This window comes from Tyto alba, unplaced genomic scaffold, assembly GCF_018691265.1.
Source record: "Tyto alba isolate M040663 unplaced genomic scaffold, T.alba_DEE_v4.0 Super-Scaffold_40, whole genome shotgun sequence".
Classification (NCBI taxonomy): domain Eukaryota; kingdom Metazoa; phylum Chordata; class Aves; order Strigiformes; family Tytonidae; genus Tyto; species Tyto alba.
The window spans coordinates 9,043,642-9,187,820 of NW_024881316.1; the positions used below are offsets into that span (position 1 = coordinate 9,043,642).

The 144,179-nt window shown below is 35.7% G+C and overlaps 1 pseudogene; it reads right to left on the minus strand.

Annotated features, from left to right (window-relative positions):
- Nucleotides 1-11,555: 11,555 nt before the first annotated feature.
- Nucleotides 11,556-110,136, minus strand: LOC116960942 (annotated as a pseudogene).
- Nucleotides 110,137-144,179: the final 34,043 nt, after the last annotated feature.

Below are 144,179 nucleotides of genomic sequence, written 5' to 3' on the forward strand. Positions count from 1 at the left end.
GAGAAATGACTACATTTACACAGATCCTTGGCTGTATTAATATAAGCATATACCCATTGGCAATAGCAGTTTTAGTATTCCTTTATGCTTAATCTGCATTAGATATGAGTTGTCTACTGACAGATCCTGGCTCTTTCATTCAGCTGAGGAGACTCAGAGTGTGAAGCTTTCCATTCAGTAACTATGGTTGGTTGAGATAATGCACACAGTGGAGAACAATGCTGAAGGTACAATTTCTTTATACAGTTCTATATCCTTAATTAGCACTCCAAGCCCCATATGCTCTTTCACATAGTGACAGAAAGGAAAGAAAACCATCAGGCCATTCTGCTTTCCTTAGATTCCTGCTAAGTATGATGTCAGTGACAGAAGGGCTTCTCCTGAAGGTGCCATTTCTCACAGCTGTAGATTCAAATAGTTTATGGATTAAGTTTGAGCCCAGAAACTGAAATAAATAAATAAATAAATAAATAAAAATCCATTTACTTTTGCACTCATCTTTTTATTGCATACTTGGAATTCTCTTCTTCCTTTACTTGGTTAGCTGTTTTCCCTTTTTCTTATACTGGCAAACATTCAAGGGCAAGCAGCCTGACACATGAAAAAAAAAAAAAAAAAAAACAAATTGACAGACGTACTACAAATCTGCAACTCAGCTGGTGAAAACAGAGAATATGAACTGAAACTCACCCTGGGAAGAAAATCTCGACCCAACACTGTGGGAAAAAGAGCAAGCCAAGCAATTTCAAAATTAAGGGATCAAGGTGAACTTGATCATTTGATCATTTTCCTTGAAGCAGTGCCAAATATTTGAAGGTAAATTGGATTTGCAGCAAGGAACTTCAGCACGTCAGGTAGAATATGAGCCTGGCTTGAAGAAAAAAAATCTATGAAGAGGTGGAAAAACATCAGATGAGATCCTCAGCCTTGATAACATTTCTTTGAACAGCTCAGGTTTCTCAGAGGAACTGCTAAATTATTCTGACTAAGCATCCAAATACCTCTTCAGCAAAGGAGAGGCAATGTAGTTGCTGAGCTACACGGATATATTAGCTGTCTTAAGGGACCATACAACACACACACATTATTTATTGGGTATTCTGTCTAAGACCAATGATGCTCCAACCAGTGTTTTAATCTTACCACCTACAGTAACTAAAATAACACTAGTATCTGCTCTGGAGTCATTCAAGACTAAAGAATAGTGAAAAGAAGGTGATGTACAAATAACTGCTTTTCTGTTATATTCTGCCTCCAAACATCTTGACCACTTTTTTTGTTTGTTTGTTTTGTTGTTGTTTTTTTGTTTTGTGGAAGGAATAGTAGTTATTATCAAAAGGAAATCTCAGCACTGCACTGTTAATTTTTTACTTTTTTTCCTTTTGTGTTTTTTTTTTTTTTTTTTTTTTCCTTTTAGCCTGGGTTATTATATGAAAGAACATATCACAGTAATATGCATCTCAAAGTCTTCATGATATTGTTCAAATGCAGATCAAGAGTCTAATTTTAATTGCTCATACTAGTTAAAATTCTAACAAACAAAGAAATTTAAGATGAAACCATTAAAATGAGAATCATATTTTAATCATAGTTTTCTGGCTACACACACAATCAGTCATTTAATTCAGCTGGATAACAACAAGGTATTTCCATGACTAACTAAGGATTCTAGCGAATTCCAATTTGCCATGCATTTTGCACACAGCTTCTACCAGCAAAATCTCATGTTATCACCATGTCTTTTTTAGGCTAATAGAAACAGATTGAGAAGGATTTAATCTTCTCCACTGAATGCAGCAAAACCTTGCACATAGAAATCCTCCTGTCTAATCAAATTTTTAGTTTTGAATAGACTTTTTACTACTTTGTCTCCCTATAATGAGCACGAAGGTATTCAAACATCTAAGAAAGGAAAAAACCTGAAAAGTCATCTAAATTTTTCAACAAAGTAAAATACTCTATGCTGCAAACGTGAAGCTATGAAAGATCACTCCTTGCCTGACACAGTGACTCAGGCTCCAGGATCTGCTTAAGGTACATCTACTACCTTTCTCCTGTTCTGATTGCTCCTGTTGCAAGAACAAGGATGCATCACTCTCAGATGACACATCTTTGATAAAGATGTGGAGTAAGTTAGGCAATACAGACAAGAGATGAAGTCATAAGGAGTTATGCAACACAATGCCTTCTAAGTTACCTTCAGAAAGGTGTCTTAACGAGAGACAACAAAAGCAGACAACTGTGTATATCAGTGTATCTGTGATAATTAGCCCTAAGCAGAACTTAATTCACCCGCTCTCTGTATGGAGTTTCTCGGTGTAATACCAAGAAATCTGAAGTGATTGGCATAGGAGAGTTAAGTGTCTTCGGGTACTTGCTGTAAACAGCCTCATGCTTCTGGAATAATGTTCTTAGGTCAAGTCAGACTATGTGGTCTCTCACCTCTTTCTGGAGCATTTCTGCCTCCCTCCAGATTCCAGCTTGATGCCTCTTCAGGAATTTACTGTATTTCCTTAAGCACAAGGATTTTGTATGGTTCTTGAACAACTCCTCGTGTTCATTAATAAATTTGAGATAGAAGGGAACTAAAAAGAGAAGAGGGAAGCAACATGTCGGCCAGAGGTCCTTTCTTGATCTGGTTTGAAGTAGAAATTGATAGTTCTGTGAACAACTCAGTGTGCTCATTACTTAAATAAGTGGAAATTCTCATGAAGTAGGACTGGATGAAGGAGGAGGAATAAGCTGTGATGAAGGAGAGCCTCATCTGCTGCTTTTCCACTGGTCTGGTTTCCAACGATTGCCCCAGCTTTCAGGAGCCCGGACACAGCTAACCCTGCCTTGTCAGATATTCTTGTTGTCTGTTAGCCATTCTCTGTGTCCATTTCACCCACTCCTACACAAGGCATACCAGTCTCACATTACAGTTCGTCCTTTCCATGCTCCTAATCAAATGGCTCTGTTGGCCAGCAGCCCAACATGATACTCAGTGTGGTTGCTGGTTTTATCACTTCTCCTCTGGAAGTCTGATTTAATTAATGATTATCCAAAACTGTCTTCTCCCTTCCAGAGGATAAAAAAGAGAGAACCAAAAATTTTGGAATGTACTTTATGTGCAACACATAAGATGGAAGGATTTTCACAACAGATGGACTTGTGCACCTATCGCCTCACTAACTATCTGAAACTGAAAATTTGCTCTACTACCTAATCCATAATCTCACAAATACAATACGCTGAAAAAAAGAAAGAGATAATTTAAAAAAAACAAAACAAAACAAAACAAAACAAAACAAAACAAAACACAACACAAAAACAAACAACAAAACAAGAAAACAATAATAGAACTGCTTTTAAAAGCTCTTCAGATTATTTGGTACTTATCACTGAAAAAATTAAAAGAACAGAAAAATACACAAATACTGTGAACACTGTCATTAGTGTAGTACTCATCCAAAGAATAATCTCACTGTGAATAATACATATGTTATACCCTTGAAACTCCTTTTGGTAGGACTAAATTTTGTGCTTGAGATACTCATCTTTATCTTTCTTAAACAGCTGAGAAAGGACCAAGAAATTATCAAGAGATTTCACCTAAAATATCAAAATTACCCTTAATCGTTCTAAAAACTGTCTAGTTATACCTCAATATTTCTGTTAAGCAGTTGTAAGAAATGTTGAAAAATATGCTTCTGTGAAAGAAACTTTTATTCAGAGGAATTCATATAGTAAGAAAACAGGAAATTTCATCAAGTACAATAAAGAAAAGAGATAAATATAAAAGATAAGAGTCAATGAGAATAAGAAATTTAGTTTGAAATAGTGATCTAGATGACCTTCATAACTGGAAAGAGAGAAATACTCTCACAGGTCAAGATTTCCTCCATTAATTTCCCTTGTGATGAACTGTCATCTGCAAGTGTCCATGACAAGATTTAGTTAGATCTCTAATTTTAGATGTCTTAAGTTAGCTATGATAGATCTCACCCCAAACCAAAGAGATGCCTGCATGATCACCTCTTCTGAATGCTGTCCCTGGGAATGAGATCTAACCTACACAGACTGTAAGTCTTTAATACACCAAGTGTTGTTCTTTAGAACAGTTCCAATACATACTATTTAAATCCCCTGAAAAAGAGATACTGTTGAAGTAAACTTTTGTACAAACAGCTGTAAATTTACCCAGCTGCACTAGAACTAAGTTTTTCCATGGGTGTTTTTCTTTTAGTGAAAATAACACATGGATGTTATAGTATATGTTTGATGATACTAATTTGGACCTCTTAGCTGACTTATCACAAAAAAATTGAATTGTTATTTAGTAGTAAAGCTTTTGATAAAATCAAAGATTCAAGACAAGTTTTCATCTCTTGAGAAAATATATACCACACAGAACACAGAGATTGGAGGACAAAAATCTGTTTCTGTTTGTTGATGTCTCCATTTAAAGCCTTCTAAATTGAGATAAACTAATCAGGGGCATCTAAAACACCATGAGATATTTTCTTGAATAGCAGGAAAAAAATGAAGATTCATACTCAGAATAAAAAAAAAAAAAAAACAACAGTGTGGTAAATAATGTGGTGGATGAATTTGACATTACTGTGAGTGTGAATTTATTCCCTCTCACATGAAAATCAAATCTAGGAAACATCCTGGAAGAGGAATTGAGATTTGTGTAATAGTTTTCTGATCATAATGTGTTTAGAAATGAAGATTAACTGAGATGTTGACAAAATGGTGGGTCCAAAAGAATTACTTCCAAATATTTATTAGGTATGAAAGAATAGGTGACATGGACAAGTCATTTCCCAACTTTCTAATCACTCGCTGAGAAGCTATAAACTAATATAGGCAATGCATGATTGTTAAAATAATGTTACAAAAATTAAAAATATAAAGAGACATGGAAACTTCACCCCTCAGAGATGAACCTCCAGCCACAATGCAGATGTCTGTCATGGATTTCTTAGGAACAGACTCCAATCCTGAAGCTGAAAGAAGAATTGAAACTCAAAAAAAATATCAGAAAAGCTTATTGCACGCAATTGTCTGTTATTGATTGTTTTAGAAAACAATAAATAAGAATTAGACCGGTTGTTACCAGGATTGCAGAACTACTTAATTTGTGACAAAATAAAGGAGGTTGATTTATATAATTACAAACTTTACTTACAGAAAACATAGAATATGCTGAATATCCAAGATAAAAAGAGAACAGTGGGAGAATGTACCAAAAAGAAAGAGTGTTATATGAAAGTTCAGAACTGTATGAAGGTGTTTTGAGTTTATGTTGAATAGAAATATCAGAAATTTGGGAGGGCACACAGTGAGCAGAGAAATGGAACTTTATGAGAACTAGTGAGTTCTCTCAGCTTTAAGTCTGGTTTGCTTTGTGAATTTAGGTGAAATATTTAACCTTCCCAAATCTCTCTATTCCATTCTGTAAGAACAGACTGTATGATCCTCATGAGTATTGAGAGGCCTAATTTAATTTTATCAAATCCTTTTAAGTCCTTGGATGAAAAACATAACATGTGAGTACTGTCAACTTTAATTTTTATTTTTTTTAAGTTACTATTAACAATGGTTGTTTTTTCCTTCATTACAGCTTCTGCAGTCATGAGACTATTTGAAAATGTCAGTTTTCATTAAAAAAAAAAATATTTATAGGGAGAAAATACATCAGAAATAATTGTTATAAGTTTACTAGAAAGGTAATTGTCCTCTGATTTTGTTTTGTTTTCCTGTTGGTCCACAAATAATTAAACATTGTACACACCTTGGATTGCTTCTAAAAGAGGAAAGTTTGTGAGCAATGCTCAGAGATTTTCCCTTGGGTGTAGGAGTTACTGTTGTGAGTCTGGTGCTCCTGTCTCCTCAGTATGAGCAGTTTTGTGTTTTTTTCTTTTTTTTTTTTTTTTTGTTTGTTTTGTTTTTTTTTTTTTTTTTGTTTTGTTTTGTTTTTTTAATTGTTAATGATTTTTTTTATGGGTTATACTTTAGAATGGAAGAATAAGTCTTGTTTCCTCAAAAAGAGTATTTGAGATGCTGTATGTTGAGTGGCTAGAAGCAGTTGCAAGGAGCTGAGAAGCCACAAAGTCAATGATGGGAGAGAGCTTAGTTACATTTTTTCGTTAAGGGTTCCCTATTTATGAGCTCTAAGCAGCTGTATGTAGATTCTTTTATGTGTCTTTCTGTAGTTCTTACCTCTCTCCATGCATTTTACATTGAGTTCTGTGTATTTTCTATAAACTATGGATATTCTTTTGGGAAATAGGTGCTGACAAAGTGCTTATTATAATACCTGAATTAGAGACACCAAGACACATGTCTGTTTTCATTTGAAATTTGCCATATAGTCTCTATTGATTCAAGAATGATAAAGAGGGTAGGGGAATTACTGTAAATATTAACAGCTAGATTCATCCTTTAACACATACATTCCATTGGCTTCAGAGCAAGTTGGCTATGCATTTCAGTGGTCAAAAATTTGCCTGAGGAACAGAAAAGCATTTTTAGCATAATCTGAGGGCATATTAGGTAGAAGTACTTTGATGAAACAGAGTACAGTAAAATGTTGGATGAATATCATCAGAAATAGCTATGTAAATCTTAAGAACTGGAAAAGTCATGTAAAAGTAGACTGGACAAATTATTCAGATACAGTACGGGCAAAACCCCCCAGTGCTAGGATAAAAATAGATCAGATGATCTAATCTATGCCATTAATTGTTAATGTTTGTGATTCTTATAGTCAAGGATAATACAAAGCAAAATCAACAAAGAAATACTAGCATGTACAAGTGGAGTATAACATAAACATTTAAGCTTCCTCATATACTTCAAGTTTTGCTAGTTTTAATGTTAAAATAGACCCAATAAAAATCAGAAAGCAACTACCTCAATTTTTCCCAACAAACTGTTTATAATTTTCCATTAGACTCTTTAATCATATCTACTGTAAATTGTGAAGAAATTATGAGATGTATTTTTGTCTAAATTAGAAAACTGCTAAGAAAGGATCCACAGGAAAGAAGTAAAATTCATTTGCAAAAAACCTGATATCTAATGCAGGAGGACAGTCCCTTTTTTTTTATTATTTTTTTTTTTTCCTCAAGCCAGAGAAGGAAAAAAGCTCTAACAGAGTGAATGGGAATAGAGAAAGTGAATTAGAAATACTGTAAAGGAAAAAAAAAAATATGTACTGAAAGCAAACAGGAAGTCTCAGTCAGAACTTTTATCAAGAAGGGAAGCAAAATACCTAATCTAACACAAAAGATGAGGTTAGATAAAGAGGTTAAGTATTAGAAAGCTGGTTGGCTACAACAGGCCCTATTACACCTTAAACAAAAAAAGAAATTACATTAAGTTTTACAGTAGCTGTCATCAGATAACAGAGTGGCGTCTGCTTTTCATTTCTTCAAGCTGCAGGTCTCTAACCTGACTAGATACCACCATCATACAGTAGGGGAGTCAAAACTCATACATGCACTATTTTTTTTTACCAGATCAGAAAAGTTAAATTGAACAGAGAGAAAAAGAAAAATCCTCCTCAATAAATTCATCAAAACTATATATCAGTTGGACAAAGCTGTACAGAGAGCATAAAAATATAGTCAATGTAGTTAAATAAAAAGTCCTATGAATTCAACATATAAAAATTAACTTCACTTTTAGAATCTTAACATCATGTACTTTCTCTCTTGTGATTTACCTATGAGACTAAGTTCTGTACTGCTTTAGAATTTCTCAAATTTTGCTTAAATAATTACCGTCCTTTTCTAATGGAGAAAGAATCATGAAGTTGCTTGAATTGCCTTTTTACTTGAATTTAAAATTTCAAAATATCTCCATAGGGTTATCAAATGATTGAAAAAATTCTCCACTTATATTGTTTTTTGGGGCTTAAAATGGCATTAAATATTTTTATGCTTTGTAGGAAAGGAGAAGATCTATTTTTCACAACAGAAACATTTGCAGGTTTTGTACACAATGAAAGGCTAGGATTACCAGTTTATTTAGGAAACAGCAAAACCACGGTAAGTAAATGAAAGTTTTTTTTTTTTTTTGCATGGGCACCTTTATCAAAATTCTTGCTTCATTTCCCAGAATTATTTCCTTTCTGGATAGTGAGAATTATTCTTGCCAAAGGTTTTATTTCCCTAGAGTCTGTTGTATTCCAAATAAGTAATTAATTTATGGAATAGATCTAGTTGTGTTTTATTGTTTTCATCCTTGCTATCATATAAAAGCTTTTTAATGAAACAAGTGATTTCTAGAGACCCCTTTAATTCAGCAGACAACGTCAGGTAGCTGACAATGGAAAAGTTCAACTTCTAAGATGTTTGTTTTCAACAGATACCACTGTAGGTTACTGAATTTGCCAAGGCAAGAAATGCTTTCTGAATCTCTTAATTCTACATGAGAACATCTCTTTTCATAAAACTGGGGATGCCTTACCAGTTATTGCATTTGGCATAGAAATGTGCAGTTCTATTATTGTTTGAAGAAGTACTCTTCTCTTTCGCTCCTCTCCTTCCATTCACTCAGTTTAATGTTGTCATAGGAGCATCTGATCTGGCATCCAATGCAAGCAGTGGAGTCAGCTTGAGTGTCAAAGAAAAACAATGTTGTTATTAAAACAAAAAACAGAAACTTTCTCCCCAGGACACATCCACTTCTGAAGGTTCCTTCCTTTTTTCTTCTCTCCATCCCTTGCCTATTCATGAGGAAAGCCAAATAAACAATTACAGTATTAAATTCATATAATTTCTGCCAGGAGGGATGTGAAGCCTAAATTCAGTATTGTTTTAATCATGGTGGGTTTTTTTCATCTATTTTTCACCAAATTGATGACTAATTTATCTATTCAAAATCCAAAAATAACAAAAATTGAACAGTAGTTCAACCATTAGGTAGATGCTTACTGAAATAATTATTGAGCTTAATTTTATGGTTAGGAGGACAGATTACATCATGATGACAGTCTCTTCTGACCACAGAAGTAAGGTTTCATTGCAGATAGAAGGACAGATATTCCTCAGGTTATGCTGAAGTTATTGGTCTTTGTCTTTCCTTGATACAATGCAACCAGTATCAATGTTTAAATTTCTTTTGTTTCTTCTTGTTTCCCTAAGGATTCTCTGTCTGCAGCACTCTATTCACATTTAATGTTTATACATTCTTCTCTGCTTGGATATCTGGTATCCCATTTAGGATAATGTATCTCTTGCAATCAATTCACATCAGACCACCCAGATAGCTGCTTCTCCTCAAATCTGCATACTCACAATTGTCTGTTACCAGTTTGGTTAGACTCCTTCTGCTTGTGTTTCATGGGATGAACTTTATACTTCCAGATTATTTTTAACTTAATTCAGATAACATTTTCTTACCTTGACATTTACATTTAGCTAAAGAAGTATGCTTAAATAACAATTATTTGTGTATTTAGAGCTAACTTATCTTTTAATTTGCTAATTTATTCCTAAGATATGTTGAGAAAGGAATAGCATATACAAGATTGTTTCTTTCTTTATATGTGCCTTATAATAGGCAAAGACTTGTCTATGCCTAACAAAAACCACCTACAGTGAGTTTTAATTTATATTGTTGTGATTTACGCTCAAAAGTTCCATTGTCATGAGAATTTGAAGGAAGCTCCACACAGTTCTAATATATTTACAAGGTATATATGTGTGCTAAAAGATTTTCATGTGATTATATTCTTACAGACTTGTTTTAATGTCTGATTGTATGGTACAGGCATTTCTGAAAATATTTTTTGAAGTTTAATTTACACGGTTTACAAACTCCAGATTGTAACTTTTTTGCTAATGGACTAATCAATTTAAAATCTTCAATTACAGAACTTGGTATAAATTCACTTAAAAAGCTCACCAAACTGTTGATATAAGGTCTTTTCTGAACAGTATTTAAAAGTGTGCAGATGAATGAAAAGGAATTCCAAAGTGTGGACATCACTTATCTACAGACTATACTGCTCTCCCTCCCCAAATATGTATAAATAAGGAATAAGTGGCTATGGTATTATATATTGGATCAATGTCAGTGGCAGCATAAATGAATGTGGATTCATGATTAGTTCTGCAGAGGCAAAAACTGTTGACTTGACTAATGCGTTACCTAATTGAGATTGCTTTATTATTAAGTACATTATTTGTAATATTGCAATTCAATTGCTCCTGGATCTTCAAGAGGCACCATTCTGTTAAACACTGACCTGATTTAGAGTGGCATTTAAGATAAAAGTAGAGTTGAGAGCCGCATTTTTCATTTCAAAAGGGATTTAGGATAATATTTTGTTGTTCACTGTGAGAAAAACAACAAACCAAACCAGAAATGTTCAGTGTGTCAAAACTCTTAGCTATTCTCTCTCACTTCACATTTCATTTTTTTAGAAAAAAAAAATAACCAAAAGCAAAATGTTTTGTTCTAGACCTGTCTTTTAGAAATATCACAACTGTTTATTTTGTGTTTATCTAAAAAAAAAAAAAAAAAACCAAAAAAAAAACAAAACAAACCAACTTTTAAAGGAACATAAAGAGAGTTTTATTTGTTTGGGTTTTGTTTCTTCTGTGTTTATTGAGGGAATAAAATACTAGATTTGTTATTGTAGGTGGAGAAATGATTTTCTTAAAATATTTGAAGAAGAGAAAATATTTTATCATGCATTTAACTGTATGAAGTGTGTAGTAAATGTTGGAATAAATATGATATTTTCAATGTAATATACCATGTACACTGATTGCTGAGAGAAAATTGGTAGTAATTAGCTTATAAAAGTAATCAGAGGTTAAGGTACAAAAATCCATGTAATTATAGGATTACATAGAAATACAAACATGGAAACAAAAATAAAATAGTATGTGACAAAGATGAGCAAGAGTGTCAAAGACAATATTATGATACTTCTAGAGGCTGCAAAAATTTTTTGAGGTAGATATATTCTATGTGTAATATACAGCAAAGTATTTTGGGATACCGTCATAAAATAGAATAAGCAGTCATGAAAAAGCTTGTGATTCTGTGGGCATATTTTCAGCAAGTAGAGAAATTCCATAGATCATTAATCAGTCATTAATGGAATAGATTGAAATATCTTCATTTTAACAGATGCCAGAATAGATGAGGAAAGAAGTCTTCTTTGGTGACTCAGCTAAGTATCATTGCTTTGATTCTTCTGAGTGCATCTTATATCCTTCAAGGCTTATTAACCACCTCATCATGAACTGAAACAGTTTCTAATACTATAGCATGATTTGTGCTGCCTGAAACACAAGTCTAAATTGTGATGTCCATTGAAATGTGCATTAGAATGGAACTAGAACTCAATGAACCCCCTGAGAGTCTTTCTTTTGGCTTCTGCATGCTTCAGACTGGTTACGTGCTTATCTCTGCATATGAACAGAATATGCTCTTACAATAGCATCATTACCATAAAGGAAGAATGGCCAGAAGTTAGAGAATAAGCTTAGGCTTCAATTGCCACAACTTCTGCTCCTTATTTTTTCATTACCCTTCTGTACTTCTCAGGCTTTTTCTAGCAAAGGAGATGGTGACGCATCCTGGAACACTGACACTACTGGTTCTGGAGCTCCATAGCTGCTTCGCAGGTGTACTAACTTTTCCTGGTGGTAAAGTTAACATGGTCTGTGTATTTATGTCCACATTATCTCAGGTTAAAACCCAAGTGGAAGAGGAAATGCCTGAATCATTTACTTTGACTGAGAAGTACTGGACATCTTCTTGAATGAAAAGGGCCAAGGAGCCTGTTACACAGAGTCCTAGTCATACAAACAGTAGTACATTTGTCAACCAATTAGAATACAACAATTGCCTGTAACATAACCTAAATAAGACAGCTTCAGTCATATGAAAATGTACCTGCATGTTACATAACTCCAATGGACACACACATTCATATCCTCTGGATATGTGCATGTAGCTGAAGGGATAAGTGCATTTGAATAACATAACAGATACACTTCCAAATTGCCTTTGTGGATGTACTTTGTGTCGAGGAAAGAGGCAGGAGTTGAAGCTCGCTCTTTTTTCTCTTGTTGCTTTTTTCTTCACTTAAGCATGTGGATACCTGTCCAGTTTGCTGGCTTTTTTGACTCCAGCTCCCTTAAGCCCCTAACTCTACCTGTGCACTGAATAGTCACCCATAGTATTCCTAACACTGTGGCTGAACAAGGTCCAGACACCTCAGTCTTATACCAGTACTGTAATGTGTTTACTACCGTACAGGCATTCACTTAGGCAACATTTTTTAACATAAGGTGGTGAAATGAAAGTTATATTTAGTACATCTGGCAGATATACTTTTACTAAATTTTAAATGTTGACTTCCAAGAACTAAGGAGAAAAAAAAAAAAAAAGCTGAACACACAAGAGTTCTAAGTGTTCTAATGAGCCTGAGACATAAATATAAATTCTGTTACCACTAATTATTTTTAGTGCAAACTACCCACACAGAGCTCTGAATATTAATCTCCAAGATTCTCAGTTTACACTTATTGCTTGTGAAAAACCAAGCAGATACAAAGAAAAAAAATAACTTAATTGTTCCATTGCAAGATGTCAATCAAGTCAAAGTTTGACAGTGACATTTAATCCCACCTGACAAGAAAAATAAAAAAGATTTTATGTGTATAACTTATAAGCAAGTCACCAAGGACTAACCAGAGTCTCTACAGCACCTAAATTGAGCTGTTTAAGCTTCTGCCACCAGATACATTCTTATCACAGCTATCATTTTTAATGCAGTGAAGAAATCCAGTTTCAATCTGTTTGACAGGAAAATAGATTTATTACAACACAGTAGTCAGAGAGAAAACTCTTCAAATATAGTTCAGAATGATGCTTGCACTTTAGCTGAATTGTCAATAATTATAAAATTACTGATTAGTATAAAATGTGGGCTGGATCATCATATTGCCTGAGTACTTGGTACTAAAAAAAAAAAAAAAAAAGGAAGGGAAGAAAAAGTACAGTTTTTTTCAAATCCATCATACTTTTGACAGCCTAGCTGGAGATTAATGGAAGGTTCACACAGGAATAGCTCTTTATGATTACCAGCAGCAAAACACAGAACAGCACTTATGGAATAGATTGACTAGCTTGTGTAATGGCAACCATGTTCCACAGAATCTTCCTTGCTGGTTACTTAAAGATCCACAGTAGCTTATAAAACAAAAGACTAGATCATTTATTAAACATTGCTGTTGTTGGCATTGTTTTTTAACACTGTAATATTATGCCGTGCTCTCATTTCCTTTCAAATCACTGGATTCTTTTCATTCATTTAAATGGTCCCTTTAATAAAGGATGTGACTAATTGATCACTGTGTGGTCACTGATTTTAATTCCTCCTCAGCTGGTAGTGATGAATACTTTCACAATTAAATTGAGTGGAATATCAGAAGCAACATCTATAACAAACCAGTATAACGTGAGAAACCAGCCCAAGAAGCCTTCTCAAGCATTCCTGAAACTTCTGCAGTTTTGTCTCCTCCCTCTTTTCCCTGTTTGTCCCCCAGTCTTCCCACAGTCAATGCTCCTCACCTCACCATACATATGAACTCATGTCACCCTTTAGAAGAGGGTTAGGTTCACTTCAGCAGTAAGCCAGGGTGACACAGACCTGAAAATCAAGAAATCAGTCTTGTTTGTGAGTCCAGCTTTCAGAAGCACTCTGATCTCAGAGTTGTTTGCTATGTGGGAGACAAACACAGCCTTTCTTTTCAGGTTAGGTGTTTCCTGCTCAGGCTGCTGGGTGCAGTGAAACCTAGTCCAGAGCACATAAGCTTCTGCAGACAATATGTAAAGGAGGGAGATGTCAGAATTTCAGTTCTGGAAACTATTTCCAAGCTCTCCTGCTGTTTTTCTCTTTATTTCCTGAAATAAAAGGGGTAATGAACCACCTTTAAAAGCATGCTTGTCCATCTTCCACTGCAGGTGACAGATCAAAGTTTCAAAGTTTCTTGTGGGAGATATCGTCTCCTTTTTCTTTTCTTGTTTCAACCTCTCTTTTTCCTTTTTTTTTTTTTTTTTTTTAAATCTGCAGTTGCTTAATATCATCCTAGAATACTTTCTGACTTACTTTTCATAATATTTTTACTAATTCTTCTTTGTGGCCTTTCAACAGGCTTCCTTTTCCAATTCCTAATACTGTCTTATAGCAAAGAATCTCAGTGGAAGAGTTTTTTCATCAAATATTTTATAATATGCAAGTCCTGGAATACAAAGCTGTTTTGTTTAGAGCTCCAATTTGCTGAGAAAATATTGACACCTTTGATTCTGAATCTTTTTGTTTAAATTGCTTCCTTTAAAATACCTGCAATTTTCTTAGAATTTTTAAAGATAGTAGAATCCTCAACTATAAAATAATTCCATTATAAAATGTATTATTCCATTTACAGATTTATGACCTTTCTATACTGTTTTTTGCCAAGACAAAGCAAAATAATGCTTCAATTGTCAAAAATTGCTCTATCATCTACTTTTCATGAAAGCTTTTTCCTAAATAGATCAACATTTCACACTTTGTATTTTCCACTTTGTCATACATTCATTCACTCCTCTGATCCCTCCCTCCCAGTCTCACAATCCCCCTGTATGTATACAATTGAACATTGTAGTTTGTCAGGGGATTTGCTCCCTAGGCGTCATTGAAACACTGACTAGAAAAATCTAAACATCCAACACACATCTAGATCTCTAAACATAGATAGATGTCTTAATATTAAACTAGATGTCACCCCAGAGGCTTGTGCATAAGTGTTTAATGCTGTTTGAGCTGCCATTTGCACAGCTAGCAAACATGACACAGGAATCATGAACTGTTTCCAGCTGGATCAGCAACCGGAGGCCATGCAGTAAACCCAGAGCACATAAAAGGTCACAGGGCACATACGTGCAGGGAGCTGAGTCAAGTCTCTCATTGATAACATCACTTGGGTTAATTCAGTTGCCTAATCTTGTGCCTCTTGCCATTTAAAAAGGCCTAAATTATGTCACCTGGCTTCCATCTGCCAGCACAGAAAATTACAGGTGTCCATAGGTATTTGGTCTTTTTATCCTCATAGCTGGGAAGCAGCCCATTACTCTGACATGTGGCAAAGCAAAGAAATAGAAGAGTTCACTGGTACAACCATTCCTTCAGAAACGGGTTCACCCAAGGTAGCACTGCAGGCGCATTTTGCTTTTGCTGTCAATGTTGACTAAATTACAAAAAAATGAAAAACTTCCTGAAGGATTCAAACCACCTCCAACTTCTTTACTTAAAGAGTCTGATAACAATACAACATTGATCTTTAGAGATCAGAGCCCCACTGTTGTGATTATTAACTGAAACTTCTTTGTTCAGGACTAGTACAGACTGCATCATTTCTACTATTGTATACATTGGGTAGTCCAAGACACTGACTGAACATGCGTTTAGCAATTATTCCCTATCCAGAAATGCTTTGTAATCTCTCAGTCTTTACATTGAATAAAACCATTGTGTCATTTTCAGATCTCCATGTACACTATTAATTTACATTTACTGTAAAATGATCTGAACTTATATCCAGGGGAGGTCCGTAAAACTGAGAAACATTATCCTACACAGAAGGGAATGAAGTACTTTTTTGGATCGCATATATGTTTCCAACAAAGCTCTGATATAACCTAGTATCAATAATAGACTGAACCTTATTTCCCAGACCCATTGATATGAGAAGAGGTAATAAAGCAAAAAGCAAATACTGACACCATGATTTGATCATGGGGGTCAAATTCCAAGAGACATTGGGTAAAGCAGGTTTTGCAGAAATATACAAATGAGCCAAACCAGAGCCAAATTTATATTTTACTTACATTTCCAGTGGGTTATCCTTGTATAGCAGCCAGACTCCCACTCAGCTGCTCACTGATTCCCCCCCCGTCTTTGGCAGAACAGCTGGGAATAAATAGGAAGAAGAGAAACAAGAAAGTTCACGGGTCGAGATAAAGACAGAGAGTTTGTTTACCAATTACTGTCCTAGGCAAAACAGATTCAACTTGGGGAAAATGGTTATATTGCCAATTTAAATAAATATTTAGTTGTTGATTCAGATAACAGGAAACAAAAATGGGGAGGTTGTGGCCAGTAGGCAGCAGTTCTCTCTTCCGCCACTTCCTTGTCACACTTTTTCTCTGCTCTGGTGTGGGCTCTCCATAGGCTACAGTGTATATCTGCTCCAGTCTTTCCAAGGGCTGCAGGGAATACCTTCTCCTCCATGGAGCACCTGCTCCTCCTCCTCTTCCTCTAACCTTGGCCTTGGTGTTCCCTCCGCTGTTTCTCATATTTGCTTCCTCCTGCTCTGCCTGTGAAGAGCATTTGCCCTCACAGAGCAGCCCCCGCTGCAGCCTCTCATTGACAGCACCTCACCATCAACAATCAATACAGATTTTTGAAGGAATTGTTCTTAATTAAATACCTCCTACCAGTAATAAATTGTTGACAGGTTTTCCTTTTTCTACGGCCTCTAAGTTCTGCATTTTTAATATATGACATTTGTTAACTGTAATTTTTCTCAGATACAATGAAACCACTGCAATATTTATATGCTCATGCTAAAATAACCAATATCACTGTCTTCTAGTAATTGATAATTTACTGTGACAACAGAAATTTTGTGGATGAATAGACAGATACATAGGAAAAAATATCTGTTAGAGGAACTAAAACACAATATATGATCTCTGTAAGACATCTGTTTTGCAGAAAATATGGCAGTAGCACTATTGCACCAGTCTAAAACTAAACGTTGTTGTGTGATGAGGAAGTAGTAGCAGAAAGAAATTGCTGTCTACTGGCTGCAATCTCCTCATTTTTGTTTCCATTACCTGAATCAATAACTAAGGAATTTTTTGTTTTGTTTTTTTTTTTTAATATAGTTTAAAGAGTTTACCCTATCCTGTTCAGCATCTTAGCATTAACTTTGCCACTAGCATAAATGGGCACTAGCATAGTATTTTAATGTTGTAGTGGAATATTTATGTAGAAAATTACTATTAGCACTTATTCCTGCTCAGATCAAAGAAAACTATCCAGTGCAAAGTATTCCAGTGGATCACAGCTTCTCCTACACAAACCATCACTGCAGGAACACAGCTCAGTACACTTCATTGGTAGTGGTTTGCTTTATCGTTTGCAAAATAGTGTCATCAGGAAATCAGTGAAACAAGATGTACTATTAGCTGCTTTTTTGGTCCACTTAAAATTATGGTATGTGTACATGGAATGATCTATAGGAATAAATTTTTAAAGAAGAAATTAAAGAATACTTATTAAGGGTTATAATAATTTATCGCAACTGTAGATGTTACATTTAAATATCCAGGTTTTGTCCCTTCTCATTTGCAAATACCATCCCACTTAGGATTCAGTGCTGTAGTCTGGTACTACTCTTAGCCATTAAAAATTATGTAAGAAATGTAGGGGGAAAAAATTTTAATATGTTATTATTCTTTCTAGAAAGTATCTTTATAGCTATGTAAGTTTGACTATAAGTAATTTTAATATGAAATGAATGGTCACAGCTCTGGAAAATATCATGCAGTCATCATAATAAAGCATGGAATCACAGAATGGTTTAGGTTGAAAGGTACCTTAAAGATCATCTAGTTCTAACCCCCCCTGCCATGGGAAGCAACACCTTCCACTAGAATAGATTACTCAGAGCCCTGTTCAATCTGGCCTTGAACACCTCCAGGGAGGGACAGCCACAACCTCTATGGGCAACCAGTTCCAGTGTCTCACCACCCTCTCAATAAAGAATTTGTTCCTCATATCTAACATAAATCTACCCTCATTCAGTTTAAAACTGTTACCCCTCCCCCTGTCACTACCCTTCCTGAGAAAGACTCCCCCTCATTTTTCCTATAGGCCCCCTTTAAGTACTGGAAGGCTGCTATAAGGTCTCCACAGAGACTTCTCTTCTCCAGGCTGAACAACTCAAACTCTCTAAGCCTGTCTTCATAAGGGAAGTGCTCCAGCCCCTTGATCATCTTTGTGGCCTCCTCTGGACCCACTTGAGCAGGTCCACGTCTTATACTGGGGGCCCCAGAGCTGGACACAGCACTCCAGGTGGGGTCTCACAAGAGCAGAGTAGAGGGGGAGAATCACCTCCCTTGACTGCTGGCCTCACTTCTCTTGATGCAGCCCAGGACACAGTTGGCTTCCTGGGCTGTGAGTGTACATTGATAGCTCATGGTCAGTTTTCCACCCACTGGTACCCCCAAGTCCTTCTCCACAGGGATGCTTTCAACCCACTCATTGTCCAACCTGTATTTGTACATGGGATTGCCCCAGCCCATATGCAGGACCTCACACTAGGCCTTGTTGAACTTCATGAGGTTTGCATGTGCCCACCTTTCAAGCCTGTCAAGGTCCCTCTGGATGGCATCCCTTCCCTCCAGTGTGCTGGCTGCACCACACAGCTTGGTGTCATCAGCAAACTTCCTGAGGGTGAACTCAATCCCACTGTCTGTGCTGTCAACAAAGATATTAAACAGCACTCGTCCCAACACTGACCCCTGAGGAAAGTCACTTGTTACCACTTTCCACCTCGACATCGAGCCATTGATCACAATTCTTTGAGTTCAACCGTCCAGCCAACTTTTTATCCATCAAGTCCATCAAATCCATTTCTCTGCAATTTAGAGACAACAATATCATGCAGGACAGTGTCAAAAGTTTTGCACAAGTCCAGGTAGATGACGACAATTTTTCTTCCCTTATCCACCAGTGCTGTAACCTCATTGTAGAAGGCCATCAAATTAATTAGGGATGATTTGCACTTAGTGAAGCCATGCTGGCTGTCAACATTCACCACCTTATTTTCCATATGCCTTAGCATAGTCTCCAGGAGGACCTGCTCCATGATCTTGCTGGGCACAGAGGTGATACTGACAGGCCTATAGCTCCCTGGGTCTTCTCTATTTCCCTTTTTAAAAATGGGGGTTATGTTTCCCCTTTTCCAGTCAGTGCAAATTTCACTAGACTGTCAATGACTCCTCAAACATGGTAGATAGTGGCTTAGCTACTTCATCCACCAATTCCCCCAAGACCTGTGGATGCATCTCATCAGGTCCCATGGACCTGTGCACCTTCAGGTTCCTTAGATTGTCTTGAACCTGATTCCCTGCAATGAGCAGTTTTCCCTTCTCCCAGTCTCCACCTTTACCTACTGCATCTTGGATGGTGTGGCTGGAGCATTTGCTGGTAAAGTCTGAGGCAAAGAAGTCATTGAATACCTCAGTCTTCTCCATATTCCAGGTGACCAAGTCTCCCCTTTCCTTCTGGAGAGGGCCCACATTTTTCCTACTCTTCCTTTTATCACTGATGTACCTGTAAAAGCTCTTTTTGTTGACTTTCATATGCCTGGCCAGATTTAATTCTGGCCAGATTTACCTGGCTTTGGCCCTGAAAGAATTAAATCTTCATAGGTAGTAGATTTTGGGTTACCAACCATCATGATTTGAGATCAGAGGGCAACCGAGTACCACACAGTTGCTTACTCCCTCTTCCCCCACAGGGCTGATAAGGAGAAAATAAACACAGACTTGGGATTTGAGGTAAGGACAAGGAGGGATAAATCATACATTGTGTTCATGGGCAAAAGACAGACTCATTAGGGGAAGGGAAAAAAAGAACATAAATTTGTTACAGACACTAACAACACCACCACTTAACAGTGTAAGACAGTGAGAAGTATTACCATATCCTAAGAACACCTTCCTCCCACCCCTCCTTTTTTCCCAGTCTCAGCTTTGCTCCCGATATCTCTACCTCCTCCCCTCAGTGATGTAGGGGCAGGGAATGGGGGGTGCAGCCAGTGCTGATGCTTCTTCCATCTTTGGGCAAGAGGACCTTCTGAAACTTCTTCCTCCTGCTCCAGTGTGGTCCCCCTCTCACAGGACACAATCCTCCACAACTTTTCTCTGACATGAGTCCTCCCAACGGGCTGCAACCCTTCCTGAGCTACTCCCGCATGGATCACCCTGCATACTGCAATCCTCCCAGCACTGAACTACAACAGCAGGGGCTGCTTCTTCCCACAATATCCTGGCTTGCTTCAGGTACAGCCACCTTAATGATCATGTGGGGTCCCCCACAGATCATGTATCAGTGTCTGTTCCGCCATAGATCTTCATGGGTGGTGGCAGTGGGGCCACCCTGCCATCTCACCACAGGATACAGGAGAGTCTCTACTCTGACACACTTCTCTACCTTTCCTCTTCTGTTCCTCCACTGACCTTGGTGTTCACACAGATGTCGCAACTCCTCCTCCCAGGTCCCTTCCTAAATACATTATCACAGAGGTGCAGCTGATTGTCTCAGCCTTGGTGCAGAGGCAGGTCTGAGTTGGAGCCAGGGGAGCTTTGAGGATCTTCTCACAGAGGACCACCAATGTAGCCCCCTCCCCTGTTACCCAAAACCCCCACCACTCACTCAAAACCAGGACACCAAATTAATGCAAAATATTAGTGTAGAAGCTACTGCTACCTTTTTACTGTTTCTAATTACTTGGGATATATAGACCCGGGTTCATGGGTGCCTAGTGTGCTGTAGAAGCTGTTCCTTTCTGCATAAATTATAATATAACGTGCTTTAGTTAGAAATGGATTAGGCTCACCTGTCTAATGGTGACAATAACTGGTATAAAGAATACTAACTTGCACCAACTTCCAAATCATTTTACTTCTAAACTTGGCCTTGGTGTCTTCCCACTATCAATGATAAATACTCTGGAAAGTGGAGGTTTTTTTGAAATAAAAGTTTCTCAGTGAATTGGTACAGACGGCTCTATCAGAACCTAATTATGACTGTGGAGCCAGAAAATAGATTGCATTTCCCATACATTATTAATGCTCTTCAAATCCTCATTTGTCATGTTCAAGGTTATGTAGAGATGACATTCAAGGAACCCAAACTCCTTGCTAAACTCATTTCAACAATTCAAGTCCTTTATAACACCATCTTCTTAAGCTCTTGGATAACATGAAAACTGTAACACCATTCTCATGGGATTGTACAGAAACCATAAGGTTGTAAGGAAATTCTTGATGATGAAAATTCAGTTCAGTACCATAAGAAATAATTTCATTAACAGACTTTCACTTACATAATAGTTAAACAAATTTGTGTATAAAGAAATAATTAATTTTGTAGGACCACTGATGTTTACTACATGCACATGTAAGCAGTTAAGCACATTCCAACCTGCAACTATTACAGAGACACAAGACTAGAAGATGATACATAATACTATTAGTAAATGCACACTGATTTTGAACTTTTTTAATAGAAAAAATCACAGTACAAGTGTTAAACATAAAATATATGTGTGATTTCTACAGCTAGAAGTACAGGGGACATTTTATAAAAACGTAAAAACAGACTGTACCCGCTTTCTTATTCTGAGTACTCCTAAAGAAGTAAGATAAGGTCTGTATGAGTAAAATAAGCCTTAGGCTTTCAGTATATTGCTATTTATTCTAACACTCCAAAAAATAACTTTAAATACAAAAGTAAAATGAAATTATGTGAAATTGTCACACTATTCAGCTTCCACTTAGCTTCGTGATGCATCAAAAAATATTGGAGAAGTCTGTGCTGTTTCAGACTTTACATTATATCTCAGTATTTCAGTACAGAAAGGTACTCTGCTTTATTTCAGCCTAAATAAACACTGATTCCTAATGGAAAAAGTGAGCATTCACAGTTATCTGTGATGAAAGATGAGAAAAATGTATTATGAATGCAGGAGATATCTAAAACATCTGAAAAGTAGAAAGCTTCTCCCATTCTGTTCACTACTGTTTATATTGTTGAAGCTATATACCACTTGTTAGAAGAAAAACTAGAGCAAATTAAATACTGGCATGTAACTGTTGGTCACTTACCACAGAGTTATCCCAAGAACAGCTACTTAAACTTTTATAGTACCTTATCATGCCGAGACATCTTATGGTACTTTGCAATACAACATTAAAATTGAAGGCTATCCCATTTTACAGATTTACTGTTCAGATAAAATGAGATAAAACCCAAGGGACCAAATTCAACATGTGTGCAACTTTTATCATCTCTGTACAGTTACACAGATGATAACTACTCCACTGGAAATCAATATTATATTTAATCTTATATTTAGTCTTATATTTAGATCTGAAAAAGGCTGTTGCAAGCTATGGCAAATTTTAAAAAGCAAAAAAAAAGCCATATATTGGCCTGTCTTTTTCAGTAATTATTATTATTCTCTCATATCATGATTCTCCATCTTCTTGATCTTGCTGAGAAGCTGTTATTCTTCCAATGTGTGTGTGTGTGTGCTTGCTGGAGACATTATGTCATCAAGTTTTGCTGATCTAAATATGAAGTGGAAGTAAACAATATTACAACTTCCTCATGATATGGAGAAGGAATTTTCCAAGAAGGATTAAACCACTGTTTAAACAAAATATCTTGAAGAGTCAGAAAATTTACTAATCTGAATCAACACATTGTTTTTTATTTTTTACAAACTTATATTCAGAATAAAGTCTGGAAAATTTTGTTTAAAGATGACACTCTGTTTCTCATGTCAGTAGAGAAACTTAATTAAATAGATGAAAAAGGAATTTTAAAAAGGAAATGTGCTCAAATATCATACTAAGTAATAACAAAATCTAGAGGACAGTTATAGAGAGAAAAGTAACCACTTATAAAGATGCATGTGACCAGAGATCTAGAACTAAAATTGTTACCAGAGAACATAGGAGCCAAAGACGTTCAGTCTGTCTAACACAGAGAACTAATTGCAGTCTAACTGCTTAGTCTAAGCATTTAGGTGTTCAGATAAGTGCTGAAATACACAGTTGACCTGTTGACTAGGAAAACGTGACTACTAAAACTCTCCAGAGGAATGTCAAGCACATCTGTGCGGACACCACTAGCTCTATCCCTAAATTTAGTGATTGTATGACATGACCTTTAGGACTGTAATAAGTTAACATGTTCCTGCAGCTTTTACAGGCTTGGATCATGGTTCTGGTAATTCAATATCTTCTTAGTGCACTTGTAAAATGAGGCTTCATTGCTAGTGATAATATTTTGATAGCTGATTTGCGGTTTGTTTTTAAAAAAGGTCATTTTAGCACATTACCTTTTGTTTTCTTATTTTCTGTCAATAGTGCAGTGCAATTGATCACTTGTTTCATAAAATATATTTTCTTTCTCTCTTTAATCTCCATGAATTTAAAAATATGAAGATTCACTCCTATTCATCAATAAAAACAAACATTTGTAATATTTCAAGGAACCACTTTTAGAATATTTTAAAGCTGCTTTTCAGGAAATTACATTTTCACTGTACAGTGCAAAAGTTCTCAAAATTTTTTCTCACAAATATATTAAAAAATTGTACTTCTTTGCAAATTCTTGAGAAAAAATTCTCCCACCTTGGTATCTATAAAATAGAAAAAAGAAATGCAACTTACAAATTACATAAGGAGATTTTATTCAATGTATAGTTTACAAAAACTTTAATGGCTATATTTGCCACACCAGTCAAATAACTAACCTTTTAGTTACAACTTAGCCAGTGAATGACTATTATATTTTTTAATTTTTCCCCATAAATTGTTCCATTCAGTTGTCTAAACAAAGTGATTGTCCTTCCTTGAATTCCTTCTAGTTCCTCATGTCAACTGGACAATGAGGTGCCCAGAATTCCATAAACATTCTACATGCAATGTCACACATAGCCATATGGAAAGATATTTTCATTCTTTTAGCTTCTAATTTGATTGGTTTGTATATTATAGAAGCTAAAATTTCCTGTTGTTTTAATATTTTGTTCCATCAATTTACATATTTGTATAACCAGCTAAAAACTCCATTGTTTCTAATATACTGTCCATTTAAAGCCCAAAGTCCCACTCTGTGTTACTGTATTTCAAATACTTCACATCTATGAATATCCATGTTTGGATTATTAACCCCCACAGGTACTTTCACGCAGGTTTGCAGGCTGAGCTCATTTAATTATTTCCAGTCTACATTTCACATCGTAGTTTTTAGATCTTTTTGTATTTCTCATTTCTCACTTTTTTTTTGCAACACCTCTTAATTTAGTATAATCTGAAAATGTAATTAATGCACTGCTTATTTTTTCTTCCAGTTCATTAATAAAAATACTTAAGGATTTTTTCATTCCACCCATGCATAAATAACCAAAGTAATCAATATTGAAATTATATTAAAACTTAGGATCCTTATTATAAAGATTCATCTGAAGCTCTAAATGTTTGAAGTGAAAAACAGGAGGATTTAACAAACTTTAATTAACTAAGCAATATACTTGGAATACAAAATGATGTGATGGGTCTGACTGTTTAAAGGAAATGTTGCTGCTTCTTTTAGTTTCAAATCTGAAACAGATAGTGATTAAAGCTCATACACTGCTATACATCTTTGTATGTCTGTGCAGTTTGTTAGTGAATTTAGCTCAACGCTGAAGGGAAGGAACACAAGATGAGAGTATAAATTCGTTTATATAACCAAGATGGGCATGTAGTTTGAAGTCTTCTAATATTTTTAAGCTGGTTCTCTCTACTCCTGGTCAACCCAGAGTCAGGCACGGTACTACTCCACCCTCTCAAGCACTTCATTACAAGGTCTAAAACTAGGCCCTTTATTGAGTTGACACATCAGTGATGTATTATTCTCAGAGTCAACATAGATCCAGTCTTCCTGGTCATCTCCAGTTTTTCACTTGGAACTACTCTGAAGATTCATACCCTCTGATATTTTATTTTTTGAAAATCTTCATGCATTGCCTCTCTATTTTTCTCTTCTTTAATTTTTCATTACTCAAGCTCTAGATGGGCATTTCTCTGAGAAACTATTCTTAATGATTAACACTTGTCCTTCTGTGGCCTTAACCAAAATGATCTACTGTTATTGATCTTACAATAAATGCAAAAATCCTTTTTGCTTTTGTATCCAGCTGAACTGTCCTTTTTCAGGGAAAAATTAGAACACATGGTCTCAGACTAATGGATTAGCTGCCCCAGTACCTTGTCTGCATTGACAGCTAATTTTTTCTATATAAGAGTAAGACTTGAGAAGCTATATTCTTCTAATTAATTCTCTCTCAATCCCCAACCGTTTCTTAGCAGGCAATAGCTGATTCTGTATTTCTTTTACACAAACTCATCTTCTTTTCTTTTCCTGAGTCTGGGTAAATTTCCCAGTTCATGTCAAGGAATTGCACAGGTTTGCTTCAGCTTCTGAAGTACTGCCTCCTCCTCCTTGTCTTCAATTGGGATATGACTAATTTGGTAGTCTGAGCTTTCTAGAGCCTGTGACATAAGATGCAGTCAACAGTTAACACCTGTGCACAGTCTTAGCACCATTCATAAATTTGCAGGGCTCTATTATAACTTTCTTTAGATACCACTTTTTTATGCTCAAGAGCCCTGGGCTATTTATATTTTTCCTCATATGGATGCCACTCCATACTGTCAAACCTCCTTGTTACTGTTTTTGATATTTTTTTAAAACTCTATACAACATTTTTGAGACGAGAAACCCAGAACTGAAAACAGTATTCAAGATGTGGCTGAATCATCCATTTATTTAGTGAATGATTTTCCTCTTAAATCCCAACATCTGGTTAGTTGATGAACTTTGAGTATATGTTTTCACAGAACTATTTACCAAAACCCAAGATCCTGCTTCTGATCAAGAACAGTCAATTCAGAGTCAATTGTTTTGTTAAGTTTTGATTATTCTTGTACATATTTGCGTGTCATGTCTGCATGTGTGCGCACATGACGTAAGTGAATTAGTTCACATTTATCTACATTGATTTTAACCTGAAATTTTATTTCTAAATTTTTACTTTTGAATCTTTCCAGTTAAAAAAATATGGCATCCTAGAGCTTCTAGAGATATATAGTTTCCCTATATACTCCAGCGTTTGCTAAAGAACTAGAAAACAATGGACAAAATCCATTTTGAGTTAAAATGAATAAATTTAATTGATTTTTGTTGCCTGTTTCAATCTCTATCTTCTGCCCCAGGAGGTGATCCATGTGTCTTTCTCCTCGTCCTAGACTGAGTCAAATCCTAAAACCCTACATTCCGCCTTCAGTGAAAGCATTACTAAAGTCTGTGATGTCATCCAGCTTTCTCTTTTTTTTTTTTTTTTTTTTTGTTTGACATTATTTCACATTAATTAATGTCATTAGCAAACTCCTAAAAACACAGATGTTAGTATTTAATGCAAATACTTAGAAAGACTAAAAAAATACCAGGAAGTTCCAAGATAATCATACTCCCTTCAGTAACAAACTTTTTAGATAGATGCTGTCAGCTGGATAATTCTAGTACTAAGTTTGTGTCATTGTATCAATTTCCCTCCAGATAGATCACACTACCTTCCTCTAGCCAAAAAAAAAAAAAAAAAACAAAAACAAACAAAAAAAAAAAAAACCAAACCAAAGAATTTAAAATACAAACCTAAAAATTAAGGTAATTTGTCTTAATTTGGTGAAATGTATGCTATACTGTATCCTTTTTATAACCAGAACTTTCCTAGTTTTTATCTTTATCTTCTATTTCCATCTCCTCCCCTTCCCTTTCTCCCCCACTCCCCAAATCTCCCCACCAAAAGTAACTCATCTTTTCCTTCTTTCCCTCTCATCTTTTTACCAAATACATGCCTAAGTAAACTAATAGTATCTTAACCTGTTTTCATAAACCTTCTAACCTTTTATCCAAAACACATGCCACATTACACAACATGCTCTGAAATAAATCATCTGTTACAAGATCAGTGTAAAATGTTTGTGGAAACTGTAAGAAGCAAAAAGGAAAAGCATATTCTACTACTTAATTGTAACCTATGATTATCATCCACCTCTGATAGTACAAGGGAATGTCAAAATACAATATAAATTTGACATATATTTACTGTAAGTTTCCTTAAAGGACATTTTCAGGATGATAACATATAAATGATCTTATTTTATAAACAAAATACTCTATGTCCCAACTCTCACTTGGAAAAAAAATACATTATGTCATAAGCACTAACAACCCCAGACTGAAAACGCAGGCACAAACACACATGCTGGGTCAAAAAGCAATAAGGACCATAAAGACCTTCTGAAATCAATAGTCTGAAAAAAAAAATGGAAAATGTGTTCACACCAGCATTTGTTAATGTGTTGTCTCCCTAAGAATCTACATATTACTGGAAGAATTTCAAACCAGGCTTGTGTGTTACAGTGTCAATCCAAAGATGATATTACACTCAGTTCCACTGCAGAACTCTTTAGCTTATGGTCTGAAGGACTATGAAACCAGCTGGGTGTGTTCCTGTGTCCATCTCCTGGATGCTTACCAAATGTTGGCTGTTACATAATGGATGTGTTTTGGGGTGGGAGAGTGAGGAGGAATGCAGCCTTATCTGAGGCCTTTGTAATAGAGAAACATGGACCCCTGGGGTGACCATATGCCACAGATGTTCTCTGTGTCAATTCCACAGAAAATATAAACAAAAAGTAAATAATAAAGACTGAGTGATATCTGATTTTGCCCTAAGATGGAGTTATTGACCTAGTTCCAAAAAGGAAGTGAAGTAACAGCTTTCATATAATGAATGCATAATTTAAAACATATGTATATTATATTTTAGCTTTGATTTTCTGTACCATATTTCAATGTATCATTTAATTATACACAATAAACATAGAAAATAATGTACATGAGGAAAGAAAATGTGATGGCAGAGCAAGGGGAAAAGTGGAATTATTCCATACACAATATTCCAAATGAATGAGTCAATAATTTCTGAAAAGTATTACTGGTCTTGATTCTGATGTTGTATTTATTAGTTAGATTGTTCTTCATTTTCTTAAGTGCAAGTGAAGCATCAGAGTCATTATCCATCTAAATAAGGTCTCCATGAGATTTTCATACTGTCAATTTATAACTCTTTCAGTAGAATCTATTTCAATAATATTGCTTTTATTACTTTGCTATATATGTGACTCCTGTTACACTGAACATTAGTTAAATTAAGTGGCTTTTATTTAATACTTTATGTATATTTGACGTTTTTTTGCTTCTGGTGTGTTTTATAGCTTCTATAGATTGTCAGTGTAATAAACAAACTTGATAGAAAAGATAGAATCTATGATTCTGTGATCCTCAGTGGCTTAAATGACTCAATCAGCATTTTTCTCAGTGATTTCCATCTGTTAAGAGACAAGTTGTTAAATTAATTATTTGAATGATACTAAGAAGTATGAAGAACAATTAATCACACAAGGGTGGTTTTTTTCTCTCAACTTCATTACTGTAATATTATCAGTGACTTTTCTTGCCACATGTCACCACTGCTGATTGAGATGACTATGTGTGACAAAATAGCTGAAGAAGGTATTATCTAATTTTTCTGTGAGCTTTTTGGCCCTGCATAGATGTAAATCTAAAGATTATCTTGGAGTAACTTAGAAATCTGGATAAACTGATTTAACTCCCTGAAATATGAGCAGTCACAAGAAGATTTCAAACATGTTCTGTGCCATTCCAGCAAAGATCCAGCACAAGCATCTGAGAAGAGCTTCACATAAATTATTTTCTTCCTCCATTCTGTAGTGGAATAAAAAAATGACATCTCCTGCTTCGGGATATCAGTAAACTTAATTTTCCAGTTAAACAAGTATAGATGTCAATTTTAATGTTGTAAAATGAACACAGCATGAGCCACCTTAATATCGTGCTACCATAACAAATACATTATTGCTAGAGTTCAAAAGTGTTAACTTAGAGGGGAAATAACTTCTCCCCTTCAAGAAAGTTGAATATGTTAATCCAAAAAGTCAAATTTGTAGAAGCTCATGTAAGAGTCTGTAATAAAATTTCTTTTTTTTCCTGTTCCCTCATGCACTCTGCCTGATTCTGCAAAATGCACAATGCACTAAAATCCCTGGAACATTGAAAATAGGATGATTCTGCCAGGCAAAAAGGGTAGCACCAGTTTCTCTGAAAGATTGAGTGGGATTTTTTGAATTACATAATTAACCACGTAAATACAGAGTTTACAGTATTTAAGTAATTTTAACACCTGCTACAATTATTTCTTTTCTGCCTACAAATAAAATTCATTCATTTCAATCTTAACATATGCTTTTCAAGCACAAGCCAAACCCTAATAAATTCTTTGCTGGATTGTTTTCTTGCCTTCAAGCTTTCTTGTTTAATTTATGATCAGCTTTTTAAGAAATATTTATTAAACAATATAACCTTGAATGATTATTTAGTCTTTGTGTCCAAAAATGAGCACCTACATTCTATATTTTGGCATTCTGATCTCCCAAATTACTGAATAGCTGCAGCTCCCAGGTATTCAATATGCGTAGTTCAATTTATATTTGCTGTTCTGCAACTCATTATGGCAAAGAACAACCTCAAGTATTCACCAGATGATGGGTAGTTATTAGGGAATAGTAAAACTCATTAATTTCATTAAATTATCTGGTATTAATGTGATAACAAAACAAAACAAATTACGTGTGGTTTTGTGGTTGTTTTTTGTGGGTTGTTTTGTTTTTTTGTTTTTTTTTTTTTTAATTTCAAATAACACGCATTTTCTTTTACCTACATCATGTCTGAAAAAGATTTTGAGCTACTTTAATTTTTCAACTATATTTAGGAGTTTATTCTAGAGGAAAAATTGCAAATTTATAATCCCTTTTGCCTTATTTTAGTTTCCTACAGCATATGTATTGCTGAGCATTCTTAGTTTTTTACACAACTGTGATGTTGTAAACACTCTGGCAAGCGTACCATTTTCTGTATGTTGGTGAAAGTCTAAAAACTTACCATTCCAGTGCACCATATAAATCTCCCCTTCACATCTCACTATTCTCTACTTTTGTTCTCTGCTAACCATCCCAGTCCCTATCATCTATGGTCTGACCTCTCCACTTTTCTGAATGGCATGCCTAATTCAGTGTTCAAGACTGAGTGGTGCCAATTCCTGTATTTACCCCATCTTGTCCAGTCTTTTGCATTTTGTTTTCCCCTATGGGATATTTTTATGGTAAAGTCATAGATTGGAACTCTATGCACACTTGATGTAAGTACACTTTTAGATCACCTAATTGTTCTTTAGAATATATCAAACAAAATTTAGTGTTTGGCATATTTTAGGAGAGCACTTTGTAGCTAAAATATACTCAGGAGATTGCTATTTAAATGACAAGATAACTGCTTATTAAAGGATGCATCTATTTTAAGACCAGAAGATTAATGATTATTTTTTTTTTTTTTTTTAACTTCTCTGCAAACTTAAAGAGGTATCTTTCTCCTTTCGTAATTCAGGCAATATTTTCCTGTGGAATCAATATGAAAATAGTAACATTTTCTGGATTAAAAGCTCACCACTGCTTTAGTGAAAATTTTATTTCTCTGCTTGAGTAATTTCTCTGACCTTCTTTCTATTCCATTTTTTATTTATATAGAATAAGACATTTGTTATTTCTCAATTTAAATTGCTTTTTATCCATGCAGGACAAATTAAAATGGAACTCTTGAGGGAATCATATCATCTTGATTACCATACTAAAATAGAGGCAGGTCCCACCACTATTGCTCACTGACCTGTGTCTATGAGTTCTTATTTCAAATTCCAGCTCTGTAAGTGACTTTGGGCTACTTAGTTAACCTCTGTGTACTTGACTTTCTCCCTCTGAAAATTATTTATAATCTTTTTTGGAGCTTTGCAAAAGATCCTGTTTGTTTTGTAAACAGAAAACAGCTCCAAACTATGTTTATGATTACAACCTGAAGATCTCGTGATCATACTACTATTTCTTGATCTTTTGTAATTTTTCTTAAAACATGCATGAAAGGGACAAACGATTCTACTTTTAGGCTGTAGGTCCAGGAAGAGTGAGAAGACTACCTACACTAAGGATTGCCTGTTTTTTTTTTCATCCTTTGCATCATGGCCCATGACAATTGATCAGTGTCAATGAGCAAAGGTCTGAGCAAAGAGCAAAAGTGGAAAAACACACAAAAATCCCATCTGACCCAGGAAACTAGTGTGAACAATATCCTTGCCAACTCCATTCACAGTTTTACTTCTTTCTGGCTGCTGCTAAGTTTCTTTTATTTTACTTCACACACTGTACTTTCACTCAACATTCAAGTCTATTGATATTTGTAATGGGCCGTAAGTGTCATAAATTAATATAATTCACCCAGGGAAAGCTATATTTTTCCCTTTGAATATACAATACAACTAAAGGTTTGGCCCCCAGTTTTATAGACTCATATCAAGAAAGAATCCTTCCTAGACATGAAAGACAAAGTTTGGGGCAAGGAGAAATAACAGATAGAGACAAAAAGGAACATTCCAGTGGCTACAAATATGTCTTACTGTGATAGTACTATGCATTATTTTTTTAGTTACTTACTACTTACTATTAAATCCATACCCAGACTTTTGTATGGGGGTGCTTTTTAGGTTCCAGTGCATTTCATCATTGACAGCAGTTGAGAAGGAAAATAGGAATGGAATAGAAGAGGAAGCTTCAGTACAAAAGCCTCACTGAATGGGCTGAGTACACAGCATTGACTGAGTGAGCTCAAGGATTCACATCTGCAGAATGAGAGAAATTTCACTCCCCACTTCTCTTTTGATACATTCTTCCCTTGTGTAGTGGTTTGAGCCGGGTTAACAGCCAACCACCACAGATGGTCACGAGCAATACAGACTCGTTAGGGGAAGAACAAAAACCATACATTTATTACAGATACTAACAAAACATAACAGAGTAGGACAGTGAGAAGCATTGCCACATCTTGGGAACACCTTACCCCCACCCCTCCCTTCTTCCCGGGCTCAGCTCTGCTCCCAATATCTCTACCTCCTCCCCCAGCAGCGCAGGGGCAGGGAATGGGGGCTGCAGTCAACGCTGCCGCTTCTTCCATCTTCGGTGGGGGAAGCTTCTAGAATTTGTCCCCCCTTGCTCCATCGTGGTCCCCCTCTCCCAGAAGACAGTCCTCCACAGGAGTCAGTCTCCCACGGGTTACAGCCCTTCCTGAGCTGCTCTGGCGTGGGACACCCCCGCATGCTGCAATCCTCCCAGCACTGAATTACAGCAGCGGGGTCTACTTTTTCCCACAAGACCCCGGCCTTCTTCGGGCACAACACTTTGCTCAGCCAGGTGAAAACAAACACAGGCCACAAATCAACGTCTGATCCACCGTAGATCTTCATGGGTGGCAGGGGGGGCCGCCCTGCTGTCTCACCACAGGATACAGGGGGGTCTCTGCTCCGGCACACCTCCCCCCTCCTTTCTTCCTCTGTTCCTCCACTGACCTTGGCGTTCACACAGCTGCCACAACTCCTCCTCACAAGTCCCACTGTTCATCACCACATCCCTTCTTAAATACATCATCGCAGAGGTGCAGCTGATTGGTTCAGTTTCCAAACAGAGGTGGGGCAGACTTGGAGCTGGCGGAGCCTCAAGAATCTTCTCACAGGGGGCCACCCCTGCAGCCCCCTCCCCTGCCACCAAGCAAAAAAAAAAAAAACAAAAACAAACCCCACCACTCACTCAACCCAGGACACCTTGCTGTCTACTGTGGATTTCCTATACATTCTCTGATTCCTCATTTTCCTCTCCCTCCTTTCAGGAATCCATTTAAATGACACCTTCCTCCAGTATGCTGCCTCCAGCTCTCATTGGGTCACAAAATAAACCAATTTAATTAAACAGTTCTTTCAGGATTATTTTTTACCACTTTAACCATCTCAATTTATTATGAGATCATGTGTCAGCCAGACTCAGATCAATGGAAGAAATGGGAACATCCCTTTCTGTCAGGCGTTGACCTGGTCCATGCTACATAAGGAGCTTTAGCCTTATGTATTCTGAATTTGCTTCTGGATCAGGGCCCAGAGACAGACATCTCTCAGACTCTGCAAAAGATACAGCCAAAGCTGAGGTCTGTACACCAAGAAATTGTGTGTATCAATATCAGTTTGTATTGTTCATGATATAAATAGTACTGCCTTGTCTTGAACCCAAATATAAGCATATTAAAATATGTAACTAAAAGCAGTAAATAAGCATTTTTTAGGTCAAGGATGGAAGAGCCAGATGGAACAAGGTGTAAATATTTTATGTAAGCATGTAGGATATGTGACCACTAAAGGGGCAAATAAGAACAGATGTAGTTGAACTTAGGAGACACCCAAGCTGGCAAAGAACAAGATATGAGTAAGAGAATGTAAACAGACAGGACCTCCTGTCAAATGCTCAGGAGTCAGGCCAAATAAAAGACAGGTAACCACAATCAGGAGCAAATGAGACTTTCCCTTTTGGAAGGGAGGTAGTATCATAAGAGCAAGAAGTATAACCAAGGAAAATAAGATAAAAGAGAGGACAGCCCACTTCAGCTCTGACAGAAGAGCCTCAAACTCAGCAACTAAAGATCATTGAGGCCAGTTCCCATCTGAACTGACTATATAGAATCAACCTGGTGGTATTGTATACCTACAATTAATATAGGACATAAGTGTAAAGACTATGAGTTTTGTATTCGTAGAGAAGGTCACTGATAAGGGTAAGAGTTTACAATTAACACGATGCATGCTGTTAAGGAATAAATTTATTGAAGTTTTGTTCCAAAGTTAATGTCCTGCTTGATAAACACTCCCATCACAACAATCTGCAAAATCAACATCAAGGGAGTTGTGAACAACTTAGACACCTTTTATCTCTTTATTTGTTTTTTGTGAAGATATATATGTGCTCTTTGGCCATTAAGTTTTCATTCCATTATTTAATACAGCAGAGGATAGAACTCATTAATCATATGCCAGGCTGGGGAACTATAGTTATAACTCTCAAGTTTCAGAGTAGTAAACAGAAAATGTTATCTTTAATGTAGAAACACATTTAGTCAGTCAATGAAAAGTTATCTTTATTGTTTTCCATTAAATATCACTCTCTGATTTTAATTCAGTAACTGATCTGATAGTCGCTTTTTCTATAGAAAACTAAAATAATACAATTCTTACAGTATTCAATATGCTAAATATCTACTTAGTAGCTATGATTTGTATTGTGCAAATAAGAATGCTTATTATTTAATTTAAACTATTGTCTTGTATTAGAAAGTAGAGATAGAAGAAATTTATGTGTATAAACTGCATATAAGAGGTCATGTTTTTAACATTTTTAATATGATAAAGTAATGATCATTCATAATCAAGTATGGTCAAATACAGAAACTAGATATTACCCTGCAAATCCTATATCTCAGAGCGATCAGATGTTTCTAAGTAAATATAAGGATTGATGCAAAGTAGATTTTTGCTTTCCTAAAGGTTGGTATGATCATGCTGCATTCGTATTTGCATGATAATAAATGTACATTTGAACTAGGGAGTGATGTGCAGAATTCCTCATAGCAATATATATGAATACTAATTGAGATTGAATGGGTTTTGGCTGGGATAGAGTTAATTTTCTTCATAGTAACTGTGTTGCTGCTGTGTTTTGGATTTGTCACTGAAACAGTGTTAATAAGGCACCCATGTTTTAGTTGTTATTGAGCAGTGCTTACACAGAGTCAAGGCCTTTTCTTCTTACACTAGCCCACCAGCAAGTGGGCTAGGGGTGCACCAGAAGTTGGGAGGGGACACAACTGGGACAGCTGACCCCAACTGACCAGTGGGATATTCCTTACCATGTGATATTGTGCTCAGCAATAAAAACTGGGGAGAAAGTTTGCCAGGACTGTTGTTTTTCAGACACCAGCTGGGCATCAGTTTGTTGACAGTGATCAGCTGGGGGTTTGCATAACTTATTTTTGTTAGTTTCCTTTCTCTTTGAAGACAGGAGGTTAAACTACAACAAACCCTCTAGATTCAGGGTGTCTCTCTGTCAATAAAAAAAAAAACAAAACAAAAAAAAAAAACAAAACACACACAAAAAAAAAAAAAAACAAACAAAAAAAAAAAACAAAACCCACAATTTTTCAAACTGATAAGAACATAGTTTAGTTGTTTCACTGTTAGTGTGAAAGAGAGGAGGCTAATAACGTGACTAGATCAGTCTATGCTATTTTAGAGGAATTTACCTGTGGACAATCAGTGTTTGATGGTGAACAGAAAAGTAATTCCCCACCAAGCGATAATAACTTCTTTACTATTAGTAATCTAAGTAAGTAATAACTCCTTAAGAAAAAATAATTAAGTCTGACTTATTCCAATGTACCTCACAATAACTATTATATTTAAAGGTTTTCTGATCAGAATCTTTTGTTTGTCTCATGATATGTTGTCAGACTTCTGACTGACTAGTCTCTCAATTCAGCTTATCATCATTCTCCAACACCAATTTCTCAAGCTTGTTCCTCATTACAAGGGATACAGACTAATTGTTTTAGTTGTCATAAACTAATTGTTTTCTTTCCCAAGGGCTGTCATACCATGTGTCACCATGTGATTTCTTACTTCTCTTTTATTTATGAAGTTAAGCCCCACATGTTATTGTTTTTATGGAGACACTTCTGTCCATCAAATTCCAACATATACTTTCTTACACAGGAACTACAATAACTGTTTTTTTCAGAATTAGAGACACCTACCCCCTAATTCACCATGTACAGTGACTGAACCTTTGCAAAAATCCCTGTTTAAAAGAGACAGTAGAAATTACATTCAGAATGCTGATGATGTTGAAACTAAGTTACACTTAAAATAAGGATGGGAAATCACTTTCTTTATGCTACAGTCTGGCTGGAAAGCAAACCCACAGCTGGTGCAACCTTAAACTTGGAGAAGGTTGAGATTCCCCACCATGACTTTGATGCCAAACAGACTCTGTCTTTATATTTGTATAGCAAAGTGTAAACAAGGAGGGGCTAGCCTATTTATAGTCTTTGGTATTTTCACGTGAGGTAAGTCAAACACAGGGAAGGCTGTAGAGTTGCTGGCTAAAATATCAAAGTTCTTGAAAAATCTGTCTTCCTTGATTTCTGTTTATTGAGGAAGATCTTAACTAGTAATTACAAAATAAATCATTAGCCTTGCTTCTAGTGTTAGCAGATGGCAAATGGCACCGTGGGAAAAATCTACCTCCCTCTGCAACTAGCAGATACCTAATTTTATGAAGGATAGATCTTGCATGTCATGGTAATCCTCAAACATATGACCTCCAGGTTGGAAATAAAAAGGGACCCTGAAAATATTCTTGGTATAAGATGCAACAGATAATCTTCTTAAACTTCACAGGTTGCTGTGAATAAATTGCCTGCATGTTTTTCTCTATATTTCTCTCAATTTACCATTGAATATAAAGAATAATTTTTCAATGGGATTGAATTGGATACTTGAGAAATTCCCTTCTCAGGAAAATCTAGACAGCTGCATTATGTAATGATAAATAAACATTTAATCAGCGATAAAATCAAAGCTTTCTCATCAATAGGATTTAGACTCAGTAATAGTATAACCTCATCAGAGAAAATAACTACTGAATCCAATAATATTCAAAGATAAATATTTTACCAATTTGGCTTTCCAAGAGTAAGTTGGCTATATGTGTATATCTATCTATCCAGATGCATATTTACCTATTTATATAGATATCCATATATGTATGCATGCAATCAACACATGCAGGTGATTTCTTCTTCCTACCCAGAGAAAGAACAGAGATAGATTTGTGTTGTAATTTCAGGAAGGAACTAATTTATAACAGGAGGAGGAACTGCCACAGCAAGTGGCTAAGTAGGAGAGTGAGTATGATATTGAAATAGGAACAGTGAGAAACTGCTTAAGAAGGTAGATTATGTTTTTTTTTTTTTGGAAACAGTACAATAGCTTTGGGAGATTAAAGATAGGGGGCTGATAATAAAAAAGGAACTCTAGGGAAAAGTTCTCTTTGTACTAGCTTATATACCATATAAAAAATTTTAGATTACATTTTAGATATAGATCACTGATGGTAGTCATGGATTACAGGCCAAATAAAAGGCATTAGTCTTTGCCAACAGGAAGACTAACCAGTTGTGGAGAGCTTTAAACTAGGAACAACCAGGAAGGGAGATAATGACCAACAATCAAGTGAGAAAGTGGTAGACTGGGCTAGCAAGCTAAATGTGCAAGGTTATGTGCTCGGAGTGCAACCCCTCAAAGTTTGCAGATGATACAAAGCTTGGAGGAGTTGCTGATACACCACAGGGTTGTGCTTCCATTCAGAAGGACCTTGACAAGGTAGAGAAACAGGGCAACAAGTATTTCACAAATTTCAACAAACAGAAATACAAAGTCCTGCATCTAGAGAAGAATAACTCTGAGCACACGTACAGGCTGGGGTTTGGTTGCCTGGAATATAGCTTTGTAGAATGGGATCTGTATATCCTGGTGGACAACAAATTGAACATGCATCAGCAATGTGCCTTTGTTTTAAACAGTATCCTGGGCCGCATTAGGAAGAGCACTGCCAACATATCTGTTAGGGTGATCCTTTCCCTCTACTCAACACTGATGAGAAACATATAGAATGCTGTGTCCAGTGCTGGTCTCCTTGGTACAAGAGAGACATGGACTTACTTGAGTAAGACCAGAAAAGGACCACAAATATGATTAAGGGACTGGAGTATTTGTCATATGAGGAGAAGCTGAGATAGTTGGGACTATCGAGTCTGGAGAAGAGAAAGTTCAAGGGTGATTCTGTCTATGTGTATAAATACCTGATGACAAACTGAAGACAGAATCTGACTCATCTCAGTGATATCCGGTGAAAGGACAAGACACAATAACCATGAATTAAAATACAGGAAATGTATTCTGAACACGAGAAAAAAACTTTTTTTTTTTTTCCTGTGAAGGCTGTCAAACACTGGAACAGGTTGCTCTTATAGGTTGTGCAGTCTCCATACTTGGAGATACTCAAAACCCAACAAGGCATTGTATTGAGAAACCTGATGTAAGTAGACAATCTCTAGAGGTCCCTTTCAACCTCATTCTATGAATACATAATTACACTTATAGAATTTTCACTCCTGGTTTCCATTCCAGAACAATCATCTATTAGCTCTACTTCTGAGAAATCAAGGAATGTCTCTATGGTCAAGAGTGCATGCATGCGAAGAAGGTCTGAGTAAATGACAATGAAATTACGAATCAGAAAGAAAGAACTCAAATAAATGGGCAAGCAGAGACACCCTTTTAAAATTATTGTTTGACTGTTTTCTTGAACATATCAAGACAATTTCAAGACACCTTTTCTGCTAGGATGGATAAAACATTAGTATCTCCAAATATCCAGTGCATGGATGAGGAAAATAGGACAATGATGACACAGGTATCCTCTGGTCCCACAGTGAAACAACTATCACAGATGATTTTTGATATCTCAGCCCTTAGTCATTTCAGAAATAGGACTTCCAAATGAGTGTGCCTATATATGTGTGGCTTTTAACAAAAATACCAAAAGCCAGAAACCCAGTCCATGATAGGAAAAGCTCGTTCTGTCCTGAAACAGTGCATAAACTTTCAACTAGATAGGTGGAAAGGAACAAAGTCTTGGAAGGGAAGCAAGACAGTTACTGATGACAGAGTGTAAAAGTTCTTTATAATTTATTGTCACTGGAATCAGGTTCTATTTACCTTAGAGCAAAATAAGGTTTTTGAAAAGATAAAAAATATGCTTATGTTTTCATCTTTTTTAATGCTTTTGAACTTTTAAGAAATAGATCTTTATTCTATGGAAAAAAGACCCCATCTTCATTTTCCAAATAGCAAAACAACCGCAATAAATTAAACAAAGAATAGGTGCTGCAAGTTACAGGCTGATGCTCCCATTTCACTCTAGAAAGACCAGGGGTACCATAAGGAAGAGCAGTTCTCTAGGGGTCTTAAGCAAATGGAGCAGGTGGCTTTAAAAGCATCAATAATGGTCAATAAAAAGAGTTGATTCAAAAAAATCTTCCCAAGGGAAGAAAATATAACCTGATTGGCATAAAACAAATGAGAGTGTAATCAGAGACATCTGCATGTTGGAATTTCCTTTCCTTCCTGAATCGCAGAGATTTTTCACTAACATTAGATGAATATTCTTATTCTATCAGTTCTTTCTGGTTCACAGTGGATACTTAGCAGATAGGAGTTTTTAAAAATTTTTTAGAGGAAAGTGAATTAAAAAAGTCTGTCTTTTCTTTATAATTCCTTTATGCAAAGAAAAACCCCAAACAACAACAACAACAAAAAACAACACAAAAAGCTTCAAACAACAAAGTCCTTTTTAAAAGTTTCCTTATGTGCTGTGCAACTCCTTATTGATATGACTAGGCAGATACTCTGTCTTGAAAAAGTTGCTAGGTAATGTTTCAGTAACATATATTATTTCTTATTATCTATAGAAATAATAATTAAAAAAAAAGCTGAAATACTTCAGTCCATGGGAAGCTCAAACACCAATATCATGAACAAACACATTAAAACGCTTAATGACCAGAGGAAAACTAAATGACTCTTGAGAACAGCTTATAATTACACCAAGAAAATATGTATCAATTTTTATCTTGTCAATTTGATCCCATTAATCTATGTATTCTTGCATTTTCTCCTTTTCTGAAAGTTTGTTCAGATCTCCTCCTCTGTCTTTATCTCAAGATTAATTTCTAGCTCTTCCCATATTGTTCCTTTTGTTACTTACTTCCATATTTTAACCTGCCTGTTTGTTAAGCAGCTCTGGCAGAATTGTAGTTAGGCTAGTCACCTTATTAACTGTAACACTTTCGTGTTTATTTTTTTAGTTCTTTGTATAATACTGTCCTGAGTTGTTTATGCCCATCAATTATTTCTTTATTTTTCTGACTGTAGATGAAGTTATTGTATTTCTAAGAAGAAACCTAGTGCCTCCACACCACAGCTATATTCACTTATATATACGGGCCATGCTCGCTACATTCCCTTGAACCATAATATAACAACCCGAAAGTTTCAAGAGCTAATACACAAAGTTTCCTGAGACTGACAATATCCTTTTCTTATGTACTCTGACACCCCGTGAAGTTTGCATTGCTAATTGATTGACATAAGCAGAACAACATTAAGGAAAATATATAAACCTTTAATAAGATTTATAAAACACAGAGTATGGAGACATTAACTCCGTAGAAAATGTAGAATGGGAGATGAAACTGCCTGCTTTTCTCATAAGCATCCACCTTCAGGCTGGGACTGTTCTTTTTGCCATGATCTCACTGCAATGAATATATTGTTGGAGATAAAAATGTCAGCTTTCTTATTTTTTGATCACACATATAACAGTCTAGTAATAAACATAGATAAAATCCTGGAGAAAGAAATTCGAGCATTCCTATTTCTGATTTAACATGACGATTTTTACTTAGATTGTTCACTATCTTACAGGCATCTGTTTAACAACACTCAAAGTTGTGTATCTCAACCTGTTCCATAAAAACAGTACCCCATTTCATATATATGAAAGCACTAGTTTCTGTATTTTCCATATAAATAAGCTTAACTTCCCAATTTCAGCAACGTATTTAATCAAAATTTTTTACCACTGATGTTTAAAGAGTTTTCACAATGTCAAAGAGCATTAGAACAAGAATTTGAGCAACCATATTAGAAAGCTTTCTTCAGAACATGACAGACACTCCTGTAAATTCAAATCTCCCATTTCCAAATTTTCAATATCCCAGTCATTCTGGAAGCATTATGCTATGGTTGAGATGTTCTACATAGGGACCAATTCAGTGAGCATGGTTTGGAACAGTTGCTACTACAGGTATAAATAAGAAAGAACTTAAAGATGTAAATGCCCCCTACCAGTAAATCACCTGACATTCATGAGCAACAATAGAGGTGTTAGCAGGAACTTACATGTCCAGATAGTTTGGGTGCCAGCTCACTGAAAACACTGTGGATTGCGGTTTTAGATTTGGATACCAAGGGTTGCAATTAAGCAACAAATTCCCTCAAAGGGTCTAGTTTTGAAATGGCAAGCTCTATAATTATTGTTCACAAAATTCTGACATCTTCTAAAACACATAGACATGGTCTATGATTTTTAATATATTTCCTTAGAGCTACTAGTTTTTTATTATCATTTCCTACCAGTTATTTATTTATCACCATTTTTTAATTTTTGCAGTTTTTAAATTCTGTTAATTTGTCTTCTACAAATTCAGTGTTCTCAAAAATTCTGTGCTCTGTATCTGCTGTTTGGTTTTTGTTGTTTTTGTTTGTTTGTTTTTGTTTTTTTTGATTTTTTTTGATTGTTGGTTGGTTTTGCTTTTTGTTTGTTTGTTTTTTTTACCTAAAGCATGTAATTAGCTTTTTAAAGTGTCTAAAATAGTATCTTAAATATGAGGAAAATGGACTTTATCCACTTCCCTAATAATAATTTCCTGTCTGTCTTGAGCAAAGCCACTGTATGGTCTAGTTTCTCCATTTGTAAATTAGTATTCGTTGCTCATTGCTTAACAGCTTTAATTTCATGATGATTTTAGAAAATAATTTTCAAAATCTAGCATAAAGGTTCAAAATAGTTTGGATTAGTATTATCAAATGCAAAGACTAACAATGGATGTGACGAAAATTATTCTCCTTCTCTTATTCTTTTATCTAGCTAGGGAGCCTGGAGCTATATTCTTGAACATTACCTGTGAAAAACCTCATTCTTTGCAATTATATGTGCATCATATTATATACTGTTATTACTGAACTTCAAAATGTAGAGGTTTTTTTTCTTTTATGAAAAAATATCCAATTTTAAAGATAAACTTGTAAACAAAAACCCTAAACATAGATTTTGATGATAATTTTGGCTTGCAGCTTGGTCAACATGATCTATCACCAATTTTCTGCTTATGTTGCTTTACAGTCCAGCTGAATCCTTTCCTTGATATTTGCTTCTTAATGATGTTTTCTTTTTCTTTTCTTTAGTTCCACAACCTCAGCTGGTGTTAAGTATAACAAACAACTTAAGGACTCTTTTTGTCTCAGGAGTCTAAATGTTTTAAGCCCCTCTGATGATTTTATCCTTTTAACCTAAAAAATTTCTACAGTGGTAATTTTTCTAACATTTTCTGCCACCAAACAGTATGTGTAGTCTTTCATCTGTTTCCTTAGTTAACATTTAAGCTGCTGCTTTAGGATCCCTGCAAGGTTTGTATTATCAATTCTAAATACAGTAAACGTTGTGATGTGAACATAATTTGTTTTAATTATCTACATCAAATAATTATATCCTTGTATTTCACAAGAAAACGTGTTAAGATGCTTCTAACTTTCTTCATTTCTCTGTTGAAGGTTGTCAGAGATATCGTTGATTCATGTTTTAGAGTTGTCCTTGGCATTATGATTTGTAAGACAGAAGAATAAAACAGTGTTCTAATTCCATCATTCTATTGTCATTAGGTATTTTTCTGGAACCTCTTCATGTTAACGTCTCAGATGTCTCAGTTATAAATAGACACTAAAAACCTTTTCGTTAAGAATAAGTCTTGTCTAGCCATGTTTGTATCAAAGACATTAGATTTCTGTTTAAGCACACCTTGTCAGCTGTTAGGTTTGACATATGTTCATTATTTCCCATTCTGTAAGGGGAACTTTTTTTTCAGTAATTGCTAAAGTTTTGATATTTATGGCATCTTTAGACAGAAGGAATTATTTTCTTATTGTTAATCACTAAGTATTGGATTGAAGGGGAGGGAAGGAAAAATGGATTTAGGCATCTAATGTGGGGCTTCAATGGAATTTAGAAGCTCTGTAATCCTGAAAATTCCTGGTTAGTTGATTTCTAAAACTTAAGGCATGTGATCTCTTAAAGGCTTTCAGTGTTTTACCAGACAGTTTCCTGACTGTAACATAAGTACAGAAGTCCTTTTTTGACAGAATTAAACCATTTGGTACCTATTTTTAACCCCAACAAAGGCAAGGTATAATTTTTTTTAAACCTCATGACAGTCTTGACCTAGTAAACACTATTATGTCTATGGGATCAGTCTCACAAAGTACAGTGTTGATCAAAAAGTAAGCCCTGATTTTTTATTTTTTTTTTTAAGCCTTTTTGATCATCATCAGAAACAGCTTTGGTTTAAGAAAAATGAAATAGCTTTGGTTTAAGAAGAATAAGTCTCAAATTCTTGCAATTCTCCTACAGAATTCTGAGGTCCAGATCCCAAGAGATGAGAAGTCTAATTTACAGATTGAGTCTTGCTCTGAAGAGGGACATGTGGTCTACCTCTCCCCTCTGTGCATCATGTCAAACACGTTTTAATATCAACCTATAACTTTCTGAATCACCCTTAATATGTACTCACTTCTTTCCACAGATGGGGTGGAGAGCCAGTGTGAGAAAACAGTTATTTTTTGATTGATACTAACTGGAAACCACATTAATTTAACCATCTTCTAATTTATCATCCTCAAAACCAGTCCAAAAACTCCAATGTGACAAATGAGCTCCAAGACGACAGATGGGTTCATACAAGTATTTGGTCATCTATACATCCTGTTGTTTAACACATTCTCAGTTTTCTCAGACTGCTAGCATCACTAAGAAGAAAGGCCTTCCTAGGTTAAGAACAACTCACCATGACAGTACAGTGGCACATCTGAATAACAGTAGAAGTGTCTTAATTTAAACTATATATCTACAGAGGACTACAAATGTTGAAATTCTTTCTCAAAAGAAATATAAATGTTACAGGAGGTGAAATTTTAATATTGCTCTGCATATAACATTTTGATCCTGAACCAAATACATAAAAAACAGGTCTCAGCTTTGAAGAAATCTCTACATGTTTTAAGGAATGAATAGTGTAAGGAGTCAAAAGCATAAAATAACCCTACTCTACGAATCAGGCCCCCTTTTTCATAAATAAAGAGTATTTTATTCAAGCCACCCTGAATCACTATTTTTTGCTTCCTATTTATCCTGCACATCATTTTCTGGTCCTGGTCATTTCTCATTATAGTCATCTGTCTTTTTACAATCCTTTTGTGTTAGAAATTAAAAAATAGTGTAGTATATATGCATCCTGTTGTTACCCTAGACTCATCTTCTTCCCTACCTAGTAAATCTCGAGTAAAAACAATTGAACCATGAGAATTTTCTGGTAGTAGAATATCTCTAACTGTATATGACCTTTCCATATGCATTACTAAAGGATTAAAATGTCTTTAATCCTCCAGGTGAAGTTCCAGTGCTTTTCTCTTTGGGATTTCATCCTAAGAGAATAAAACACCTATTGAAAATCTGGCATCCAGGATACTAAGATAGTTCATTTTGAAGAGTAATATGCAACATCAGCAATGTATAGAACCTCTGTTTGCTTAGGACTGTGTTCAGGATTGGAAAGGTAAACTAGTTTAATAATCTCTTCTCATCATGTCATATCATCAACAGCAGTTATTTAAAATGGGATTCATCTGCCCAAATGTATGCCCACGGTATACATCTACATCTGAGCTAATCATCCAAACCCCCTTTATATAGACAATGAAGAGATTCTAACACTCCCAGGAATTTCTTCCTCTTGTAAACATTAAAAAAAGATAAGGTAAATCATACCCAGAAAAAAAATGTCCATTTGTCTCTCCTGACTGTTACTGTATTCATGAAAATTTGCATAGCTATAGATGTGTAATGAGCTTGTAAAAATCACATAAGAGTAATTCCATCATTAAAGTCATCTATATGTGCAATGACTTAGAATGTCTGAAATTAAAAATAAAACCTGAATTTGTTCTCTTGTTAACAACTAAGAGCTGGGGATTAAATAAAATCTCTTGGTGGATTTTTTATATATATTTTATCCCACAGGAAGCCCATAATTCCTGTTTACTTAACAAATTTTAATTCTTTTTTTAACTAACTGATTGCCTATCAACTCAATTTACCTGATGACTTAAGGCAGTGAACTATGTCCTGCATGAATAACTTGTATAGTTAATAAAACCTGTGAACATTATGTTAGAGATGCCTTAATACCAAAACTGGATTCACAAAACCAAGCTTATTACGATCGGGTTTCTTAGTACAGGCATAGACCTAAATGAACACTACCATCCCAATTTGGTGCCTAAGCTAGTGACATGCTTTCATTCACAAAGTTTTTCCTGGAAGGCATTAATTATTAATGAATATAAGAGCCATTTCAACCTCGTTTTCAAGAGCTATCTCTAGTTTACAAGCAGTAGTACTATGTAAGATTTCCCTCTGTCTGGAGTACTCCAGTCCCCTCTTGTGCTTGCTAACTGGACATGGGCCACATGTATTAAGTCTGCAGATTGTACAGAAGATCTTTCCAGGAAATAGGCTTCAGGTTCAGCCCAACCATGGACAGGATGGCCGACACCGCAAACATGGTTGATCTTCCCAGTAAATCACAAACATTCATCTGGAAAGCCTGTGGAATGTACAAAATCATAGCTGTGTAAAGATACTGGTTAATTCTGGTTATCTGGCAATTGATTACCATGGAACAGTATTGACAAACTGAAATGAGGGAATTATAAAGTTATCTTAGAGCCTCGCAAGGAAAAACTATTGTCAGAGGTAAGCTCGCTTATAAAGAAACTGTGTTACTGTCCTCTCAGAAAGAGCAGTCATTTGGTGGCTGGAAAACAATGTCTTTCTCTTTTGATGTGTGGACCACCCGTCACTACATTTGCAATGTCTTTGTGACAGGTTTTGCTCACGTAGAGGTTTTTACTTCCCCCCCAACTCCTGACTCCAAAAGATAAAGAGCTTGTGTTTATGTGACATTGAAATTTATTTTTTTTTAAATTATTTTGGTATTATTGCTCTCACAACATCAGTCAGGGTACTATAAGTCTGCCTTTCCTAAACTTACCTCAGCATGGTGCCAATTACCTTATCTATTCTCAGCACAGCAATCACTTCAAGACAGCCATATAAAAAGGTTGACAATACTCATCACTGTCTGTAAAACACCTCAAAAGTCTGGGCAGAAGGCAGGTTTCAAAAGACCTTGGACAAATTTTTGAATTGTGTCCCATGCTAGTTCTTAAGATGGTTTGGGAAGGTTTAGTCCACAACATGCTTATCTTTTAGAATACATCTATTGAATATCCATTTCATCTTTCTTCAATACAAACATTTTGAATTATCTTTTGATACTAGAAACAAATGGCAAACATTAAGTGATTTCTAATGCTCTTTTTTTCATACCTAAAAACTCTAGATCCCCATCCCACACTTACATATGTACCTTTCTCAATACATGTAAGCATTTTCTTATCTATAGGATATTCAATCCTTTCCTTTTTCATCCAACACTGAATCAATCTGCCTCTTTTGATGTTTTTGGAGGAATGCATACTGCTTTTAATGGTGATCTATTACTCTTTTTATTTTAATGAGGATTTACCAAGCTTCTGACTGAATGGTTCATGAGCATGCACAAAGCAAATCCACTGCACGTGTGCCAACTGATTGCACATGAACCATAGGTGTGATGGAGCCTGCCTGCTTGGCACTCCTGAGTAATGGGAGCTCTGCAGAGCAATGAAGTATCCCATTACATACTACCTTGATTTGTTATCCTCTTTCCACTTGATTATCCTTTGCTCCAGTCTGTTTCCCCTTTCCTACTTCAGATTCCCAGCAATACCTTCCATCTTTCCTGGGGTTTACAACCCACCCACCCCCTGCCCAATATTGGGGAAATGGGGATACAAATTACAATGTAGATGAAAGTAAGGAAGAAAGGATGGTCTTGTGTTTAGCTTTCAATAGAACTGAAGTGCCTAGGTGGTGTGAAAAATGCCACTAGTCCAAATCTGCTTCATTAGGCACCTAAACACCCCTGAGGATCCCGCTTTAAGAGATATAAGACAAAAATATTCTCTAAAAGCAGAGACACAACTACAAGGTGAATGAAGAAAAGAGAAGCAGAAAAAGGCATAGGAAAAAGAAAAATTGCCAAGGTGCAGCAGGAGCCATAGGCTCCCCAGAGGGAGTGGCAGGGGTTCCCTGGGGTCTATCAGGACAGGGGCCGACAGAGGGAGCCTGTCCCACCACACAGCCAGGAGCAGGGTAACCGGGGGGGACAGCAGGACAGCCCCAGCCTCAGGTACCAGCTGCCTCCCTACGCATGGGGATGAATGACTTGCCTGGGACATGGACCTGTGTGTGGGCCCAGATCGGCAAGGCCCACAGCTGGGCAGGGCAGGGCTGTGATGATCTGGAGACCAGCCCTGCTGTGGCATTGCTGGATGTCATGGTTTAAGCCCAGAGGGAATTTGAGCACCATGAAGCTGCTTGCTCATGTCTTCCTCCTCAAGGATGGGGAGGACAAAACAAAACAAAAAGCATGAGGATCAAGACAAGGACAGGGATGGGTAGATCACCCATTATGGTCATGGGCAAAAGACAGACTTGGTTGGGAGAAGAAAAATAAAGAACATCAATTTAATTTGAATATCACCACCACCACCAATGATTTACCAATAACAGTAGGACAGTGAGAAATATAACCACATCTTAAAAACACTTTACCCCCACCCCTCCCTTCTTCCTGGGCTCAAATTTGCTTCTGCTTTCTCTACCTCCTCACTCTGAGTGGCACAGGTGAATGGAAATTGCAGTTAGTCCATCACCCATTGTTTCTGCCTCTTTCTTCTCAAGTGGAGAAATCCTCACGCTCTTCCCCTGCTCCAGTGTGGAGTTCCTCCCATGGGCGACAGTCCTCTCTGAACTTTTCCAACATAAGTCCTTCTTATGGCCTGCAGCTCTTCACAAACTGCTCTAGCGTGAGTCCCTTCCACGGGCTACAGCCCTCCCTGCTGCAGCACAGGCTGCCCTCAGTCTCAGCCTTCTTTGGGCACAGCCACCTGCTCCAGTGTGGGGGTCTCCATGGGCTGCAGGTGGGCATCTGCTCCACTGTGGACCTCTGTGGGCTTCAGGGGGACAACCTGCCCTCTCACTACAGGCTGCAGGAGAGTCTTTGTTTCAGCATACCTCCCTCTCCTTTCTTCAACTGACCTTGTTGTTTGCATAAGTATTTCCCTTATTCTTCCTCCTCCTCTCAGGTTTCTCTTCTTAAATATTTTATCACAGAGGCACAGTCTCCATCACTAATTGGTTCAGCCTTGACCACAGGTGTATCTGACTTGGAGCCAGGAGAGCTTCAAGAAGCTTCTGACAGGAGTCACCTCTGTAGCTCCTTTCCCTCTACCAGAAACCCCACTACACACAAATCCAACACACTGGGGTGGGGGTTGATGGCCCTGGGGGGGGGTGTGAAATCAGGCCCTGGCTATGGGAAAGGTGGGGGGAGCCCTTGGGGCAGGGACAGCCAGGTCTCTGGGTGCTGTAAGAAACTGAAGGAGCTAATGCCTGAAACATTCATCGATGTGGAAAGCCTCAAGGAAAAGTTGTGGCCTTTGTGATTAGTGTAAGGAACAAACTATCTGCCCAAGGAAGCATGCATGTCCCCACTCACTTGCAGTTGTATTGCCAAATTCCTTAGATAAGCCTCAAAAACAGGAGATGTAGACTGAGTAAAACCATATGTTCAGGTAAATGCCTCCACTTTAATTTACAACTGTACCATTGAAAAAGGGCTCAGAGATTGATAAGCTAAAGGCTGGACAATTACTCAAGAAGCAAAAACCGAGGAAAAAGTGAAGGTAGTAGGGGGGAGCATGACCACAGACTCAATTGAATGAGGGGGTCAGGGCACCCCACCTCCTCTCAATGCCTGTGCAGAACACATGCTCCACCTTTTCTTCATCTCATGGAAATGAGTTTTTAGAATTCCTGCTTCTTTGTCTAGTATGCAAATCAGCTAATAAGATGAACTTAAAAGGTAACAGAAAACTTTGCTTGGTATGCACCCACCACCCAAGATTACAGGACCTGAGACAATGCTGGAATCTGAGGTGGTGATCCGGATACTCTGACTCTCCCTCCTTTTTTTTCTTTTCTTTTATTTCTTATATATTTATCAATAAGAAACCACATTGCTTATTATCCTTTTCCAAGTTTAAGTTGTTTCAACAACAAGCAAAACATTTTAACTTGTCTTTTGGTGCCATTTTGCCTTAATTTAACCCAAGGGAATCACAAAACATTTACGACTCCCTGGGCTCCCAGTCAGTGTCCTAACAGGTGCCCTCAGGGCCCTGGCAGCTGTGAAAGGTACATGTCAGTAATTAACCACTTAGCTCTTTGAATCCTCATATTAGGCACCTATCCCCAGCTTCACATGCCCCAAGTCGTTTGAGGATATGCTTTTTGAACTGTGTTCATTCCACTTAACCTTACAATGAGGAGGGCACCTAAGGTAGGGTTATTGCATTTCTAGTTTTCTTGATCAAGGGGAGACATACAGTCCTCCAGAGGATTTTCAGTCTAAGGTCTGAATTTTCTCTGAGAGGATTTTCAGTCTAAGGTCTGAATTTTCTCTGAGAGGATTTTCAGTCTAAGGTCTGAATTTTCTCTGAGAGTATCTAGGTCTCTCCTTCAAGTAGCTCTCTCTTGACTTTACAAGGTTGACTGACTATACTCCTAAGTATTTCAATTAGATGCCTCAAAGTAGGTAGGATGAATTTGTGAGTTACTGCCTGTGATCTTTTTCTCCACAAGACCCTTTTGTGCCTCTTCTCACACAGGCCTGAAAATTCATCCCTGAGGTGATGCTGTGATCTAATTCCTCTTTTCTAACTGACTGTGATCCTGAAAAATAAACAAATTTTATACAATCATTGATTTCACAAAGAAGAGCACACACTCAGAAGACTTCCTTCTAGCTGTCTTCCCTCTTTCTTCCATAGGAAAAAAACTAATCACCTAGAAGTACTAGCTTTTCTTGTGGTTAATGATGATTTCCTCTAATCCACATGAGAAGATGAAGCCATAAAAAGCAAAAGTGCTGGAGGTGGAGAAATTTGTGTAAACATGTTAGAGACAAACACTCCTCTTGGTTGAGACTTAGATACAGTTTCTACTGACCAAAAACTAGGGAACACAATAAGAAGGAAAGCACAGCTCCCACTCTGGCAGGTCAGGCTGACAGGAGCCTTCATATGGCAGAATCCTGTTAGTGCCCAGTCCACAGACTAAAGCAGACTGCATCCATAGCACTGGCAAAGGAGATTCTGTAGGGTGGCATAAATAACCCACTAAACTCTGTTTCCTTGTAGTAAATCCCTCAGATGACTGCAACAGAACACAAGCTCCATCGGAGCGGGAACATGAAGATCATTCCATCTTTTCCACCCTTTTCCACTGTGAATCTGGACTAACACATTTAAACCAAATCCAACAGAAATGAGAGTCCTCGAGAAGATAAAACATTTTAGGTTGCTTCTGAAAACATTTTGTGGAATTCTTTAGCTTAGTCCTACTTATGCAAAAGCAATGGAAGAGTGCATTAATCAAAGCCATATGGGAACTGTGCAAAATTATAAATGGGAGAAGATTAAAAAAAAAAAAAAAAGAGAAAGAGCCAACAATGTAGAAAGATATGAAAAGGCTCAGAAAGTGGATCAGAGAGACCTGGGGACTGCAATCACAGCCAAGAGAACAATAGGGGAGCCAAAGGCCAAACTAGAGAAAGGAAAGGAGAAGCAGAAGGCAAACTCTGAGACTGAGAGTACCATGCCAAAACACAGATAAGAAATGCAAAATATACTGCAGAAGGGATGACCTGGAAAAGAGCAGTATCACCACAGACTTGAAATATTCTCTGAGAACAGCAGTACTGTTCTACCACTGGCTACCCACATACTGATTTCACCGGGCATAAGGAAACATAATCATTAGGTAACTCATAACTCTTAAACCTACCTGTAAGTTGCCAGTGTTTGCTGACTTCTAGGACTTCAACATCACAATTCTTTTTTAAATGTTATTTTCTAGTATAGAAGTTGTTTTGTAAATCCTTGCCATTTTATAGGCTTAATATAATTCCTCCATTTTTTGTGTTTGCAGTGAGTATTTCTTAATACGTATCTATTTAAAAGTAGAGGAAATTTAAGATTTCTAACTTTGTTCTTACAGTATAGTATAATATCCTTTTATATTAATGGTTTATGAAGACAAAAATAAGCTTATATTCATATTAGAAATCTCATGCTTTGTTTAGATCCTTTTTAAAGACACTTCATGATACCTTCTGTATTTCATTAAAGCTTTTATCAAAGTCAAAGATATCTTTATGCTAACCTTTCCAAAATCTATCATATCAACAGAAATCAGAATTTTTAATTTGTTACTTAGTATCCTTCTCTCCATCCTTTACTGACCTCAGGCAACACAGTTCAATGAAAACTAAGTTGCTGGGGTTTTTTCCTTTATACATTTTTTTATTGTTTGTTTCAGGTTGTAAACATATTTATCTGTACCTCTTACTAGATTCTCGATATCATATAATACTTTCAGGAGCCTGTAAACTAGTAGGATTTTTTTACACTGTGTGTGTTTTGTCTGCATTTCTGTGCATTTTTATCTTTTGAAACCCTGATTTCCTCATACGACCTTTTGTTTTACCAACTATAATATATAATTTACCAAATATAATATATAATATTCCATGGGGTCAGCCTACTCCTGCACCTGTGGGTGGGCACTTAGCAGCATCAATATTAATTTCTCACTACATGAGCTACATCATTAATGTCACATTTCTAAACACACAGTTGCTAATGTTTTGGGGTTTTTTTCAAGTGTTTCCGGAAAACTCTTTCACTGTTTTCTTTGGCTATGGAAATCTCATTTCCTTAGTCCATTTCAACAGAAGATGGAGATATGATATCAACATCTGTCAGTTTTGGTGCCTAGATCAAATTGTTTGATCATGAAAAAAACAAACAACTGTCTCAAAACCTTCAGCCTTTTTTTTTTTTTCCCCCCCTTGGAAGCAAATTTATTAGTACTTTAATAACGATCTTCTAATTCATTCAGTGTTCTGAGACTTCCTGCATTTTCTTCAGCTGCAAGTGTTCAAAACAACATTGCCTGGGTACTGCACTTCTCTGCTGCATTCTGCAGGTCTGGCAAGGGATAGTAGACATTAAATATCTGGGATCAGTATATCATTTTCATTCAGTTACTGATATTTCATAGCATGGTTTAGGTTGGAAGGGAATTTAAAGATCACCTAGTTCCAATCCCCCCTTCCACTACATCAGGTTGCTCAAAGCCTCATAAAACCTGGCCTTGAACACTTCCAGAGAGGAGGTGTTTGGTGTGGATCTTCTAAGAGACATTGAGTAGTGCCTCTGTAGCTCTAGGGAATCTTTACGTAGACTAAACAAATTCAGACAGGATAGTTAAACCACTGATATATGGTTATAGCAGGAGTAAGTACAGCAGTAAAATTAACCTTATATACAAAATTTATGGATCCAGCATGACTTTTTCTTCTAATTAACTGAAATATTCAGCATCAGTATAAATAGCCTTCAAGGCAGGAGTAAGGATGCACTGATTAACATAGTAAACAATCTTGCTCATCACTTAATAACCAAAACAACAAAAAACAGCTATATTTAGTACTCTACTGGCAGACAGTCAAACCCCAAATAAGCAACTGTTGTGTGAAAATCTAAATAAGACTGAGGACGTACTGAGTTGTAGACGGAGATTTCTGTGGAGAGACTATGTTTAACAACACAGGAAACAAAAAAGTCATGAAATCTTTAGGTACAAAATTCAAGATGTTACATAATTTCATAATGATCTTTTTGTTGGGGGAAGGTGCCTTGTTTTCAGTTTCATTGTTTACATTAATTATATATTGAAAGCTTATTTATTATGCATGAGGGCTAACAGAGGTAGAGTCCTATCCTACTGTTCATAGTAATTGTCTCTTCAACAGCATGAAATATTGGTGACTAATGTTCTAAAAGATTAGAGAGGAATTTTAATTCCTCCTTTGTATATTTTGTTTTCCAACATCTAAAAGTTCAGTGTTGACAGAGATAGAAAATTTAACTGTTACTGTATACTATAATTTCATCATCTATGCTTTTCAATGTGCTGCATGAGCATCACACTGTGCATGACTGAATTCCCAGAAAACTTGCACAATGCAGTCATAATTTATTTTCAAGTACATGGATGTTTCCAGATGTCATTGTAATCAAATACAATATGATGCTATTTAACCATGTCATACAACTGGATCTCTAGCTGCTTTACTTTTTCACATGAAAATATGAGGAGGTTACGTAGCATAATCTTATCAGCTTGTGAGTGAATCTTTGAACATTATGATTATTACCTCTTGCAATGAGGAACTGAAGTTAAAATTTCCAAAAGCAGTTAAAATTGATAACAGCTCTCATGAAAAGCTCTAGATTAAGAAAGTATTAAGTCCTCTTTTAATTCTCATAATGTAAATTTTAATCCCTGAAATAGAATGTTGTGAACTCTGTTGATTTCTTTTCTTTTGCCTTATGTTCCCCCAACAAGGTTTGGTATTTTCTAAGGATCAAAGAAAAAAAAAAAAAAAGAAGATACACACTTCTGTGCTTTAGAAGGGATTTAAAATAAAATAAGTATCAAAAAGAAGCTACTTCTAAAGTTGTCGTGGTTTGACCCTACTCAGCAGCTGAACGCCCTACAGTTGCTCACCTGCCCTCCCCCCACTCGGGAATGGGGAGGGAATCGGAGGGGCAAAGGGAGACTCGCGGGTGGAGATAACAACAGTTCAATAACAGTGACAGAACAATACGCTGACAGCAGTACCGATGGGTAGGTAATGTACCATACAGCTGCTCACCTCCCGCCTGCTCCCAGCCAGCGATTCCCAACACAAAGGCCCCACAGCCACACTCCCAGGAGTGAGAGCCCCTCCTGGCCCACTCCTGCCTTTATATAGTGAGCGCGATGTCACGTGACACAGGATATTGGCCAATCAGGGCCCAGCCGTCCAGCTGTGCTCCCCCCGCCCCTGTGCACAGGTGAGGGCACTGGGCCCTGGGGAGCCCCTGGGGTCTCAGGGTGCTGCAGCTCCTCCTGCTGCCAGACGAACGGGAACTCTAGTCCAGCACCAACTAGGATAAAAGTATACTTAATAATTCAGAAAGGAAAAGCAAGATTTACTTTTACATCTGAAAAATCCTGATAGAGACATTGTATCAGAAAGAAAAGGAAGGGGAAAATCCCTTCAGACCTCCTTGTTTAATGGCTATATATTTCCCTTATGTTATATCCAGTTATGGAGAAAAGACAATTAACATTTCTTATTCAAGAGATGTTGATGTTGTCATCCAATTTTAATTTTAAAATCTGGATCTTACTTTTTTAGTGTTTAATTATTTTTAGATGTTATTAGTCTAAATAATATTTATGCAACTCATAATGGAGAGCAATAAAATACTTATTTTTTTCCTGTTCAAAGATATTATTAAATTTAATTTTCTCAAAAATTTTAAAATAAGTTTACCACTTTCAAGAATAAATTTAAGTCACTGAGGCTTAAATCATGGACAATTCAAGTCAAAATCATCCACTTGTCAGTACACATTTATATGGTGGTATAATTTAATTTTTCAAAGAAAATGGAATTTTCAACTCAAAAATATTTTTCACATAACTATTTACTTTTAAAAAAAGCATTTTTAATTTAGTAAATATGTTTATGATTGTTGCAATAAAAATATATTTAAGTTTCATTTTGCCTATTTGGTTGCAAAAAAACCCAGACAAGTAAAAAGATTTGGTTTCCTAACAAAAGTAAAACATATTCACAGAGGACATATTTCAGAGTCCTCCTACACTTAATACAAATAAAAAGTAGTAAACATTCATTAGACAATGATATTTGGTATGTTAACTCTTCATATCTTGATTAGAAATATATACTAAAATACAGTCTTTGGAACATTCAGTATCACACTAACTTTGATGAGATTCTCTAAGAAGATTATGTCATTCTAATGCTCAGTTTCCTAGCCTGTCAAATTATGGAAGAAACAATAAAACTTGTGATAGCTGATAAAAAACCATGAGGATATATCAATAACATATTCCCCGTCCTCCTTATTTTCCATAACATTTTAGCTTCTTCTAAAGTCTTATCTGCTCAGCTTTCTGCATGCTATTTTAATAGTCTTTTATGCTCAGTATTTTTGCTTCCTGCTTGTTATTGTTATATCTATTTATTTTATTCTTTCCTTCCTTACCGTGTTTCTTCTAGAACAGACACGGCAGATCCAACCTTACAAACTTCGATGCAATAGCAGCAGGAAAAGTTGGTATATGACTCTTCTGTCAGAATTAAAATGGATGCCTGACATAACAATGCCTTGATAATTTTACCTTTTCTTACAGATGAGAACTGTTCCATGTAATTCTCTGATTGACAAATATAAATTGAGAATATTTTCTAGCATGTAGAAATAAAGGTCTGGTGAAATCTTATGATTTCAGAGTCCAGTGACTTCTTTTGTCACAAAATTTAATTAAAAAAATCTATCAAGTTCTATCATTAAACTAACTGGGTATTTCAGACCACTCTTTTTGACCCATTCTTCTAAAAAGCTGTTCATAAACTTTCTCCTTTGATGAAACACAAATTTATTCAAGAGAAAACAATATGTATTTGTTCTTCTGATTATATTGTAGTGTCCATTTTCTTGAAGATTCAGTGTATCATTGCCTCTGGTTTTTATTTCCCCAGTGTATTTATAGAGAGAAATTATAACCTTACTGAGATTTCTCTCTCTCTTTTTTTTTTTTTTTGTTCAAATAAATTCTTTTAGTATTTATGCTCATTATTGAATGTAAATTATGCTGGTATTCTGAATAGACATTCTCAGGGACTTTTCCAGTCTCAGTTTATATTTTTGGAAACTTACACGGTCAGATCTGGATACCATATTTCTGTCTAGATCATACTGGTGCATTAACAATTTGCTATCAAATCTGGGAATACTTTGATAACTTCCTTCTAAGCTATATCTTTTAAATAAAAATATTAGTGGGGTAGCTTGTGAAAAAGTCACAAACATAGTCACTTTCCTTTTATTGTGTTTTCTCATGAAATGACTTAATGTAGATTGCACCATGCCATGAACACATTCTTTTACCTTTGTACCAAATTATGACATTTCACATTTCACTGTTCACAGTTAATCGTGTCATACTAAATACTTATGTGGAAAGATGGACTGTATCCTCAAAATATGTGAACTCAATAACATTATCACACAGGTTGTAAAGCCATTACTGTCTATGAAATTCATTGAAACGAGAGCTTACTGTCAGTTTTCCCATTCCTTGTGGTTGTAGCATCACTGTTAGTAGTAGCCTCTGTGTTAGTCAGATGCAGAGATCAGCCTTACACTTCATCAGTGTGTCTCATGTATTTAACTATCAACTGAGGGATAGTCATCACAGTCAGGATACTTCCTTCTGGAAGCTATATCCACAAGTTACATAAGAATTGTAGTTTTATACTTTGAGATCATCTTAATAGGCCATTGATTTTGAGTTACAAACGAAAACTGCAGTAGAACTGTATGATTCCATGGGGCTCCCAAAGACTGCATGACCAGTTTTTATATTTCACTGTTAAATTTGCCTCTATTTCCATTACCTGACTCCAAAGATCAACCACAAAGAGAGCTTCCTCACAAATGACAATATGACACATTGTTACCAATAATTTTTATTACAAATTAACTTTTTGTACCCCAGGTCTGAACATTTATTAGTGCTAAAATTAATAGCTGATGGAATCTAGATCTAATCTATACTTGGGTTATGTATTGCTTCTAAAAAAATTCTGAGTAGGAATTTACCCACACATAAGTGTCTACATATACATGTAAACATGTACATGTGCAAAACTGAATATACATCTGTGCAAGGTATCTGAACTCCTGCAGGCACAGGAAGATTGCTGCTGAATTCAGTTGTGCACACATTGGTACTGGTATTTGAGATGCACTGGTGCATCTCTTCTGATCTTAGCTGCCAGTTCAGAAGGTTGCAGATGTCCTGTGTGTCTTCAACACTTCCATCCTGCCATAGACATGTGTTCTCAAATACTCTAGAGGGTCTTGAATGTCATAAAACTTCTTTATTTAGATAACTGAGTCAAGCTCTAGATCTAGGTACAAACATAGCTCTCTTACAAATATATGTACTGTAGGGTCCTGTAGTCTTATGTTGAAGTGATGTAAAGAATCCAATCCATATGTCGATATATCTTTCTTAGGTAGTTCCTTAACTAGCTTAACTTTTTTGTACCACTTTCCAACTTCAAAAATTTAATTAAAAGACCATATCACTCATTTTATGGAACAAAAGGCAGATCAGTTCTACAACTTTTACTTGTTATATAAATATACTAATTTCTCAAAAGTAGATACCTGAATCTATTAGTACAGTCAGTCTTTATAAAGAACATGTGAAGTTTCATTCAACACTTTCCTATATATTTTATTTTCAGTTATTTCTTACAGGATTTTAATGTAAGGTCTGACAAACTAGTCATGTAAAAAACAAGGGCAGTAAGCCAAAATTATCTATCAAAGGAAAAGATGTACAGTTAGAAAACCTGAACATTACTGCAGTGTAAGTGAAAACTTTCTATATTAATATCTTAAATAAATTCCAATTTTTAAAGCATGAAACAGATACTTGACATGAGATATAAAAGTCAGATTTTTATTTAATATTTTTAAAGCTGTGAAAATAAAATTATAAAATCTGATTCTTAACAATATAATGTTACTTTTTTTTCCCCTAATCATTCTTGGATTCAGATTGCCATCATATGTCAGCAGTGAGCAATTAGATGAAAATCCCCATGCATTTTTGTGGGCAGGGGAAGCACATCTTATATTTGAAAACAAGAGTTTACTAATAATCTAATTAAAGTCTTAATAGTCCAATCAAATAGTTAACATTAATCTCTTTTGAATTGTACCAGCACGTATAGTCCAAAGCACCCAATTACAGCATATTCTAAATTGAGTTACAGTTAAAGCTGAAACACATAAAAATTCTAATATCTACCATCTTTTCTGAGGTTATGATTGATATTTTCAGTGTGTTGTTGTGACAAGTCATGAGCATCCCAACTTCTTTTGAAATTAATTTTCATGGTGGGGGCTTGTTCTCACAAGTTGTTGGGTGTCCTTGTGGTTATGTGGTACATGTGCTAACAGTCAACTTACTTTTTTTACAATTTTTTTTCATTCTTTATCTCAGAATGTCATGTTATACTTAAATTTTACACGTTGGATACTTTTCATTGCTCTTTCTCTTATTCATAAAGGTAGTTCTACTCTGTTCCCAAGGCTGCATTCTTTTAGTAAATAGTAATTGACCATTTCTGACTAGTGTTTATAGCTCTGGGACATCTGGTATCACCCTATGCCTGCGGTTTCAAGGCCTGTGATATCGTCTTATTGTACATTTGGGGATGTCTGTTATAAACCATTATTTGACTTCACAGCCTTCAAGTTGCCTATGTAATGTTTTATTAGTACAAGAAAGTCAAAGATACAACCCAATTTTAGGGCCATTAATAGTTGCCTCTACAAAAATAATGATTGATTAGAAGATATATGTGTATAACCATAGATACATTATACTTATGTAGCTACCTGTTATTAATATCTATTCGTTTTGGCATACAACTTTGAATTTAACAAAATTGTTTCCCAACATTATGTTCAGATAGGTTTCCAGTACTTACCTGTTTCCTGCACCTACCATGCCATGCGTAAAATCTCACATCTGCGCTCCATCATCTTGTTGACTGTATTACTGGAACTAAGTATACAGTTCTTCCATTTGAGGTGGAAAATTACACAAAAAAGGAGATATCACAGAAAAGTTGCAAACAGTTGTGCATACCTTCAGAATACTTCAGTTCACAAAAAGCTAAATCTACAGTGAGGATAGTCCTTCCAAAGAATCACTTCTGCTTTCTTTCAGGAGTTAGATTATTTTTCTACCATTTTTTTTAATCAAATACAACTTTGTTGCACACAGATCAAATGTAGATTGGTGAAGCTAACTAGCTGCTGTAATTTTTTGTAATGAAACTTTTGAAGTATCCTGTTTTCATTTCTTTAGCTGTAGGTCTCTGATCAGCTAATTGGACTCCTTCAAAAGCAATAATAACTGATGGATACTGAAGAGAGAGACATAAGGAGAGAAAAAGTTCTGCTTTTTGCATCCTTAATCTTCAGTTCTGTTGTAAGATCTGTTTGCATAGTTTCTCCTATAATTTCTCTCTCCTTGACTTTCTGACTTCTAAAAGTTATACTCAAAGAGTGGGAGAGAAGAAAGTATGAGAAAGTACAGGAATATAAAGTATAGTCCATTATATACATTACTAGAGTAATGAAGGCAATATTACAACTAAATTGGAAAATCTTTATTCAAGCATTAAAAATGATAAGGATATTATTTTAAAAGTCTAGTTCATACATTTTTTTCTGAAAGAAACATTTCTGAGGATTTCATGGACTAAAATTATTCAATTAAAAACATATTATGCATATGTATGATGCCAATATATATACAAAAATGTTTTCCTCTTCAATATGACTTTTCATTTTGAATGTTGAGCTCAGAATGCATTATTTAAAACAGATAAAATGTGTGAAGGTTTGTGAATCTACTAAAATTAAATGTATTCACTCAATTAAGCATTTTTTTTTCTCATTTGAATGTATGAAAGAGATTTTGACTTTCCATTTTAATTTTATATTTTGAAATTTTTATGGAACAGGAAAACTGCCTTTCACCTATCATCTAGAAGCTTACAGTTGGAAGGATAAACAGCAGCTGAAGAAGAAACATCAAAGGACATGTTTCATATTCTCCAAATCAAAATACAATGGTCAGAAGAGCCCCAAGAAAACAAATAGCAGAGGAATGAGTAAAAGTACAAAGCGGTGGAAGTGGAGTTTCACTTCATTTACTAGTGATGTTATCAGAGCTGGATGAATCAAAATGAAAGGAATCAATTTCAGTGTCAGCCTTCATTTTCTAATTATAACTGTGCTTTCTGGACTGAACACATCTATTATTTCTAATTAGTCATTAAGAAGTGCATTAATCTCCACACACTAAACAATATTCACTAAATCATGAGAAGGTATTTCCTGTTATTTGAATGGATCATATACTTTTCACCTAAGCTATTTGCAAAGGTAACAAAATTGCAATGTCTTTCCACAAATATGAAACTAAATCCTGCAACAGGGACACTGACATTTATAGGTCCTAGCCCTTTTATTAAAGACAGAAAAACTTCAGAAATCATGTCTAACTTTGAGCCATAATACAAAAGAGGAAATCATTTTGATCTGTACTCATCAAGACATGAGAAAGGTAATTTTGCTTTACAATATTTCTTTTAATTTCTGTGGGAATATGTAATGACTCCAAGTGAGATCACTGGATGTTTTCCTTGTTAACAAAAAGTTGCTATAAGTTTTTATTTCTTTCCTGGCTTCAAGATAAGCAGATACTCTTCTAGAGCTTATAGTCAGCTCTACTATATCAGTACACAATTTAATGACCTTGAAATTCCATCAACTTGTACTTTCTGTACGACCTCATCAACATCTATATCATTAATGTTATATTATGAAATAACATTTCACCATCTGAAGGGAAATTAAAATATCTCAAGTTAATCTGTGGAAAGTTCAGATCTTTTTTCCTCTTCAATTTTCCTAAATAAAGTATCTCCTCAGTACTTATAAAAATGACTACTGATTTATATGCGCAACCTGAGATACACAGCAGTGGTCACACCTTCAAGAAAGGATACTGATTCTGGATAGTGTGAAAATAACCAGAATCAGAGAATCAGAGTAGCACTCCCTTCCCTGGAACTGATTGTTTAAAAAGTTGAAATGTTTTTTGAAATAAACAAAAATTTATATTTAAATTAAATTTTTAATTAAACTATTTTATGAAATTAGAGTATAAAAAATCGTATTCTTTTTCCTCTTCAAAATCATTGATCACATAAAATCTAAAACTAAACTAATAAAATTATTAACAGTGATACTGTTTATAATGCTTTCCTTTAATGCAGCTATTTAGTAAAACACACACAAAGATGCAGATATTGCTTTTCTCTTCCAACTGTCTTCTGAAACCTCTCAGTTCTGGAAATCAACAGCATGTGGTGTAGATTTAGCCTGTTAGCCTGTGTTCAAAGAACACTTTATATGCACAATTCTCATATAACATCACCAGAGATCCACTGTGGCTTCCAATATTCCTACATGTCTTGTCTCCCTGGCTACATACAGAAAATGTTCCTAGGCATTGGGACTTTATTCTCTGTATTTACAAATAGTTAGAGCAGTCCTTCGTGCAGTTTTGGCCTTGACCAACTAACACTTTACGATTTCCTGAGCACAGCTGAAGCACTAGTATGTCCCAGAGATGATTTCCAATAGTTGGATGCAGTTACTCATCTCTGGGGGAAGAGAAAACATTAACATGAATGGACAGTCTTTTGTGCCATTTGCCTCAATATGAAGGAATGATCTCAGACACTTTCAATTTACCAGCCTCGTTTCCACCTCTATATTGAATACCTGTCATGAAGTGTTTAGTGGAGATGTTTGGTATGACACAATTTTCACCTAAATAAAAATATTTTGTGAGCTTTTGTTGAAAGCAGTGGAAGCAAAAGAAATACTGTGGAAATTATATAACAAAATTCTTCTGTTTTTCATCTAAATTGATTTCATTAAAAGCTTCTGACTGAGGTCATCATATGATTGATCTTGCAAATTGTTTAAGGCTCTGCGTGCCAAGTCTTACTGAAGCTGGTAGACAAAGTCCTTGTTACCCTCTCAAAATTAGCAACAATCTTATGAAATATTATCACTAAAAAAAATCTAAGAAATCCAAAAAATTCTCCACTATTGTATTTCTTTTCAGGAAGTGGAGTTTTCCAATATGACTACTAGTTAACAGTGTCGTTTATCAGGTTCCACAGCAAGTTCTCAGCAATATTATTTTTTCATTTGATCAACATCAGAACACTTGTGTTTCCGTGTTCATATCTCCTCTTTTCTGTCTTTTCTCCTCACACATTTCAAATGTACACATTGCTCACATAACATTACATCAAAGTACCAGAAAGACCTCAATAGTTTCCTGTCTTGGTGCCTATTACATCCCTAAATCCTCAAAGACATTGTGTTAAGGGTTGTTTTTGGTTTTGTTTGTTTGTTTCTTGTTTGGTTTTTTTTTTTTTTGTTTTTTGTTTTTTTAAGATAAAACATTCAGTTGTGGACAATATAGCTTTTCTTCTATTTTTTTTTTTCCCTGATTTATTCAAACAGTTCATTTATTTAAAAGGATAGAATCTTCTGTCTGAAATACTGTTTGCAAAACTAATAGAAAAGCAAATCCAAGTGTTTCAAACAGAGCTAGAATTATCTGGAGGCTACAGTTTACCTGGCACAGAAGCTTCCAAAATATCATGTACAACCTTCACATCCTGAGATAACCTGTGGGGCTAAGGTTGCACAAAAACCTGAGTATGTCTCTGTGAACAGGAGAAAAATTAATCCTGAACACAATAGGACTCAACTCACACAAGTGAAGTCTTAGTGGTTTCATGTTTGTGTCTAGTGGCTTATCTGTAAAACATTAACAGGGTTTCAGAGACTTGTTTTTAAATATATTAGTAGACAATAAAGCCCAGATTTATATGCACATGATTAAAGTAGTTTACAACCTAGCACCACCTAAACTCCACATCCAAATACTTTCCTCCTGTTCTCACAGAAGACAACCCAAGTTACTTCGAGACTTGCCTGCTGAGGTGGACTATGGTTTCTGGTTTACATGCCACAGGTAGAAACCCACAAAACGTTTTTTTGTTTTTTTTTTTTTTTTTTTCTGCACATATATAAAGCCATAGAAAATTAATAAGTCTAAAGATGATAGCCCCCTTGGTAGGGTGAAGTGCCTGGCACTAGGCAGAATATTCCTTTAGTTTTATGACTTTAAGGGTTTTTTTAATTATTGTGCTAGTATTCCAGGAGGCAATTCAGCAAACATAGATTAAAAGCCTGATTATCCTTTAATTTATTTGTTCTAAATCTTTGCGGGAACTGATACATCTAAACTGAACAACCAGTTTAAGTGTTTGAAGCAAAAGATGCCAATACACTATTTTTAGTAAAATCAGATCACAATCATATTGTTTAAAATCACTTCAGTCTTGAATTTTTGATGTACTGTATTGTTACTTTATCTGTCATTAGATCTTTATTATGTGTCTGTTAAAGTTGTCATCATGGATTTTATGTAGATTTTTTTTTTCTTTAATGTTTAAAATTACATGTGAGATTTTTCTGCTCATGTATTGTATCCCTTGAGAATTCCAAGAGAATGTGAAATACGCTATGAAGAAGAAACAATTGCCATTAATTTTTTAATGATTAACATCCCATGAAATTTTGTAGTAAAATGACTGTTTTCTGTAATATGCACAATATTCAAAATTACAATATTTATTGCTCTCTGTCATTTAATCCAAGCTGGTGGGCTCAGAGATAATATTATTAATGCAATAATAAGACTTAAGATATATTAATGAAAACACTAATATGAATTGTCCCAGCTCCTCAGCTGGTAGAAACCAGGACATGCAATTAACTGAATTCAATACATTTCCATTTCAGTCAGTGGAGTTACATTGATATTCACTAGCAGATGATTCATCACATTATTTCTAATTTATATGTAACATTATAAACAAGAATGATAATGATACATCCAATTATCTTCGACAAAAGACTGTGACTTAAACTAGTTTGAATATACAATGCATATCATCTTCTCTTGTCAATCTTTGACATAATTGTTTGACTCAGACATTTAACTGTTTTGTTTTATTTTTTTAAGCCAATGTAGGTCCAGGTGAGTCACCTATAGTAGTTAAATATTTAGAAATTTCTGGTCACTTGATTGCAATTATTTTATCTCTGTCTTGATATCAGTATTTATTTTGAGTGCTGTATGATTTTATTTTTTTAATAGATTAGATATGAAATTGCAGTCAGCAACTCACAAAAATGTTCTTGTTTCATGAGTGGAAGTGCATTTTTACTTCTTTCAAATTTTCCTGTTCTTTTTCTGTTTTCTCTCAGGAACCACATTATTCTGTGTTAGGAACTATTTTTACTCAATACTATTAGACATCTTGTTCAGTCTCTTCTGTATGTATGGTATGTCTTTCAAATTGCAGAATTTTCTCAAGGGAAAGAAAAGCTATAGGAAATTCTTTGCATAGGGGTGGGGAAGTGGGGGGTGGGGGGGGGAAGAAAAACAAACAAAAAAAAAACAAATCCAGAATTAACAAAATGTGCCAGTGTTTAGAATTATTTTCTGTTTTTTTTTTTTTTTTTTTTTTTCTGGTTTTCCACAATTTGAAAAGTTATTTCAGAGTAGCTATGTCCAATGTTTTTCACATATTAATTTATAGTTTTTCAATTCATCCCCAAATGATGTTTACTTTTATACATATAATTTTTAGATTTTTATTAAAGGTCAAGTTGGTTTTTATTTTTTTTTAATCTTAAATTAATGTTACTGTTATGCTCAGTTGTTTACTCCTACTATTTCTATTGTAGAAAAAAGAGAGGAACATATACTGTAGCTATATAGTATGCTCACAACCATTCCAAATAACTATTCAAGGAAAATAAAAAAAAGTCAGTTGCATAAAGACAAGCTTTTAGAATTGTATATTAAATTTAGGAGAAAATGTTCTTAGAATATTTCTGTGTCTTCCTTTCCCTTTCCAAGAAAGAATTACATTAAAAATTTCACAGATATGGGTCTACCTTTCACTTTACTCTTCTCTACAAGGGTATCTCAGATGTAGGTATCTATTTCTGTTATGTGGTAGGTTATTTTCTCTCTCTTAAATAAAAAACTCAGATGTTATCAAACATTTGTAGAAGCTGATACTCTGAAACACTCAAACTCTGCTGCAAACCTCACTGTAACTATCCTTAATTTGACCAAAAATCCCTTCAGCTCAGCAGTCTGTCTCTATTAACAGATAGTAGCTCAATAAATATCTTGGGAAAGAGCAGAAACAGGTTAGGCACACAGGGAAGCTCAGTAGCTTCTATTACCATGCTGCTCACAAACTTCCCTTGGCAGTGGTGATGGCTTTTTCTTCTATCCATTTGTCTAACTGATTTTTGTACTCATGCAAACTTATGAGTATTGAGGTCTCATGGAAATGCTTTTGCTGTTCTTTTAAAATTTGTTTTAAACCTGACACCTTTTTATTTCAATTGGTTCCTCCACCATTTGTGTTAGATATTCATTGTCATCAGACAATGAATGATTGTTCTCTGTTACCGTTTTCTAAGGTTCATCTGAGTTTAAAGGCCAGAGCCATCAGAACCCTCAGATTTCTTTATAGGCTGAATAGGTCTAGTCTACTTATTTATTTGACATATGCACCATACATATAGACACAGTAGGAAGATTATTCAAGTGTAAAGAAATTTTCCTTAAAATTGAGATTTAAATCCAGATTCAGGAGGTAAATATTAGGTAAAATCATGCAATGCCAGTGTAGTTTAATATATCTGCCTCACAGTTCCTAGACACTTTTGAATGAGCAAGTGCTGACCTAAGATGCATTTCAGAACTTCACTTATGTCTCTAGTACTAAAATTTACTTTCTGCAAGTTGCCTACATACCTGGTTTGCTGCTTCTAAAGTTAATAAGGAATTAAACAAAAGATTCCAATATCTCAGCTTCCTCCAATACAGAAAAACAATTAAAAATAACCAACTGGATAATTTAAACTCTTCTTAATAAAGAGGAATTTAGTCTCAGAATTGTAAGAACTGCATCCATCTCCTAGAGACATTAACCAGGACATGTAATTACATCAGTATATTTTCAATCTTTCTCTCTTTTTTTTTTTTCTCACTGTCTTTTTTTCCCTCTTTTAAGGTTCATCATCAAATGAAGGAAAATAAAGTGAATTTTGTGGATGCCTCATCATACAGATGAATAATAGGTTCAAATGTGCTGATTACTAGAGAAGACATGCTTCTCTGTTGTCATAATGACACAGCCCTTTTGAGTCCTAGGAAAAATAGAAATTCTGTTATGGGTTACTTAGAAAAGCAGAGATATTGTTAATGAAGGAATTATATTTGACAAAGAAGGCTTATAACTAAGATTCTGGCCCTTGATTTTAGAGTCTACTCTCATTATAAAATCAACATAGGTATTAATCACACTAAAACTTGCAAAGGTTCCCTTCTATTGTAGTATATTTACATAAAATAATAACAATATTGAATGTAAAAGTTTGATTTCGAAATAAAATAATATGCAATTCTCATTGCCTAACTCATTTTTAAAATCACCCCAAGTGAAGGTCAACCCCAAAGGTCCTCAGTAAGTTATATTTTTCACACTCCTGTCATAAAAAAAAAAAAAAAAAGCCTGAATAGTCCTGCCAACAGAACCACAAACAGTACTTAACTGATTCCAGTGTCTTCAAATGATAACCACTTGATCATATGTAACAATAAAATAAGTAGAAACATAGAATGCAGTTTTGGGGAGCTCCAGCGATATGTTGCTACTTCAAGACCAGTAATACTACATACATAATGATAAAAACGCAAAACTGGCCCAAAACTGAAAACTGGTCCTCCTGTATCCTTCATAGAAAGAGATATTCTATGTAACAGATATGTAAACTATATCAAAATATCATGTACATGTTGAGTACATCAAGACTCCTTTGTCTATGCTTCATGTTCTATCCAAGTAATGCTTCAGTAATTGAGTGTTGTTAGCGATATCACTGGGATGATTCTCAATGTAAATTACTGTTCATTCTGAATAAGAGTGACAGAATCTGGTTCAAACAGGATAAAATGAAGAGTGAGAGTAAAAGAAATGTGAATCACTTCAAATTACAGCACTAGAATGAAACCCTGAACTAGCTCCTATAAAACTATTTATGAGCTTCAGATGTTCTCATGCTGAGGACATAAACATTCCTTGTTTTCTGATCCTTGAATGTCTGTAATAGAGAACTGTGACCACAAAATCTGTCCATGTAAACTGAAATCTCTAATTGATCTCTGATCTATGGATAGCCTATTCATTTTCTTTATTAATGCATTTCGGCCAGAGTCCCCAACAGACAAAAGGCTTATTTAATATAATATTCTGGAAAGAACTTCACATTTGTATCTGTTATGAGACAGAATTTGACTATTAAATGACCATTAATGACCAATATTCAGAAAAAAAAAAACAAAACAAAAAAAAAAAACAAAAAAACAACAAAAAAAAAAAAAAAAACAAAAAAAAAAAAAAAAACAAACCAGAGGTTTATGTTTCAAATACAAGTTGTAGCGTACACTCAATTCTGCAGAAAGTTGGCTTCACTGCCTAGCACCTCAGAAGACAATTTTGCATTTCTGCTTTCATCAACACTCATTGCTGCTTTCAGAAACATCCTGCCAGGGTGGTGGTGTACTGTCCACTTTCTAAGGCTTTGAGAAGAGCCTGTCCACTTGTACAGATAGCCTTCTGTCATTTCCTGCAACTCTTCTCTGGCTGTTTTGTTTACCTGTGGAGAAGCCAGTTACAGGCCCCTTTGATTAGGAATGCACAGATGTAAGGTTCTGATTAGCAGAAGACTGACTCTGGGAACAGGCTAAGATCTGTATGATGTATGAATTGTATGATCTGTGAATTGTATGAATGTGTTAGCTGATCTGTTATGGATCATGTTCTTGTTCTCTGTCCTGTATGTACTTTAAGGATGGGATGATCTCACCTGTATCCTACAAAACTAGACATTTAGTTAAAGCTAAATGTTTAGCTAGATGAAAAGTAACTTATAGATGATACCTAACTTTCAAAAAAATGAAGTATAAAGGTTATAGTTCCTATGTGCCCCTGTTGAAATATATGGGGTTTTCCCTTCAAAACACTGTGAAACAAGGTTATTTCTGTCCCATCACATTCCCCATCACATCCAGAATGGCCCACTTCTCACTAGTACTATGTACCTTTATATATGTCAAATACTTTCAAATATAACATATAGTGTTAAAAATAAAATGATAATAAATGTAATTATTTTCAAACTTACCAGTTAACTGGTAGAATCAAATAATAATAATAATAATAATAGCATTAATGGTAAAATTTATACAAGTCCTTCTCATTTCATTTAATCTATTTAGAAACATAGTCTTATTGATAGTTATTTTTTAATTTCACTTTTAAAGGTTTTTCCCCATAATAAAATTCCATATGTTAAATAAAAGCCTTTTTTTTTTTCCTATTTACAAGTTCCATGGTATACCCTCTTGAAATGATTCCATAGCTATTTAGTTTAGTCTTCAGTCACTGTCAATTGGAATCAGCAAGTCCATTTCCTGTTATCACCCTACATCAAGTCACTGTGCAGCTTTCTTTATTATTCTTCCAAGCTACATTTCCTGTAGACATTCCTCTTCCTGAAACATTTATAATTTTAAAATAAAGTTATTGAAATTAAGACACACTTTCAAACAGAACTTACTTTAGTTGCTGTGGTGGGTTGACCCTGGCTGGATGCCAGGTGCCCACCAAGGCCTCTCTATCACTCTCCTCCTCAGCTGGACAGGGGAGAGAAAATACAATGAAAGGTTCATGGGTCGAACATTCGTGGTATATCCACCTGATTTAGCGTGGGGTCCTCCACGGGCTGCAGATGCGTATCTGCTCTGCCGTGGACCCGACATGGGCTGCAGGGTCACAGCCTGACTCACTATGGACTTCATCGCGGGCTGCAAGGGAACCTCTGCTCTGGCGCCTGGAGCACCTCCTCCCCTCCTTCTTCACTGACCTCGGCGTCTGCAGAATTGTTTCTCTCACATATTCTCACTCCTCTCTCTGGATGCAGTTGCTGTTGCATGTTTCTTTTTTTTCCCCTTTCTTAAATAGGTTATCCCACAGGTGCTACCATCGTTGTTGACAGCCTCAGCCTTGGCCAGAGATGGGTTCATCTTGAGGCAGGCTGGCATTGGCTCTGGACATAGAAGAAACTTCTGACAGCTTCTCACAGAAGCCATCCCTGCAGCGCCACTGCTACCGAAACCTTGCCACCCAAAAACAATAGTTACCTTTGTGATACAATTGGGTTTAATATTCTCATATATAGTTTGCCATTACTCATTTTTGAGACCAGTCCCATTCTCATGGATGTCAATGTCACAAAGAACATTGGTTTTAACAGAATAATATATTGTCTCTTAAAAATATTGAACTAAAAATAATATTGGAAAATACTTATACTACACCTCTGTAGTTTTTTCTGTTTCCGTAGTGTTAACTTTTTTGAAGTATGAGGTAAGATAATTTTGTTGTTGAAAAGTCCCTGACAGAACTTAATTAAGCAATGAGGCCTGGCAGTCCAATCCTGAATCAATCATTTCTAGTTGTGATATAAATCATAAAAATGTTTTATAGTTATTGGCTTAAAATAAATTTCCAGATCAAAAAATCTACCACTGTAATGGAATAAAATCACTTCGCTGCTGGTTCAGATACTGTAGATAGTTAAAGGAAAATTTGGTATTTCCTTTCTCATAATGCAGACAGATAAAACCACACTTCAGTGTAAGTAAATGTGAATTCCAATTTCAAAGCATCTGTGAAATTTTGCCATTTTATTTGACATAAGAAAAATTCACATTTATCCTTATAATATTATGTGATCCATCACAACAAAAGATGAGTCAAAATAAAATGTATTTTTAATAATTATGCCAACTTGTTGCACTAAAAATGTAAAGCTGTTGTTAAAAAAAAAAAAAAATCAGTATTGCTTGTTACCTTAAGTTAATTTTTACTCTATTCAAGACAGAGTATAAGCTCAGACAAAATTTACAAAGCCTTATGTGGACAATTATTAGACATCCCAGGTATATTTCTCAAGGTTCTAAAGTCACTGCAGTGGTTTTGGCTTGCGTAAAGTTAATTTTCTTCATATAGCTGATATGCTGCTATGCTTTGAATTCTTCACAAAAACAGTGCTGTTAACACACCCATATTTTAGTTATTACTGAGCAGTGCTTAACACAGCATCAAGGTCTTGCTTTCTGCTTCTCATAATGTCCTGCCAGTGAGTAGGCTGGGGGTGCACAAGAAGTTGGGAGGAGACATGGGTGGGACAGGTGATCCCAACTGACCAAACTCATATCCCATAATATATGATGTTGTGCACAACAATAAAAATTGAGGGGAAGAAGGAGGAAGTTGTGGGTGATATTCTGAGTGATGTCATTTGTCTTCCCAAGGAACTGTTATGTGATGGAGCCCTGCTATCCTGAAGATGGCTGAGCATCTGCCTTTCCTCAGGAAGCAGTGAATGAAGTCCTTATTGTACATTTCTTGTGTATGCAGCTTTTGCTCTACCTATTAAACTGTCTTTATCTCAACCTATGAGTTTTCTCACGTTTGGCCTTCTGATTTTCTTCCCCATCCCACTGGTGGTGAGTGAGCTGCTGCATGAGGTTTAGCTTCCTACTGGAATTAACCCACAACAGTCACTGTAATTTAGTTGGTAGCTGTGAGCTAATCATTCAGTAATCTTATGGTCAGTAAGTAATAACAAGCAGAATAAGTGATTTGGAATACAGAAGAACTGTGTATGCACATATTCTTCCTCTCTACCCCAAACAAGAAAACAACATGGGAAAGGTTTGGGATTGATTATTCTTCTTTTTTCCTTCTTTTGACACGGCTGACTGAGTTAATACCTTTATGCTTCCCTTAAAATTAATGGAAGTATGAAAGACAAGGATTTGAAATACAAACATTACAAAATCAAGCATTTATGAATATAAATATCACATTTTAATGATGCCTTAAAAAGTTCAAAGCTGCAGAACATGCGTTGCTTTGATACTTTCAAATTTGTGTACTTTCTTCTACTTTTACCCATTGGAATATTACCAAGGAAAGTAGTATAGATACTTTTTTTGTAGAAATGTTTGTCAAATAATATCTAGAGTTATGATTTTGTTTCTCTTTAGGGGTTGTTGTAACATTACAATCTATGACTGGTCTCCAGTCTCCTTTAAACAGATCTGCTTAGGATGAAATGCTACCTAATTATTACCATGATTATGATAAAACCCCCTTGATTTTCTATGTACTTCTATACATGCTGAAAGATCATTAGATTTTATCTTGAGCAAACTGGGAGAATGCCTAAATCTGCAGACCACTGTAGAATTTAATAAACACATTAGCAACATTCTCTCTTAATGGCTTAATGAGCTCACTGCTACCAAAAATAAAAATAATCTGTTTTATGACGGGAATTTACTCAAGCTATCTAAAATTTAGATACTTTATCTAGGATTCTTATCAACTAAAGTTAGTCTTCTGCAACACAAGTTGACAACTAAAAATTTTGCAATTGACTTTGTTTAGATTTAATGTAGTGATACAAACAATGAATCCTTTCACCAGCTATTACTATCTAAATCAAGATGTGATCACCTATATCCTCAAAGATCCTGTGCCTTTTCATAAGCAGTAAAGGGACTGTAAATTGAACTACTCAGATGTACATGGCTGTTTGGTCAAATTGATTCCATGCATACTCTGAGATAAACTTTCAGGCCCCTTAAATATCCGACAGTGAGAGATGGATATGTTGAGGATATAAATTCTTTCATCTGCTTTGGATTTCTAATGTGAAAGGCCCTATCCTTCCGTATTGACTGTAAAATGAAATAAACTGTTACCTCAGACTTAGCTGGATAAAAATACAAAATGTAAATTTTACTCCAAGCTCGATAGAGTTGCTTAAATATAAGACTCTAGTGTCATTTGAGTCAGCAGACTGAACACAATGAGAGGTTAATATTCAGATCTTTACCAAAAATCCTCATTCAGTCATGTATATTTAAGGCAATTGTGTCATAAGAATGTAATATATTAAAATAATGGATGTGTATTTCATTATTCTATGTTTTCTGTCAGAAATTTTTTTATTACTATATCTGGGGGCATGTCTTTGGAAACATCAGCTGAATTGAATAAATAACTGAATCTGAGGACTTTATACAGTGGTGGAGACACAAGCCCTGAGTCCTCCAAGCTCTGAATACATGTACAGATTTCTCATGTTCTGGACCAGCCACATATGTCTAAATTTTTGCTACATCAAAGATAGTAGCTATGAGATAATTGAATGTGCTGAAAATACAAGAAAATATTTTAATAAGCCAGGGACGTAATACACTGTCTACTTATTGTTCTTTTTATTATTTGGACTAACCTAAATGTACAAATGTTACTTTTAATTTTGATTACAACACCTTTTGAAACTAATTATTAATTTCAATTTCCATCCTATTGTGTGTTTATAAAATGTCATCAGTAAATGGCTATGAAGTTTCTAGGTTTTTTACACATAGTGGCATATGTTTTGTGCTGAGTCACATCTAATGTAGTTCCTGTAAAGGCAGTGAATTTGTGTGGACTAGAAATCACTGCTGAATTTAGCCTAATAACTATGTAGAAGTCAACTGTGGTAATGCAGGCAAACCAAATAAAAATCATGGCAGGAAAGTCATTATAGCCTGCAATTAATATAACAGATTTTACAGTGTGTGCTAGAAATGAAGAGGTTTTGCCTTCTACACAGTTTTATAATAACACTTATAAAATTAAATGGCAATGATGATACGAATATAATGAGATAGGTCATGGTTATAGGTCTAGCTGCATCTCCTTTCTCTTTATGGTTGATGAATTCATCCCTCAGGTGTTTGGCTTCTTGTGCTTGATGGTCTCAATGTAACATTATATGATTCTTCCACATAGCTATACTCTATAACTATACCAGTGTTTATTAATTTACAGTCCCAAGAGCATTTGAACCATTTATTGGACAATAACCTCCTTAAGCTTAATTCATTCATTAGAGAACAACAATGACCAAAAAAAAAAAAAGCTATTGTAATATAACTGTGCTAGAAAGAGGCAAGGCTGTAGAGGGTTACCTCATATGCTCAGCAGTGTCAGACGCACCTGTGTATACTACACAAGTATTTAGGCATGTGGCAATATCTGCCAGTGGAGACCTAGTCAGTTTAGAGGCCCAGATAGTCACAGGTGAAAGGTAGGTCTTCAGAGATTTTCATTTTTTCATTAGCATCTTAAAGGCAATTTGGGCAGAGACTTTTATGAAGCCTTTGTAAATCTAGCTTAAACAACATGCATGCATAGCTGTACTACTTAACAGCCTAGTATTTTATAATGATAAGTTAGGAAGGTATAGTTCTTTTGAGCACTTCACAATATTAAATCACTTGTTGAATTCAGCTCTTCTCTAGCACCTACAGAACATGAGCATACAGAATGCCTACAACATTCCTTCTCATCACAAATGTACTGTTTTCCTGGCTAACCCATCTCATATACACCTGTTCAGAAATCGCTTTAAGGTGAAAATCTGAAATCTTAGACCAAATGGTTTGATCCTGAGCTTACTTAAGTGAAAAGAATGTTTCTGGTCACTTCTAAAGTAATGAGATGAGACCTAGACCTGAAAGCGTTTTGTGTGTTTAACACGAATGTTTCCAAAAATCGTGAGGTGTCTAAAATTAAGAGAGTGCACAGACAAGCCTGTGAAGATGTGTTATCAGGGCCTTTCTGTTGCAAGTGAACAAGGAGTGCACTGTTGATTGCTATGAAGCAAAGTAACTCATAAGGATGCAGCCTTGCTTCCAAATAAATATGTTCAGCAGCTTTCAGCAACTCAAACCTTCAGATCCCGCCTTTGTTATTGACTTAATTGGATCTTCTGTTTTCAAACAGTTTCTTCCTTTATCCTGGACTGAAGCAAGAGAGCTCTTGCTTAATTATATGCTTTAATGCTTGTTGAGAGCTGAAGCATAGGAGCAAATAAGCTAAAACCCACCAGATCAAAGTATTTTTACGAAGTACAATACTTGCCCAGCAGCAGAAGACATATCAGACATTGACCTATTCGCAAAGGCATTTAGCCTCATGGCTGGCTTTCTAACAGTTATTTCTGATCTCTTCCCCTGTTTACCACAATTCATTTCTCTTCTTTTCTGCTGGAGAATGGTTCATAGCAGCTTCAGATTATAAACTATATAGATCACTTAGTGAAGTAGTCACAACTGCTGCAGAAACTCTTATAACAAGGGAGGCTAATACTTCAAAAAATCCATAGAAGTGACTTATTTTCTCATTTCTTGCTTCGGGCTTTCATCGCAGAGCTATTTATTTGCTATTAAAATATATAAGACTGAAGCAGAATTTTTCCCACTGTAGTAGTCATATTTCTAGTGTCCATAAATATGTTGTTCATATTTATCTAAATTGAAAATGGAGCCAGTTTTCAAGTAAGTTTTTACTGCATCTAGCTATACTTAGTTTGTGTTCATCCAGTTATACAACACCCGTCTCTCCTTTTTTTGGCTAGTATTTTATATTTGTTCATTCCCTTTGCATAGATAGTAAATAAAGATCTTTGCTTCCATGTGGTAGAATAGTAAGGCAATAGGATAACTTGTTTCAGTGCCCTGAAAAACTAGTACATTTTGAAAAAGTGTGACTACTAATGTGTTTTCTCTTAACCATTCAGCATGCTGGTCATGTGTATTATCCCAAAGAACTGCTGAATTTTAGATAGCACTGGAGTATGGCAGGAATATACATCCCAGAAAACATTCATGAACCATAGATTTATTATGTTTTATGAAATGCTTGTATTGAGACTTCATTCCCTTAGTTCCCCATCTCTAATTTGATATATTTAAATTTGATTTATTTAATACTTAATGCTTGTTCTATGTCCTTTGTGGTTCCATTTTTGAGAACGAATGTAATATACATTTTTTTTTGCAACAAATAAAACCTAAAGTATATGTTCCAAAATATTTCCCTCAATTTTTATGATCTCTGCACATTCTCTTCTTTGTCTTTGTCTGTCTCTCTTTTCTGACTGTCTTATCTGTTTTTTCTCATGTTCTTTGTTTCATTTAGGCCTATATAACTATCACTGTAAATCACTATTTACTAATTTGGCTTCTTCTGATAATAATATGCAAGACTGAGGCCCAGTTGAACAAATTATTGTCTGCCTATTTCACCTCTCTTTGGATGTTCCTAGGATTAATGGAGACCGTGTTTCACAGCACACATCAATCTTACCTTTCATTAGTTACTCTGACTTCCTGAAGATCTTAATGCTTCCTTCCGGCCTTCTAACCATTTTCCTTTCTGTAGCAGCAAGAGCATAATCATCTGACCTTCTAACTTCGTAAGCAGCATTTCTAATAAAAAAGCATAAGTTAGCATTTCTTAAACTAAAATTAAGCAGACATATGTATCTCAGGAACACTGCTGAATGTAGATTTTCAATTACATTTTATCTCACCTCATTTTTTAAAAGTTGCATTCAGAATTGTAGGCTTGGAGGCCAAAATTTAAATATACTGAATGCATGTCCTTTCTAAACACATATACAGTAATATTTTCAGATTATCTTAATTAATTTACTGCACTGACAGTAAATGGATCTGAGTTGCACAAGTAGGTACCATTATTGGAAGTTATCATCTGAAGTGGATAAAGAATAAATGAGCATGGTGAATGAATTTGCTTTGCGTTTCTTCAGTTTATAACTAAAGCCCTGTGAAAGTAGTTACAGGTTAAGAATTGTCTAGACTATAAAGCTTTTATTTACACTGTAACTCTTCTGCAAATGACCAATATCAACTGAGAGACTCTGTGGGCAGTGAAAACCAGATTTTGGAAGATTTCTTGGCAGCTTCCTGTTTAGCTCCAGTGAGAAGACAGATGCCTACCTGCCATTCATACTCTGGATGATGTTCACATGGAGTTTTGGCTTGAGTGGTGGTTGTTTCTTTTACAGATTTTTTTCATTTTAATTTTTAGCCATTGCTGTCTTATAAAACTTCCAGGTGGAGCACCAAATGGTAATATGGAAACTGACCCTTTCAAGTGACCATCTCAACAAGGACACGGAGGATGCAATTTTTAAAAGTTTTTTTTTTTTTTTGTCAAAATGATGTAGTTTTAAACCTGATTTTCTTGATACATCCTTTAACATGGACCATTAATTAGAGAACCCAGATGAAAAACTGACTTACTATTTTAGGAGCTTTAGTTTAAGTTTAGACTAGTTTATTCTGTACAATTAGATCATTTTAAGCTGGTGTTCTATGTCTTTTTTCAGGAAAACTACATATTGTACTAGCTGCTAGCTACAAGAACTTTCCTTATTAATTTAGTACTTGTGTTCAATATAATGATAAAAACACATGCATGTTTGTTTCCTTCATAATCCCTGACATAAATACATTGGAGAATAATTCAATAACTTCAAAATTGGTGGAAAGGCAACACTGGGTGCTGCTGTCAGGAATCCCAAAACATATGGAAAATGAGAACTAGGAACCTGACTCCTTTTCATCTATCACTTTCAGAATGTTCAAGGGCTATTCTCTTGCACTTCAGAACTCGTGTACCACCAAAATGGAGTAAATGAGCAATTATGTAAATATGAATTGGTACTGGGAAACAGAAAGGGTTATGATGCAAATTGTGCATTAGATCTGTAAGTATGGGAAATTCATATAAAGTCAAATTAGATAGAAGTAGCCAAACCTTTCAATAATTTCTGTATTTCTGGATGCTGAGATAATTTTAGTAAAGCTGCAAAATAAATCCTGAAATTAAGCATTTTTAATAACGCTTTTAGTGTCTCTTCTGTTTTAAGACAGATGGTGTATGGGCAGCTCTAGTCTAGCTGTACATATATTTTTAATAAAATTTGTTGATATAGAACAACAAATGCTATCATGTGAATATCCAACTAAAACTGGACTACACATGTAAAGGGACTGAAAATCAGTACAGTTCAACTGGGAAGGTAATAGTAGGAGAGTGTAGCTGAGCCAGTTACCGACAATATCAGCAACAAGTGGAAGATAAATCTTCTTTTTCCTACAAAGTAGTTATGCATCAAGAAAACCACAAACTTCAACTTCTTTTATGGATGTAACAAGCAAAAACTATGGGGAATGAACGAAATAAAATTTTCACTGAAGTTTAATAAGTTAGTCCTAACTCTGAATCTGTTTCTATTTTTCTCCTCCTATTCTCCAGTTCTGAATGTTTGAGCTGCAGTTCTGAAAGTAATTTTGTTTCTATAAATTAAGTAATGTTTTGCATGCAGACAGGAATTAAAATCAGTGTTATATTTTTAATGTAAATATCCCCATATATCCATCAATGATAATATTAAATTCATGGCATGAATCTGGACATAGAATGAAAAAATAAAATAAAGATAGGGGATAACTTGCATTTCTTTTACCTAGGCAAACAGGGAGAAAGAAAAAGACCTTTTGACACATGTCAGTCGCCTTTCCTTCTACTCATTTAGAGTATTGTCTGATAACACTATTATAAGAATATGAACAAACTAACTTGTACTAGAATTATTAGTAAATACTATGCATCTTGATTAAGTGACAAATTTAGGATGTATATGAGTTTTTCAAATAAAAAGCTAACTGCAGTCACTTGTAGTAGACTTCATTTCATTTAAGATAAGGAACTACTGGTTGCTTTATATTCCCATTATATGTGGTGAGTGGAAGTAAATACTTTTAGAAAACATTTTCGTCTGACCTAGCTGATCTTTGGGATGAGTTAAATCATATGTTAAGATGTATATCTCCTTCCATAGAAGTGGCATAGGATGATTTGCTCATATATAGATATTAGCATGAGACTACATTTGGTCAGATACTTAACTCTAGTTTGATCAGATGCTTGCTTTCACATTTCTTACAGTAAACTACTTCAGAATGGCACTCTGAAAGTTACTAAGTTTACCATAATTTTCTGAAAATATATTATCATGCCCAGATTACTCCATTTGTCCTTCTGCCATCCCATGTTCTGGTTTACTTACTTTTTCTCCCATTAGTCTTCTAGAAAACACTTATGCTGAATTCACAGAAAAAAATCATAAACTAGTTGATTTCCAGACTAAATAAACTGGCCTCTTTTATCTTCTCCAAACTGAGTTAATCTTTCATGATAATTAGCATCATCCACAGTATTTCAAAGTGATTGTTATAATTTCCTTGAATAATATTATTGTTTCCTATCTTTTTTAATATAGCCTTGTCACATTTGCTTGTCCATAGCCTTAACACACTAGTTTTTCCCTTTTATCCTCAGTTCTTTTGTAAATCCATGTTCTTGTGCTCACTTGTTTCTCTCCGATAAGCTTTCAGTTACTGAAATTACTCTTTTATACAATAGGCCTGGCACTGCAAATTTTCACTGGCAATTCACACAAATTCCCCCGTGCCTGTCAGTGTTTAAGAAGCATTTGGATATTTGGGCATATAATAATTTGCTTTAGCTTTTGGTCAGCCTTGAAGTGGTCAGGCAGTTGGACTAGATAATCATTGTAGGTCTCTTTCAACTGTAAATACTCTATTCTATTCTGTTTTGTTCTATTTCTCTCATTACAAGTCTCACAGAATGGTATTTGATTATTTTTTAATATTGATCATACCTCTCATATCTACCCTATCAACACATTTTATTAGCCTACTTAGTCCTAATTTTTTAAACCAGATTTATTAATTAGAATATTAGGTAAGCTCTTCCTTATAAACTTGTGAATTCTATGTAGTGATGTCTAATATAGCAATGTAGCAGGAAAGAATTGATCTTAAAAATAATTAATGAACAGTCTCAAAACTAAATGAGTATTCCACTTGTTTTTCTCCAGGGTGGAGATACTAAGGATGAGAACAAAGACTATGTGGTTAGCAGAGAAGGAGGTAATTGAAATGTCATAAAGAAAGCTTGTGGTTAAAAAAAAAAAAAAAATCCAAGGTGGCAAAAAAAACCATAAAAGAACTCAGTCAAAGGAACTAAAACTCTTTATCATAGTATGCTGGAACATGCTGTTTATGAAATTGACAATTTATCATTAAGAAGCCAGTAAAGGTGGTATCATATAACTGAGATGGGAAAATACAATGTCCTTTTTTAAGAATAAAGAAAATAACAATATGAGTAAGTATAGACTCATTGTCATATGAATCAACAATACTGAAAGCTCTGGACAAACTTTTAAAGGAAAATATAATCAAAGAAATGGAAGAACATGGAAAATGAGATGAAATGCAACACACATTTAACAAAGATAGTTCATGCCTGATTAATTTGATATCTTTTTTGATAAGTGAATTTTTAGACAAGGGAAATGAAGTACATCTAATCTATCCCGACTCAGGCTTTATGATTTTTCAGTTCATCAACTCATCTGAAAAAAAAAAAAATTAATAACTGGAAGAAAAAATAATAACAACAATGTTTATTACAATTAAAAGGTTAGGGGGTATAGAAAGTGTAGCAATTTTAGTAGCTAAATACATCCTTCCAGTATGTACATGCATTCGTATCATAAAGAGAGAGATTTAAAGTCATAATAGCAAATAATAAGTGAACAATGTCTTATATGTGAAAGCATATGTGCTGTCAAATCTAAATAGAAACTAACAACAGTGAGACCACATAAAGCCTTGTCTAAGTACTTTTTTAAAAAAATGGTTTTGATTTGTTTGAGTAGTTATTTTAGCAATTTTAGGAAAGACAAATATCAAAGAAGGCTTTAAATTCAGCCCTGGATATATTAAGTTGTTAAGTAGTTTCAGTTACCTAGAAAAGTAGCAATCATTAGTAAAGAGAGAGAAATTGTACTATTAATGCTCCAGTACTTAAAATCTAGGAAGAAGAGTAACTGAACTAAACCAGAATCAAACACAGATAAAATGCTTTATAGGGAAATATTAAAATTAACTTCCTTTAAGTTGTTAAAACAAAATATATAAATATTAAATCTAAAATAAGTATAAATTTAAACTAAAATAGTAACATTACTAAAAGTACAGAAGTTTGAAGAAGCCTTTGGGAGAAAAGCTACAAAAAATGGACAACATACTAATCCCAATAACGGGAACAGCAAATTATTAATTTAGTAGAAGTATCAGATATTTGGGAATAATTCCTGAAGCATCACATACCTAAGCTAGTCCTTTTGGGACAATGCTTTAGCTGATCATAAGGATCTACTTTATTTAAAAATAAAAGACAGACATGGCCTCACAAATACCATCATAAAGGTGACAGTGGATATTATCTTGAAGGCAGAAAACACAGTCAAATTGGTAGTTGATAAATTTACAAGGTTTCTTAGTGTCTATATCAATATGCTTATTTGAAGTCCTCTTAAAAAAAAAAAAAAAGGAACTTTTTTTTACAATGGAAAAGAAATTAGGATAATTCTTGTTCACTACATATATCATGAAAATAATTGTTAAAGGTTTCTGCGATAGTTTTGGCGAATGTACAAAGAGGTTTATTAGTTAGAAAGGTAAACCTAAATCAGTCAGGATTTATTATGTTTAGACAAATTGATACTAATAAAATTAAGATGTCCATGATTTGAGTTACAGTTCTCATGAAGATAACCTCTGATAGATTTTATTACCTATCAGAATGCTGAAAAACCTTTAGCCAAATGGAATGCAAATATATGTTTCTTATATTAAAAAAACAATTTTGGAGAAAAACTAAGAACTGGCATTCCTCCTACATGTGAGAATCCTAGAAGTTTAGATTTAATGAGTAGAGTTTCTTCGTTTAGCAAGAAAAAACAGAGATACCTGCTATCACTGGTTAAGAAAACTAGGACTCAGCACCATAGTCTTTAGTAATGATGAAATCAACAGGGAATATCAAAATATGTAATTTCAATACTTCCAATATTTTAGATTTTTGTTTCAGTTGAAGACTTTTTAGTAGAAACAAATGTAAAAGCTAAGAAAAAACAATTATCGATAGTGCTGATTTACATTTCTGTAACATACTTGAAAATAGGAAATATGCAGGAGTGCATTACACATGAGCTGTATGTGGAAAAAGAATTTTAAAATGGGAAAACAGTTTTCATGAACAACTTTTGTCTGTACAATGGTCTAGTCTTTTCGGTAGTTAGCTAAAGGACACTAAGCATTAACTCCAGCGTTCATTTTCCTGAGACAATAAGGCTCAAAACCTGTCGAGCTGGAAAGCTCAGTTCCCTACATGTAAAGCTATTCTTGTCGTTCTCATTCTGAAATAAATATAATATCAAAAAAAGTTGATTTTGCTTTCCCAGAATGGTCAGTTACTGTCATAGTCAGACGAATCCCTTCTATTTCAAACCACTCTAAATGAAACACATAACAGAAATAAGATATACCTTGCAGTTCACTAGGACCTGTAAGGTTTGGTGTCAGCTGCTGTTGTAGTTTCCTAACTTTCTGGCAACATTTACTGAACAGAGAATAATCTGTCCACTTAAGCCATTATAAATCAATTTTTCTTGCCTTTTTTGGAGCTATGTTTGTTTTAAATCTGAAACTATAAGATACATTTCTATCAGAATGAGCATCTTCTCTCACACAAAGTAATTTTTCATGTGGCTGTTTGCTGGAACAAACGTTGAACTGTTTTTTGAACTTACATTGGCATTTTCATCAAACTTAGTAGGCAAATCATTGAGCTTCTCATTAACAAGAGGTCTGTAACAACTCCAAATAAAGGTAAAATTAAGGGAGTCTATTATGATAGAAGGGGCTAAAATTAAACTTCTAAACTTTTTTTATTTGCACTGCAGCTTGAACATGTGCCAGTAATCCATCAGGAGAAAAGATAAAGCTCTTGTATAGTCTATACCTGTGACAATAAAGACTGAGTGATGAATGGAGAGCAGGACTTGGGGATATCGGTAGATGAAAAATTACATATGAGGCAGCAATGTGCACCTGCAGACCAGAAAACCAATCATACCCAGGGCTGCATAAAAAGAAGCATGGCCACCAGGATGAGGGAAGTAATTCTCCCCCTGTACTCTGCTCTCATGAGACCCCACCTGGAGTACTGCATGCAGTTCTGGGGTCCCCAGCACAAGAAAGATATGGACCTGTTAGAGCGGTTACAGTGGAGGGCCACAAAAAATGATCAGAGGGATGGAACATCTGTCCTATGAAGAAAGCCTGAGAGACTTGGCGTTGTTCACTCTGGAGAAGAGAACTTTCTGGGGAGACCTTAACTGCTGCCTTTCAGTATATAAGAAAGATGGAGAGATAACTTTTTTTACCAGGGCCTGCAGTGAGAGGACAAAGTGTAACAGTCTAAAACTAAGAAAAAGGTAGATTTAAAGTAAAGGGTAGATATAATTAGATATATGGAAGATATTTTTTACAATGAGAGTGGTGAGGAACTGGAACAGGTTGCCCAGAGAAGTTGTGGATGCCCCGTCATTAAGAGTGCTCAAGGTCAGTTTAAATGGGACTTTGAGCAACCTGATCTTATGAAAGATGTCCCTGCTCATAGCAGGGGGATTGGACTAGATGATCTTTAAAGGTTCTTCCCAATTCAAAATATTTTGTGTTTCTCTAATTTTATTCTAGTCACTGGGCCTTCAGGAGTTGCATATGTGATATTTTGAAGAATGTCAAGAATAATTAATGTAATCAAAACAACATGAAAGATAAAAAAATAAATGTACAATGTGGAAGGCTTAACAAAACCTATATCATGATGAAAAAACTTTAAAAAAAATAACAATATGTACTGGAAACATTTGCTTCCTAATAAGATACCATGAAATAAAAATTAAACCATTTAAAATTGAAGATTCAGGTCTTTACTGAACAGAAACTGTTAAGTTTAAGATCCTCTACGAACTTTAGAGGTTTTTCAAATTTAGTGTGTCTTCAGAAATCTCAGTGGAGACTCATTCAGTGCATAAGAGAGTCCTCAAGAGAAAGATGCAAGGTTGCATAAGCAATAAGACTGAAGAATTATGAAACAAATCTCATAATGTCATGTATAGACATACAAGATGCAATGTATTACAATATATTGTATTGGTACCTCTTTTCAGAGGGATAACTGGATGTTTGCTAGAAAAAGGAGAATACTAGAGTATTTGAAAGATGGGAAGGGAAGAATGAACTACAACTGTTTCTTTCACAGACAAATAAACATGAAATAAGAGTATGTACAACAATAAATGTTCTAGAGAATTTAGAATTAAAACTGCTGTTGTCTTTGTAATGTACTATGATAACAAGAAATGCAGGTTGCCTGATAAAATGAAAGGGGAAGTTTTATAACAATATTTGATTAAACTGTAGAGATTGTTGCCACAGAACCCTGTCTAAGTCAAAAAATTTAACTGGCTACCAAAGGGAATAATATGGAGATATTTTGGAATTATAATTAATTCCTATTTGGAGTAGGTATGAGACTTTGAGTTGCAAACTATTGGGCAGCTGTTAGAGACCAAGATGAGACTGATGGAGGCAAGGGAAGAGACAAATTTCATTCATGTGCATATTTCAGACAGAATCATTATCTGCCTATAGAAAGTTTATAACAATAAGCAAGAAAGGAGCTGTAAGGTTTGCCCATGTTTCAGTTTTCAGCTCAGTTCATTAGTGTATACTCTCATTGGTGGAGTATGATGTCTCCATTGTGGAATACAGCTGGAATATGCTGAACAGCTGTTTGAGAACACTGAGATGCAGACATAGAGTGTTATTTGCCATCTGAGCATTTGCAGCATGTATTTCAAGAATGACAAGCACAACAGCTAACGGTAAAAACTTTCTTGATAAAATGATAGTGATCCTAACTGGGAGACCATTATACACTGAAGAATTAATGATCCACATAACAGTTTACCTGAGAAGTTGCAAGTCTTTGCTGTGCTATTTTGTATTATGATGCATGTATAGCTTAGCCTTAAGGGTTGTGTTGTGCTGTGCATATCCTTTTGCTGCAGGGTACACTTAGCTGGTAATAGTAATGAAGGAGCCTGTAGGCAGCTGCCTTTTGCATCAGCAATTATGCCACCTGTGTGTCCTTGTATTTATCTTAAAGTGAAGAAGTATGTTCTCATGGGAACATCCTTTTGTTTGACACTAGAAATGATTAATAGAATTGTTCTTTTCTAAGAATATCCTGTAAGAGTTCCAAAGACCAAAATGCCATCAAACAGATGGGATCTGCACTACGTGTTGTACCCTGGCTGGAGGTCTGTCTGATGATACACAACTGTTCTCTACATAGAATCATAAATTCATACAATTCTTTGGGTTGGAAGGGACCTTAAAGATCATCTAGTTCCAACCCCCCCTGCCACAGGCAAGGACACCTTCCACTAGACAGGATTGCTCAAAGCCCTGTCCAACCTGGCCTTGAACACTTCCACAGAGGGGACATCCACAGCTTCTCTGGGTCTCTCTTCCAGAGTCTCACTACCTTCACAGTAAAGAATTTATTCCTTGCATCTAATCTAAATCTACCCTTTTCCAGTTTAAAACCATTACCCCTCATGATATCACTACACTCCCTGATAAAGAGTGCCTCCCCATCTTTCCTGTAGGCCCCCTTTAAGTACTGGAAAATAGATATAAGGTCTCCCCAGAGCCTTCTCTTCTCCAGGCTAAACACCCCCAAATCTCTCATCCTGTCTCATAAGGAAGGTGCTCAAGCCCCCTGATCATCCTTGTTGTTCTCCTCTGGATTCACTTCAAAAGGTCCATGTCCTTTTTATGTTGGAGGCCCCAGAGCTGGACACAGTACTCCAGGTGGAGTATCATAATAGTAGAACAGAGGGGGAGAATCACCTCCCTTGACTGCTGGCCACCTTCCTCTTGATGCAGCCCAGGATATGGTTGGCTTTCTGGGCTGTAAGCACACGTTGCTGGCTCATAGTCAGTTTTCCATCCACTAATACCCCCAAGTCCTTCTCTGCAGGGCTGCTAACAATCCATGCATCACCCAGCTTGTATTCATGGGATTTCCCTGACCCATGTGCAGGGCCTTGCACTTGGCCTTGTTGAACCTCATAAAGACTGCATGGTCCTACCTCTCAAGCTTGTCAAGGTCTCTCTGGATATCATCCCTTCCTTCCAGCCTGTTGACTGCACCACACAGCTTAGTATCATCATCAAACTTGCTGAGAGTGCACTCAGTCCCACTGTCCATGTCACCAACAAAGATGTAAAATAGCTCTGGCCCCAGTACTAACCCCCGAGGAACTCTACACATCACTGTTCTCCACTTGGACATTGAGATGTTGACCTCAATTATTTGAGTGCGACCATCCAGACAATTCCTAGCCAATTCCTTATCCACCGAGTGGTCCATCCATCAAATGGATGTCTCTACAATTTAGAGACAAGGATGTTTGCTTCTGTCATAAATAGAAATACATCTGAAGGCATATAAGATTATCCATACTATCCTCTTTCCCCCTACAGTGCTAGCTCCAATAAATGGTATTTTAAGCAATCTCTTCACTGTGATCATAATGAACACCAGCCCCAGCACCTTGCAGCAGTGTAGTACAAATCCCAGGGTAGATAAATTAGACATTTAAGCCATTTGAGAGTGTTTCTACCCCTTCAATACAAGTTCTAATGACGTGATGGATGTTCCTTCAGCATCTGAAGCACTACATTCAATTTTGCTTTGTGGTAGCATCTTCCAGAAAAGAGGATGTCAATCCCTGCCTTAGCTGTTCCAATTCAGAGCAGCTAAAGTTCAAACATCTTTTCTATCCTATGCTGCCTGTATCATGGAGGTGATAACTCTTGATCAGTGGGGCCCGATATATATAGATGGGAACAATAACATCAAAGCTTCTCATCAGAAGAACAGGCAGTTCCTGTCTAATCAAGGCAATGAAAAAATGCTTTTTAAGTTGTTACACTTGTAAACAGTCTGGTGTTGGCCATAGGACATGTAATTTGACAAAATATGGATCTAATCCAAGATGGCAATGCTGATGTTACTAAATAGCCATGTTTCTTCATTATGAACAATGGATAAGGTTTCTCAGAATGCTCTCTCTGTTGTAGTGTTTCCTTGTGTCAAAATCAGTAACAGTCTTACTTGACTTAAACTATAACTAATTTGCATCATCAAGCAGTTTAAAGCAGTAAGATGGAATCACTGAAACTGAGGAAAGGAACATTGAAATGTTAATAATTTTTCAACACCTCTATTTCTTCAAAGAGTTTACCTTAGTCAAATATTTTCTAAGAGAAAAAACACGTGTTACCATTGTGTCTGTTGCTGCTATTCTACAGTAGAAGAGAAATAGTCCTACAAACAACAATTAGCATGGTCCTGGTGATTGTAAAGCACTTAGAGACAGTGGGAGGGATGAGTCTGTGTGTGTGTGTGCGATTTTTCTCGGGAATCAAAACATTCTGCAAGTCAGAGAAAGAAGCAGTTTTTGTATAGTCACTATTCCCTTATATGTGGAAATGAAACAAATTGATAAAATTATCATATATACATAGTCATTAACCTTATTGATCATTGTATCTGAGCTAGTGCAAAGGGATGAATGAGCTTTGCTAGATGAATGAGTGCAGAAACTACAGAATTACTGAGTAACAGGAAATGAATGATTTTCTGAACTCCTAGAATGACATAAGTGTGTGTATCTCTGTATGCCGTTACAAATACCAGAATAATTTTAGTTGTAGTTACGCTGGTGTGTGTCTGTTCACCTGAACTGGAAAAGTGTTTCTGTTCCTGGACTAGATAATCAATGCATCAAACAAAAAAGAAGTTAATTCTTGTGTCAAAGCCTCAAGAAAAAGCCTTGTGCATTATGCAAGTTCTTATTTATGATAACATTTAAATAAGATTTAAATTATTTTGGTTCTCTAAAATTTATCTGATTGAATACAGTGATGCATGTAGAAAGAGCATAAGAAATATCTTTTCAGAGTGTGGCAGGTGCACCCACACGATGAAAATGTGGCTTCCTGGCTGTTGAACTTTCCCTGTGCCCTTGTTCTCAGGGCTTTACAGTAGTTGGGGTCCTTGGTCAATAGGGGCTGATGTTGACCACAGGTCAGATTTGGCTCAGGTATAAATGGAGTCCCTGGGGGAGCCATTTTGAACTAGTCCCGCCCGGAGCAGCGTGCTGCAGGTAAGGACTCTCCCCTTGGGTTGGGATGTCACCCAAGGAAACTGCTCGGGGTTCCTATGGGTTGGAATGCTGCCCTAAGATGTTCCTCAAGGTTGAGAGTCCTTACCTTTTATTAGGTGAGTGACTGAGCATTTTGGTTTGTCATTAAACCCCTGGTTAGTGCTTTGGGTTGTTAAACCCCAGAAGTCTGTGTGGTGATAGTTTGTTCTCCTCTTACATTTGAACCATGCTGTTTTTATGTATGTGGAGTGTTGATTAATTGTGTATAAAAAGAAATTTGAGATTTTTTTTTTTTTGTCTATTGGTTTGAGAGTTTCTGCAACACAGAGGTAGAGCAGAAGACAAGACCTCAAAGGAAATGAGGAGAGTGAAGTGGTAAATCTCCCCTGCTGTCCCTGCTGAGGAAGACAGAAAAAGTTGTTTGGCATGTTTCAAGAAAATCAGGCTTTTTTTCTCAAGACTACCTTTATTAGTCAGTGAATTAATGCATTCTCACTTCACTGCTATCCTCATTTCTGTAAAAAACACAGAAGTAATTAATTCTTCATGTGAAAATACATGTATTTTCTCTACCCTTTAGTAATAATAATTTACTATCATGAAATGATTCTCTGAACACACACATTCATTAGATACCTGGCCATTCTCAAATGGTAATGGACAATTATTTACAATTTTGCTTTTAAGTATGACAGCAGAAATATAATTTTTATCCATAAACAGTAAATAGAAAAGTTATTTATTCCTTCTTTCTGTTTAAGTTACACATTAACCTTTTTGATTAATCTAGCGCTAAAAGTCACATGACATTATTTTATTAAACAGCATTTCACATCAGTCTTAATAGCTCCAATCAAACATCACTTACTGTTTGCCCTTGGAGTGTTCACTTCTTGTGTTATTAGCATAAACAAATCATGTAATACACCTCTCTGATGCAAATCCCATTGATTAATATCACATACTTACCTTGCAACAAAGGACTTCATAGGTTAAAGATCCACTAACTAGAAGAGGAACAAGTGCAGAGAATGGGAATGCACTGAGTTTTCAGTCATGTGAAGTTCCCCATGGTGACAATCATTGCAATTCCACTGAAAGCAGTGGAGCTAAACTGACTTTAATCTAAATCTTAATTCTATCAGTTTGCCTGGAAAATGAAGAGCCAGACATTTTACTCGTAACAGATGGGTTTGTAGGTTCCTGCATTCTGTATGACCTTGTCAAGGTTCCTCAGTTTTTATTTGAACTCCATTGTCCTCATGCTATAATGTACAAATCTGCCCACTGAAATCATAAACTTAATCTTGACAACATTTTTTACAATGCTTATTCAAGATTTTTTTTCATTATACAAAACCATATTTGTCTTATTTATTAATCCTAATAATTTTTTTATCAATCTGGGCTTCCACCATTAACTAGACCATGTAAAAGCTGGCAAAATAAAGGTTCTGAGAATGGATACAAAGTTGCAGGAAGTAAATTAAAACTTTTTAAAATAAAGAGGTTTAATCTTTGCCTATACTGACCAGGAAATTTAAATAGGTCTGTGTCAAAAAACCCAATCAACCAGAGACACAACACCTCATAGACAGGAATTCAATTCTGTCATTAATTCACTACTTTTCCTTCAGAAATAGAATAAGAATTCAGTCTGATCTGAAAAAAAAAAAAAAAATCATTGTGAGGTGTTTCACAAAGAAGTATTTGAAGCACGTTACTTTTTAAGCACCTATCTTAATCTATCAAATACTATTACCAACACAAAGTCGTCACTAACTTGTATCGTACCACGGCAGGTACTTAAAATCACATGGAGCTTAAGTTTCCATGAGTAGGTCTAGTAGGTGCCTATTTTTCTTCTGCTGAGCATGTGATAGCTACATGTATCTCACCATTGAGCCTTACACTTTTAAAGCCCAGGATGAAGTTCCAGCTGACCACACAGACTGATGTTTATGCATAGAGCTGGCCCTAAACTGGTGGGCACACTCAAGACAAAATGTAGTAGCAAATTGCTTAGAGGACTTGTTTAGGAAGTGGAAGACATATCTGTATTGCTCCCTACCCAATTTGGAGTTTGGATAAGAAAGCGGCTTCACTACCTTCTTGCTCATACAGAGAGGCTTAACTTCAGCAAGAGATAATAAGTAAAACATACTACAGAATATTTTTCCATCTGAAATAGCCTTTAGAACACTGGAGACTAGTAAGTCTAAGACTAAGACTAAGTAAAGATTTGGGATCTGAATATTGTACATTGTTAGGTTACAAGAATACCTTTTATTTGCTGATACCGTTTTTTATGTGTTAAGTCCCTCAGGAGGGGTATTTTGCAACTGACAGTCCAAGTTGGCAGAAAGAACTATTTTGCTGTATGGAATGTAGTTAACCAGCTGGAGTCTTAAAAACACATTGTTAGGAAATTTTATCTTTCTTTAATGAATGTTAGGGAAACTGAAACTGATATTTGATTGTATCCCATAACAACTTTCACCCCACAAACAGCCAGATCGCACAGGTTAATCCTGGATTCCACAGATTGTAGTCAAAGAGCTGTCTTAAAGAAGGATTTAAGCTTCGATTTCCTACTCAGCAGCACTTTTGACCTTAGACGATAGGGTCATATTATTGTGCCTTAGTTCCTTTTCTGTAAAATAGGGATTTCCAAGAAAGGTTGAGATCTACTGATAAAGAACACTGCAGAAAATATAGCTTCTCCTCAAAAACAGTATTTTTCAAGTCTTACCTAAGATACTCGCTGTTTTCTCTCTGGAATGTTTGGAGGTTTTGGTTTATTTTTTTGGAGGGGGGCAGGGGGAGGGTACAGTGGCGGAGGTTGGTTTGATTCTTTGCTTTAAAAAATTATAATGTCTATCTTTTCAGCTGATGTCACTTGAGTATTGTTATTATGATTTTTTTTTTGCCATGTGCCAGCTGCTGGGATCACTGTATGAGAAGGTTCACCTAAAAGAAACAAAGGAATGAGCAAAATTTTACTCTGACTAATTTAAGAGAAAAAGCACACAAATCAGAAAGCAATTTAAAATGTCAGCTTACTACCTGTAGGATGTACCATAGATATCTCCAAGAATCCAACAGCTTCTGGGCCATTTGGCAGAAATTTAAAAAAAAAAAAAAAACAATACCAAGAAAACCCCCAGGAGGTACTCATAAACAGTTTGTATGAGGTTTCTGGGAAGAGAAAGGAAGAGAAAGAGATGCAGCAGCAAAAGACTCTGTTACTAGATGAAGCTAACTGAACTGTTTTAGTTAGGGGTACATCATATATTTTGCAGAAAATGTTAAAAATCTGTTATTCCCTTCATTTGTGTTTCGCCATATTTTCAGTTATTTTGAGTTTATTCCCACAAATTTGAAAACATTCCCACATTTGAAGCAGCAGCTTTCTCAGCATATTAGTAGTCACACAATCCAAAACTGTGGAGAAATTCAGTTTCAGACATCTTCATTATAAGCAAAAAGTCTTTTGTGTCCATATGTATGCAACACAATTTCTACCAAGGGCAGCGAGAGTAAAAATAGATATGAATCTGACTCTGGAAAGTGAAAACTGTATATAAATATTAGGTCCAGACACTCATAAATGGCATGTATTTCATCATGTAATTCTAACATGGAAGGCAAACAAATACATTCATAATTCTTCCTCAAGCATCATTACAAATACAAACCATCTGGAAAATGTTTTGCTTAGAAAAAAATTACATTCTCACATAGCGAACTGTCAAAAAGAAAGACTGATCTGTAGAGTATTTCAAATATTATCTCAGAAGTTGAGGCCTTGGGTCAAATCCTTTCTCTGCCTTGGATTGCCTTTGTGATCTTTGGCATATCACATAAATCTAGGTATCAGAAAAGGACTTACATGCCTAAATTCTAAGTTGTGGTCTCAAGGCCACTTCATTGTGGAAGCACTTGTACTCGGCAGATGTAATTTTTTTTACCTTTAGAGTTCATAAATGTGCCATAAGTACATATTAGCAGAGGTCAATATATTCTGCATAGCTCAGTTTATGGCTTAAACTTGTTGTATTCATGGTTTCAAGTTGTCTTATTTAGTTTGGCAAGGATTCAGAAACTAGATGTCCTTGTCCCTAAATACTCTGTCTGACCAATGTACTCAGAGCGTTTCGAACACCTACCACATGACCAGGATCCTCCTATAAACTATAGTGAGTCATTAGTTTCTTCAAAACATAGAAAATGGTATATTCTCGTCCTCCAGTAGCTTACCTGTAAGTATGCTGGTATACAGAGTCAGTCTTCTCATCTGGCCCTTATTGGTGTGTTGGGAGTCATCAGACGAGTCACCTTTTGGAGATGTCTAGCTCTTTCCTTTGACTACAGAGTCTATAACAACTAGCGGAAATTCACAAAAACTTTTTATTTTTATAAGCGGCGTAAAGCTAGATAGGAAGAATTCTACTCTGATGACTCCTCAAGCAGCACGTCAGCATTTTGGATTTCATTCTGCAGCATCTGGCTTCCCCAGGCACAGCTCAGGAAGCCAGCATACCTCCTTTGGGTGGCTGCAATCCATTCTAGCTGCAAGGTCTATCACTGGCAGCCAACTGGAAATCTGCTACGTGGGTATGAGACCAAAGGCCCCAAGTGTTCATGGGTGGAATGGGATCTGTCACATGCCCTAAGTATTGTAGAGACAAAGAGATGAAACACAGGTATTTCTATACAAAAACTTACGTAAAGATGCATCATACTGTGTGTTGGTATTGTTAGGTTGATGTAACATGTGCAGTCTTAAGAACTGATTATGATTGTTTTTGTATATATTTTATTTCCGTCATGTTTTTGATTAATTTACCAAATGAGCTGTTCATGTAAATTAAAGACATTCTAGGAAGCTTCCTTTTACTTCTTGTTTTTTTCAAACCAAGGGCAAGTCTTACCTGTCAAAGTAGGTAACACTCTTTTGTCTATAAAATACCCAAATGTGCTTATTCAGACCCTAAAAAGTGGCTTTTATAATCCATCTTGCTTTAATGTTCCATATTATTTTCTTTTATCCTAGCTTTTGGTAGTCACACATAATAGTTACTGGGATTTGTGCTCTGTATAAAACATTTAATAGAATTTTTAAATTACACACTGTAAGTATTCTGCAAGTGGCAGATGGTAAAACAAGAAAACATTTGTTTAAAAGTCAAAATAGTCAACAAAAAAACAGATCACCTTTCTCCTGTAGAAGTCATTAATTTGGCACACCTATATGCTTTATATCAAGAAGAAACAGCAAAGAAATCAGCAGTGTAAAATTAATTGAAAAAAATAAAAAAGACAAAGAAAAGCTGTGATGTTAAGGATCAAACAGAAATGCAGATAAGTGTCATCAGAGTCATAAACTATGTTATAAATCATACCTTCCCTATCTCATCTTTTTCAGAAAATGTCTAAATTAAACTGCATGAGAAGCTGCAATTTTAAAAAATTTTTGTATTGAAACCACTGTATGCTATAGGTACCCTTAGGCTTTCAGATTTTAATAAGGGCACCATCAGTTGGAAAATGTTGGTTACTGCTCTCTAACTCATGTTTCTGCTTAAGGATGCAAAATGCTTGATATGACAGTACTTGCCAGGCAGCTTCTGTGTTTTTTAACACTTGGACCTGCAACACTGTGTACAATTCCTCATTTTATATTATCTAAAAGATGAAGGAAATGTTCAGATAATAAGGTCATTGTATATTGTTTCTAGCTCTGCAAATAACAATCCTGTTTTTTTCTATTTTAATGTAAGGGATGTAAAATCCTTTTCAAAAGTAAGACCTTTGGGGTATGCTTTCTCAGAAATGTTAAATTAACATTGCTAACTCTGAAGTTACATTACCAACATTCCCCAGACATCTTTTTTCCTCAATGCAATACACTAACTATGCAGTTTCTGATGATACAGATGGAAGTCACCTGGTCAGCCTTCTCCAGCTCAAGTTCACTTCTTGATTTGACTGAAGCAATTAATTCCCTAGAATCCCTCTTTCATTGCAAACAGACTGGAGAGAATCAAATAAAATAATTTCCTCTTATTTTTGTGACAGAATTTGGTGATGAAATATCTTACTTTTCATTTAATTTATTGGTTTACAGTTTTCCAATAGCAGAAAACAGCATTTTAAAGAGAACAAATGTGATAAAACAAGTTTATACTACTGGATTTTGAAATGCTCTTCAGCAGAGCAAAAGGTGTAAATGCAGCCATTTATAATGTCATTTGAGGTTAATGACAAAATAAATTGTTTCCCCATTTTTGGAGCAAGCTTTTGTGAAGAGTTGTATTCCCTCAAGTTTGAAATCCATGCTCTGTGACAGCTGCTGACTAGTAATGAGATCTAATGAGCTGTCTCTTTAACAGAAAAAATAATATTTGAAACAACCACCTCTTTACAAATTGTAAGAGCATGGGAGCAGAGACAACTTCTCTATCCTGAGCTGATAAGCACATGCTGTTATCAGTAGCATTTCTATTCAGAAGCAAACCTCTACTGCTCAATTAAAATGTGAAAAAGGAATGGGAGATTCCTTTGTTTGAATAGACAATCAAGACTTGCATCTATTTCCTTGTGGGTTTTGTGATAGAATAATGCTTTTGCTATTTTAAAGCTATTAATATCTAAGCAAATGTAATGCCCCAGGAAACACAAACTAGATTACATTAATCTAATCTAACTCTATAGATTTAAATATATTGTGAATATTTCTATATTTGAAAGAGATTAAATATATGTATTAAATATATGTATTATGTATTATGTATTAATGTGAACAAGGATTTCATATGCACAAATGTGCCTACTCAAAGCTGTCTCTGAGGTTTGTCTATCAGTTCCAACACTGTTTCAGAAGGCAACGCTGTCAGAAGCTATGGACAAATGACATGAGAGTAATCTTACTGACTTCAGTGTTAATGAAGAGTTAGTCCATACTGATTCAATGGATTATTGTTTGTCCAAAAATGATGTAATTATATCAAAACCAGAAAGTCCTAGCTTTATTTTTCCCAGCCTGCTTCTTTTTTGTACTAAAACATACTTTGTTTTTTACAGTGCTTTTCCAATTTTTAATTGCAAGTGAACAGATATTCTGATACTTAACTTTCTCTTCAACAAAGTGTATTATGTAAATATGAATGTATATACCTATATATGTTGCACATTTTCTTGTAAATTCTCTGTTGTCAGATCTGATAATGAACAAGCCTTATTCTAGAGCTATGAGGGCTTGGAAAATTATTCCACTGCCATAAATAACTTAGTTTTCAATACACTTAGTGAGTTGTTTACCTACATTTCAATCTCTCTGATAACTGAGTAAATATGTATCCTGGAAAAAAAAAAATGTGTGTTATGTAAAGTAGCTGACAAACAGGAGGAGCTCCAAATCAAATACTTTGATTTATTATTATTATTATTATTATTATTATTATTATTATTATTATTATTATTATTATTATTATTATTATTATTGTTGTTGTTGTTGTTGTTGTTGTTGTTGTTGTTGTTGTTGTTGTTGTTGTTATTATTATTATTATTAAAATATCTCTGTATATACTTATATGTATGTATAATATATTTTTAACAAGCAGATAGGTATACACCCATTACAACTGATACTTATTCACATAATAAGTATGGATACTGTCAACTACATTAGTCATGTTAAGAGAAATCTGTATTCGAAAGGCTGAAGGTGTGCATTTTTATATTTGCTTTACTACTTCCAATTACTAGTAAAATATAGTTACATGTATATCATGGCAGGTATAAGAAAGTTAATGGATATAGGATTTTATTGAAACAATGTTTTGAAGGTACAGCAGCAAGGAGGTTTCTCCACTAGGTTATACAGTCTTTGATTAATATCCAGGAGAACCTAATGGTGATAAATGAACCAAAGAAGGGAGTTTCAATAGTGAAACAGAAACATACAGGGAACTATGAGAAGATTAATCAAACATTTTGTACAAAGGAAACAGAATGTAAAGTGCATTTCCCAGTGAAAGCAAAAGAAAACAAAAAGTAATGAAAAATAAGCATAATGTTCTATGCTACCAGATAAAAACCTGAGGATGCCCTAACACAGTCTGGCCTTTAATCTTCATTGCTTCCTTCTTGTATAGTTAGTTTCACTGATTCAAACTAGTTATGAAAACCTGAAGTTTTCATTTCTAAGTGTTTTCATATATACTCACTTTTCACATAAATAAGTTACTAATAAAAAATATAGGAGAAAGTAATCAGTGCCTACTTAAGTGCCAGAAGGCCACATTTTTTATTAAGCAGCAATCGTGTCTCTTATGTCTAGAATAAATTATTATAAAACACTGTCCTCTGTGGATGTTCCCAGAGATAAAACAAGTCTTATCCAAATTTTCCAAACCTGTACCTAAGGACTATTTCCTCTAGTATTCACCATTTCCTTTACCTATGCACAGCTAACTGGGTGAAAACAATGATTCGTGTCCCTGGGGACTATTGCTAGCTTTTAACGCACCGAGAGACGGCTCAAGTTAAATGGCTGAACATCTGTCTATTCTTTTTAAACTAGGCAATAAAACAAGATGTTATGTCAGAACTAAAAGACTCCTGTAAGTGCTTTAGTTATTTTTTAATCAGATCCCTGTTTCATTCCCTGGAACAGGAGCAAAGTTAGTTTTTTAACTCACTATAGCTCCTTCACATGGCTCACCATCAAGAACACTGCAGTGAAATGAGCAGAATGAAAATTCAGGCATGGAAACATGAGCTATATTATTTTAAAAAGATACAGTAGTTACTGCCATAGTTGTCTGAGACATATGCGACCTCATAATATTTTAGATTTGAGTACCTTCAGTTCATGATTTTCCATTTTTAAGAAAAAACAGATGAAGACTGCCAGTAAATAATTTTTACTCTTAAGTAAGAAAAATCTGATAAAACACCACATAGATTTTGATTTTCAGTGTAATGCTACCAAAAAACCCCCCAAAACGTCTATTCAATTAATTTGGATAATGAAAAAAAAAAAAAAAAAAGAAAGAAAAAAGATTAAAAAATGTGAAATTGTGATTAGTTATACAGTTACTAAACAGTCTAAGTTACCCAGCAGATAATAGGTCACCATTATCCTACTGGCACTGCCAAGTGATGAACAAGTCACTTTGGCCATGTGTCATGTTCAGTTTACTGTGGCCAGTTAGCAGCTCTGTATAGCCCCACGCAGCTGAATTTAGCCATTCTGTCTGAACTCACAAACGCTATAGGCAAGAAGAGGTTTTTCTTCTTTCTTCGTAGCACCAGTCATTGAGTTTGGCTACTCTGACCTGACCGAAGGACTGGAAGTCTGCATCTTTGCACTAGAGAATCCAGGCGTTATTATTTATGCTTAATGCATGTTTAAATATGTATATATTTGCTCAAACTTTGAGGCCAGGTGTTCAGTCTCATTTTTTACTTGTGTCATCTTTTGCCTGTATGTCAGAGTCAGTGATTATTTGTTGATTAAAGCAAATTTAGAGGGATTTGGCTTTTGCATGTGCAAACTGAATTTAGAACCTTCGATTGCTCCTATACAGAGCAGTGATACTGCAGACATTTTAAAGATATTAGTGAAAGGCCCCATTATATATGTAGCTGTCATACATACATATAACATGACTGAAACAATTCAGAAAATATCTTAAAAGCATAGCAAGTGGATCATATTAGTTGCATTAGGAACAGCTCCTTAGCTGATTTAAATTGACTTCAGTGTTGCCACATGGACCTATATCAGCTGAGACCTAGCCTGTATCTGAAGAAATGTAGGAAAAGCAATAGCAGCAGGAGTTTAATGAAGATAGGAGACACTGTAAATGCCAAAAGATCCATCTAGAGAGCACAGAGTGAGGGCTGAGGAGGTCTGACCACATAAAAAAAATATTAATTTTTATAAAGCAAATAAATCATAAAATTATTCAAGATGTAAAATTTATTTTTATTTTTAAATGGTGACCAATTTCCTCTTTGCAACTTTCTTTCCCTATGTCACTTCTAAATAATCAAATCCCCTGCCTCAGTGAAGATAGATTTCTATTACTTAATATGGAATATCCAGTCTGCTATGGAGTCATATAAAATATATCTTTGTTAGTACCTGTCTTCTGGTAGGGTTTTAACATTAATATTATCTAATGCCTTGTGTCATGTCTTCCTGTGGCTAAGTGAACAAATGTGTTATGCACTGATTGAGAGTAATAGGGAAACTTTTTTTGGCACATAAACTCCATAGGTCAGTAGTGAATGCCCAGTTCAAAAAAATAAGGTAAATTCTTCCAAGTTATTTTTTTTATGTGTTTTATATTTAATACAGAGAATGCATTCAATGTCTGCTCTTCCACACATAACTTTTTCATCATATAGTCACAATGACTTATATTAATTGAGGACAGAAACTAGTTACCTAGAACTTTTATAAGCATTTAGAAAACATGTTCTCTGCAACGCACCGTCTGAAGACAAACACTTTACAGAAACACTATGGGGAAAGGGAAACAAGGATAGGCCTCTCATATGGAAGGAAATGCAAAGCACTGAGTTTCTAAGCAACTTAGCTTATGCTAACAGACTTTAAAATGTTTCTACTCCCTGACAAATTGAAACAGAGATTTTCAATTCTAATACAGGTGAAAAAAAAAGAATAATTTGATTGACAGAGAACTTGAATGGGAATGGGGAAACGGGTAGATGAGGAAAGCAGAAATGAGGCCACTCTGCAGTGATGAGACAGATTTTTTAAAAAAGGAAAAAGGTCTATATGTAGCTCCATACTTTTTCAATAAGAGTTTCACATGCTACATTGAATAAAAGTAGAAAGGAAAAATGTCCAGGAAAGGTATAAAGAAAAGGACCTCATCACAATGGGAAAATCAAAACATGAACTACCCCATATACCAAATTTTCTATTTTAATTCCAAAACATATGTTAAAGAAAAATATTGCAAATCTAGTACAAGTATTCTGGTATTTTAAATCAGTTTGTTAAGTTTCTAATGGTGCAGTGTATTTGAAGAGTAATGTAATAAAGATATAGTAGGGCAATAAAGGTATAGTTGGATGGTGAGGCCAGGTTTTTAATATCATGCAAGACTGAACAAAATTTGAAACACAAAAGAAAGACTAAGGACACAAATGGAAAATGTGATGCAATTTCACATGATATCATCAAAGGTAAATTATAACAAACTAGATATATTTTCCAATAAGTAATTTTTTTAATCAAGGAAAATACAGACCTAATTTATATATATTTATATTATATATATTTTTATATATATTTAAAAAAAAAAAAAAAGTGGTTCCACTTGTAAACTTTTAGTTTAACTAGAGAAAATGGACGTTATTTCAAGAATTGTAAGTGGGTAAGGAATGACTAAAGAAAAAATAAGTTGTGCTGAAAGCCAAACTATGAGGGCAAAAGGAGGTTATCCCTAAGGTGTTTCATGTATTGGTCTTAAAAAACTTCTAAACTAACTTCTGAATTAACAGCTCTGCTACAGAAAATAAGATGATGATAATAACAGCTAGTGGTGCACAGAATTGGGAGTCTTCTCATGAAAATGAAGATATCATGGCAGACATTCAAAAAGAGGATGAACAGGACTAATATGTTTTTGCAGTAAGGTAGGTATTTATAAAACGTGTATACACTCCTCTGTCATGAAGTGTTTATAAGCTCAAAGGAATATGTCTATAATGATTGTAAGAGGTCTATCCAGCAGAGGAAGGGAAACATTAATGTCATTATATAAAGCATTCTGAGACTTCACCTAAAAAATGCGTGCAATGCTTAGTCAAAAAATGAAAGGCTGAGAGTATAAATATGCTTTTTAACAGTATGTTTGACATAAAAAAGTAGAAAATTATGTTTCAGATATTAGATGATGTTGGCTGGAAAATAAATGGGAAAAAAACTTTCTATTAATATATTAAGAACATTTTTTTGAATATTCAAGAGTTTTCTGTTATTGTTATGCTCTTAAATCCCTACTGTATCCCATTTCTGCTGCTCATCTGAGTACCTTAACCACTGAAATACAGAATAAAGTTCTCTTACACTCAAGTACAATGAGTGAAATTATTTAAGCAATGTGGAACATATTATCTAAGAATCTGTGAAAAAAAACACATTATTTTTATGGTGAAGCAATCTGCTAGCAAGCCTACTGTTTAAATTCAAGCCCAATGTCTGTTTGTATTGTGATTGAAGATGTCCCATATTTTAGTTGATAGCTATTTTGGAGCCTGTCTACCTTGCTGTTCTTCATTCAAACTAAAAATTCTAGCTAAGAGACCTTTTGTAGGCCAGAACTGTCTGTGCCCACCAAAAAAGTTTAATTTCAATGACTCAAAAGTTTTAGACCAAAGCCATCAAGGTTTCAGTTTTTAAAACAGCATTTAAAATGCATTTGACAGAGCAGACCAAGAGATTTCAACAGGAATACAAAGGGATGTGGTTGCACAGTATTTCATTATTTGGGAAGGGCTAGCTTTGGAAAGTAATAAATTTTTCTGAATATGTGGACTCTGAACAATTGCAGAACTGAGGAATGACAGTTTTTATTTTGTATTTGTATTGTCCTTATCACCACAAGATTGCTGTTATAGGATGCTATCCCACAAATTATTGATAAATAAATATCTTCAGAATCACTGCATTTTTGTTTATAAGCTGTGAAATACTCACCATGATACTCGTGGTATCCAGTGTAGGACATACTTTCCACTTAGTATTAGTAATGGTTTGGAAAAGGAATTATTACTGAAATACTGAGGATGGCACATAGTGCACAGCACAACAATAACAAGTATGAAGCTGTAATCTGCACCCTACTGATGAGAGCAGGCTATTATCTTCTCTAAAGCATATAAAAAATTATGCTTCTTTGTCAGTCATATATTTTTACCCTGTGCTAGGCCACCTGGATTTCTTTATGTACCCTCTCTCCACCCACCCACACCTTTAACACACACTTGTAAATTAGCCAAAGACAAATCACCTCACCTATCTCAGAAAGAGACGTGTAGCCACCTGATAGAGCCTGACTTTGCAAAGGAAGGACCCAAGGTGAAATAGCTTAGACTAGCCATGTAATTTTTAAATCATTAAAATTAGGTAATTTTTTTTCTATTGCCCTGAATATTTTTGAAGTTCCAGAAGTAATGGAGTCCCATTCCTAGATATGACTTATAAGTACTCCTAGAATATAAATAATAATAGCAGCATAAAAGCACTGTGAAAATAAGAAATAGCCATGAAATACCTCGGCCTTCACTTGGTCTTCTCCCAGTTTATTACAACAGTATTTATTGAAATTTCTATTTTTCATCATAAACAGCAAATTATTAGCCATTAGTCAAGGGTACAAATTTTTATGCCTTAAGTTATATATGACCCTCCTTACTTTGCCAGACTCAAATATAAATCTGAAAACACTATTTTTCTAATTGCCAGATTAATTTGATATTTGCAATGCCTATTCAGTATTGGGAGTTTTAATCTACTAGGTGGTAGAAACAGGGTTTTTGCCATAAAGGACCAAGCTGTACTGTGAGTTTGAGCTGTATTATATACCACTCTGAATGATTAACTCTAGAATGGGTGCATATGTTTTTTCTCTTTATTCCTCTTAATTTAGTTACCGGTCATCAGCACCTATCTTCTACAAACGTGGATTTTCAACATTTAATACACCTTTAGATGCAGCTAGGTAATCTGAGCAGTAGGTCAAATAATGGTAGGGATCAAAATTTGGCTTCTCCCAAATAAAGTTGTAGAGCCTTCTCTTTTTTTGTACTCCCACATTTCAGTAATAGGGTCTTCACCCTCAGAATTTTTTATCTTTTGTTTTGTTTTGTTTTGTTAAGAGATGGAAATGATGATTCCTTCAACTTCATTCAATCTACCTATGAAATTGTTTCAGTACTAGGAATATTGCTTTAGGTCATTCTTATTTCAGTGTATGCTTTTTGCTAAATGGAATATCTGAAATAAAATTTTAACATATTATCTGAATATAATTTAATTCCTCTCTTTATAAAAAGAAGATATAACGAGGCTGGATTTATTTCAACAGAGTTCTATATTGGCTTAAGCCTGGCTTGAAAGGCTTTAAAGATAGGAATTAACTTTTATTCATAAAGAAATTTATGTGACATTTTGGGATACATCATATCACTGAGATCAAAAGTTTATTACTTTGTTTAATTTTCAAGAAACTGAAGTCAAAGCAAAGAAATATGAATAAGCATATATATCATCTGATGATAATTTGTGGTCAGATATAAAGCAGCTTGATTACTACTGCTTGGGTTTCATGTCTCATAATTCTTTATTTTTTTTCTTTCTCCAAATTTCTATTCAGTGTTAATCATTAATAAAAATATTCAAATGTGTGTAGACTAGGAACTGATTGCCTGTAAGACACTGTTAGAAAAACATCCACTTAAACATTAAGTAAACAAGTGTGTGATCAAAGTAATGTGTCTTGTTTCATTTTGTTTTGCTTTGTTTTTTATTATCTTTTCCTAAAAATAACCAGAAGCCTTAAGAATTCAAAGTATACTGGAAAATTATTATTATTAGCAGCCACATGTGAAATTAACAACAACAAAAAAAGCTAGTTTATACAATCTGTTTTCTACCCATGTTGATTGGCATTAAAAAAGAATTAAAGAGGGCTAATACAATCAGCCAAGTCCTACATTATTACCTTCATATTTTTTGTGTGGTATATATATTTCAATTCTATAAGATGTGGTAATTCTGATTGCAGATTTTAAAATACTGATAAAACGCTAGCTTTCATCCAGTTTTCTGGAACTTCTCCCATGTCCAGGCCTTATTGAAAATCAACATTGTTGGCTAATAAAAGCCCTTGCTCAGCTCTTCTAATAATTTTAGATTCAAGTTATTAATCCTGATTCTTTTAAAGATCTAACTTTATAAGCTGCTATTAAATATTTTCCTGAGTTATTGTTGGAATGGAAAATATATCATGTATCATTATATGAAAAGACTGAAAAAATATATGTATTAAACTGGGTTTTTTTGCATTATTGTTGAAAAGGCTGATATTTCCACTTCAGAAGAAGTATTATAGGATTCACCATTTTTCATGGTATATTTGTACTTAATTTTTCTCTAATTCAAAGCTTCCCACATTCTGCCTTTTTTCGTTGGTGTCTCTCAACAGTCTTATACAAGTTTTAGATGTAAGATTACTTATGAATTTACTTCCTCTTCCTATTTGTTTCTTAATTAGAAACAATTACTCACATTATTATCTGATTTCACTACCTTAGTTGTGCTGATTTCAGGGTTTGTTGTGTTTTTTTGTTTTGTTTTGTTTTGTTTTGTTTTTTGCTGATATAGTTTTAAATTTTGTCTTTCTCACTTTCTTACCTTCCATTTTCACTTGTACTCTCCTTTTTCCATTGATCCTGTGAGCAAACATTTTCCCTCTTCCCAAACTGCACTGCCAGTAAATTGCAGGGAAAAAAAAAAAAAAAAAAAAAAAAAGGAACCTTGAAGTAATAAAATACAAGCACCTTTTCCTTGCCAAAGAGTAATTTGGTGTTACCAATAATGCAAAATTCCTGAGACTGAGATGACTATTAGATCTCAGGAACAGTTAAAGAAACTTCAGCGTCTTTAACATCCTGTGCCTTAGGCATATTTGTTATAAACTTTCTCTGCCATGGCAGTTAACTAAAAATTCCCAGTAAATTTTCCTATAACGGAACATCTTTTGAGAGTCAGAAGAGATAGAAAAAAATCATTATCTAAGGATGTGTCCTACAGAAAGCCGTTTTCTCATTATTGCCTTTTAATTTGTGTTGGACCTGACAATGTATCCATCATTCATGGCAGTGAGAGTTTACAGGCTATAGTTTCCTGGGAACCCACAGCCTTGCCACTTACTGGTGATGTACGCAGCTCCTTCCTTTGGTAAGTTCTCTGTATCACTTTTTTCACATATTGGTCTACGCTGTACATGGCTGCTCTGTATCTGTAAAACAGCCCTGGGCAGGTTCCACACTCCACAGGAGGGCAAGAGGGCTCTGGAGATCCCTTGTCCTGAAGGGACAGGTGACTGGGCAGGAAAACTGAGAATTGAAGTTTACTGTCTGCTAATTCCAAGGCTGAAAAGAATGAAATCAATTCAATCTCGTAACAAGAAGTATAACGTAAAAGATAGTCATACAGAGAGATGTCATACTCTTATCTTGCAGTTGGATTTCTCTTTCCTTCTTGGTAACACAACCAAATGTTTCTGGCTATATTGCAAGGTCCAAATTTTAAAAGATGTAGAAGATTCAAGCAGCATAATTCTACTTAATTCAATCTAACCTGTATTGATTTATGTTTATTAAGGATCCAGCTCAGTACATAATTAAATGTAAAAACTTATAGAACACAAATACAGGAGGAAAAAATGCATAAAGGAGTTTTTTCTCTGGATTTTTTTTTTCTTTATAACTGAAACAGTGTAACAGCTGTACTATGAATAAATGTCATGAATCCAGGTTATCGTGAAGAAAAATAAAAGCCTATTAGCACATATACCTCCTTGCTCTCTCTCTCCATGTGCCTTGAAGAATGGCAGAAAAGTTTTTGTCCAGAATCCTGCCAGCTGTGGGAGATAATGGTGCTGCAGAAAGCCAACATATCTCAACTGCTGGCTCTTCTATGTTTTGTAACAACACAGCAACGATATCAGGGTTGATCTGTAAAAAGATCAACACAAGTAAAAAGATAGCCAGTGGCGGTTCTCAATGAACCATTGTACCCTTCAGTCTCTTCCTTCCAAGCTCTTTAAAAACAAAATTCCATGTAATGTATGAATGACAGATATTAGTAATCAATTGAATACGTGACTCTAACTTTCCAGAAGAGTCTTGTGGTAGTTTGATATTCCTTTTTTTTTTTTTTTTTTTTTTTTTTTTTCTGCTGGGAATTATGAGCAACAGAGAAATTAAATAAATCTTAAGGGAAACCTAAACCAAAATGAATGATTGATACCTGGTTTTGCTTTTGTCAAACAGGAATCTACCACTGCCACTTTTACTCGTATCAGTGGAACCGTTCATGAAAGAAGGTCATATTTAATGCACATCAGGGAGGGAGACTTGAGCCTTTTCAAAGGCTGGGACTGTGTGGAATTAGACTTTCCAGCTGAACAGATGTAATCTATGTTTTAAGTATTTTTTAATGTTGTGTGTGTACAGTGTACATGCAGCTTATTTAATGTAGAATGAAATTGATCTCAAGGCATAGAATCCATTCTTTTGGTTTCCGTTATGTTCCTTTTCCCCCCATTTCTTAATATAAGTCAGATTTTGCCTGTCATATTCTTTCAAAGCACTTACTTGTGCATTGCCACACTTGCCACAGCTGTCCCCTGTGTGTATCAAATGCAACATGCTACCGCCTGCATTTTCTGTATCTCCAGATAAAATGTCATGCTGTTGCTGCCATGCAGCCTGTCACCTGTGCTTAACTACTTCCCTATCATGGCGTTCACCTCTGACTGCATCTTGGCAGCTGCCAAATCAGTCTTACAGGAACTGTGACAAGAACTGTAGTACTGAGCAAAATATGTAAGGCATACAAAGGACAGATAAAAAAGAAAAAAAAAAGTTGTTTGTGTTTTCAGGGAAAAAAAAAAAAAAAAGTATGAGATCCACTGCTAATCTAACACCAATAAAACCTGTCTTTAAGTAAGCTGCATCTAAATGACCATATCAAATAAAGGAGATATCTGAAGTAATACTGAGCAGGAGTTTAGAAGAACAAATCCAAATTTCTACCCCTGCTTAAGTCATACATTGCTTTTAGCCTAGATTCTCCAAGTTTTGCCTTTATCAGGTCAGGCTTCTCTCATCATGTGAAAGAAACAGGCCATGAACTAGTAGCCTCATGATTAGGAATGTTATTCCTGAGGAAAAACAGTTCTGATTTCTTTCCTTGTAATAAGATGATGGTTTATTTTGTTTTATTCTGATCTTGTCTTCATAGATTCTAATTAATAAATCCTCTAAAAACTGTGGGGAAAAAAAAAAAAAAAAAAAAAAAAAAGGAAACTTAAAAAAAACTCAAACTTTTCCCCATTGAAAATTCTGGATTTGAGTTTCCTGGCTTAAACTCATGCTGTTCTAAAGCTAATGCAAACATGGTTAAGTTAAACACCTGCTGAACTTACTGGACCTTGAATTTCATACAAAAAAGTATTGAAAGAGATACATTTCACCTTACTTAGGCACTTCACCAGTACTTAAATTTAAGTTTCTAGTTCATCAGTTCTAATGTTAAGTGATTTATATTACACATGCTGAGGTAGGTGACTTTAAAGGTTTTTATAGCAGCAGCCAGTTCTCTTACATTACACATCTAACTAATGAGTTTAAGGTGAGATTGAACAGATTGAATGTTGATGCCTACAGTGTTTACATCTGAGTTTATCACCCTGGATTGCCTTTATCAGTGGAGAGATACCTGGCCATTTCAGTCTGTAATTAGTCTGGCCTGGTTTAGATAACTGCCTTAAGATGCTATAAATTGTTTCCATTTCTCTACAACTGCTTTTATGTGAGAAGAGGCAGAGACTCAGTGGTGATGTGCCCTAGGTGACTGTATCCTCAATTCTTCCCTCACTTTCATCTAAAAGTTATGCCTGCAGAAAGGAGATTAAGCAATTTAATTGGGCAGAGGTGGTCTTTCTCCTGAGCTTCTCAAAGGATCTGAATTCCTTCCACATAGTGAAGGTCCCCATCTAATTTAGGAACAAGAATTACAAAGTTTAGGTGCAAGGGAGATGTCTTGGATAACTAAACTGATAAATTTAACTTCTAGTTCCTATCTGAATAGAGGTTACCCAAAAGCAACAGCTGACTGAAATATGAGCCCATAGGGCTTACAAATGTGCTTTTGTCCTTGCCCAGCCAGATCTGCAGTACAGTATAGTCAGGAGCTGACTGCAAAACAAACAGGCAAACCCAACTTCAGATGGATTTGTATTGTGTTAGATTTTATGATTAAAGGCTCATCTACACACATATGAGGAAGCCCAGAGGCACAACAGCAGGCAGGGGAATGAGTTCCCCAATTTGGCCCCTCACAGGCTATCCCAAGAGGGTGTCAGCCCTGTCGGCCGAGTGACACCCATCACCATCAATTGACAGCAGAGGCTTTCCAAGCCACTTTAAAGGCTGAAGGTGGATACTGGTTATAGAGGTAGGGGACTCAATGTGTCATGCAGGGGGGGAGCATTTGGGGACTGTACAAGACTATTATCAGATGACTCAAGGAGGAAACAAGGACAGGGAAAGGGAGGGATCTGGGTGGTTTGTGGAGGAACACAAATTAGAAAATAGAGAGATAAAGAGATAAAAGGGGCCAGATGCCTCTTATCAGGCTGCTGGTCAATGTGTTTGACTGGTCATGACCTATATCTGATCACCTCAGACTGTCTTGTGCTATCATTATACTCTGTTTCTGACTATTTTTCTAAGGGGCTTTATTTTCAGTATGCATGTGTGCACATGGAGGCCTGAGTGCCAGCAGTCAGAATTGGGGACTATAGATCACAAGGACCATGTATCTTGGGTGCCAGTCACTTGAGAGACTGGTGTGGGGCATGTTGAAATATGGTCATTAGCTAACATCCAGCTGGAATAACTGGTGAGTATGACAGAGCGTTAGGAGCCAAGTATTGAAGCAGCTGTAGAAATCAGAGTGGTCTGAGAGCTGACTACTGGAGGATGCAGGAGATCCAAGCCAGCAACTGAGGAGACTGTGAGGTCTGGGGGTCAGAATCATTTTCATGTGTGTGTCTCTGTGCATGAGGCAACTGGGAAAGCAGAGGATCCGGGGGCAAGCTACTGGGTAAACTGAGTGTCTAAAGCTGTCTACTGGAGGGATCCATACTCTGTACATAAATTGCCAACACACCTTCATCCTGAGCTGCCAGAGGTGGAAACAGGACTAAGATATCTGTTACCTGTATTTATGTGAATGTTTCTGTCTGTCTTAATTTGCATGGCCAGCCATGTATGTATATGTGTATTGTGGAAATGTACATATGTGTGTGTGTGTATACGCCTATCAAGGATATGTGCTCAGCTCAGTTTGACAGCTGGCTGGACCTAGGGACATGGTGTTGTGGCAGCCTCACCTTGGTCAGGCTACTGGATTCAGCAACTTGCAGTGAAATTTCTATGTATTTGGTTTCAATGTATTATTAAACTGAATGTTATAAACAGTTATGAGCTTACAGAGAAATGTAAGGGGCAATTTCAATCCTTTGGTTCAGATGAGAATTTCTCTTATATGAGAGTCAATTTCCTCAAATATCAAAACTCAAGGGGTTCCTTCTGTGCTTTATAATACTTTTGTTCAAAAGCTGCAATCTCTGCAAGACGTAGTTGTGAAGTGTGGGAATGAATTTTGTACTCCATTTTCGTTGAAATAACTTTTGGTACTGGATAAAGCTGTGGACAGCCACTTCTTCAGTCTTTGCTAGGCTGGTCGTTAAGTGTGGAATATTTGTGTAAACATTAAGTGAGTCATAGAAGTTTAAGGTTTGAAATTGAAGGGGGGAAACCACCTTGTGGAAAGGGAAAATTGCTCAGGGAGAGGATTTTTAGTATAAAGATAAAAAATCCCACACCTATTTACCTTTTGAAATTGCAGAAAACTATATCCCCATTTCTAAAATGGGAAGTCTATTTCTCTGTGTATACATCTTAGGTTTTATACCACACCCACAATAATTAGGATTTGGCACAATATGTTATAAACGTTGGCTGTTATGGTTATTTCCAGAGAAGGGTAAGCAATCAGAACAACCATTTCCATATCTTCTTTCAGAATAATAAAGGAATCAACAGTATACAAAAGCTGTATTTTTTGTGGGATATTTTGTTCATTTATTGTATTGTATGCTATATGATGAAACTGATATGACCATTAGCTTATCACAGTTTCTTTTAAACATACATCAATTTGAAGTAAGAAGTCACAGCCTTTACTCTTAGCTTGTTTTGAGTGAAAACAAAAACAAGTTTGAGAATTTCACTGACTTAGTTACTGTATTCTTAACCTGATTCCTTTCTTATCCCTATTAAAAAAATGTATGTAGTTCATTATTTTGGCATGATGGAAAGGCTGTGAATGCATGAATTATTTGGTACTTAAAATCATAAAAATTGACATATTAGGCTGGATCCACAATCCATCTACCTTTCTCCTAGCAAAGCCTAGCAGAGGAAGGATAGATGCATGCAATAATTCTTCTTAATGCAAACCCATGTTTTAGAAGCAATCAGGGAATTCTAGAATGAGTATAATCTTGATAGCTCTTGATGGACTTTTCTTTTATGAAAGCATTTAGTTGCTGTCTGAATCCATGTAACTATTTGGCATCTACAAAATCTGTTGTCAATGACTTCCATGTTTTCATTTTTATATCATGATTGGACAGGACATAGTATCTCTCATAAACTTTACTTCGGAGAAAGAAAGATTGTGCAAAATGAAAGTAACTCAAGAACTAATTGTTAGCTCTCAATAAAGTGATTTACAAATGATCCAGTAAGAATGGTTTTGCACCTTCACTCTGTAACCACACTGAAGGCTGCCTTAGAAAACATATGGTTGTCTGACAGGCTTGAGCTATATGATCCCATATCACCTTTTAGATAAGAATCACAGAGCCAGCTAAATAAGTACACATCATTTGCTCAGAAATGTCTCCATATCATTTGACTAAGAATACATAGACTGTCTGCAGAAAAATCAGGAACAGAAGTCAGCCCTCCTAAAGCTCTGTCTATGTTTTTGTGAGAAATAAACCAAATCCTTTATTCAGTGTCTATAGCAGTTCACTTACTTTTGTCACATCTTACTGTCTACTGTTCGTTTGTATCAGATTTAGTTGTAAGCAAGCAGAGTATTTATTACTCCAATTACTTTATTAGGTATTGTTAGGCAGAGAAGTCCTTGAATGCAAGGACCTACTGTACAGTTCATATAAATCTGTATTCATTTTTTTTAAGGGGAAAAATGGCTTTCATTTCTGGCTGATAGAATTTATCTATGAGATATGAAAATCACAAACATATTCATCACAATCCTTCCTTTTCTAGTCCTATTAATGGATGCACATTCTCACTGTGATTGCATCCTGTTTCTATCAATTTATGTACAGGAATGATATGTTCTTTTCTATTAAATATTCTGAAGAAAACATATTTTCAAACTCAGAATCATTCTCGTACTATAATGAATCTATTTTATTACAGTTGAAAGCATGCTACAGAATGTCCATTTCTATTATATTGAAATTCAGTGCAAAAATATCTTTTATTAAAATATAGCGTCTGCTTGTAAAGCAATATGCAGTCTTACAGGGAAAACGAAGAACCATGTGCCTGTGACATTGATTTAACATTTGGAGTGACAAATTAAAAAGATATATTAAAGTGTTAAGGATTAAAAAAGAGATAAGGAAAAAATTACTCTGTCTACTTTTCCATTTACAACAATAATTAGTATCTCTTAAATAATGGTACTTTACTGTATTTCAATGTACATTTAACTATGCTCTTTTCCTCTGAAACAAAGGTGTTTCTGACTTAAGCTCAGAAGCATAGCTGCACATGCCATAGAAATCTGCTGGCCTGGAGTGGAAGTAAGTTGTATGTAATTACCTCTCTTACCGCCACTTCTTTGGACCAAGCCTTTACATCCATTGGCAGTGCTGTACCTCATAGCAAGTTGCAAAGCTGTGCTGTAAGCCATTCGTTTTCTGACTCTGTTCTGTGCCATTAGACTGTTGCCAGTCAGCTGCTCCAGTGTTGTACAGTCAAATGCAAGTTATAAAATGTTATGATAGTTATGTGGAATAGACTGTTGTGGGGTTTGTTGTTGTTTTTTTTGTTTTTTGTTTTTGTTTTTGTTTTGGTTTTTTTTTGTTGTTGTTGTTGTTTTGTTTTTCTTTTCTTTTCTTTTTTGTAAGATTATATCCTTTCCCAGATAGTTGGATTTCTGTGAAAACAGTTTATTGGAGGTTAACACATTAAAAATCCCCAAAACAAGAAAAGCTCAACTCTAGTCTTTCCGGTGAGTGTTACAAGGCTTAAACAATGTTCAGCTCTGTTAGTGTGATGCACAACCATGTTCCCTTGACAGTGTGATAGTGCTGTAGGGACTTGCATCTCTGAACCATATTCTACTAGTATGTGTAACAGGAAGATTAGATAGCTGAAGAATTATAAAAATTACTAATGGGAGTCATCCTCTGAAATCTAAGAGCTACAGCTGCCTGGAAAGCAAGGGCAGGGAGGCAGTATTTGCTTCCACAGCACCAGTCAAAAGAAGAAAAAGGAAAACTTAACAGTGTAAACTGATGGTTGCTGACTCTAGGCTTTTAGTAGCCTAGCAGGTGCTGTGCTGAGCTGCACACAGTGATGGTGGAAGAGTACAGATAAGTGGAATGAACCAGAAAGTAAAAATTGCATGTAGACTGGGATCTGAGAAAGGCCACTGATCCAAATTTTTCAAGTGAAATGAAAGTTAAATGCAACAGTAGTACAAAGCAGTCCTCCTTTGCCTTATGAGTAGATATATAAGACTACAGGTCCTTCACTGACCTGCAGAGGCCAGAAATGGTACTCAACAGTCAATGTGTAAGGACATATAAGCACTCAGATGGAGAAAAGTCAAATGTTTATCTGCATGAACTAACAAAACATTCTTGAGACTGAGCCTAGTCACGTTCTCTCAGTGATGCTGGAGGAATCACTTTCTTTCTCTTTTTCCATCTCTGAGTCAGAGTTTTGGCATGCTATGCAAGGCTGGAGGTATGGCATGATGCAAGCCAGAAACACTGCGACTATGAACAAATGTAATAGGACCTGTGTTGGGTTGATCCTGGCCAGCAGCTAAGCACCCACACAGCCATTAGTTCAATCCACTTTCCTTCCCTCAGAAAGATGGGGAGAGAATAAGAAGAACAAAAGAGAGAATAGTTGTGAGTTGTGAGAAAGTCAGTTTATTAAATTAAGGAAAGAAGGAACAAAAAAATCCACCACAAGAGATGTAAAGGCAATCACCCACTTCCCCCCACAAGCAGACCAATGTCCACCCAGTCTGCAAGAAACAGCGAACTGGGAAGAGAAGATCTTTTATTACCAAACATAGTGCTATGTGGTACAAAATAACACTTTGGCCAGTTCCAGACAGCTGTCCCAGCTGTGTTTCCTTCCAGCTTCTTGCCCAGCCCTGGCCTACACAGGGTGGGAGCTGAGTGAGTTAAAGAGAAAGCCTTGATGCTGTGCAAATACTGTTCAGCAGCAACCAAAACATCGATGTGTTATCAGCACTGTGTTAGTCACAAACCCAAAACACAGCACCTTACAAGCTGCTATGAGGAAGGTTAACTCCATCCGATCCAGACCTAGTGCAGAGTGGTCCAGCTTGTCCCAGGACATTAATGCTGCTCCTTGCACTCTAGTTAGCCCTGCCTACCCTGGACCTGGTGTTCAGGTGTGTTTCCAATTCAAGCAAGATTAAAATTCAAGTCCCAGGAAAGATAGGTGAGCTTGTCAGTCTTTGCTGTTTGGGCAGCTTCTTTGGAAGCCACATGTGCCCTCTGGATGTCTTTGAAGAAGCTGACCGAAGATAGCGGTGTGGGAAATAACCTAGCAGTGCATTATACTGAAAATATGTCCTGTTTTACCCTGAATTGTTGCTTCCTTGGACAGGTCAGGGTTACTTAACCCTTGGTACCAATTTTCTCACAGACAACCTTGCCAAAACAATGTTATTAACCAGGCCATTCATTATTAGTCATATGGTCACTTCCTTCTGTGGGAATATCTGCAAAACTGCCTATGAAACAGACTCCTCAGATTAACCCTGGCTTTCCTGGGGAAGGGGAAACTCTGCAGGCTTCCCTGAATATACACACACATGGCTTCATCAGGGAGAGTGCTGATCAGGAAAGGGGGGAAGGGAGGTGAAAGAATCATCTCACACAGTAAGTTCACAGTGCAGATGTCTGCCTTTCAGCTGCTTGCATGGTAAGAAAGACCCAGAGATGCTCAAGATTAGCACATCACCACATGCATCCGGTACCTAGGGAATTAAAAGACAAACAAAAGGCCCCATGGGAGTCTATCAGCTTTGCAAGCAGGCAATTTGTTATCACTCTCTCCCTATTCCCACACTATTCTTTATCCTCTTGCCTCTGCTCTTCTGCATTTCTTAAAGAAGTAGACAAGTCATCTCACAGAACTACTCTTAGGGACTTTACCCCCAGTCTGCTAGGTCTCAGGGTTATCACTCTTCTCCTGTCTCTTACAGACTGGACTGCCAGGAAAGGGGAAGAGCAGGGACCTGTTGGCTTAAATGAAAAGTCCACTGTGGCTGACAATGACTGTCTTCTTGCACCATACACATCTCAGTGTGAAGTCTCTCTGTAAGACATCCATTTTCAGAATATTTCTAGAAGATTAGTAGACCAAAACCTTTATCTTAAATACTTACCTTAAGAGATTTCTTCTCATCATGGCCATAGAGTTTTGTTCCTCAACATCTAACCATTAAATCCTGTTCTTCAATGTGTCTGTGTAGGTGGGGAAAGGAAAGATGTTTTACCTAATACTCTTACCTGACTTTTAGATTAATAAAGGAAGCAAATGCCCTTGATGGCATATGTCCTGTCTCTCATCTTTTCTAAGGATCTAAACTTTCACTTTCTATCTACCGACACTGAAGTCATGCACAGAATTGAAAAAGGTTTCTCAAGAGAGCTAACAAAGCTGAAGCAACAAAGGCAAGTGCTCTGTCAGAAAAGAGTGCTTTTTCCACAGGCAGTGACTACCAACTGGATTTAGGCCTTATTCCTATAAATACTTCTGCAAACATTTTAATTCTGCTCATCCACTTAAAATTATTCACACGTGTAAGAACATGTAAGATCAGGACCTTGCAATATAAACACTCACAGAAAATAAACAGATACTGGGGGTTTCTGTTTAGTTGTTTTTTGTTTTTTTTTTTTTTTTTTTTAATTACAAACCAAACGTTTTGAGTGGAAAGGAATGCTAGATACACAAAAAGAAACTTATACTTTCTTTATCAAATGAAATTATTTGAACATTAGGAAATTAACGAATAGAGAACCAGAGCAGTTTTCAATTGCCACGTGATCTTTTATAATTTGCTTAACTGAAGGCACTCATTAGTTCTCAACTGTGACTCCTAAAATTTAAAAAAAAAAGTCATTAGACATTATTTTACATAGCAACATTTCAGTTTTCCTATGAAAAATCTGTTTTCCAATTCACTAGAACACAAGCAGGTACTGAAATACCACTCATTATAAAACAAACCAAGTAACAATAACAAGAAACAATGCTAGTAGCTGTCTTTTATAGATAATAGAGAGTGAATATTGAAGCTTTAAAAGTAATACATAGTCCTGCGTCACCATGACTAATTACAAAATAGCTGCCTTCTACAGTCCCAGTAAAGCTTCCTTAATTTAAACAGAAAACCATACAAACAAATGCCAAAATATATCCCTGAATTGCAACTGCTATAATCAATATATTAGGTAACAGAAAATATGCAGTCATTTAAATTTTAATAACACAAATAATAATTAAAACTATGAGAAAAGTTATAGCACTCTGACTTTATATGTATCAGGATTATATCCCTAATAAAATCTTTACTACACATTTAGTAAACATTATAGAAAGTCAGTGCTATCATTCCAACAGCATATTTTCATTATAGAGTAAGTAATGACATAAAGGTGTTGCTGTGGATGTCACATTGGAACAGTGACAATGATTATAAGAGGAGGAAGAATGTGAAGTATCTACTAACAGCTCATTTTCATTTTCTTTATTAAGGAAAATACCTAATGCTTTCCTTTATAGATTACAAAGTATCATGTAGGGGAAACAGGTATCATGTCCCCTGCCTTACAGATGGGAAAACTGTAGAAAGAAAAAAAGTAAAAGCTACATCTATACAGATAAACTAAATAGGACCCCAATAAGATGCTAAAACTCAATCATCTATGATGAAGGACAGGCAGGTTCCTAACGTGTCTCAGTTCAGGAGTCAGCACAGGCTTTGGAACATTACTCTGGAGATCTTGCATGTTTTGACAGTTAAAAGAGTCAGATAATAAAGATATGGGCTATTCTAGTTGGCTTCTTTGGCAGAAAAGGATCTTGGTCAATTTTAATTTACAGCTGAGCATGTAGCCCTAGTGATGTTCCAAACATCATCACCAGACAACCAGTAACAAGGCAAAGAATGGCAGCAAAGAAACGTTCTTCTGAATCTCAGCCTAATGCATTGTCTCTGTGAATACAACTAATTTTCTCTTAAAAGCTCTAAGTATTTACTCATAAATATTAGGTAAAGAACACTGTAACGCATTTTAAACTATATTTTTATCTAACTAAATGTTGTGCTTCTGGTATTTACAATATACTAACTTTGTCCATGGAAAAGGACGCTTTGATGCGACTGAGATATTGTCCATGGAAAAGGACTGATACTACTGAAAGCTTCAATTTACTCTGAATAACTAAAAGAAGCCCAAAAGAAAATTAACAGAGTCCAGATACTTTAAAACAAGAATAAGCACTTGTTAGAATGATTTGCTGAGAATTTTTATCAAAGGGCTTTGGATCAGGCAGGTTCAATCACTATTAAGCTTTGACAGAGTTCTTTTGTCCAATGTTTATGTTTGTCACATAAATGAGCTCTAAGATCTAGATCTGGGTCTGGAGCTGGACGGGCTTAAATATTAAGTGTGGACAGAATACAGAAGTAGGATTGTTTCCTTTTTTTTCAAATATGTATTCAGCTATTCAATTACACTTAGTTGACTACAGCAGCTGAAGACTTACTGAATTTTTAGAGTAACAAATTGTACTGTTGAAATTTTTTTCTGTTTTAAAATGTTTCAGTCACTTTTTCCAGCTAAATAAATAATATTTACAGTAGTATTTGAACAGAAACATGCCTGCTAATTTTGTTCATTAATACAGAGTTTATAAAAAAAATGAACCTAGGGCATTTTTTTCTCCTTTTGACTGTTAATTGTAAGTGCTTATTACATATAATATTCTTTTGGCCGTGGTGTTACTCTTTCAGTGCTCAGAGCACTATAATTTTCTTTCACAGTGGGGGATGCAATATTTATTGTTTGTATTTATAGAGTTAACAGCAGCTGACTCTGTCATATATATTTTTCTAAGCTTCTCAGGTCTTGAGTCATCAAAATCACCCAGGGAGAGATTTACAGTAAATCAGAGCAGACACTTTCTGTACTTGTTCTTCCCCTCTAACTGTGTTGTGTAAGTCTTGTTTAAATGTGCTTCTGGAGGTAATTTTAGTGTGGGTATATTTAGTTCCCTTTATATTTTCAGCAATCTTGATAAAATAAAAGATCCTCCATGCACAATAAATTTGTATTTTCTGTACTCAGAAGTGAAGTGTAGTGCTTAAAGCTGCCCCAATTGTATTGCTTTGAAGGATATTTTATGTCATTTTTTGACTAAAGACCAAAGAGAGCCTGAGCCAATCTACTAAGACCATAAATTTAGAAATGCCCTTGGCCAAATTTTGCTTTCATCTCCACTAATGTAAATTGGGGCTTACACCTTTAACTTCAGTTAAATTACTCCAGATTCATAGTAGAAAGAAGACGATCAGATTTTTGCTGCCTAACTCAATGTTGTTTCTTACCTGAGTACATCACAGCTCTAGTTATGACTTTAAGTGTTTTTTGTAAGGCCTGGATATGAGACAGGAAAGTTCAAGATCAATTTACAGCATTGACATGTTTTCTTACCCTGTGTTTTGCTGAGCAGATGGGAAGAGCTTGGGGAGGGCATGAAGTTCAGTCATGTCTGGATAAAAGCATTAACTGCAGACTCGTTACAGATCCTCAGCACGTTCTGTAGGTGGCCTTTTTCTTTCACACTTGATATCGAAATGGAAGGATATTATATCTCAAGATATAATCCTGAGCAATCTGGGTCTGGTTTATATTTATACGTGCAAGGGGAGTTAAAATAATGCACCTATGGTAAACACAATACTTTTGGATTGCTTTTTTTCCAATACTTGTGAATTGATGTGTAACTTCAGAAAGGGCTATGGTTCCTCAAGTAGAAGTCAGTCGGAATTTGAGCATTTTAAGTCATCTTTGTCATCCTTAAAAACTCAGCTGAGATGATTTCTTATTCTAGAAGAACTTAAACTGTGAAAGTGACTTGGATTTTCACCAGAAGAGTTCGTCAAATACCTAAAGTCTTGCTCTGTGTCTGTCCAAGAGTACCACAGTTTTAACAAGGCTAGACAACCTTGTACTGCTTTGACCTGGGTCGGATCTATAAATTATATGCAGTGTTACCAGGAACCTTGAAAGAGCTTGATCTGTCAGGTATGATGTGAACACACTTACATAAAATTCAGTCACACTTGCCATTTTTGGTAAGACATGGTGTGTTTCAGTGTTCTTCTTTTATATATAGGGTCAGAGGTTAGAACATTAATTTCAGATCGAGAGGACCTTGGATTCAGTCACCCTCTCTGCCTGAAATAACTGAAAGCCCCTTTTCCGGTGATTTGCCCAAACAAGGAAGGAAATGGGTATGTGCAGCCTGGGACAGTCAAAGTCTACAGTAAAACCTATTTTAAATCCTATTTTAACAACTATTTGAACTCATTTTACAGCAATTTCACTTTGGGAAAAAACAAAACAAAACAAAACAAAACACTGAAATAGACATTGTACTACAGCAAGAAGAAGAAAAGAGGGGGAAAGAGAGAGAGAGAGAGAGAGACGGTTCACTAGCTCCACGGTTAAAGTGCTCATTTTATAGGTGGTGGTGGCAAGTTCTGAGTTTCAGCTTTTGCTCTAAGGCTCTAAACCTTGACAGATATTAGAAAAATAAATGGAACACAGTTTAATTTATCTGTGAAATTTAAACACAACTTTAGGGAGGTTTCATTGCTCTGCCAGTTTAAACTAGCTGATTTTTCAGTGTTTTAACATTATAGCTTCTGGATCATCATGATGGTTATGGATCATCTGGTAAGGTTCTTACCTATCTCCAACTGCTGGCTGCAAATATGTTTAAATGTTATGATTTTCACTACTGTGGTATCCTGATGCTTCCTTAATGTTTGTGTTTGTATGCATGTTTGTTTCCTCAGTCTGGCATCACTATCTGTAATCATGAAGAATCAGTCTCACCATATTGCTCTAGAAACAGGGTGAGGAAACATACAGCTTTTATATCTTTCCAGGTAATGTTAAATACTTATCTGCACAGTATGTGGAGATACCTTAGATTTCCTGAGAAAGCTACTAAATGAAAAAAAAAAAACCCAACTATTTAGCAAAACAAAAGGACACTTTCCGGCCAGCGTTACAAAGTAGAAGCTACAATGTCAGAAGACACAGATGTTCATAGAGTTTATAAATCTCAGGAATTTGGGCTAGATAGTCAAATTAAATTTCAAGAGCATAGCTCTGTTTATTTGATGGACTGGACTACAAATCTGAGCTGGAATTACTTTATGTGGAGACGGGATTCTGGGTGTATGTTGGAAATGATAATATTTTGGGCTGGGTTTATGATGATGTTTACCTAGTTTAAGAAAGAAAATAAGTTGTACAAAACATTTTTCATGTGCTTCTTATGCAGGGGTAATGCACCAGGTGAGCAAGTCTGCAAGTATCTATTGAAGTTTAGATCATGCCGCATTGAAAATGGCCCTGCATTCCCTTTCCATGGGGTAGAAGAAAGTTAGTACTTGAGTAACTCACCACCTACCCACCTAATTTAGTAATTATTGCTAAATAAGTTACATATTGATGAAAAAAATAAATATACACTAGTGACAGCAGGTAAAAGACCTTAAAAATTTTAAGAGAAATTCAGAGAACTTCTGCCTAGTTGTAGTGTAACAGTATGACAGTAGAGTTTCTCACATGCCATTCTGTTGGGCTGAAATAACAGCTTTCACCCATGGACTTAAAAACTCTTTAAAATACCACTGCATTTATTTAGTTAAGGTTCACAATATGTGCTGCATGTTTGTTTTACAGGAGAGAACAAAGGAATTGACTGAGCACAGGCTAAAGAAGTCATGAAGGCAGGGATGACTTTGGAGAATATAAGAGGGGTTGATAGATACAGAGGTGTTTGAATGTCTAGTCAAAGAGAAATATTTCATTTCTGAACTCTATTGTCTCTTCAACACCACTTGACCTTTGGGATGAAAGAGGAAGATGAGACAGAAACAAACCTGACTGTTAATATTATATACATCAGATAATAGTTTAAAAAGAATAACATCAAATTTACTGGGTGAGGAAGAGGGTCTTAAATTATTAGGATTGAAGAGCATAGCCTTTCTAGCCCACAGTTATACACTTGGAAGTGAAAACATGAAGGCAAAACCAGGTGAATATTCATGTTCAAGAGGAATAGAAAAGAGAGGGAAGAGAAGAACTGGGTCCAGATGGGGAAGGGCCATGCATCTGCCTGGCCCAGCAGTCAGGAAAAGCAGAAGATAACACTGCAAAAAGCCTGACACACATTTGTTTTGTCAGATGTGGCTCTGTAATCGGAATCAAATGAATTCAAAAGCTTACTTTTCCTCAAAGCACTGAGCCTCTCTCCCTTTTTGCTCACTTCTTTGCCGGGCCACCCGAAGGTGAGCCCTTAGTTTCAGAGGAGCCCTACAGACCCCAGGATTCTACTACTCATGAGCTGCTGTACTAATTCAACACATACTTCTGGCTTGAGTGCACATACATTAGTCTTGCTAGAAACGTTTATTCTGAAGAAAGAAAAAAGGAAAGGAACAAAAAATGAATCAAACCTTAGTGATTATATTCCAACTGCTGGGCTCCCAGTAAAACTCCCAGCACATGTGTTTGTGTTTTTCCATTTATATCAGAATTTACTGTGAAGAAGGGACATAACCTGAGTGAATGTGGATGAAACTCGTTTTTTTCTAATAAATTACACATGTTTATGTGAGTGCTTGAACTGCCCTATGCCATGATATGATTAGGTTGACAGGAAGTAAATAGGTAGATACATATCTCTCTTTCTAGTTGCAATGTTATTTCTCCCTTCACAGTACTGTTTAATACTGTGATATATTAAACGGAAGATAAATACAAAGCGGGCATGTCTGACCTGTGTCCAGTGCTGTTCTTTATTAATAATCAGATCATTGACTTAAATTACTTTGAGGCTCTTCACACTAATAAAAGAAGCAATACAGACACACACTGACGTGAATTGGTCCCAAGGTGTTTCTTGAACTAGTGAACTTGTCCAAAGGAAGAGCAGCAGAAGGTATTCAACCTGTATTCCCAGTTCATCTGTTTTTGGCTGATGACTGAGAGACTTGGGAAGATTTTCCCTGGTTCTGTCTCTAAGGATAAGGAGTAAAGAGAGTTGAAGAGAATCTTTTACTTAGTATTTAGCAGCAGTTCCTAGAGTAGTGTGTGGTAAGATATATTCTCCTTTGAACAGATTTCCAATAAACCTGGAAAGGCACAGGGGGTAGAAGAGATCAATGAACCATGCTGAGTTGCAGAATGACCTTACTGCCCATAGGAAGAAGATCGGATTGGTGTTTATTTTTAGATGACAACTGTGTTGGACTGACTTTTATTTTTTTGGCAAAGGCACTAAGAACAGAAATGGAATAAATAACGCCTATGGTGACTTTAAATATACCAGAAAGGAATTCAGTTAGGCCTCCAGCCTCCTGTTAATATACACATCGAACCCCAGTTAACATCACTGTAAATTTAACCATGTGCAGTGGTTAAAGAATAAATCTTATGCTGAATAAATTACACCACTGGCTGTTTTGCATAAGGTTGGAAGCACAGGCTTGCCTCATGAACGAGCTCAGGTTTTAAGGTTCATGCACAAGTTTGGAGAGAGCTGTGGAAATAAAACATCAGGTACAGCAGCAGTTGGCAGTGGCACAGATTTTCACTGATCCTTCAGAAAGACAATGGAAAGCAGAGGTAGTTTCAGAAGAAATTGTTAAATAAATGGAAAGGAATGAAAGAGGAGATAAAGAGTAAATTCTGCAGTCACATTTTAACAGCATTTATTTTCCTATTTATTTAGGCAATTCACTTTTGAGAAAAAATTAAGAATTACATAATTTACTCTCCTAGGGCACAGTTTATTTTTCATTTGTGTGAGAGTACAGTGAAAAGTCCACCTTAATTGTGGCTAAACAAGGAGAAGCGTCTTGACAGTATTCTTTCCATCATGTCTGGTTTTATGATTTTGTCATGAATCACATATTATTTTTTTTCTTGAAATCTCAGCTGTATGAGATGCTTTTATTTTTGTTGTTATTATTATTTAGAATCTTAGTTTTCATTAAGTAGCAATGAAGTACCAAGCATTTATGCTTGCAGATTTCATGCTGAAAGTGTGGCCTGACTTTACATCTTTATTTTAGACAAATAAGGTGAAGAAAAATAAATCTTGAACTTATTTATTCATTATTTTTATTGTTTATAATTTTTTTAGATCAATAACATTTTTACTGTTATTTAGCTATATCATGATGCATGCCTATTTATCTGCCAGGAATTATTAATGCTTTCAGTTGCAGTACTGCACTTTTCCCTGTTTAGCATATTCCATTACAACAGGCACTGTAAAATCAGAGTGCCTTGGTTATGTGTTGAGTGTTGTTGTGATGGAAACGAAGAAACGAGGAATAGCTGCTTATGTGAATACAGATATCTGAGTACAGTCTAAGCACAGACATTAATATTGCGCTCCTTAAGGGGAGCGAGGAGGACTCAGACACAGCAGGAACAGCTGCTGTCAACATGGTTGCTAAATGAAATGCTGTTTCTTGGGAGGGGGGGAAATGCAGCAGCTTTCTGTATTTTCACTCTGCTATATTTGGATTTAGGCACCGATTTTCCATGATTAACGTACCTGAGCCCCAATGCATTTCCAAACCTTTGCTGATTGAAGTGAGCATCCATGGGAGCCCTGGGAGCTTTACCTTTCAGACTTTCTTTTCATGTTTTCCATTTCAGCGACTTATCCCACAAGGGAACAATTAACTTTGTAAAAAAGATAGAGAGAACATCCCCCCTCTTTTTGAAAATTCATCCGAGAAATAGGAGGAGAGGAATAGTCCTTAAAGTTCTAAATAATTCTTTAAATCTTGGAGAAAAGGAAATAGAGAATGATAGGGGAAAATCACATCTTTTTCTATATATGTATTTTTGTTCAAGAACTAGTAACATGCGATAGTCGTTCTGTGAAGACATAAAATTACGATCCAATTAAAACCAGATGACAAGGAAAAAAAAAGTCATTCTGAGTCTAGACTTAAGCTTAATGACTCAAATTCATATAAACTCAAAATTAAATATGCTGACATATAGGGGTTTTTTCTTTAATTCAAGAGTAAACATTCTGCTTGTGCTTGAAAGGAGAGCTCAATGTGTTATATTTTGCATACTTTTTCTGCTTTTTATGAACATGTAGAATAAGGAAGAAATGAAAAAACCTAAAGAAAAAGGGTGTGAAAAAATGAGCATATGTTCTCTGTAATGGACAATATTAAATCTCAGATTAAAATGTAATATAATTTAATATTAAAGTAAGAAAGAAAAAATATTCTGTTTATGGCTCTTGGGAAACACTGTGATATAGAATTAATTTATTCTATAAGGTGATACATACCCTTATAAGAAGCTATCATTCTCTGTTAAATTCTGTAGAGTCTCAGCATATATTTATACAAAATTCAGTTGCCATCAGACCTGCTTTGTTCAGTGGAACTTTTCCAAAAGTTTAATTTTGCAAAATAACAGCTGTTCAAATAGAGAAGAAGAAGTCCTACTAGAATCTGTAGAACTCTGCTCAAAAGTTTCGTGGACATGAGTAGGAAAGATACATAAGGCTGTGTGTAAGTGTTATATATCATAAAATAGGTTTTGTGCTTTGTTCCTGAAGCCAATAGACATATTGCAGTTTGTGTCCATACAATTAAACTGACTTCCTGTATAAGCGTGGTGATGACATCCAAACTGTCTTTTGGGAACCGTTTCCAACCATGCTATCCTTCAAAGCATACCCAGACATGCTAGTTGGCATGGTAGTTCAGTAATTTTGCTAGTTCTGGACAAAACATCAGTAACCAGGCAAACAGTTTAGCAATATGAATGATTACGTATGAGTACCCTGCTCCCTTTTAATTTTCTAAAGACATAACTGTAAAAATTAGATAGCTAATACAAATGAGTTAGTGGGTAGAAGCACAACCACAGGGAGGTACAATGATATTTTCCAGCCAGATAGGAGACTAATTGTTCAGGAAGTATATATGATGGTTTTAATAATACCTTATGTTGACTGGTAGCTTGTAGGAGTTCCACTAAGTATGAGTGCAAGCACAGGAGATGCAAATATAACTAAAGTCAGCAATGTAACAATCAAACCCAGCCAATGACTATAAGCAATAATAGCAACAGAACAATGAGATAATGATAAGATAAACATGGCAATGAATGTACGTATGTATGTATGTATGTGTCTGTCTATCTATCTATCTATCTATCTATCTATCTATCTATCTATCTATCTATCTATCTATCTATCTATCTATCTATCTATCTATCTATCTTTTTTTGTAGCAATTCTGTAAGACAACTAAAGAAATATAAATAGCAGTGGATATTTACGATAAACTCCGTAGCACACAGTCATTAGCAGCATAGTGTTCTGATTATGAGACACTCTTCTGTCCAGATCCCTAAGTTCTCCCAACATGCAAAGGTCTGCCAGATGTCCTCATTGGCACTTAGAGGTCAAACTCACAGCATGGGGGAACCAGAAACATCCTGCTTCATATGTCAAGGCAATTTGGGGAAAATGCTTACCTTTCAAGAGACAGTTCTTAGCCCCTGGCACCTGAAATGCTGATTCTCTTCTGCTGACCCTACCTTGGTGAATCTCTGAGTTGTCTTTTTTCTCCTTATTACACTCTGACCCACTGGCCACACACATTCTCAACTGTCTAGACTGTCCTTATGCTGGTTTGCTGAATCCATTCCAGTCCAAATACAAGAGACTGGGGAGCCAGTTCTGTGAAACTGGCTGACAGACAGCCCTTCTCTTTTCTTTCATTTACAGCTGTCTTAACCATGAAGTTATTGCATTATTTTTTGCTATGTTCTATTCATTATGCTGGCTCAGCAGCTTGTTAGTTCAGCAATTCTGCTATAGTCTACAGATATTTTAAGGCCCAGCAGTTACGCTTACTCAGCTAATGTGTTAGCTTCTGTCCTACCTCAAGCAATGTCAGATGCAGTTTTGCAGGGTTTAGCAAGAATTATACCATTAAATGCCCTCACCCCATACCCATAAGAGAGATAAGTGATATATTGTGTCCCATTTCTGCTCAGCAGTCCCCTCCCCAGCAAAAACAAGCTGTGCTAAGTTCTACTGGCTTGTGTTATTGCAGTGGCTCCAGTTCCCTTCCTCTGCCACAAACTCAGGATCCCTTTTGGCATTTTGTTTTTTTTCCTGCAGCTACTCAGACTTATATTTTGAGTTTCAGATCTGTTTACACATAGTCAGGAAAACAATTTTGAATCAACACCTTTCTGGGTCACCTGAACTCCTTGTCAGCAAACATATTTCAGGTGATATTGTGGGAGAGTCAGCATGGTCCTTTCCCTTTTCCTGCATGGGGTTAGTCTTTGCCACTTTGAGGCACATGATGTCCACTTAATAACCTTAATTCAGAACTGTGTGCAGTGTCTTTGCCACTTCTGAGGTAGGAGAGAATGACTGACGTTCGCATTGAGAAATCTCCCGAACTCCAAGTGAAGATGTTGGGAAGGCACGTTGCTTCCCAGCAGTCACAGTGCTACACAGGGCTCCTCCATACAATGTCCAAATACGTTGTCGTATGGCTGGTGCCCAAGAAATCCTTCCCTATCCTGAAGGATTTGCTTACTGTTTGATCAAAGGCTGGAGTAGGGCAAAGAGCAGATGGTGGTTTCGGTGGCTGCAGAGTGACAGCACCAGGATTAGCCCCAGTGTGAACAGGCAGAGAGACAAGCCAAGAGGAGGAAGATTTGGTTGACAAAAAGCATTTCCACAGGTGACCTGCTGTAAAAATAGCATATGGCTAAGGAGACTGCAGACTGGTGTATGGATTTAACATGGTTTATGCTCCTTGGCACCAAACGTAGAACAAAAGAATTAGAGAAAAAGCAGTGCTGAGAAAAAGGATACTCTGTGTGTGTGTTTCCAAAGGAACCAAAAAATAAATAAAAATAAGAAAAGCAAATAACTGAAGAGAACTCCTAGCCCTGGGAAGATATGCTCCCCTACATGATTTAAACTCTATACAAGTGACTGAGAAACTTCAAATATTGAACATGTCTTCAAATATTAATAAAAAATATATCATATTTATTCTACACTAGAAGCATGATGTGATACCTGATATGGTCAAAATATCCCCCCTCCCCCAATATCTGAATACCAGATATAAATTTTTTTGGCACCTTAAACCCCTTCTCAGGTCTGCATGTGCATATGGAAGTCATAATTTTGTGTTTTAATTAAATATAGAATGTGCACCCACTCTTTGCATGTTAAATGTTAATGACAAGAGCGTGACATAAGTGCATATTTATTTTTTTAATAAATGCAGTCCATGGATTTGAAGGTTTTGTTGACATCATAGACTATTTTCCTCCTAAGCTTTATTAGTGTTTTTTCAACCTGTTTCATATTTCTCTAAAATGAGGCCACTACCACTCCCACATACACTTTCTGATGGTGGTTACAACCAAATGAATAGCTGACAGAATACTGAAGTAAGCAAAGAGAAGAGCATTTGCCATGCAAAACATAATTGTTGCTGAAGTTAATTACATTTAAAGGAAAGTGCTGGATATCCTTATGCTGTACAGAAGTTTCTACCACAGTGGGTTCTGCTTTTGGTCTGGTTTGTTTTTTCTTATATACCAACTCCCTGATGTACAGTCTTCTTTGCTCCTTTAAGTCAGTTGGTTGATCACTGTCACTCAGCACAATTCTTAACCAGAATTATGAAGTTTTTGTAATGACCTCTAGAGCCTAAGTGTTCCTCTAATTTATCTTTTTACCATTGATACAAGACTTTTCAGGTAAATAAATGAAGTAATTTAAACTCAATATCTTTAAAAATTATTTTATCTAAATATAAGAACATTTTTAAACACACTTTTTCTGGGAAAAGTGTGAAGTGAGCAGTATTCAAATGTTTAATGAATTTCTCATAGTGCCCTAAAGTTGTTTAAAAAATTAAAAAAAAAAAAACAAAAACAAAAACAAAAAAAACCACCACATACTCTGAATAAGCTGTAGTGGTAAAAAAGTATTCAGGAGTTTTGAAAAGGGTAACAATCAGAAAACAGAACAAAACCAAGGCAGATCTCTGGTTGTCTTGTGGGTTTGTTTTGGCTTTATGAAGGTAGAGGTTTAAAGTGCAACTGTAGTTTCACGAAGAAAATATCAGAGGAAAGTAAGAGTTCAATGGGAAGGATGGCAGAGGAAAGAAGAAAGAGCAGGAAGAGGAAGGTTGGGGGTCAGTGGAGGAGAGGAGGGTGTAGAGGAGGGATCAGAAATATGAACAGCCTTTTTCTGAGCAACAGAGCCAAACACAGGCTGCAGACTGAATTGCAGAAAAGTACAAGTGAGAAAATAAGCAGTCTAAATATTAGTATTAACAGGAACCACAGACCACAAACTCTACTGGAAACAATTACTATTATTGATAACAATAACAAATATTCCATTCCTGGCAATCTCCTCACAAGGATGCCTTTGGCGTAAGACACAGCTTTGTACTGTGAAGATATACATACACTTTGGGAGTTTTAGATGCCTAATTCAGTCTGTACAGAGTTGTGAGCTAGTCAGTAGTTGTTAGCAACAGTTAGGACAAAATTCGTCTGTGGCTTGACTTCACTGTCTTTCCTAGCATTGTGCCAGAGTTAATACTTGGTCCCTGGTGCACAGTGGCCTAGATAAAATTTGAAAGGACATCCTTGAAATGAAGGGCTCTCTTTTTATTGTTCAGAGTGAATTATCATGCCCCTTTTACAATATTTTTGTTGTTATTGTTTTTAATGTAAATGCATTAAGCATTTAATCTAAACTTTCCTTACCTCTGTTCCTTGTCCCGTTCTGCTGTATTCCTTTCTCAACAAGCATTTGCTTCTGTTTTCAACTGGTTTTAAAATGTGAAAGACATACAACAAAACAGATGCAAAAACTATACCCTTTTACTCATTTTTGCCACAGAATATCTACAGCTGAAAGTTATTATTTCATGAAACAGCACATTGCTCTGATTACAGCCTAATTAATTACTAACACCTACAAATAAAATGCATAAGGCTGTAAAAATTACAACCTTCATCAAGACAATACAGAGAAAAGCATTAAGAACTATGATGTGGGTTATCTTAGTGAATTTATAAACTTTAAAACTTCAACTATTGATGTTTAGTATTCTGCTGAGAATTTTAATATCCCCAAATAAAAAAAAAAAAAAAATGGGTGCTACTAGTTTCACTCTTTAAAAAAAAAAGATCATTATTTTCAGAAAAGTCATCTTTTTCAATAGAGTTCTTTAGCTGCAATGAAGCTGAAAATATTCCCCCCCCTACATTTTACTTGTTCAGCTGAAGCACAGAATTTAAGCGATTCTCTCTGACTTAATGTGTCAGTGTCAGGTAATATTGTTCCTCAGATATAGAGTGAGGCTCAGCAAAGTGCTGCAGCAGATGTCTGTGCTACTCCTGCACAGTCACTTCCAAAACTTCCAAAGAGCCAGGAGGAAGAAAAAAGAAGGAACTACTAAAAGACAAAATGCTGAACATTTGAAGTATGCTCTAGCTTTTGACTCTGTTGATGTCTTAGTATCTTCAAGTCCAAGTACAAAGTATATATGGACAAGTGTGACAAGTTGCAGATAACCAGAAAATGGTTCATTATTCATTGCTTAGTTTAGCACTTTATAGCTTTGTGAGCAAAATCTGTCGTATTGTAAAGAGAGAGGTCATATGAAAAAATCTTTTAAAATTGTACCAGATCACATAAGCCCAAAGACATGCACAGCAGAGAATGCTTTGTGTTGTCACTTTGTGCTCAGGCTGAATCTGTAAGAACTAAAGTATGTGCTGAATTGTTAGCATGAGACCTAACCTCAACTGAATTTGGACTATCTCTGATCAGTACTACTTCATACTAAGCCATCTAAGGAATATGAAGAGTGTATTGTAGCTGTGGAGGGTTTTTTCTTTTCTCCTAATCTTTAATTGAAATCTTTTTTATTATCAGTATTCATTATAAAGAAACTGCTTCAGGAAAGATTTTCCACCCCCACCCCCCATAAATACCTATTAATAGAGTAGTTAGCATGTATTTGTAGATGATAAAACAAAATGAAGCATAGATTCCTGGTAGGGAATTCTGCAGGGAGAGCCTTATTGCATAAATGTGAATGAATAGAAAAAAAAGATCTTAATTTCCAAAGAGCAATAATGATTTCCAGATTTTCATATGTAAAGTCACCATTTGAACACTAAATCATAAAATAAAAATGCAAAGCTGAAAATTAATTCAAGAGAAATCAACCTTAAGAGAAAAGCATTGCCTGTCATAATTTGTAAAATTGGAAGGCACCATCACAAAGAAATAGGCAGACTTCCATATACAAATCCTGTAGGATTCAACCTGATAAAAATAAACAAAAACAGGTTACCAAACCAGTTGGTCAACAGATGAACAGGGCACAAATGTTTTGCATTTTCACTCAGCACTAAATGTAGACAGATTTAGGCCTTACTGAGCAAAAACACATTGCAGGGGATCAAAATATTTGATTCATTCTGTTTGCCAGGCTAAGATACAAGAAGAGGGAAACCAGTTCTCTGTTGCTTTAAAGGTTATTACTTCAAAACGCATCAGAAACTGATTAAGTAGAGATGAGTGAACTTTTCAAAGTGCAGGTTTTAAGTGAAACTTACTGTGTAAAATTCTGTGAGGTAAAATACTCTTTTCACCAAGTATAATTTGTGACAGTGAAATTCATTGCAAATAGGAGGTATTAACTTAGAACAGCTCACCCAGTCCAAAAGCCATGCCAGTAAATGGGATAGTAAGGAGCTAACACCTGAAGTTGGTGTAGGTCTTGCCACTCATTTCAACAGGAGTTACACTGGTTAGATTGGATCATAGGCCCATTCAATATGTCCATTCAGTTACAATAATCGGTGTCGCACAACAAAAAAGAAAAACATGTTTTGCAGATTTCCAAGGTGAGGAGTAATAGAATTTTGCAGTTGTTCGACAGACAGGGCCAGTAGAGTGCACCAGGTCAAAAAACTATATTAAGAGTTACCTGGGATGATGCAAATGGAATTGTCCCCAATGTCCCCTGAACCAGCAAGTATTCAAAACTAGTCAGCTTGGCCTGCATCTACTATGATCAATGAAAATAGTTGAAAATACTAAGAATGATTCTTGGAGACTTGATCACTGTTATTAAAAAGTATTTTAAATTGGAAAAAGTAGAAATACTCATATATGTTTATGTCACAACTTCTATGATGTCTGTCCATCAGCTTTGATTTAATACACCGTTAATCTCTTGTATTTCTTTGTGCGTATGTTGATAGCATCATTGTTTTTCTTTTAAATGTTTTTTTTGCAATCTTCAAAGACATCAGATAGGATAGAATAGAATAGTTCAAAGGTTTGTAAATATTTTCGACCTGATTTCTATGCCTGCATGTTCTGAAAGAGGGAAATAAACTGAATGCTTGTTTAAAGATACACTTTCCCTTTAAAGAAGCAATGAAAGCTTGATCTGTTAGATGTTTAATTTGGATTTATTTTATGTGTGATTGATACTAATCCAAAATCTTCCATCTCCATCTTTGTTGCTGTAACTTCTAAGAAAGCACAGCTTCTCCAGGTTTTGTAAGAATCAAAATGGTTTGATTTTTTTAATTGAAATATATGGTATTCTGTTAGAAAGATCTGCAGTTTTATTGTGCAACCCTTTGGAAAGTCACTAGCCTGAGATATTTATCTTTATTTGTTTTATTTATTGTGTCTGCCTAATCAGATATTAAGAAAAAAAAAGGACTTCAGATCTTCATACAAAATCCAGGACAATGCAGTCTACATGTCTTCTACTGGTAAAACAGATTCCAATAGCCCCAGTTCTACATGTGGACAGGTACAGGTGAATGACAAGGTCAGTCACTTTTGCTCATATACTCATAGTACTCATCATAGCACCTAGTCTTGATTTAGTACAGATTTTAAAAGCACTTTATAAAGAAGGTCAGCATCACTGAAAGATACACCAGCAGAGAGAGGATGTGACTTGTTTGCAGACATTCACCACTGGAACAAGTGGAGAAGGGACTCAAGAACTCCTTTGGTGCTTAAACTCAGGCAACACTCCTGGACTTGCTATTAGAACTCAGTGTTAACCCAGATACCTATTATTCACATTTAGTCTTTTTTTTTTTTACATATAGTTATTTAATCTGTGCTCATAATCCTTTTTATTTGTTTCCTAAGAGCACTGAACATTGAACAAGCTTGCTAACTGGAGTGGCTGCCAAAGCAGCAGATTTTGAAGTCACTGCAGCAGATTGAAAGTGATAATTGTGAGAACCGGGAACTGTAAAGTAAAAGAGGGATTAATCCAGGCAGGGGATAGATGAATGTCACATGCTCTTTGTAGCAAATCAAACAGCTGCTATTCAAAATTGCACATATTGATTATTTGAAGCAGCATCCATATCAGTTCATGATCAGCTTTTGGGCTTGAATATATCCTTATATAGCACTTGTTCAACAATTTAAACGGATGAACAAATCTGTGAAAATTACAATATTTGCGTGTGATTCACAAATAATAAAATAAGCAAAAATGGTGAATAAACCATTCATCGTAGTGGAGCTTCAAACTATTACAAAATCTTTTGACATTTCTTATACAGAAAAACCCCGATGTAAAATTGAATTATCTTTTTTCCCTTTTTGCCTTTTTTTTTCCTCCTATCAGTACAGTTAAAAATCCGTAAGTCATAGAATCCATATTGGTGCTTGAAATTTGAAGAAATAAAAGGCACAACAGAAGGAAATGAACAAGCTGTTTTTGTAATGATGCTGTTCATGTGGAACAACATTTATTAGTCTTTCTGTGAAGGAAGTTTATTCACAGAGTGGTTAATGTTTGATTTATTGAGATAGTTACATTTTTCATTTATACAGAATAGAAAATCATTTTGAGGATTAACTTTATGTCTCTTGGTACTATGTATTAAAGGGTTCTTTAAGTGTAATCCTAAAAGAATTGTGCAAAAGGACATCAGAAAACAAGGCACACCTCATGTTATAGGATTTTTCCAACACTGACATACTTTACAGATGTGTAGGCAGCAAATTACCGCACTCAGGTTTTTGAAGTATTTACAGATAGATAATCAGAAGTTATCCACTACATGCATATATCCAGTTGGCAAAAAAGTTATAGATGGATATAAGCTTTTATATGTCTTAGTATTGAGAAAATACTGCTTTTCAAGAAAATTTAAAGAAACTTATATAAAAATATTCTAGAGACAAGAAGTAAAGACAAAATCATTGTGGATCTTGGAATGAAAGTAATAAGTAACATGTACTATTTAAAATATATCAACATGAAATTTATGAACACACTACTTTAGAAGAATAATACATGGTATCAACATATGAAGCTAAAATATTTTTAATTTCTAAACATAATATCTAGGTTGGATATAGGTTGGATTTCTCAAACAAAACTTTTAATTTTTGAAGAGAAATTAACTACCTCAATTATTCTTTTGAAAGCCAAAAAGAAAAAAAAATTGGAAAAGAGAAAATAATTAAATTACTTTTTGGTAACTTCGTACATAAATTACACCAAGCTACTGTGACATCTCATGGAAGTTTTAGGTAGCATTCTCAAGCTCCCTGACCACCCTGTATAGAAGCATACAAATTAAAGCTGGCAACACCACCAAGAGGTCATCTGAGACTGTCCAAATCAGAATTAACTACAACTAAATAATTCCTAAAAACTGTTTGCCTAACCATCTTCCTAACATCTTTCATTGATGGAAAACTAGACATACAATCCATCATTTTTCCTTTAATACTGACCCTGTATTTTCCAAGTTTCAACTCAGAAGAAAATTATCTTCACTGACAGGATTGTCAAGCACTGGAACAGGCTGTCCAGGAAGCGGTGGAGTCACCATCCATGGAGGTATTTAAAAGATGTGTAGATGAGGTGTTTAGTGACACGGTTTAGTGGTAGACTCAGCAGTGTTAGGATGGACTTCATGAACTTAAAGGTCTTTTCCAATCTAAATGATTCTATGATTCAAACACTTTTCTGATCCACACTGGACATGGTGAGCTGTGTATTCCTTTTCTACATCTTCATTGGATGTATTTAAAGACTGTTACCTTTACCTTCTTTTCTTTCAATTAAGCCCCTCCACATCTTTTATTTATTTATTTATTTTTCTCTTAGGTCATATTTTCTACCCTTCTTAGTAGACATAAGTAGCTGCACATTTTGATTACAGGTGTGACTTTCCAGTAGTAAGTATAAAAATAAAATTATTGGATGTGCCTTCTAGATGCAACTGTTATACCTCCAGCCAGCCTGAAGATCAGGGTAAAGGTAGGGTTAGGGCTAGCGTTTTTTGCTTTTTTTTTGCAGTGGTTTGCTGTAGCTGACTCATGCTTGGTTTTGATCTCTGTCTGATATTTTTTACCCTCATTTTCCCAATTTGTTAATTGGATAAATCAAGGTTGGGTAGGTTTCTTGTGTCCTGACATTTGGGCTTGAGCTATGGCTTTCTATCTGTACCAGAAAATTCTTATCACATTTCTGTGTTGTCTCATTCTTAAGAGGACACTAAAAACATACCAAAAGTTATAAGGCAATTGACATTCATTCTGAATGTCTTCCAACACACTATACAATACCCCAGCTTTACTGTTTAGTGCTCTGATGTTTTACATTTCAGCTGTCATTTTTTACAGTGTGACCTGTAGGATAAAAATTCTCTGTTTACTATATCTGTGTGTACTCAATATATTGCATAGCACAGAAGGGCACAATAATTTGAGAAGGTTTTATGTCTTGCAGGTACTATCAAAATACAGACAATAACAGGAGAAAATTAATATATTTGAGCTATCTACTTATTTAAAGAGAAAAAGGATTACCTTTATGGGACTATTTAAAAAGTGCTAAATTTTATAATATGAAATTAAGCACAGAACAGTGTATGAATTAATGATTACAGGCTTAATACCAAAATGAGTTAAAACCAAAATCTTCATGTTACCTTAAAACATCTCTGAAATGAGCACGTGTGTTCTTTCAAAGATATTTAGCACTTGTTTTACCATTTCAAAGCTACCTCTGCAGCTTTAGCCTTTATGCTCTGCTGTTTTTCTACTGGCTAGAAAGGGGTGCAACCACGTCTGGTAACCAATTGCCAGTAGTATCCTAAATGAGACTGGTGTCACAGCTCCTAAATCCTAAGATCATCTTTGAAATCAGGTCTTCAATGACTTCAGGTATTTGGCATTGCTGCTTTCTCCCCAGCTGAAAAAAATTCCAATTTACTTTCCTCTTTAGATCTGCACAGGGAATGAGTCTACATCAAATTGTTATGATCAGGGAAGATATTGCTTGCAGCAGTCTCTCACAGGTTTCAAAATGACTCACAGGGATTGAAAAGCTGTATGCGTGTCAGCAGTGAGGGAAAAGGGGAGGAAACACACAAGAGAAGAAATGAACAGTTTGGAACTTTGGATGGTAGTAAATTTGCAAACAAAAAAGTACACATTGAAAATACACATAAGCAGAGAGAACACTTATTTCTGAGGTGGAGACAAAAAGCATTTGAAATGTGACTACATATAGTACAAATGCATCTTTAGAAAGATTTCTGTTCAAAATTATATATATATATATTTTTTTAATGAAGATGGAAAAATATTACTGACAGTTTCCATGGGGTGAAAAGTCTTATTATTTTAACTGAATTTTGGCACTTTTCATACCAGTCTTCATGAATGTAATTGCAGTACATCACAATTTTCTAAGAAATGTCAATGAAATTCCCTCCACAGAAAAAAAAGTAATTCAAAAATATGAAAGATTAGAAAAGATAGCAAGTATGTTTACTATTAAAAAACCTGTCCATGAAACCTTATATAAAGGAAGGATCCATATCCCCAAATTATATATACACACCATTTTTGCATTATTTTTTAACTTGCAAAATTTAAAGGATGTTTTCTTATTTTAACACTTGTAAAGTTGTACATACATTGTGTCAAGGTGAATTTATACTGTTAAAAACATTTTTTTCTTCACAGGAAACCTATTAGAATCCTTCTTCCTGCCTTTTCCAAATGAAACCACAGTAAGTACCACGAGTGGTTGCTTGTTCAGGGAGCCAATAGTTTTCAGTTTATTATCAAATATAATGCATTTGTGCATTAATTCCATATATTCAAAAAATATATTAAAAAGCTTTATGCACTATTTTGGTTGACATTTTTTGAATAATGCATGGCATGTGTGTTAGTGCACTGTATTGCACAGATACTGTGCTACTACCGTGCAGTTAAAACTCCTTGTTTACTAATTCACCTTTTTCTCCTGCATCACTACCTTACTGGAGTTAAAAAAATTATAGTCATGTTGGTAATCCAGCACTTAGTCTCCATACAGTCAGATTTCCCTTATATGATACTCCACTCAAGATCAGGTAAGTAAATCTCCATTGCAGATAATTAATCACAGGGTTTCTGTGCTACAAAATACCCAGGGGTCACTATTGGAGCCTGTAAAGAGAGGCTTGTACTCACCTGTGTTATACAAAGAAGACATGACCCTCTGGGAAAATGCACATTTCCCTCCACCTTCTGAAATAGACAGTTTGGTTGATAAAACTGATGTGATCTGTCAGAGGAAGTCAGGACAGGCTTCAAGACTTACCCAGAATCATGGTATTCTCTTCTCAGGTGTTGAAGTGACCTATGCATATCAAACAGGACTTCTCCTACGGCTATGGCTCCAACTGTCACAACTGTTTCTCCTGACACTGCTATCGCTCCCGTATGCCTTGGATCCCCTAACTTTTTCCTGAAATGATCTTCTGAGAGAAGGCTTGTGCACATCATTTTACCTGGACCCACTATTTCCAGAGATAACTCAATGTTGTGGTTTGAGCCTACTCAGCAGCTGAACGCCCCGCAGCCGCTCACCCACCCTCCCCCCACTGGGGAACAGGGAGGGAATCGGAGGGGCAAAGGGAGACTCGCGGGTGGAGATAACAACAGTTTAATAACAGTGACAGAACAATACGCTGACAGCAGCACCGACAGGTAATGTACCATACAGCTGCTCACCTCCCACCTGCTCCCAGCCGGTGATCCCCAACACAAAGGCCCCACAGCCACACTCCCAGGAGTGAGAGCCCCTCCTGGCCCACTCCTGCCTTTATATAGTGAGCGTGATGTCACGTGACACGGGATATCGGCCAATCGGGGCCCAGCCCTCCAGCTGTGCTCCCCCCGCCCCCGCACACAGGTGAGGGCACTGGGCCCTGGGGAGCCCCTGGGGTCTCAGGGTGCTGCAGCTCCTCCCGCTGCCAGACCAACGGGAACTCTAGTCCAGCCCAAACCAGGATACTCAGGAACAGTTGTCAGGTTCACACAGACCCACCTGGAGTAGCAGACCTGATAGAAGGATGGAAACAGCTACAAAAAATAAAACATAATTCATAATACTAGATAATATCCAACAACAAATTCTTTCACAGATGTTTCACTGTCACTGTTTGCATGCACTGTGCCTGCCAGCTAACTTTCTCAGTACAGGAGGAAGCTGTTAGCAGTGCTGGAGATCAGCTCGTGCTGGGGGGCCATCCCAGTTTAGGACAGTCCCTCCCCCAGTTCCACTCTGGTATGACCTCTGAGCTGTCTGCACCAATGTAGAGAAGTGACACTGGAGTAATTGTGCCAGAGGCACGTTCTCAGTTCTATGGGGCAAATTCCTCTCTCCCCCTCTCTTTTTCTCTCATTATCCCTAATTATGCCTGTACTGCTTTTTAAATATATGTGTAGATTGTCTTTCTTCACGTCTTCAAAAATTGAGATTTATGTCTAGCACCAATTCGTGTGCCTTAATATTTTATACTTCTGCCACATTCTTATTTTCCTCCCAATGTAAACGTGTTTAAAGTGTTTCCATTGCTATGCAGGTTTCACCCTCACTACCAATGCATTCAGCAAGGTTGATAGCATTTAGCAAGTTTTTAGCTTCTGATAGAAGCTACAAAATATACCTGGGGTCAGAGTATATCACTGTGGGCTGCTTAAAGCTTTGCTCTGTCTCCTTCCCACTGTTCCTACCTCCTGTTCAAGGACTCTGATTATCATAACATGGTACCACTTGCCTTCCTTAAAAGGCCATTCGTTGCTGCAGAGCTGTGCCGGAAGAACTACATGCTGCACCTTTTTAAAAGCCGTATACGAAATGTTGCTGGCAGTCATGTTTCCATCAGCACCCCGAAGATATTATGTCTGTTCCTCTGGCTTGGCGTAATATTTCCAGGGCTGTTGGCACATCAGCTGCTATCACTCCAGTACACCACTGACACACAGAGCCATAACTTTAAATATGCAGTATAAAAATATCTTTGTATTACAGAACATGAGTAAGCTGAAGGTTATATATTACAATTTATGAGAGTGACTTTCATTAAATTTGTTTCCTTTTACTTTCTTAGCTGTACAGATCATTCCACTGAATGATCTATCTTTTCATTTAATCTTTACTTTTTTTCCCTCAGTATTTGTTCCTAAAATTAAAATTGATTTTGAACAATTCATCAGTGCACTAGGAGTCTGTCTGACATTATTCCCACTCTTTCCATTCTCCAGACAACTAGCTTCTCACAGATCTTTTCAGAGAGACTTTGTCGTTCTGATTTTTCCTCTTAGGATATTAAGCACTAAGTAATTATTCTTTAAAAGTATACAGGCAGACCAGTTTTCTAAGACTGACTTGCAGAATGCTAAAGAGGCATTAGCTTTATGTATTCAACCATATGTCAAATACAAAGAGTATGTCAGTTTCCACAATCAAATTTTCACTTCTGTTACAAATTATGAATTATAAAATATTATTTGATACTGAATAAATCAACATAATGAGTATTGTTTTATTGTGGTATGTGTTCTTTATTATTTGTGTATTTTAATATTTTTAGCCTTTAAATTTCAGAAGAGACTATTAAAGCATATATAAATTTCCTCATCAAAGATCAATAATATTGCTGACATGCACAAAATAAGAAATATACATAATTAATTAGATAATTTTATAGAATTACTTGTAATATAACTTGTAGAGATTAGATTTCCTAATTGGAAAATAAACTCAAAACTTTTATTTCAAGCCTCCACAAATTAGATTAGATTAGGAAAAAAATCTTAGGAATTCCATGTACCATTCCCATTTCTAAGGCATAATATGTCTGTCTAAAGTAGTTAAAGCTTCTATTAGCAAAGGAAGCTACTACTTTTAAGAAAGAAAAATCAGAGAAACCTTTTGTATTTAAAGTTCTTTTGAATAAAACACTGTTAATATGCTTAATATACACTGTATTGAAAATTATCAGAAATTTATGTATTTAGAATGTTTGATGATATTCTTAGTTTTGATAATTACTGACATATAGTATACTACTCTCAGTTCTATTATAGATTTTGTTTAGTTCATCAATTAGTTAATCCTAAGTAAAATAAAAGTTAAAGGAAATGGATTTTTGTAAAATAATAGATGTATGCAGGATTTCAAACTGTTAGGATAAATATTATTATTTTGTTTTTTATTTGTCCATTTGATTACCTGGCTTGAAAATGGAAAATGGAAGCTATTTTATTCATATAAGAAAGAAAACTTGCAAGTGTTTGATTTTTATGCTCAACCTGAGGTATGAATTTGATATAAATTCTACATTTTCTCTTAAATTTATTAAAACTTAAACTCATTTAAGCAGTGGTTTAACCCTATTATGTGATCTGATATCACATTGATTTAAAAATACACACTTTTTCATCATATCATGATACATCATTCACACCAGGTAATTTAAAATGTATTTCAGTTTTTCAAGGGGGAGAAATAAAGACTACATTTGTACCTAAAGTGTTTATACAAGTTTCCTTTTTCAGCACATATTATTGTAAAGGAAATGGTTATCCTTTTCACATAATTTCTACATAGCGACATATTTCCTGTTGAAAGCACAAGCATGAAAATTAATTTTCTACAATGTGCTGGTTTGGCTATACTCCTAAAGAACTTTTTCTTGTCTTTATAAGTATTTTATATTTAGGTACCCCATTTTTCTAAGAAGTGTTATAAGATCTTCAAGTTACTGTTACAATTATTTAAAGTTTCATGGATCATAAAGTCAGAGGGTACCATTAGCCTTCGAGACTGGCATCCTATGTAACAATTGTATTCAGATTTATTTAGTCTGTAATACCAAGTCAATAATTAAAACATATCTATTGTGAAGGCATTCCCACCTGGAAAGTACGAGTAGAAGCTTTTGATCACATAGTTACAGTATTAAATATATGAACAATCATTCAGAAATAAGAAGGCAGGAGAACAAAGGAAAAAGGAAAATTAGGGATTTTTAAAGCAAGTTTCACAAGGTAATTTCCAGATTTCAGTTTGCCATGTCTTTAGACCACCAATAGTCAGTATGACCCTTGTTATTTCTCTAAAATGCAAACCAATATACAAGTAGGTCCTGGCCTCAAAAAAAACCCTGAATTTCAGATTCCTGAAACTGACAGATCATTCAATTTCCCTCTATGGCCACCCCTATATGGACCGAAGTGAGATAGAATTACCTTCCCAGAGGTGATGGAGAAGTGGTGCTGTGCCATAGTTGCCATTTGCAACAGTTGAAACTAATAAACAGAATTTGTTGGCAATTTTCTCACATTTACAACTATGAAAGAGCTTTTTAGTTTACAATATTCTGATGGTACTAAACCCTAGGAATATGTGCTGCCAGACCTACCAAAAAGGAAACAGAGGACTTAATGATAAATATGTGGAAAACCAGCAGTGTCATAGCATGGCAAAATTTCAAATTCCACTTGGTCTGATGACATCACATCAGCCTTTTAATTTTTACAAAGTACAAGCAAATTAAGACAAGCAAAAGCACAGAACATGGGCCACTTTCTTTCAGGAGCAATAGTCTCTTCCTTAGACATTGTTTAGTTTGATTTCACAATTATTTGTCACATGAAAAATCCAGCTTAATGAATCCCAGAATATTTTTTCTGCTTTTTCATTTCATGTAAGATTGTTTATTCATTTATATTTTGTATATATTATTCATCAAAGTGCTATGCTATTTAAAGCTCCATTTGAGGGAGCACAGTAAGGCTAATAATAAATTCTTCAAAGGGGAACTTTGGACCTGTTTTGCAAATAGCTATTTATAGAGGTTATTTCATTTCTAGCCACTAGTTCATCCAGGAATTCATTTTCCAGGTTACTTATGCTTTGTTCAGTTAAATAAGTGATAAAGTTCTCTAATTTGTCAGATTTTCAAAATCCTAAATATTAATGATATTTTCATCAATTATCTTTTCTAAAATCAATGATTATATATTGCTCACATAAGAAAAAAAAACCTGAAATATGAGGTAGATTTTCACAGCCATCTAGAAGAGATGGGTTCCCAGCATTCCTTATTATATCCCTCTATTTAAAATAAGAAAAATAACATGAATTATATTTTAAAATCTTTCTATGTTGGTCTATATTTATATGAGATATTAAAGTCTATTATGCACAAACTCTGGGGTTCTCTGGACTCATGCAATTTTTCAAAACAAAACGTGAGAAAGGTATTGTGTGAATTGTGTAAATCCTGTAAGATTAACAGAAAATATAAATTCATGCAGAATAATGTCCTTACTTTGACCATAGAATTAAATAGCTGAGATTAGATGGCAAAATAAGGACTGCATCTGGGATGAAAGAAAAGTTTGGTGGCTTCTTCTCAAATTCATAGCGATAGTTTTGTTTATGAGCATTACAAGTGCCAGAGAGCAGCTCCTTAAGAATAAAAATGACAGCATCAGGACTTGACTTAAAGATATGGAAAAGTATCAAGCTTGTATCCAAACCTACAAACAATTATTCACCCTCCTGATTTTACACAGGTCATGCTGAAGCACCCAGTTCTTCATCACCTTTGATCAGGAACCACTTGCTACTGCTGCCCTAAAGACTATTTATTGCAATGCCTGTCCTCTGATTGTGACAGCTCTCCAGCTTTAAAACATCACACTGTTTCTTACCAGTATTTAGAAGAGGTGACTTCCCTTTTTTGTGATAATCTTTGAAAACAAAATCTGCCTTTCAGTGCAAGTGCTTGAGACTTGACAGGGTGTAGCAGATGCTAAGGACATCCTGTGCAACCCACTGCCTCACACTTATTTCTGTGGGGGCCTAGAAGGCATAGCTGTTCAGTCTAATACAGTCTCACAGGATTAACAAAGTGAAACTGGACTTGTTTTGAGAACAACTGTTTCTAAACTGACTTCTACCACTTTGCAACTCATTTTCTAGTCTTTGATTCACCAGGCTACTCCTGCAAAATCCTTAGTGATCTGTTGAAAAGCACTGAAAAAACACATGGTTGTTTGGAGTTTTTTTCCCCCTTTCAAATGTAACAATTAACTCACAGTAAGGACATTGACTCTTCTCTATCAATTTGAAAATACAAAGCCACTACCCAGCCAAAGCAGCAGCTCGAAGTAAATAGAAGCACCTGAAATCATTTATTTCTCTGTGTTTCTGGTGCTTGCACACAAAGCCTTTAACACTGGAACACTGTGTGTCATTTCAGCCAAATGCGGATTTTTCTATGATTAAGCTGTAAAACCTTGAAAGTAAGGATTTGTCATGGAAATGCTGACACAGCCTTAACTGAAGCAGGGTGAATGGCATGGCATGGCTCTCTGTACCAAAGCATCACAGCCTCAATTGGCACCAATCTCTGTATACACAGCCATGACAAAAGGGAAGCCGGCAGCCTGAATATTCTCCCAAAGCACTTAAAAGACCAGCATGAATCGTGAGGGTCTTGCATGTTTTTTTTTGTTTGTGTGCAGCTATCAGAGTGTGCTCTGCTATTCATTCTAGGTTAAGCTTTCGTTGCTGTCTAATAAGTGGCCCTTGTACAAAAACGTGATCTGTGCTTTTCCAGATATTTGTATGTCAGGCAGCTACACAGCAGCAACTTCTGTAATCCCTTCTCCTGCAGTTAGAGCTACTAGAAAGGCTTAATAATATCCCAGAGGCAAAGATGAAACAGTATCTCCACAGCTTCTGTTTGCTGTAGAGAGCTTTTGAAGTCGAGCTTAAGATGTCTTTATTTCCCTACCGGAAAGAATTTTTTTTTTTTGCCCTTCTTTCTCCAGTGTTGTCATGATGATGGCTTTCTGCTTGAAAAATATTCCAAGAGTCTGTAGTGTTCCCATAAAGCATTAGGCAGTGAGAATAGCTTTTCATCAGGGGCTCCTGGAATCTGTAAGTGCAGTTCGTCACTACAGAAACCCACAGCCACCCTACCAGCAATCTCCTTTTAAAACCCCACACTTTCTTCCTTATCAGGTTTATAGCAGCCTCAACCTTTACTGGCAGCTTACTCCTGACTTGCTCTTGGCTTTTAACTTCCATTTCTAATTAAATCTAAACTGAGTTCATCATACAGCTCCCATTTATAGCTCATTTTTCTTTGGAGTAAGAAAGTGAAATATGATAAAGCTGCTAAATCTGTGTAAAACCTCATCAAATGATGGTCCAGCTTGATAAACGCAAGGTGATAGCATCACATTCTTACAGATATTTATTGATTATAATTATCGTAAATATACTTAGCACTTAAGAACCCTAATCATTTCCCATGCCCTCTTGTGTCAAGTTCAGTATAGTCATAGAACAAAAAGAAAGTCTCAGAATAACAATTTATGATTCAACCATAAGACAAAAGAGAGCAGATTCAAACAGAGGGGGCTTGCAACAAAAAAATGGGATAACACTGATCACCACAACTCTTGTCAGTGGATTACCTCTGCTAAGTCTCTTGCTGGTATCCAATAAAGCAAGAATTCTCAGATAGGTAAAAAATGGTAGTGATGTAGTTTAGCAGAAGTTTTCTTCCCAGACAGGATTAAAAAACAGGAAGAAAGTGTCATTGTGTTTGCTTTGAAAATGTAACAGCTGAGGCTGGGCACAGCATTGTGGATTCAAGGTAAATTCCAATTTCTCAATGGTAAATAACAGATGAAACGTAGCACCAGGACATTCTTAAAAAACATAGCTAACCAGGTTGTTATAGAGTATGCTGCATAAAGAAAGGGAGTTATCGAAGGAATAGAAAAAGGAAAGGGAGTAGGAAAATAGATTTGCAGCATCATTCTGAATATATGTGAATGTGGAAATTTAATTGCTAGAAAAAAAAGGTATAAAAATTATCCAAACTGAAACCTGTGAGCTTCAGTGATATTAGTTACTTGGAAAAGTGTAAAAAAAAAAAAAAAGGTTTTACACATAGAAAATTATGTAGAAAATAATCCCTAAGACTAAGATAGCATGAGCATAAGGACCTCAAGACATCGATATTGAAGCTGCCCTTCAGATTCCAAGAAAAATGGTGATATTATCAGCAGTAACACTGGAAGGAAGATTTGAACAAACTGTTTTAATGAGGCTGAACTATGTCACTAAGAGAGCAATCATACTAAGAAGAGGCAACTATAAACTAAAAAAAAAAAAAAAAAAAAAGGTCGCCAGAGGATCAGAAAAGAATGATCTCTAAAGGAGTCTCAGGGAGTGGAGTAAAAAACTGAATGTTTCAGAACATTTTCCCATTTTCTCTGATATTTCAGCACCACCCCTATTCACGCCAGACTATGTATTCAGCATTTTTATGAAACAGTGAGATTCAGCTACAGAAAAAGTTGGAAATATATCAGAATATGTAGACAGTGATATTTGCAGGAACACACCTGAATTCTTTAGAGTGACTTGTGATTTATTTGCAAGTAACAAAATGTGGGAAAGTATACCTACATAATTTTAGGTTTGCCAGATGCAAGAGTTCACTAGCATAGCTTGACTTTAATGAAAAGATCCAAGCTAAAAGTCCATACCAGCAAAGCTTATATATAGCTACAGAAGTCCTCAATCAGTATTCAGAGCAAATGGGAAGGCAGGCAGTAAAATGAATATTACTCTGAACACACAAAGGGTTTTATTAATTTACTTCTGAACTGATCTATTATTATATGAGCTGAGTAAAAAACGAGAGTCAGACAGTAGTCTATATGCCTCATGAAATAAAATCAGTATAAACATTATTGTTATTACATTGATACAATTAGTCATATAACTAGCTGTGATAGTTTATCTGGGTGAGACCTATTAGTAACATAAATAAATTTAAAAAGTTGATTTATACCAGTTTGATTTTGATTTGATACATACACTAAAGTGAGTGTTTTGCCTAAGAATTTAAACAGGATCACCAGGTACAAGATAAGAGGGCCTGTTTTCTGACATGCCCTCTTTCTGTCCCACAGCATTAAAGGACAGTTCTTTCATTAGAGGTTTTCTTCCAGTTGTTCTCTCCATTTCCATATAGGGACAATAAAGGGAGAAGGTTTATGCTGCAACACCCAGCTTCACTGTGAAGGAGGGCAGATTCTTTGGTGAGGTAGTAGTGCAGGGGACCTACCTGGCCCTCCAATATGAAACCTCAGCAGGAGGTTAACCAAACTGCAGAAAACTGTACATTCCCGCAGTTTAATTCATTAAGGAGAGCTAAGCTTTAAGTGTTAGAATGTATGTGCCAAAATGTGGGCATGGGACTTCAATGAAATTCATTGGGAATTCTTATCACACTCCAGAAGATCTCTAGGCTTAGATGCTGGGTTTCTAATCTATATATGGTAAACCAGTCAAAAACAGCATGTAGAGCACCCACCTCTACATGTGTAGATTTTCCTGGTTATAGTATTTCCATAGAAGCTTAAATTATTTTGATGACTCCAAGATTTGTCTTGAATGTAGAAGAGATATTAGAGTTGGTGGAAGATAGATAGCTGGACTTTTCCCTCCTTACCCACTACGGAGACAGTGCTCTCAGACACCAGACCTGTGAAGAGAATACAGCAGGAAGTTTATTCTAGACTGACATATTCAAATGAAACTTTAAAACATTTAATCTCACGATGGTCTCTTTCACCAACAATAAAGAGGAATAAAGAATAAAGGTAGTTGCTAGTGGACTGTAGATTTTCAATCCACCTTCCTGCTGTCTAAACTATGGTCATAGCTGCTAATCCTTTCTCTGCAGGGCTCCTAATCTACCCCAACCGGATTCTAACAACCTTGCCAATTATGTATAGTATCCTGATGGCTTGTCCTGCTGCTGTGATCTGCAGCAGCATGTGTCCACCTGCCAGCCTTGCTACAGGGCTTCAGGCTTTCATGATCCTATTCTGAAAGCAGACCTTCATTGTTCC